The sequence below is a fragment of the Gasterosteus aculeatus genome, chromosome 15 (assembly GCF_964276395.1).
Source record: "Gasterosteus aculeatus chromosome 15, fGasAcu3.hap1.1, whole genome shotgun sequence".
Lineage (NCBI taxonomy): Eukaryota > Metazoa > Chordata > Actinopteri > Perciformes > Gasterosteidae > Gasterosteus > Gasterosteus aculeatus.
In genome coordinates this window covers 16,492,877-16,632,017 of record NC_135703.1, presented here as the reverse complement: position 1 = coordinate 16,632,017, position 139,141 = coordinate 16,492,877, and the positions used below count along the sequence as shown (strand labels likewise).

At 45.7% G+C, this 139,141-nt stretch overlaps 11 protein-coding genes and 1 long non-coding RNA gene across 24 annotated transcripts in view; 3 read left to right on the top strand and 9 right to left on the bottom strand.

Annotated features, from left to right (window-relative positions):
* The window catches only part of trappc12 (trafficking protein particle complex subunit 12), a 19,810-nt gene extending 15,056 nt beyond the window's left edge, over window positions 1-4,754 (top strand). The window contains exons 8-12 of the mRNA XM_040199162.2: window positions 1,009-1,082; window positions 2,374-2,472; window positions 2,991-3,094; window positions 3,330-3,417; window positions 3,854-4,754. Of these exons, the coding sequence (XP_040055096.2) occupies window positions 1,009-1,082; window positions 2,374-2,472; window positions 2,991-3,094; window positions 3,330-3,417; window positions 3,854-4,096 (608 nt within the window). The 3' untranslated portion in view covers window positions 4,097-4,754. The remainder of the gene's footprint in view (window positions 1-1,008; window positions 1,083-2,373; window positions 2,473-2,990; window positions 3,095-3,329; window positions 3,418-3,853) is intronic.
* Window positions 4,642-6,445, bottom strand: adi1 (acireductone dioxygenase 1). The gene is made up of 4 exons (XM_040199168.2): window positions 6,083-6,445; window positions 5,767-5,886; window positions 5,344-5,523; window positions 4,642-5,216 (listed from the first exon to the last, which is right to left on the bottom strand). The coding sequence occupies exons 1-4, from the start codon at window positions 6,308-6,310 to the stop codon at window positions 5,094-5,096; spliced, it is 651 nt and encodes a 216-aa protein (XP_040055102.2). The 5' UTR covers window positions 6,311-6,445; the 3' UTR covers window positions 4,642-5,093.
* A 1,135-nt stretch (window positions 6,446-7,580) lies between these two features.
* On the bottom strand, window positions 7,581-11,111 carry LOC120832690 (cilia- and flagella-associated protein 73). The gene is made up of 7 exons (XM_040199167.2): window positions 10,914-11,111; window positions 10,739-10,832; window positions 8,934-9,020; window positions 8,648-8,839; window positions 8,077-8,298; window positions 7,825-7,983; window positions 7,581-7,750 (listed from the first exon to the last, which is right to left on the bottom strand). Exons 1-7 carry the CDS (start codon window positions 10,976-10,978, stop codon window positions 7,652-7,654), a joined length of 918 nt encoding a protein of 305 aa, XP_040055101.2. The 5' UTR covers window positions 10,979-11,111; the 3' UTR covers window positions 7,581-7,651.
* A 427-nt stretch (window positions 11,112-11,538) lies between these two features.
* Window positions 11,539-16,876, bottom strand: rtn4ip1 (reticulon 4 interacting protein 1). Its single transcript, XM_040199164.2, has 9 exons — window positions 16,210-16,876; window positions 15,587-15,738; window positions 15,393-15,461; window positions 15,118-15,242; window positions 14,842-14,890; window positions 14,448-14,584; window positions 14,027-14,210; window positions 12,282-12,374; window positions 11,539-11,811 (listed from the first exon to the last, which is right to left on the bottom strand). The coding sequence occupies exons 1-9, from the start codon at window positions 16,529-16,531 to the stop codon at window positions 11,686-11,688; spliced, it is 1,257 nt and encodes a 418-aa protein (XP_040055098.1). The 5' UTR covers window positions 16,532-16,876; the 3' UTR covers window positions 11,539-11,685.
* qrsl1 (glutaminyl-tRNA amidotransferase subunit QRSL1) lies at window positions 16,758-21,013 on the top strand. Its single transcript, XM_040199163.2, has 11 exons — window positions 16,758-16,889; window positions 17,386-17,545; window positions 17,767-17,865; window positions 17,975-18,071; window positions 18,211-18,372; window positions 18,457-18,632; window positions 18,967-19,073; window positions 19,392-19,584; window positions 19,701-19,818; window positions 19,942-20,147; window positions 20,548-21,013. The coding sequence occupies exons 1-11, from the start codon at window positions 16,866-16,868 to the stop codon at window positions 20,748-20,750; spliced, it is 1,545 nt and encodes a 514-aa protein (XP_040055097.2). The 5' UTR covers window positions 16,758-16,865; the 3' UTR covers window positions 20,751-21,013.
* Window positions 21,014-24,810: 3,797 nt separating this feature from the next.
* On the bottom strand, window positions 24,811-25,801 carry LOC120832765 (uncharacterized). Its single transcript, XR_005714247.2, has 2 exons — window positions 25,627-25,801; window positions 24,811-25,285 (listed from the first exon to the last, which is right to left on the bottom strand). It is a non-coding gene; the product is annotated as an uncharacterized LOC120832765 (long non-coding RNA).
* Window positions 25,802-26,069: 268 nt separating this feature from the next.
* On the top strand, window positions 26,070-36,966 carry iars2 (isoleucyl-tRNA synthetase 2, mitochondrial). 2 transcript variants are annotated; one of them, XM_040199327.2, is made up of 23 exons: window positions 26,070-26,670; window positions 26,938-27,060; window positions 27,172-27,325; window positions 27,401-27,549; window positions 27,714-27,763; window positions 27,838-28,035; window positions 29,862-29,977; window positions 30,082-30,251; window positions 30,433-30,523; window positions 30,611-30,762; window positions 30,853-31,013; window positions 31,215-31,317; window positions 31,586-31,679; window positions 32,297-32,374; window positions 32,802-32,910; window positions 33,200-33,302; window positions 33,398-33,520; window positions 33,599-33,730; window positions 33,822-33,928; window positions 34,416-34,561; window positions 34,646-34,836; window positions 34,932-35,076; window positions 36,447-36,966. In XM_040199327.2, exons 1-23 carry the CDS (start codon window positions 26,089-26,091, stop codon window positions 36,608-36,610), a joined length of 3,441 nt encoding a protein of 1,146 aa, XP_040055261.2. In that variant the 5' UTR covers window positions 26,070-26,088; the 3' UTR covers window positions 36,611-36,966. The 2 variants fall into 2 exon arrangements, with proteins under 2 accessions (XP_040055261.2, XP_040055262.2); XM_040199328.2 differs by lacking the exon at window positions 32,297-32,374.
* A 155-nt stretch (window positions 36,967-37,121) lies between these two features.
* Window positions 37,122-50,727, bottom strand: rab3gap2 (RAB3 GTPase activating protein subunit 2 (non-catalytic)). Of its 9 annotated transcripts, none has more exons than XM_078089007.1 (36): window positions 50,395-50,727; window positions 50,125-50,298; window positions 49,223-49,314; window positions 48,937-49,054; window positions 48,533-48,614; window positions 48,312-48,359; window positions 48,154-48,229; window positions 47,943-48,044; window positions 47,416-47,515; window positions 46,968-47,066; window positions 46,529-46,677; window positions 46,363-46,442; window positions 46,129-46,221; window positions 45,882-46,021; window positions 45,513-45,708; window positions 45,174-45,317; window positions 44,497-44,579; window positions 44,345-44,409; window positions 44,180-44,270; window positions 43,929-44,074; window positions 43,573-43,783; window positions 43,202-43,299; window positions 42,829-42,937; window positions 42,587-42,747; window positions 42,248-42,422; window positions 40,933-41,112; window positions 40,676-40,782; window positions 40,402-40,468; window positions 40,243-40,313; window positions 40,127-40,162; window positions 39,959-40,033; window positions 39,326-39,541; window positions 38,770-38,859; window positions 38,449-38,673; window positions 38,186-38,350; window positions 37,122-37,811 (listed from the first exon to the last, which is right to left on the bottom strand). In XM_078089007.1, exons 2-36 carry the CDS (start codon window positions 50,231-50,233, stop codon window positions 37,659-37,661), a joined length of 4,152 nt encoding a protein of 1,383 aa, XP_077945133.1. In that variant the 5' UTR covers window positions 50,234-50,298; window positions 50,395-50,727; the 3' UTR covers window positions 37,122-37,658. The 9 variants fall into 9 exon arrangements, with proteins under 9 accessions (XP_077945133.1, XP_077945129.1, XP_077945128.1 ...); XM_078089003.1 differs by having other exon boundaries at window positions 39,905-40,033; window positions 50,395-50,720; XM_078089002.1 differs by having other exon boundaries at window positions 39,905-40,033; window positions 43,573-43,786; window positions 50,395-50,719.
* A 5,480-nt stretch (window positions 50,728-56,207) lies between these two features.
* Window positions 56,208-65,382, bottom strand: LOC120833294 (potassium channel subfamily K member 5). The gene is made up of 5 exons (XM_040200290.2): window positions 64,875-65,382; window positions 59,688-59,799; window positions 59,139-59,305; window positions 58,866-59,034; window positions 56,208-58,779 (listed from the first exon to the last, which is right to left on the bottom strand). The coding sequence occupies exons 1-5, from the start codon at window positions 65,058-65,060 to the stop codon at window positions 57,845-57,847; spliced, it is 1,569 nt and encodes a 522-aa protein (XP_040056224.2). The 5' UTR covers window positions 65,061-65,382; the 3' UTR covers window positions 56,208-57,844.
* An 18,246-nt stretch (window positions 65,383-83,628) lies between these two features.
* On the bottom strand, window positions 83,629-88,829 carry LOC120833209 (potassium channel subfamily K member 17). Its single transcript, XM_040200098.2, has 5 exons — window positions 88,489-88,829; window positions 86,424-86,538; window positions 85,767-85,933; window positions 85,510-85,678; window positions 83,629-85,387 (listed from the first exon to the last, which is right to left on the bottom strand). The coding sequence occupies exons 1-5, from the start codon at window positions 88,702-88,704 to the stop codon at window positions 85,137-85,139; spliced, it is 918 nt and encodes a 305-aa protein (XP_040056032.1). The 5' UTR covers window positions 88,705-88,829; the 3' UTR covers window positions 83,629-85,136.
* Window positions 88,830-89,354: 525 nt separating this feature from the next.
* On the bottom strand, window positions 89,355-93,413 carry LOC120833211 (potassium channel, subfamily K, member 16). Of its 2 annotated transcripts, none has more exons than XM_040200099.2 (5): window positions 92,435-93,413; window positions 92,109-92,223; window positions 91,862-92,028; window positions 91,327-91,495; window positions 89,355-91,183 (listed from the first exon to the last, which is right to left on the bottom strand). In XM_040200099.2, the coding sequence occupies exons 1-5, from the start codon at window positions 92,645-92,647 to the stop codon at window positions 90,966-90,968; spliced, it is 882 nt and encodes a 293-aa protein (XP_040056033.2). In that variant the 5' UTR covers window positions 92,648-93,413; the 3' UTR covers window positions 89,355-90,965. The 2 variants fall into 2 exon arrangements, with proteins under 2 accessions (XP_040056033.2, XP_077945127.1); XM_078089001.1 differs by having other exon boundaries at window positions 90,165-91,183; window positions 91,331-91,495.
* Window positions 93,414-93,447: 34 nt separating this feature from the next.
* kif6 (kinesin family member 6) lies at window positions 93,448-138,262 on the bottom strand. 3 transcript variants are annotated; one of them, XM_040200095.2, is made up of 23 exons: window positions 137,945-138,262; window positions 136,409-136,518; window positions 135,239-135,313; window positions 132,071-132,218; window positions 131,429-131,538; window positions 130,083-130,212; window positions 126,998-127,204; window positions 126,576-126,719; window positions 125,933-126,019; window positions 121,250-121,353; window positions 120,303-120,408; window positions 117,760-117,913; window positions 112,711-112,908; window positions 109,426-109,528; window positions 108,570-108,625; window positions 103,038-103,088; window positions 102,325-102,412; window positions 102,048-102,183; window positions 98,864-98,946; window positions 97,745-97,813; window positions 97,566-97,667; window positions 95,871-95,983; window positions 93,448-95,185 (listed from the first exon to the last, which is right to left on the bottom strand). In XM_040200095.2, exons 1-23 carry the CDS (start codon window positions 138,002-138,004, stop codon window positions 95,172-95,174), a joined length of 2,448 nt encoding a protein of 815 aa, XP_040056029.2. In that variant the 5' UTR covers window positions 138,005-138,262; the 3' UTR covers window positions 93,448-95,171. The 3 variants fall into 3 exon arrangements, with proteins under 3 accessions (XP_040056029.2, XP_040056030.2, XP_077945126.1); XM_040200096.2 differs by having other exon boundaries at window positions 97,566-97,664; XM_078089000.1 differs by lacking the exon at window positions 132,071-132,218 and having other exon boundaries at window positions 137,945-138,101.
* Between the last annotated feature and the right edge of the window lie 879 nt (window positions 138,263-139,141).

Below are 139,141 nucleotides of genomic sequence, written 5' to 3'. Positions count from 1 at the left end.
ACGTGCTGAATATCAAGCGACCTGCTCGCGCTAGGGGGATCGATGTGGATCGATCCGATCCAATCCACTCGCGTCTTCAAGAGTTCTGGGAAACCGGCGAGCAGGTAGACACGCCTCCACGCGGCGGGATCCAAATAGGCTTCCCCGACACAGCAGTTCAACCTCATGCAGCGGTCTGACTTTCATATCCGCTACCACCAACTATTCCAACTGCCTTTTTGTTTGTCAGGTTCTTATTCCATTGTTCTACTCAAAGCCATTTAATCAGCTACTTCAAGGGTGTAACAACAACAACAACAACAAGACGACTGGTGAAGTTGAGATAAATATGTCAAGACACTTGATTATAATTGGCAGGGTGACGCGTGTGTGTTTGTGTGCGTGTCTGTGTGAGGCCTTTCTACCAGTTATTCCCTTTTTCTAAAAGCAGTGGACTCGCCCTGTCTGTCTCTCTCTGTCCCTTTCTGTCTCTCTGTGTCTCTGTGTGTCCCTTTCTGTCTCTCTCTCTGTCTCCCTCTGACCCTCTCTGTCCCTCTCTGTCCCTCTCTGTCCCCATCCACCCCCCCACAGTCGACAGTCAAGTCAATAACGCACGGCCTTGCTTTCACACATCAGACCCTTGCTGAGTGATTAGCGCTTTTCCCCCCGACACACACAGACTCACACACACACAGACTCACACACACACACACACACACACACAGACTCACACCCGTGCAGCGATGAATACTAATGGACCTGCACTCTAACTCTTCCTCTGTGTGAGGGAAGAATAGGCCAGCAGTGTGCCGCAGTGTCTTCCCTTCCACCTCGCCTTAACATTTACCCCGGTGGGGGGGGGGGTTTAATACGAGGGATGTCAGGATGAGAGCAATCGCGTTGGGGGGGGGGGGGGGGGGGTGAAGTTACAGGGACACCAAAAACAAGCAGTTTGGAACAAAAGCGTAAAGACACCCGTTTTAAGAAATAAACCCCCCTGTCCGTCTCTTCTTCTCCCCCCGTTTCTAGTGTCACAGCAGCTGTGGAGGTCTCGCCTCAACCGGGTCATGTACTCAATGGCCAACTGTCTGCTGCTGATGAAGGTACGTTTGTCAGCTCAGGTTTGCGGTTCTCAATGTGCGTGTCGTCCGTGTGTGTGTCTGCGTTTGAGACGAGAGATGTCTGATGCCGTGCTGGGGGAGGATTCACAGTGAATCCCCCCAGACTGACCACTAATTGGATTCTTGGTCAGAGAGGGAGGGGGGAGAGAAGTGGCGTCGATTTGATGAGATTAAGAGAACCACAGTGCCATCTACTGGTGAGAACACAAACGACAGGTTTTTATTTTATTTGTATGGTTTTGGATCAATTTTGGTTTCAATACGTCTAACTGGTCACGACATTTGTAGCACATTTACAAAAAATCCACGATATTGTAGTTTACTATTGACTGGTGAAACATTCTGCAGGTTATGTAAATAACATGGCAGATTCTTCTGAGATGTAAAGTCCCATTTTCATTGTCTGTGTGAGGAAACAAGTAATTACATTGAAACTCCAAAAAAGAGAAAACGGCAGAAACAATAGGATGACACAGAATTTAATTCAGTGGACACCAGCAGTCAAAAAGAGGGAAAACACTGCATTCATTTTTCTGTCCAACGCCCCGCAGGATCAACCAGCGTGGGTGTTCTCATTTTGCCAGAATCTCTCCCGCTGGTACCGATCAGCATCAGCACAACCGCAATGACGGAGCCAATATTCCCTTTGATGTTCGGTATCATAAGGAGGCATCAGTAATTCATTGTGTTAATCATACAACAGTAACATACTTCTCTCACCTGCAAAGGCCGTCCGGCTCACCTTGGAATTCTAGTTTTTCCTCGAGTCGCACCGATCCGACCCACAACACATCAGGCCCTTCTGCCTAAAATCTCTTTAGGTCACAGCGATGCACCTACTTGGTCAAGGAAAGTGCATTGAGCTTTTCTGCAAAGGCTGACTAGATATTCCAAATGACCTGACAGGATATTAAGCTGCGACGTCGCCCCCTTTTGACTCGTCTCATATACCATATATACGATTTCAAGGTCTGGCTCAAGAGTTTTAGACGCAGAATAAAACCAAAATGCTTGCTCAGTATGTACGTACACACACACACACACAAACACACACACACCAACCCGACCTCTCTGTCACCCGCTCAGCAGTCCAGTCACCATGTGAGCGATGTGGAGGTGGGTGGAGGGTCACATCGCCCGGCCAATACACCATACGTGTGATTAATGCTCTCTCTCTCTGCACGCCCTCCACCTGTCTACCTCCTACCGTTTACCTTACCCGCCTCCAACTCTTTACTTTCTCCATTCTTCACTCTGTCTCTCTCTCTCTCAGGACTACGTTCTGGCTGTGGAGACCTATCACTCCATCATCCAGTATGAACCCCAGCAGAGGGTGCAGCTCCTCAGCGGCATAGGACGCATCTTCTTGCAGGTCTGCGCAGAGACACACACACACGGTGTATATATATATATATATATGTATGTATATATGCATGTATGTATGTGTGTGTAATAATTACACACATGTCGGATCGTCATTGGATAAAAGCAGACTCAATATGGAGAGAATCTCAGTGTTTTATGATCTCGGAGGAAAAATATCTGTACTGCTCCCATGTCCGTGGTTTGAGAGATTAAAGCTGTGTCTTAGCCTAGCTTAGCATAAATGCTGGAGCAGGGGGGCACGGCTCGCTAAATTCCACCGGCTTTTACTTCAGTGACAACCAGACTGGAAGGACACTCCCCAAAGGTCCTTCCCTCTGCCTTCAGCCTGTAAACTAAGCTAAGCTAGGCTAGCGCTGATAAAGTCTGTGCAGGAAATGAAGCAGACGTTCTGTAAACCTGGATGTGTTTAGAGTTCCACCATCATCACAGATAATATTTGTTGTGTCACCATTATTCCCTCCTGCAATGTCTCAGATGGATTAATGCTGCTTTGTCCTTGGCCAGATTGGAGACGTTAAAACGGCAGAGAGGTACTTCCTGGATGTGGAGACGGCCTGCCAGACGACCGGGAGCCAGCCGGCTCACGTCACCTGCGTGCTGATGAACAGGTACCCGTTGGTTAAGATGAGTCTGCAACCTGCAACCCCCCCCCCCTCCCATGCTTTGAAATGACACTGCCTTCACATGTGACTTATTGTAAGTCTCCTTGGATAAAAGTGTCAGCTAAATGACATGTAATGTAATAATATATGTGTATGTTTGCTTTCCATGATATGCCTCCCACAGCGCCACGTATGGCAGAATATGTTCCTCAGAAGACGATGTAATGTGTTTGTCTTCCAGGGCTTTTGTCTACCTCAGTCAGAACAACTACGGTGACGCGCACGCCTCCTTCTCTGAAGTCTTGAAAAACGACCCGAAAAACCCCGTCGTAAGTGCTCCATCCGCCACAGGAACAATGCACCACATTGAGCCGCCGTCATGTCGACTCATCAGTGGGTCGGGTTTATTCAACAGGAGACAAGATTATATTAACTTGCGTCCGAACTTTACCACTTCTCAGCAAGGAAAACACATGTCTTTGCATTTTATTTAAAATCATTGTGATAAGTCACTTTTTTATGTTAGTCCTAAATTATGAGCCATTTCGCTCAAAGTATTTTTTAACATGAGCGCTATAAATCCACCATCAATAATCATTATGAAGATGAATGATGCGTGTGATGAAAGATGAAAGTCACGGCTGCTGGAGAACCTATAGCAAACTGCAGGAGGACAAATGATTGGGATTTGTTTGATAAAACGTGTTCTCATGCCCGACATCACGCTACAGGTCCTTTGATTGTCATTGATCTGCGTGTTTCCAGGCCAACAACAACGCAGCGGTCTGCCTGCTCTACCTCGGGCGGCTGAAGGAGTCCCTGAGCCAGCTGGAGGGCCTGGTGCAGCAGGACCCGGCGCTCTACCTCCACGAGAGCGTCCTCTTCAACCTGACCACCATGTACGAGCTGGAGTCGTCGCGCAGCACCCAGAAGAAGCAGGCGCTGTTGGAGGCCGTGGCCTGCAGGGAGGGGGACAGCTTCAACGCGCAGTGCCTCAAGCTGGTCTGAGGGGGGCACTCTCACAGCCGGGGGATCAGTAAAGGGAGCCCACGCGAGCCCCACAGTGTGGGTTGACACTGTGCAAAGGAGGAAGTCCTCTCCAGAGGTCCCATGTTCATTTTACAGATTAAATAGTTTGACATTTTGGGGAAATGTGCTGACTTGCAGTGAGTTGGTTGAGAAGATTGATTCAAGTTGTGTCTGCAATGTTAATATAAAGCTCATGATACAGAAAAGAGAAAAGAATTTGATGGACTGGACCTTACATGTGTTATAAAAGACTCAATATATTTGTAGGAAGGCTTGAATATCAAGCAAACGAGCTGATCTTCTCATCTGAAGCTCCGTGAGAAGGCAAATTAAAGCATTTCCTGAGAACGTCAAAACTGTTGCTCCAAATTTTTTTATCGAAAACAATCGCAACCCCCCCCAGCGCCACGGGGCAGCCGTCAGAGCACGTTGCACCCTCGCAGTGGGCATTACCCCGAGCAGAGACCACTGCAGTCACTAAAAGGATCTTATTGGGAATCTCAGTGTACATATCACAGCTGTTCTTTCTGTGTGATGTTAAGTCTTTTATTGATTTGTCCGAGTGGATCTTTAATTATCACATATTGTGTTGATCATATTAATGTGTTTTACCCTAAATAAAACTATTATTTTAAAACTACTTTGGTTTGATTCGAGGATAAATAACAAGTCAGGCCCGGATAGAAATTACGAGCAGCTTTATGTTGCACACAACACGTCAATCTGCCGTTGTGTATTTTCACATGCTGTTGAAGGTCTGATTTCACAACACATACAGCAAGAACAAGGCACCACAGGTTGTGCTGTGGAGAAACAAGTATCCAGACGTTATCTAGAGTACTGATTAGTGTTAATGACTTGATTCACGTTATCTTTACGATGGACACAGCACATCGATTAGTAAGAACGTTTCATATTCATAAAACGTTTTTTTTGCAGAATGACATTTGAGGCCCCCGGGGGACGGGACCACAGCTCAGGCTCCGGGATCCTGGAGAGAAGCCACGTACTTCTGGCGGATGTCGAAGTCATCGGCGGGCCGGTTGTAAGCTTTCCACACCGGCTCCCCCACAAACAGCCTCATGGCTTTGGTGTAGTTCTGCACAGACAAACCGCAACGACCCCGTTAAGTGTGCACTGAGTCATTTAGAAGACTTCCTGACACGTCCGCTCCTTTAGTTAGTGAGTGAGTGTGTGTCCTCCTGCTATCAGGGGGAGCCACGTACAGTCGTGTCCAGGGTGAAGCGGTGGTAGATGCCGGCCGGCAGGGTGATCAGGTCCCCCTTGGTCATGGCGATCCGGATCCAGCGCTCTTCCTTGTCCCGGACGTCGAAGTAGGCCTGGCCGTCAAGGATGTAGCGGATCTCATCGTCCAAGTGCAGGTGCTCCTCGAAGAACATTTTCAGCTGAGAGCACAGACATAGAGGAGGTTCCAGCGTGAGACCAGCTGCTCAGCGTCCAGAAGGACAGAGGACACTCACCACTAAAGAGCATTATTCTTGTTTCCCCACAGGTCATGAAGTCCTTGCAGTCAGTGTGGACAGTGACCTTTCCTCTAGTTCTGTCTATTGCAAATATGCGGCAGTTTGTCAGAATGAAAACCGATCCATTATTGATCAATCACCGTTTGATGGACAGGGGGCAGTTACCTTCTCCTCATAGTTGGCTAGTGTGTCCTTGTGAATGGAGATGATGTCCATGTAGGAGTAGCCTTGTTCTTTGCGAATCAGCTCCAGCTCTGGGTCTGTTTCATAGTTGTCCGCATTGAGCTGTAGCAACGTTACCAAGGAAACGACACTGCGTTAGTTTGACAACAACAACAAAGATGTCGCCATGTTTGTTCTCATTCTGAGGTGTTCAGAACAGTTTCCCCCCCGAAAAAGGGGGCTTGTTTTGGTTGACTTCATCCGATAGCTAGCCGCCACGTGCGGACGCTAGGGCCGCGTGGCTGTGACGTCAGCTTACCTTCCAGTGGAACACCCCCAGCTCCCTCAGCCGGTCCGGGGAGACGGGCTGGTTCGGGACCAGCCTGTGCGGCTCTCTCTGGTCCTCCTCGGAGTCGTCCATGTACCAGGCTTCCATCGCCTGGCTCGACGCGTCCCCCGGCTCAACCCCCGGAGACAACTCGAGGGTCATGTGACGTGACTGCGCTTGTAAGCCGGACGTGGGCGCGGCCACCGTGACGTCACTCATGTTTTTTTTGTTGTTGTTTTTTCCATTAAATTATCGTTTCCCACACTGATATTTCACCTGTAACAACACGGCAATTCATGAACACGAATTGCCGTTAGGAAACCGGTAGACATGTTAGAAACACGCAGTCATGTCATTTGATCGCTTTGCTTTGAAGGGTGAGCCGGAAGTGTCGATCATCAAGGAATCATTAAGTCCCTGATGCAGTTTGGTTAATCTATACATACCTTTTCAAACCCAATGAGTTTATACATCATCTTAAAAATATTATGTAAATGTTCTAGAAATTGAAAATAATACTAATTTATATTCTGTTTATATTCTGTTCATTTAACTTCCAGCTCCTCTAGTTCTAGTTATTTTATTTACATTGGCCATTTTGTTGGAATGCTGGTTCAGCATCCCAGGTATTGGTCTTTTTATATTCAACTTTTCTATTTCATTGTTGGAATGCTGAAGAATACTGAATCAGCATTCCAACTACTACTTTAACCAACCTATTATTCTACTATTAGTTATATTACTAACACTACAACTACTAGTATTTGTATTGCTTTTCCGACGGAAAAAAAATCGTATTTACGCTTTTTTTAGCAATTCTTTCAAATTCACTTCACCTTTTCCCATTTCTGCATTTTCAGCATTCCAACATATTTTCTTAAGACAAGACATTTTTATTGGTATATTAATATGTTCTCCACTATTTATTATTAAGTAGTAGTAAACACGGGCCCTGTCAATGTATACGTTTATCTCTTCTCACATTTTTTAAATCTGGGTAAGGTAAGGTCAAAGCAAGAAGTCTAAATACGCCTCTACTTGTTTGTTACTCCGGTGCTACTCAGATAAACCCCCTGGCTGGTGGACAGACGTCTCTTTCGCACACACAAAAAGCCCGGAGCAAACAGCATTGTTCTCCATGGTGTGTATTTGTGTCACTCATGCATGGACTTGAGTACTTGAACATGAACAAAGTACTACAACTAGTATTTCCTATCTCTGTGAAGTACACATTAATAAAGGACTGTAGCACTTCCCGTGATCAACATTTAATAAATAGATACCTTCTTGATGAATCATCACCATTCATTCATCACGTAAACAACACGAGCTGAGGTTTGAACCACCAACATAAGAAGTTATCTGATGTTCCGAATAGATACACAGTATTTATCTAGTTTAATGAAGCCAACCTCACATGTGTAGTTAACACAACCAGAACTGTTTCATAACTTATGATGAAGCCATATTAATAACAAACGACGAGATGAATGAACCCAAGTTGTTGATCGCTTTAATGTCTTCAGGTTTTACATTAGAACAACTACTAAGACAAGTGATTCAACAGAGCTTTTGGGCTCTTTCTTTCTTCTTCGACTGTTGTATTTTCTGTACATATTTTTCCAGTATTTTGTCATGGTCCTTGATGAACGCAACAATCTACAAAGGCAACAGGAGAACGGTGAGTTCTTGGTTTTCTGTCTCTGATGTGCATCCCCCTCCGCTCCGGGTACCTTATCCAGCTGTGTCCTTGTGTCATTCTTGTCCAGGTCTTTGTCTCCGTCCACGTTGTCGATTGTCATTTCGTAGAGGTTAAGGGTCGCCATCTTAACCTGCCCCAGCCTGAGTATTTTACTCGTAGTCGTTTCCTGAATGTAGTTCCACTGCTTTTCCTGTGTGAAAACAGGGACCGCTGCATTTCCCAAAAGATGCTAGCCGTGTATTTAGGCGACATGTGATTTGTTGTGAGCTCTGTTGCGTGATACCCAGTCCAGCGTTTTGGCGCGCATCATCTCTGTCTCCCTGAGGAGCTGCATCAGCCGGCCGTCCTTCTCCAGGCGTGACAGGCGCCGATTGCTCTCCAGAGTCACCAGCCGAGTTCTCAGCCGGTCCACCTGCTCACTCGCCTTTTCCTCCTTCTTCTGGAATAGGTCCCGAGCGTAGAGAAGATTCTCCACATGTTCCTTGACCGCCTGCATGTTCTCAAACTGTCACACACACACAGAGACACGCGTTAAGGTGTGGCTCAAAGATCCAACTTCACCATCTCAAAAAAGTCCATGACCGTCCCCTGTAGGTACCAAAGAAATGATTGTTCTGAACTGAAATAGACGTTTAACTGCAAGGAGATCGAGTGCTCATGCCGACGGTTTAGGTCACCGTTGAGAGTTATTAGATGCATCGATATTTTATTTATTTACCATGACTTCTACTCACCAAATGAGAAGCGTTGCATCAAGCTGGGATTTACCGTCACGTTCTAAAACATGGCCTCGTAACATAGTGGTCCAATCTAAACATTTTGGGAAGTTTAAGTGGCTGTAAAGTCCTTCCTACCTTGGTCAGCCCGATGGCCTGCTCCATGAAGTGCTTACACTCAAAGCGTTTCTGTCTCAGACGCTCTTGCTCTAGTTTCTTCCCCATCTCCTCAGCATACACCAGCTTTAGCCTCTCCAGCTCCGCGTCCAACTCTAGCCTCACTTTCATCTCCCTCTGTGCTTCCTCAGAAACGCTACAAGCGTCTTCTTCCTGCAGGGACGGAGGTAGAGGGACTTTGAATTGAAATTCAACGTTACACACAGTCTTGTAAAGGAGTAGTGTGTGGAATGGTCCTCTACTTTACCGGCCGATAATGGATTACAAATGCATCCGGCAATTTCTTCATCTCTGCATGCAACTCAATGTTGCGCTGGACCAAACTATTCAATTTCTACATAAAGCAGGAAAAGGTTAGAGCAGAATATTTAGGATGGACGCTGCAGCGTTACTCCCCATGACGCAGCATTCTGTCTTCATTCTTACAGATTAGAAAAGTGACGTCTTGATAAGGAGCATTTGTGCTTGTTAACAGCTAGACATTTACTCTCCTGCCTCAATACGGACATTTCCGTTCTTTTAATTTGTCATTTTTTGGCAGTCGAACAATTATCGATCTAAGTATTAGTTTCTTCTCACTCTGTTATTTTTAAAACATGTATATTTGTAATGATTTGTGATAAGAACAGATTAGTCAACTTACATTCTCTTTTATTAACCAAATGTTAAAAACAAATATAAGTAATCTGTCGGCTATGGATCCGGACGTTATAGAGAAAGGGCCGTAAGTATTTGGACTGACACACTAAATGTTGCCACACTTTCTAAATGTTGCATGCAACTCCAAATGATTTACACTGAAGCAGTCTACCTTTGGTTGTAGACTTTCAGCTTTAATTGAACGGATAATTGTTAGCCAGACAGTGTGGCCTGTTCCCGTTTTATTCCATGACAAGTGAAGCAGATCAACCCGATTGGCCTGAATGTGCGGTGAGACCGGATTATGGTAGATTAGGTTGTAGCAGGTTGTCGACAGCACTACGGTTGTCGTTTGTGTTCTAACAACGTTTTATGTCATAATTCCAACTTTCCTAACTCCTAGTGTATTATTAGTTCAGAAGTGGTCTAGTTGTGGGAATGCATCACTCTAGACAGAGATGAAATCCAGCCAATCCAAAGAGGTTTGTCACCAATCAGATGTAGAGATACCGGCCACAGGCTCCGCCCCTTACTGCTGGCTGGTGGGCCACTAATTCAATGCGGCCCTTTGGTTTCCCCAAACACGCGAGAGGTTACACTTCTTTAACAGCGAACCGAAGCCTAGTTTATGCTTTTGCGTTTTCAGAGAGGCGCAAGGAAACGCAGAGAGCCCCTTGCGTGTCTTTTCACACCTCCTTGCGTGCTTTGACACATTTTTCTTTTGCGTCGAGCCTCCCGCAGCGCACCAGGCTGCGATTGGTCCGCTAACTACTACACATTTCCGAGAGAACGGATCAGAGTAAAGAACTTTTGTCGGAAGAAATGCGTAAATATGACATCATTACATGCCAATGGCGGGTTGGATTCACGGAGGGAGATCTCCGCAAACGCCGGTTTGCCGGTCGAGAGGTGCACAAAGTTGTGGAGGAAAATACGGGACAAATGTGTCCTTGATAAAAAGCAGCAGTGTGGATGCACGGGGCAATAAAGTCTATGATACATAAATAAACCAACCGACGACTTCCACACACAAAGACGTGACTCTCCAGGTCGTCTTCAACACACGCAAGACTTTTGGAACCATGAGTTGAAACGAGTGCGTCGACACGGCGGTGCGTAAAGACGCAGACGCAGAGCGTGCGCCAGGCTTGAGGGCGGTCAAGTGTCACGCATTGAGCGTGACAGCCACGCACTCCCGCCACACATCCAATTCCTCACGCCAAGACATCGGACTCCGGTCCGCCCCACCGACACTATGTCACAAATGGTCTTGAAAACTAGAGAACCCCGGTGAATATTTGGTAACATTGGATACATCTGAAATAAACGATTGACAGGGATGGAAAATAATATAATTGCATGTTTTAAATCGGCGGTGGTGATCGTGATGAACAAGACAACAAGAGCTCTCACGTGTCGGCGCGGCTGCGTCAGCTCATCCAGCCGTTTCCCGGCCCGGCGCAGCTGCAGGAGGACGCTGGTGACGTCCTCCGGGGGCTCCGCTGCCCTGTGGACACACACGCGCACGGACGCATCCCGTTAGTGCGCGCCGAGCTGCCGGTGGGTTCTCGGTGAACGCGCCGCGTACCGGAGGCTCCTGCGGTCCATCGCTCCCGTTGTCTCCGAAGACTTGTCTCTTAAAGGTTTTCTCATTTCTAAACGTTTATACGAACGCGCCGAGATGCCGTTTCCATGGTAACGCAAACGTCGCAGGCCTCCAAAGATCCGTTGGTTGAAACCCACCGAATTCAAACGGGATGACGGAAGATCGTCGGTGTTCTCGCCGATACAAAAACAATAAATGCTCAGAGCACCAAACAGCACAAACAGTCAGCTATCGAACTGTTGATAATAGTGGAATATTTCATACCTGCATTAAAATCAATGGTATAAATAATACAATTTGTCAGAAATATTAATTAAATGTTATATTGTAGTATGTTGAAAAAAAATGTCATAGTATAGAAAGCATTGTATACGACACAAATAATCATAAATAATAATCATAGAATAAAATAAATTTCAGATCTTTGTGTCAATTCTGTACATACTGGGTGTCCTGAGCCTCACTGAACCTCCTGCGTAATCTCAGATTTATTGCAGGGATATTTTATTAGTTTAAACTAGCTGAACCCAATGACTATCAAAGGTGTCTGTGGGAATATTCACACAGTGGTCCAACTAACGTTCTACAAAATAAACATCGACAATAGTAAAATGATGTTACTTTAATCAGATTATTTTACTTTTCCATTCAAAAGCATACAACAGCATTTTACACACACACACACACACACACACACACACACACACACATTTCCTATGTACACAAAGATGTACAGCGTCTCCAACAGGCAGTGCTACAAGTCTTCTCCCCCTTTGCTGATCTGCACCACGGTCTTTCCACGAGCGTGACCTTTCTCCATCTTCTCAAAGGCCTGAGGAACCTGGGAAAAGCTGAAAGTCTCCTCCACCACAGCCCGAATCTAATGGAGAGCACATAAGGGCAGGCAGAGGTCAAACAAGCACCGTTATATAGAACATCATGTGTTACAATGTCAGAAGCTGTTTTTTTATGCACGTCTGAGCAGGAGCATTCCTGAAAGTCGTACCATAGAGGGGTGTTATCTGCATAGAGAGTGATAATCCCCAGTTTAGCTGCAATGTATTTGAAATGAGCGGTGCTCCAGAGGTTAACGTGCCATTAACCATTTGGCGAGGCCTCGTCCAAAAAGATCACAATGCCACATGAGAAGATTTGAAGATGACCAACAAAGCAGCTTGTCTCTCAGTGTTTGAGCATCGACCCTGCTGCGTGCGCCGGCCACAGCCATTTGATGTCGTTAAAGAAAAGTCATTAAACGGTGGCAGAAACCAAAGGAGCCCAAATGCACTCGGTGATGAACAATCTGGTGTCCGTCCCCGACCAGGCTAGAGAAAACATCTGGTACTGTACCTGTCCTGCATCCACCATTTCCCTTATTTCATCCAAGGCAGGACCGCTGGGTGCGAAGAAGCCCCAGCGGTAGTGAACTCCTTTGACAAGGTGCTACAAGAAAGCAGACAAAATGCATGTTGGGTAATTAAAACGTGCGGAATAGTGTTCATGCAAGACCCTCCGCTGTTACCCTGACGAGACTGATTAAGGAGTTTCCTTCAGGACTTATTCAGAAACAAGGACACTGTGACACCCAAGCCAGCTGTCGGCGCTCTGGTTTTTCTTTTTGACTGCAGTGCACAGCGTGTCCTCACCGACGGTGCCCACTACTTCCTCTCTACAAACCCACAAGCTGCTGCCTTCTTTTTTCTTTACTAGTTTATTCTGCGGTGTTTCCATGACATCTCTGAGCCGTGCACGACAGCCCCACGCCGCCTGGGAGGGGGTGAGGGTTCAGGCATTGCAAGAGGAAGAAGGAACTCTACACACTGCAGATGAAAAGCGTGACTCCTACATTTAATGGAGCAGAGTGGTAGCGACCCCCCCCCCCCCACTGGTTCTAACATCGCCATAAGTGAAAGGGCACGTCTCTCTGGGGCTGTCCCATTGCGTTAGTCGCTACAGAGGATTTCAAGAGTAACTCAAAAGAATTCCAGGAGCTCCGTGAGGTCGTAGGCGAGTATGATGGCAAAACACCACAGGTATTAATCATCTCATAAAGCCGGGGCACATCTCAACCCACCAGCTATCGGTTACTAAATCATGGGGTTTCCGGTGTTACTATCAGGTATCCAAGCAGAGACTTCCTGCTCTTTCCGGTGCTCACTGGTTACCACCCCGAATAGCAACCTGAGGCACAACAGTGAAGCTGCATTCGAGTGCTGGTTTACATTGGTCACTGGTTCCACCCCCGAACTTTCCTTTCAAACCTCTGCTACATCTAGAATACGTACACTTATTCCCCAGGTTAACCTTGTGAAACACATCCCTGAATGACTCAATTCCAAATAAAAAGTGTTGTCTGGAGGAGAAAGAAGTGATGGTCGCGCACGGATGTGACACTGAAACGCACAAGCTGCAAGCCTTGCTCTGCACGATGCTCACGCCGTGCACGGCGCCAGGAGCACGAGAGGTAAACGGGCCTCCTGTTCGAAATGTGTCCAGACCATAACGCGCTTAATAATCTGCACACGCCGGGGTTAGAGGTCACCGGGGGGCGGGACCGGGACTGACACTGAGCAACACTGTGGCCAAGGCGACCGGAAAGATATCATAAAGCCTTTGCTATTGAACGGAAGCGGCAGATGCATTTTCACACAATTTGTCAATATCACACATCTCGACTGTGGTCGACCCGCTAATTACGACCGGCTGTTTGCCACCAACTTGTTTATTAACACGCTCCGTTCCCAGCTGTAAATCTCTGAGCTCTTTGCATTTTCTACTGGTTTGATCGATATTTCAACAACGAAATGGAAAAGGGTCCAAAGACAATATTTATTCGGAGCGTGAGGACACTGCTGTTCTGTCCAAATATCACGTGCACGAACCAACACCATCAAGAAATTTTTCAAACCTTTCTTTTTCCTGAGATAAAGCAAACTAAAAACTTTTATTTTGTACAAAACACGGCAGTTGTGCACAGACACGTCCGCGAATACACCAGCGGACTGACTAATATCAGGTTAATTCACGTCTGGATACGATATGCCCTTCACTGCATGGTGTGGGTGGGGGGGGGGGGGGGGGGGTGGCGCTATTACCTTGAGCATTTTAGTGGCCCCCGTGGCAGCAGACTGCATCATGCCGTCTGCAATGCCCAGGCTGTCGATGTTCTGGAGGAACGGCGTGATGAGGGTAACAAACTTGGCGCCGCACCAGGGCTTAAGCAGATTGAGGGCCCAGCGTTCCGTGTCCCCGCCAACGTTGTCCAGGATCAGGTCGAATCTTGAGGTGGAGTTTGTGAAAGCAATGAACAACAAGCAAAGAAACATACGGGTGGCCATTGAAGGTGTACGCGGTAATAATTGAGATTGAGTGTGATGGAGTTCATTAATTCATCACTAATGAGCCGACCAGCTCATTAGCAGCTAGAAGGACTGGGTTGCCTTGGCAACAAGAGGTTTGTCCAATCAAACGCCGACATAGATGAAAAAACAATGCACGCGCGTGGCATCCTCTCACTTCTCCAGCGAGCTGAGCGGCTCCTCGACAGGCCCGGCGGTGTAGTCCACCACGTGGTCGGCACCAAGGTCCCTCACAAACCGCTCGGCATTCTGAGAGCAGGTCACGGTCACATGGGCTCCCCAGGCCTTCAGCATCTGGAAGCGAATGATGGTATCAGCGGTTTTGTTGTTGCACCATCTGATAAGATTGGGGTTATTTGCGGCGGGTAACTGAGCAGCACACAGCACGTGTGGATAATGACATCAAGTGTGACGTTTGGAGTGTAAGTATTCACGTCTGGATCAACTTCTCATTGCACTGCTGTTTATGACAAGTACATGATTACATGTGTGTATCTGTGCTTGATGCTCATAATATATAGCTTGCCATCATCGTCCTCTTCATCCCTTACCTGTATGGCAAATGTTCCCACTCCCCCAGACCCTCCGAGGATCAGAACCCTGTGGAAGGAGGAGAAAAAGCAGACACGCACCATATGAATGTGGCACTGACTTGGTTCTCCACCATCGCTGCGCAGACGCTCCGCTCATCAGGCCTGCTTCTCAAATGCGCCGCAAGCTCTAGCGCGCCGAGTTACGCGGCACGTTGCGCACAGGCTCATAACCGGAGCGGGTCCGGACGGAGGATTAACAGCAAGTGGAGAATGTGTGTGTATCCATCCCCTCACCGCTTCTTGGCACAGTTGTCCTTGTTGAGCCCGCCGGTGTTGACCAGTGCCGACCAGGCGGTGGTTGCCACATAGGGAACGGCGGCTGCCTCTACGTGGCTCAGTGACTTTGGTTTGTGGGATACCTGAGCAGCACACGCATCTAGAATCAGCGGTTGATGATCGCTCTCTCATCCCAAATACATACGTGAAATGTGGCAGAAAATACAGAAGTGATGCTGATGAAACAATAGACTTCCACGAGGGAACAGGGACAACCTTTTAGTGAACAATACCTCGTTGGCACTCAGCACCACAAACTCAGCCAAGCTGCCCTGCTTCCACGGCGGGATGGCCGCCCACACCTGATGGAGACACTGCGTTAGCGGGACGCTCATCCGAAAGACTCACCTTTATGTTGTTGTTTAGCACATGGGGAGAAATACATCAAATCAAAAAGTAGCCCCGCCTGCTGCTCGCCGTCGTTTACCTCATCCCTCTCTCTGAAGTGCTTCACATCCAGGCCGCACTCCATGATGACCCCGGACGCATCCCTCCCCAGGACGAGGGGGAACTCGCTGCCCGACTGCTTGATGTTTAGAGGGTCTCTCTTCATAGAAAGCGCTGCGGCGCCATAGCCATCTGAAGGGGAGAGTTTCAGATCGCCGATGGTTTAGAGATCTGTACAAACTAAGCAAAGGTCTGCAGAGTGACCGACGATCAAGAACTAATCCTCTGGTCTTCTGGAAAACTGAAAACGACTGAAAAAGTCATCAGTCATCAGTCAGGTTTCCTTGGGAAAGACAGAGGTCACAGTGGCCCAACGTCACCTTGTGGTCTTCTTAATCCTCGCTGTTCAACAACAAGCACACATCAGATCAGAGTGCAACTTAAGCCACCTCATCCACACTCCCTACCCATCCACACACAGACCGCGATCTGGGGCCGTGGTGGAGGACTGGCAGGCAAACACCAGCCTGGGACGCTGGGTCCTCCCTGTTGACATCCATCCATCCATCCAAACTGGGACATGCAGCACACGTCGGACGTCGATCCATTGGTTGATTTCATTGTCTTGTCTAAATCGCAAACATCCACACAGGCTTCGCTCACCTCTCATGCTGACGTCAAGCGGGTTCAGTCCTGCTGACAGCACTTTGACGATGACCTCATTGGGGTAGTTGATGACGGGGAAACCGGCGTTTCTAGTGAACCGCAACACGTCGTTGCTTCCATATTTATCAATGACCCAGGCGGGCATTATGGTCCTGCTGCTCTTGGTAACACTGAACATCCTAGTGTGACTCACATGCCAGCAAACTGATTTGAATTGTTTGCCGTGTCTCAGGTAGCTCATCGTTTGACTCTGGACGGCTTCAACGTTGACGCGTGAAATAGAAATACGGTACAGACACTGTGCCACATAACAGTGCATTGAAGTTCTCTGCAAGCCACGGCTACCTTCTGAATGTAAACATGTCGTTCTTGCGAAACGTTACACTTCAAATCAACGTCCTCTTCCTTAATGTTCAATTTCCTGAACTTAAATCCGCTCCACCGAGCTCCAGGACCGCTCTGCTCAACTCTCCAGTTCCCTGGACTTCTCTCCGCGTCTCCTCCAATCAGAGCGCGGCTTCCTCGACAGCCGTCCAATCAGAACACACGTTGTTAGAAGTTGCCCATCGAAACAAAGATGGCGGCCCGCTCGTAACGTACACCTCGCAAAGGTTGCCGTTAGTTTGAGAGATTGTCGCGGGACTCGTGTGAACATGCTGAGCCTGACGATACGCGAGGTTAGTGCGACTGCACGCGACTCGGTGTCCGTTGGTTCGTTCTTTCGTTTGGCGCGTTCACGCGCGTGTCCTGTTTGTGATGTCATCTCGATTTCCTGATACCTTCGGTCCTACTCGCAGATGAATTATTTACACCTCATCTATGACTCATTCAGTATTGGAACAGGGCTGATGGCTTATTTGGGAGGTCGTTTGATTCAAACTATCAAATAAATGTAAAAATACTAATATCGACTTGTGTACCAACTTGAAGTATCAGAGTAAAATACATCAACTCAGAATGAAAATGATACTTATGAATTGAAGGCATTTGACGGTTAAAGTGCTGCTTTCAAGGTCCTGGTGTTGTGGATGATTCGCTGTCACTGTTGATCAGAGACATTATGTTATCACGTCCACCAACGCGTTTCCTTCTATAAGAAGTCAGACTGTTGGCTGTGAAAAGGGTCTCTCGAGTCACCCAACAACCTGCTGCCGTGGCCTCATTGTTCTCCAGGTGTCTGCGGCCCTCCGGGAGGGAAGAATCTCGCCCACGGAGCTCTGCAGGAAGTGTCTGAACCGCATCAAGAAGACGCAGCATCTCAACGCTTACATCACCGTGACGGAGGAGCTGGCTCTGCAGCAGGCCCGAGAGGCAGAAGCCCGACTGCTGCAAGGTGCGCCTGTGTCTCCCCCTGCTCGGCTAGATTCAATCCACAACATTTTTCTAGGCTTGCGTCAACAAAACACGTTACTCTGCCTGTTGTTCTGGAGGCGAATCGCTCTGCAACACACGCAAGACTTTACAACCATGAAGTCAAACGAGTGCGTCGACGCGACGGAGCGTAAAGACGCAGAAACACGCGCCGGCCTTTACTGATTACATTCTTGTCCTCAGGTGCCCCCAAAGGTCCACTGGATGGAATCCCGTTTGCAGTCAAGGACAACTTCTGCACAGAAAATATCAAGACTACCTGTGCTTCCAGGATGCTTAAAGGTCCGCTTGAACCTCAGTGAAAGTTCCTTTGTCTTTTTATATATATATATATATATATATATATATATATATATATTCGGATGACAAGTAGCCGCTCCTTGTGCTACAGACTACACTCCGCCCTACAATGCTACGGTGGTCCAGAAGCTCTTTGACCAAGGCGCTGTCCTCGTGGGGAAGACCAACATGGATGAGTTTGCGATGGGGTATGGCCGACACTGTCAGTGTCTGAATTATAACAGTAACCGCTAGTCAAAAGTTTATTAATCAATTAATTGCTGAAGCCACTGTGGCTCATTGAAGATGAATGGTTGTCTATGTCTTGTTCACGCATTCGCCCCGCAGCGCGGGCAGCACCGACGGGGCTTTCGGCCCGGTGAGGAACCCCTGGAGCTACGCTGCTCCCTACAGAGAGCGGACCGGGGCGGCGCCCGACGCCGACTGGGCCGTTACTGGCGGAAGCTCCGGAGGAAGTGCGGCCGCTGTGGCTTCGCTCACCAGCTACCTGTGAGGGGGAATCGACTGGTGCCAGAAAACACAAAAGCAAAATGTATTTATTCAAAATGGGGTTTAAATACCGTTTCCTGGCAGGGCTTTGGGTTCGGACACGGGCGGTTCAACCCGTAACCCTGGGGCACTGTGTGGAGTTGTGGCGCTGAAGCCCACTTACGGTCTGCTGTCCAGACATGGTCTCATCCCCCTGGTCAACTCCATGGACGTCCCCGGCGTCATGACTCGCAGCGTCGGCGACGCGGCCGTGGTCTTCGGTAAGAAGCACTCGATGACTTGTCACCGGCCTTCCCGGCACACGATGGAACCACAAAAACACGATGGTCAGGTACAGCAACGGTTGAGTGTTCGCTCCTCAAGAACGAGTTCTCCCAAAATATTCCCTTAACCAACAGCTATTCCATTTGTGGCTCACATCTTCTATTTTGTATTTCTTTATTGTTAACTAATACATTAAAAAAAGGAAATCCACGATATTAGTTTTAGGATAAAAACACACTGGTGATGCAACATTGAGCATCCTTTAAATCGATGATATGGGAAGAATGTGTGACTTCGTTAATCGGTGTCTTTTTGTCAACCTTGACACAGATGTCCTCCGAGGACAAGATATGAAAGACTCAACAACAACTCCTGCTCCCTCGTCGCTGACCGATCTACACCTTAATGTCAAGAACATCTGCGTCGGCATCCCTAAGGTGAGAACGGCTCCTCCACTAAAGTCCTCAGTTTGGTGAAGTACAAATCTGTTTTGTTGTATGTGCAAACTGCATCCCGTCGCTGGCAAACCTCACGCCGTCGGACCAAAAAAAAGTTGCGATATGGAACCTATTTGAGGAAGTTAACAGAAATGGGAAGAAAAAAAAAGCGTGAGAAGAAAATGAGTTGTATGAAACGTGAAGAGTTATAAATTTGACTGTGATGCTTTTTGTTCTAATTGAATATGACCTGTGATGCGTTTTGTTCTAATTGAATATGACCTCCTTTCCCTGCTGTGTGTGCGTGATGCTCCTCAGGAGTACCACGCCCCGGGTCTGTCTCAGGAGACTCTAGCACAGTGGAGTCTTGTTGCCGACATGTTTGAGAGGGCGGGGGCGCGGGTGGAGCAGGTGTCTCTCCCCCACACGCAGCACTCCATTGTGTGCTACCACGTCCTGTGCCACGCGGAGGTGGCGTCGAACATGGCGCGCTTTGACGGCCTAGAATACGGTACGACAACCGGCGCAGGGCGCCTTGAGGGTGCAGCGTGGAGCAGCTCACACCCACGTTTCCTTCTAAATCCCCAAAAGACGAAAGGCTCTTGGTTCTTTTCTCCCTTTCGTCAGGCCATCGCAGCGAGGTGGACAGCTCCACGGAAGCCATGTACGCCTCCAGCCGCCACGAGGGCTTCAACGATGTGGTGCGAGGGAGGATACTGTCTGGGAACTACTTCCTGCTCAAACGGTAAGGCGGCGATCGAACCGAGCGCCAGTCACTTGGCCAAGTTGTCTTTCAATAAATGTGTGGGGGAATAAAGCAACACACTAAAGGATGCATCGGCATCCCCGCCCGGTCTTTTCCTGACAGGAACTACGAGCACTACTTTGTGAAGGCCCAGAGAGTGCGCCGGCTGATCGCGGAGGATTTTGAGCGCGTGTTCGGCTCCGGCGTCGACGTGCTGCTGACTCCCACCACGCTGGCCGACGCAGCCCGTTTCTCCGACTTCACCCAGGAAGACAACCGGACGCGCAGCGCGCAGGAAGACGTCTTCACCCAGCCTGTCAACATGGCAGGTACAGAAAGAAGACGTAAAAGGGAGAAGTGTTTGTGCGTAGGAGGAGAACAGGAACAGGAACTTCTTTTTTTGCATGCAGGAATAAACACAAAACACCCACACGGCTAAAAGCTTTCATTCATAGCCATGTAGTCATTGGTTCTTATTTTTGCATTCTATTACAGACTCATTAGATCATCAACTCCTGCAGTGGAATCAAGAGGAAATGAATATCTTTCTTCTCCTTTTTTGCCTTTTTGCTCTTATGGCAAAGGTTATTGAAACCTCACATAGAATCCTCATAACTAACACAGGAGTGTACTTTAAAGGCGTTTTCTTTTACTCTCCAAATCAACCTATAATATGTCTGGAGATTTGAATTATTACCTTTCCCCTGAACTCTTTTTTTTTTGCCCCAGGACTGCCCGCCATTTCCGTACCAACTGCTTTGTCAAGCCGGGGCCTTCCCATTGGGTTACAGCTCATAGGCCCCGCCTTCCAGGACAAGAAGCTGCTGTGCGTCGCCCGATGGATGGAGCAGAGGGTCGGCTTCCCCTCCATCAGTGACTGGGGAGAGGAGGGTGGGAATGGCGCAGGGACAGAACAGACTCCAGCTGTGTGAAGCGAGCAGTGGACACGAGGGGACCCACATGTGGTGGACTCCCTGTGCTACCGCGGTGCACCTCCTCGCCTCGTTATTGGCCTTCGCAGGACACGTTTGTAGCCATCAGGCTCATTTCTCCCTGATGGAATGAAAATAATTACAACAATGAAGAGACTCCCTGATCAACAACGTGCATCATACGTTCAGTAGAGACATTGTTTATTAACCGGTGACCTCCTGCTGTGTGTTGGTGCTATTAAAAATTAAATGTGTATATATAAGAGGGGTGATTTATTGAGTGTGATATTCGTTATTTGCCAATGTGCATGCGTAGACATTTCTCTTATTGTGTGAACCTGTGGACCTGGAGAAAGCCTTCGACGGGGTCCCTCAGGGTTCTTATGGGGGCATGACTGCAGTGGGAGCTGTGTTCGTACACATTTGGCCACGTTCCCGGTGGGCGTCGGCCTCTGCCGGGAGCCGCCCTTCAACACCGGCCCTGTACGTGACCCTCACGGACAGAATACCTAGGCGCAGCAGGGAGTTGGAGAACGTTCGGTTTCGGGGGTTTCGAGATGACACATCCAGCTAGGACGCCTCCCACTGTAGTTTTTGGGGGCACGTCCAACGTGTGGGAGACCCCGGGGATGAGCCTGGACACTCTGGAAGGATTATACCTCCTAACGGGCCCGTTAACGTCACCCACAATGAGTTGCGGGCGGGAGGGAGGTCTGGGTAAACCTGCTGCCAGCTCGGACCTGCTGGGAAAACGGATGGATGGATGTTTTATGACGTATCCTGAACAGGGTTGTGAAGACCAATTCTGCAGAAATGCTGTGAAATTTATCAAAAATAACTGAGCAAATGCATAGTTTTCTGCATTACTGAAGAAAGCGGGATTTGAGAAGAGTAACCATGCTGCATGAACAAGGACCAGCAGACTCTTCTCCCACACATTAAACTGCTGGAGAATCGACCCAGTCAGCCAATCACAGTCTGGGAAATCGGTCTAAACTAAAGTGCTACAACGAGATCACAGATTATCCCTCGACTCCAGCTCTCATCCTCAGACATTCCTCTGCCGTGTGGAAGTTACATTCCTTATTAATCCTTTCAACAGTGCATACGATGGAAAATTGATTTTCACACAGGATGACAAGTTGTTGTAAACCATGACAGTTTTGGTTTTTGTGTGTAAAAAAATGTATTAGTTCCCTGTTTAAGGCCTGTGACCAGATAACTTCTTCCTCTTTTGTTTTCTCTGTAATTTGATTAATTTATTACTACAAAAAAATATATGTAATGGGAAAGAATAAGTAAAATATATGTATAGTTTTAAACCTTTGTTCTTTAAGTAGCGGGACAGGTCCTTGTTTCACCCTCATTCATAATATTTTATAGAGAACCACCAAATCTTGCTTTTACAATTCCAATGCATCTGGCACACTAAATGCATCACCAAACAAGTTGAGCATGTGAGGACTCAAAGCATCTGACTCCAGCCGGCCAAGAAACAGGCTTAAGAGGCCAATTACACCTGCTGCGCATTCTTCCAAATGAACAAAGAAATCATGGGCATCAACAGCTGGCGTGTCAGACGCCATTCATGAGACACACCCGCGTCTCACAATGACCCAGCGGGGAATTTTACCGAGGTATTTAACTTAATATGCAACATTAGAACAAATAACAAGAATCCCCAATAACGGAATGAAACATACAGAAAGACATCAGTGTTTGCATTGCACAGGTGTGTATGGTCTACTTCAAGCACAGCAGTTTTGCAACCTGACAGCAGCAGGCAGGAAGGAGTGGATGTACTTCTCTTTCACACTTATTTCAACACAAACAGGTTTTGTCCGGGGTGAGAGGGGTCGGCTACCATCTTTTTAGCTCGCTTCAGAATTTCAGGGTTCCTGCAGCGCTATAGCATCCATTGATGGAAGTTGCTTTATGCCTTTATATCAATATTTTCATCTCACTCTCTGCAAACTATCCCACCAATACATGTGCGATGTTTGCTCCATTTTCAGACATTGTACCTGATAAACATGCTTGCACAGCGTTTTTCTAGTCTTCGGACCATTCAAAGCGCTTTAACAATGCATATCATCAAATGCATCCTGATTGAAAGGCAGGTCACACTGTAACGTTTGTCAATTACACAGGCGATTAAACGCATTGTTCCCATCAGAAAGAAATCAGAAGAGTTTGGCACCAGGTGCACTTACATGGCTTACATATATGGATAGATATTATTCATGTGTTGGACACACAGACACGCACACAATTGACTGTTAACTTGCAAACATCAACTCCCCACATGAGACAATGTACTACATTTAAACCAGAAAGAGGAACAGGAGAAGAGGATGTATGGACTGATCTGCATGCAGCACGAGTACAACTCACAACTGTTCCAAGATCAGTCAGACATTTGAGTGCACGGGAATTTGTCAAATGTTTGGTTCCGTATTAATATGTAGGTGGTTGATTCCCTGCACAGCACCAACAAACAATGAGGGACGAGGGAGACATGTGAGGACAGAGTCATCAATGATGCATTCGCACAACAAAAACAGAGGTAGATATGAATTCAAAGACGTGCCCATCCACGCCAACAGCTCAATGTGCGCTGGTGTAAGTTGAATGCGAATGTCTAATTTTAGTTTATCATGCTATCGTTTGCTAATTAGCACAAGGTGCAGCAGGGGCTTGTGGGAGGTTAGTCTAGAAGGGGATGGCTGCTGGACTCATAGCAGACGGTACAAATCACTAGTGCATCAAGTTATTACTGTAAATGCACCAGCACACCAGTCCTTTTCCTGCTGTGATAATACAGGTCATTTTGGACTGCTATGCTAAAAAACAACAACTTAGAGTTGCTCTCAAATGTACTTTTCAAATCAGTTACCAATTGTTTCTCACTGAAAAAAAGTTACTTCCCCGAAACGGTGACTGAAACCTCCCACAGACCACATTTCATGAGAAAAGGCCAGTACAGAAAAGTTACATGAACCTTCCTTTAAGCAGTCAGGTGCACGGTTTCCCAGCACGTCGCTGACGGACTTCTTGATTAACGGCTGCGTGGCACTGGGCCGGGAATGCCGAGTCACCGCTGAGGGAGAAGATGGAAATGCTGATTCATGTTCAGAAAAGGCCGAGGGGAGTATCCAAGACCCCCCCACCCCCGGTCCCCTTTTCCCCAACATGCAACCAGTGATCCGACCCCCACTTTACACAAACAAAACTGGTTCCTCCTGACCTTCCATGGTGGGAGGAGATGGGTGGAGGGCCTCCAACCGTCACACTCCAGCGGCCAACTAAAGGAGACCTCTTCTCCTCCACCTGATCGCACTCCAGAGGCATGGTTCTGCAGCCGCCCCGCAGGAATGCTGCTGGGAATCTGATCCCTGGAGAGATTACGAGGTGGAGATAGTGAGCAGATCCCCGGCTTCAAAAGAAACAACCGGTTTAGAAGCAGAGGTCCTTGGAGGGGTTGAAGGCAACAGGTCAAAACTACCTGAAGGGATGTGACAATGAGAAATAAGTCTTTATATTTTAAAACGAGCCATTAGTTTAGGGCTGCAGCACTAGAAAGCAAAGACATCTGCAGATTCTTGGACCCTTTAGAGTTTAGAGCAGACCTGATAATCCCCATTTAAAGATTCCACAGTAACCGTACTTTATCTATACAACCAACACGTTTTAATATCCAGGCTACATTGGATAAAAAGGAGACTGACAATTTAATTGACGAGCCCGAGTGTTTCCATCAACACTGAACTGAAAGGCCAACATCAAGGAGGGATGAGGCGACTCTTTGTCCATGTTGGATAATCCGGACCGCAGTGTTCTGCTGTCAAGACAGATACAGGAAACATTCCTGCCAGCTGCCATAAGACTGAGTACAACAAATCATCAGAGCCTTGGTTAATTGAATAGCTACTAGTTAATATGTTCTGCGCTAGTGTTTTATGTGCATTTTGAATTACTGCTTCAAATTCACCCTGGGATTAATAAATCTAGTTGCCATAAAACCTATTTTGGGGCTTACACAGTAAGAGTCTGAAGTCACTTATAATTGAAAGATTTTATTGGTTACAAACAGAGATCTTAAAAAGAAAAAAAAAAATAGAAAATCAGATTACACAAGAATTGTAGCTTTCCTCAGCTTGAGATTTGGTTTATGAACAAGGGTATAGTGCCACGATCATCACACAAGCCCAAATACATCGGACTGAACACAGACCGGCGGGGTACGACCCGCGGAAGCGCCAGGGCGCGTCCCGCGGCGTAAATCGAGAACAAGTGCGCGCTCCTTGGAAAAAGGAAAAAAAAAAAAAAAGGTTCATGTTGTGAAAATTCAGGCAGCCGGAGGGTAACGAGGAGTGCTCCGTCCGTCCGTCCGTCCATCAGGACCACCGCTGGAGCAGAGGGGCCGCGGCCGCCAGCAGCAGCAGCAGCGCGGAGGCGCCGCTTGCCGCCGCAGCGCTCGCGCCGCTGGGAGTAGATACCGCGGGGCTCACTGTGGAGTTAAGTGCCTGCACCATCTGCGACAAACAAGACCACCGGCAGTTAGCAGCCGATTTAGAAGGAAATGGGACTATTTTGCCATTGGAACTAATGCGTAAACGTGTCCAAGGACGCAAACAATTCAAATGTTACAGCCGAACGTTGAATGAAAAGATTTCTATGCGCATTGTTAAAGTTTAAAAACTCAACTAAAACGTTGGACAAATCTCCGATGACACCGGTAACCCTCTGCCCCGTCAGCAGAGGCTTCCGTTGAACTTACTTATTCTCTAAAATGGCAAACTACAAAAAGTTTTAACTTTTAAATCATTGCTACAACAGCATTAAGTTGAGTGAAAAAGTAGCGAGCACCACTAACCTGCGATGAGAAGAGCTGGAGAGCCAGCAGGAGGCACGCGACAAACATCTTGCTCATATTGGCGGGGAGGACGCGCAGCTGGACGGACGGATTGGATGAGCGACTTGCGTGCAGAGACGCAGCGGTGATCTTTATACTGCCGGTGACGTCAGCTACTCAGTTCCACCTGCAGTGGATGTTGCCTTCAGGTAACGTCGGAAACACGTTCAACGCACGTGAACAGCTTTAATTTCCAGTCAGAATATTACCAATATTTGTGGGAGATCATCTGTGGCCTAAAAGTATTAGTTTTATTGAGAACTGTGGAGTTGTAATTTAATACATATTTTCAAATAGGTCTGCATGGGGAAAAAGTAAATTTTACCTTAGTCAAGAGTGATATGATTTCAGAAAATAATGTGGGGAAATCCTTCAAATAAAATAATCAAGGATTATTAGGAACACGCCCACTTCTGACAGGAAATGATCATCTTCAAAATAAAACCCCTCAAACGGACAACTGTCAGCTTCCACAATAGTACTTTTGGTCTCGGTGAGGATGCACAAGAAACGCCGCTTTCCAGCAACAGTTTGAAACGCGTTATTTTTCAATGCGACCTCGACACAGGTTTGACCCAACGGGCTTTCCGTAGTTGTCCTTTCATCAATTCCTCCCGGAAGAAACAAAGCGTTGCGCTGAGGCCGGAACATAACACCGCGATAGCTGCGCTCTGTCAAACCTCCGGAACACGCCGACGTCTTCGCTTCTTTGCGGGTTTCTTGTCCACGGAGCCGCTCCGCCTCTCCATGCTGCTGTGCCGGGTTTCGGCACTGAGCCGGACGGCGGCGAGATGGGGACGGAGGTCACGGCCGGGAGACGGCCTCCTCCGCCGGGCTCTCTCCCTCAGCTCCGGCCGCCGTCTGTGTGCAAGTTCCGGCGAGGCCGGAGCAGAGAGCGGCTCCGCTCCGGGACTGTACCGAGACACGGTGCTCCTCCCCCGGTCCGAGTTCCCCATGAAGCTCACCGGACAGAAGCTACTGGAGCGAGAAGTCCGGATCCAGCAGGTAGGACGAGCCGAGCAGGACGCCTTCTAGCGCATGTTCACCTCCTCTTGCACGGCGGCCTGCCACCTTTCTGAGGGATGCAGACTGGAAGTATTGTTATAGTATAACATGAAGTATTGACAACAATGACGTGATTCATCGGTGCATATTTCCCATCCATCCAATCTAACCTGCTCTACCATCTTACTGGTCAAACCCCTTTACAGATCCATTCAGATCAATGACGTTTGGTGTTTTTCATTACTCCAATTCTCGCTGCTGTTGCAGGAGTGTGGATTCGCAGATCTGTATTCCTGGCAAAGAGAGCGGAAGGCCAAGAAGGAGTTTTGTTTACACGACGGTCCTCCGTATGCCAACGGAGACCCTCATGTAGGACATGCGCTCAACAAGGTGATCTCCTCTGAATCCCTCGCCTCGCGCCCTTCCTCTTGTTGTTTGTGGCGCTTTTTTTTCGCTTTCTGAGCAGTGGTCTTTCAAAACAAACTTGTGTGTTTGCTCCAGATCCTGAAGGACATCCGGAACCGCTTTGAGATGCTGAGGGGCCGGCAGATCCACTTCGTCCCGGGCTGGGACTGCCACGGCCTGCCCATCGAGCTGAAGGCTCTGGGGGAGTTGGGGACCAGCGGCCTCAGCCCCCTGCAGATCAGACGGAAAGGTAAAGGAGGGGGGCGGCGGCGGGGGGGGGGCTGTCGTAGCGTTGCAGCCGCTGTAATGTTTTCATCCCATCCAGCGCGGGAGTTTGCGGAGGGGGCCGTAGCCCGTCAGAAGGCTGCCTTCCAGCGCTGGGGCCTGATGGCTGACTGGGACCAGTGCTACTACACGTACGACGGCGCCTATGAGGCCGCTGAGCTGAAAGTGTTCCAGGAGATGCACAGCAAGGTGGGGAAGATGTGCTCCATGGCAACATCATGTGGCTCAATACGGAAATAAAGACATACTAGTTACTGCAATCGGGGATTACTGGATGCACCGAAATGGGATTGAAGCAGATTTTTGCCTCTCAGTTATTCTCCAGAGAGTCTAATATAGATATTTGTTTTCAGGGGCTCGTCTACCAGGACTACAAACCGGTCTTCTGGTCCCCTTCATCGAGGTGCCTGAGTTGGTTCGCCTATGCAGAGGTCGCCCTCCGCGGTCCGCTTCATTCCCGTCTGTGTGCCTCCGTAGAACGGCCCTGGCAGAGGCGGAGCTGGAGTACAACCCGGAGCACGTCAGCAGAGCCATCTACGCCGCGTTCCCCCTCAGCACGCTGCCCGCGGCCATGGCCTCGGCCGGACTGGAGGGGGGCGTCTCCGTGTTGGTGTGGACCACTCAGCCCTGGACCATTCCTGCTAACCAGGCCGTGTGCTTCATGCCCAACGCCCAGTGAGTCGCGGCAACGTGGCGCGGCGCCATTCGCTGTTATTTCAATTAGTGGCGCATCTTGTAAATATGTTCACAATCGTATCGAGTCCACGACTGTTTAGAAAATAAGGATAAATGTTAGATTAGTCGGCCTACAGATTATAACCCAAACAGGTTTAGTTTATTATCATATAAAGCAAAGACAACTAACCCATTTTCACATTTCAGAGACGGAAACAAAAGATTTGTTGGAAAATTATATATATATATATTTTTTTTTTTTCATGAAAACTCACACTTTTATTGATCAAATCAGTTGCAAAATGAATAGAAAATATAGCGAAGACATTGACAAGATTAGAAGTAATGATTTTTATTTGAAATATGAATTTTGTTCTTCAAACTTGCTTTTGTCAAAGAACGCCCCTTTTGCATTCTAGCTGTTCATTTGTTGCCTCCAACGCTTCCTGGCTTTGATTTGTCTGTCCAACGTCTGTGGTCCTTTGCCCATATCAGTCCATTCTTTTTATTGGCCGGGCTCAGACACTGTACGCCTTTTTCTTTGCCACTCCGCACTGTGGACGCGTTGCGGGTTCCATTTAAAGAAGCTGCCTGTGAGGCGTCTACTTCTCAAACTAGAGACTGTAACATGCGTGTCTTCTTGCTGAGTTGAGCACCGAGCCTCACACTTCTCTCTCCGCTCTGGTCTCAGCCTGTTTGTTCTCTCAAGGGAGCAGTTCACACCATAGTAGGACATCTTCTTCAGTTACTTTGCCATTTCATTCGTGGAACAGCCTCCATTTCTAAGAACAAGAATAGATGTGAGTTTTTAAGAGAATTCTTAAGCGTTCTCTTTTTCTGGCTATTTTGAGACAAACGTGACGCTCCAGTTACTCAACCAGCTCAAAGGGAGGCCAGTTTTATAGCATAATGCACAAGGGGTTTCTAATCATCCATTAGTCTTCTAAGGCGACGAGCAAACCCAATGCACCGCAACGCTGGAGTTTATAGTGTATTTTAAAATAAGGCCCTTTCTTACAGCGAACAGTCTCGTTGAGCTCGTGCTGGGTCGCTCTAGAGCAGGGGTCTCAAACTCGCGGCCCGCGGGCCAATTGCGGCCCTCGGGACAATATTTTGTGGCCCCATCCTTAATATGAAAGTGTAATGTTAGTGCGGCCCGCAAGTATATATACTGTAACTCCACTGTCAGCTGCTGTGTGGGACATGTTATGATGTTCTGGTTTCCTACTGTGTCCTTGTCCAGTGAACGTGGCATGCATGTGACTGACATGGGGGGCGGGTCGTGTGTGTCGGCCGAGGTGCAGAGAGCAGGAGGGTGAAATTCAGTTTCCTGCCCTCTTTCGCGCAGGTGATCATGTGACTAACCGTTAGCATCGCTCGTTTAATAAAGTTTTCCTTTACGACTCACACTAACAACACATGAAGCATCTGACGTCACCGACGAGCGTCTCCGTCCATCACTACGCAGCTTCGATTCACGTAACTTCACGTTTGGCTATAAAGGAATTCCACGGTCACATGACCTTAGGTCTCCCCCGCTGAGTTAAAGGAGGACTAGTGTTGTAGTCTCATTCGGACCGATCCCCCAGGGTGGGGTTCAATGACTGCTTTTGAAAGTGAGTGTCAAGTTGTGTTATTGTCGACCATGCCGTTCGGACGCTAGTCTGGCCCGCGTTCGGTTGAAGTGGGCTGCATCTGGCCCACAGCTGATTTGAGTTTGAGACCCCTGCTCTAGAGAGTCTGAGCAGTGCTCGCTTCCGCCATCGAGTCCAAACTTTCCGCTTTCAAAGCGTCACGTACGGACTCGGCGTCCCTGTCGCCCGCAGGTACTCGGTGCTGAAGAGGACGGACGACTCTCAGCTGCTGTTGGTGGCCACTGAGCGCACGGCCAGCGTGGCAGCGCTGCTGGGCACAGAGCTGGAGAGTGTGGGCACCTTCACAGGTACTGCAGACGCACACACACACACACACACACGCGCACACACACTGTCTACCCGTCCGTTACCAACATGACCGCGCTAATGTCCTCTGTCCTTCTGTCCCAAGGCTCCCAGCTTGAGGGCGGGATGTGCACACATCCCACAGTCCCCGACAAGCTGGTGCCGCTGGTGCCGGCCAATCACGTGACGATGGCCAAAGGAACGGGGTTGGTCCACACGGCGCCGGCTCACGGCATGGAGGATTACAGCGTGGCTTCTCGGTTTAAACTCTCCGTGGTACACGCCGTTTCTTACATGTGGACCTTTGGCGAATGGATGAAAGCGTGCTGTTTGCACCGCGCGAGTCACGTGTGAAGTGACACGGTGGACATGGTTGGTCCTCTGTGTAACTGTGTAACTGTGTGTGTGTGTGTGTGTGTGTGTGTGTGTGTGTGTGGACGTTTTTCTTCCTCGGAAGGAGTGTATGGTTGACGAGGACGGCGTGTTCACCCACCTGGCCGGCCCTGAGCTCCACCGGCTGCCTGTGATGACGGAAGGCACCGACAAAGGTACGCAGGGACCAAGACGCGCGCATTCGGCCCCGCGCGCCCCGTGCTGACCCCCCCCCCCACACCCCGCGTGGTGCTTGTGTGCAGTGATCCGCATGCTGAAGGACGCCGGCGCTCTGGTGAAGGAGGAGCAGTGCGTCCACAGTTACCCGTACGACTGGAGGACCAAGCAGCCCGTCGTCATCCGGCCCAGTAAGCAGTGGTTCATCAACACGGCGTCCCTTAAAGACAAGGCCAAGGTAGAACTGCTGCTGATGGAGCAATGCGGTGTGCGCTCCCAGGAAGACACTTCACATACGCTGTGTGTGTGTGCGTGTGCGTGTGTTCAGGAGGCGCTGCAGAAGGTGCGTGTTGTGCCAGAGTCGGCGCGGGGCAGCCTGCTGAGCATGCTGGACAGACGGACGTACTGGTGCATCTCCAGACAGCGGAGCTGGGGCGTCCCCATCCCCGTCTTCTACCACCGAGAGACCGGAGAGGCTCTCCTCAACAAGTGAGCTGGCACACGCAGACAAACGGTCTCACTACTCAATCAGTGTCCTTTTATTTCCATTTGGCTTTGCTAGTTGTCTGATCTCATTGTGTAGCAGTGCTGAAATGTCTTTGTTCCAGGTTAAACCATGTAAAACACTTTTTATTTGTTATTATTCCTATTATATTTCTTTCTGAATAAACCCTGTTCCTGTCTCTGCAGACACACCGTGTCCCACATAGCCACGCTTTTCAAAGAAAAGGGCAGTGACTGTTGGTGGGAGCTTCCTATAGAAACGTTGCTGCCAGACGGTGTGCTGAAGAAGGTTTGCGTATCACAGCATACTGGGATATTCCCGCTGCAATATCTCACTGCTTTCATCATCATTTTAATTGCTCCTTCGTAAAGAGTAGACACTGACTTGTCATTTTTAGTTCCCTCTACTGTCCACGTCTTAGTAAAAGTTAGAAGTAGCCAGTAGGAGTTTGGAGTTCTCCTAGCAGCTGTAACATGTGACCAGTGTAGCCCTGAGTATCATTGTTGATACTTGCTGGCCAGCTAATGAGCCATTTTGTTGTGCGTGTGTTCATCAGAGTGACGCAGGTCCAGTGACTGACTACGTCCGTGGAGAAGACGTATTGGACATCTGGTTTGACAGCGGAGCGTCATGGGCTGCTGTGCTGGAAGGTACTAAAGTATCACCAGTCTGTCCTGCTCATCACCATACCAAGTAGTAATAGAGGACGTCAGTGAAATACTGTGTGGTTTATTCACAGACACACACACGTATATATGATCGATAAATGGAGGACATCTAGAGAATGATGTCCACGCATTAAGTTGCTTTGCGAATTGTATTGTAATAACCAAGCTGAGCACACAAAGGCAGCGTAGCAGGTCCACATATATATATATATCCAATTAACCCAATCTGTGGGTCAGGTGGATGTTTCCTGGTGTTTGTTGTTGTAATGCTCCTTTTGGCCACAAGAGGTCGATGACACACGTGGTGTGCAGGTTAGTTTCATTTTCTCCACGAAAAATAAGTCAGCAAGTCAAATGAAACTCTTATTCAGTATTTTATTGTTTGAAGTATTTGGAAACACTCAGTCTCTCTCTCTCTCACACACACACACACACACACAGAGGGAACTGTGCAGACCCACTTTGCTGTAGACGTCTCTGTGGAGGATAGACAGCCACCTCTTGTAACCGTAACACAATGCTATAAAATGACTCTGAGAAAGACGTGTCTTGGGGAGCTGTGCAATGTGGACTTGTGGTTTTGTGTGTTGCTTTTGCAGAGGAGATGGGGGGAGAGACGGAGCCTGAGTCCCCCCTCCGCTGGCTCCCTGCTCCGCTGCGCAAACCGCTGGTCGCAGGTTGTTTGATGCTTCCCCGCTGCCTCTGTCTTCAAACGTGTCCCCTTTTCTCTATGCTGCTGTCCTTTTGCTTTGAAATGTCCTCTAGTGCCAATAACAACATGTTGAAGCACCCTCCCCCCACCCCCCCTCCTCTTCCTCTCTGTGGCGGTTTGTTTCTTTTCCAGGAATGGGCCAAACTCCGCACGACTCTGCGGCTGTGACCACCTTGGGGTCTAATCGTTTGGTTTGGTCCTGCTTGTTGAGTCTTTGAGTGCACGCTGCGCTGTTGGATTCCCACACTAATACCAGCTGGTCTCTCTTGTCTTTCCCAGACACTTCTCTTCCCCTGGGACGGTCTTCAAACGCACTAAATGCTTTGTTTATCTACTCTGTGTGTGTGTGTGTGGCCGTAGGAGTAACTGCTGTGTGCCTCTTTTCTCTGCAGAGTCGGACACCAGGGCAGATGCGTATGTGGAAGGGAAGGACCAGATCGGAGGCTGGTTCCAGTCCTCGCTGCTCACCAGCGTGGCCGTCAGGAACAAGGCCCCCTACAAGTGAGTGCTCCGTCCACCGTGTGCCAGATGGGAGGAAATGTCTCCCACGGCAGCAGCGGTACAAATGGCCGCCGGCTAGTGGATGAAACGGAGGCGTGTGATTGGTGAGCGGTGTGACTGAGGGCGTCCCGCCTCCTAGATGTCCCCCTCGTTCAAAGCCCGCACCTGTCTGTGTCTCATGAGGTCTCTGAGCATGCTCATGATGACAATAATAAAATGCCCTTCAGATCCGCAGCATTACACCACCACCTTCAGTGTTGTGCTCATTGACTGATGTGTGTGTGTGCAGGTCTCTGATGGTCCACGGCTTCGCTGTCACTGAGAAAGGAGAGAAGATGTCCAAGTCTCTGGGCAACGTTGTGGATCCTGATGTTGTCATTAATGGAGGGAAGGTACGGCCGCGGCTTCTAAGTAGCTTTGGATCCGTTGACGTACTAATGGTCTGTGCTGATTGCCCATCGTTCTCTGGTGTCCATTCCCTCTGCAGGACCCCAGCACGCCGGCCTACGGGGCGGATGTGCTGCGTTGGTGGGTGGCGGAGTCCAACATCTTCTCTGAGGTTCAGATTGGACCCTCGGCCCTGAACTCGGCCAGAGACAGCATCGGCAAGGTACCAGTGCGGTGAAGACGCGGGGCCACCGGCTGCTTCTCCTCCAGGTTTTCACCCGGTCACCGTTTCTCTCTGCAGCTGAGGAACACTCTGAGGTTCCTGCTGGGGAACCTGCAGGGCTTCGACCCGCGTACGCAGGCTGTGGACCCCAAAGAGATGCACTACATCGACCAGTACATGCTGCACCTGCTCCGCGAGTACAGCATCAAGGTGGGCTCACGTCCTCCATCGGTGTCACGAGCCCCTTACCCGAATGAGTGTACCGTGGAAGCCAACAACGTGCGTGTGTGCGTGTGTGCAGGTGACTGATGCCTACAGTGAGTACGATGCTGGCCGGGCCATCCGTGTCCTCCAAGCCTTCATCAACCGAGAGCTCTCCAGCTTCTATTTCAGCATCATCAAGGACAGGTGAAGATCTCTTTACTTTAAGCCTCATTTGGCTTCATCTTGCCTTTTTGGAAAGTGTGAGTTATTCATTTATTGTGGAAGATCTACTTCCGCCACAAACATGTCCCCTTTGAAATCCCCAAACGGTCCCAGAATAATCACATTCAGTCAGATCAAGCATGTGATCAGAACCACAGTGGTGTTAACTATTCCACAAGGTCTCCAATGGTCGTCCCATGGCACTTATCCACTCATCAAACTCTATCCTGATTGATAAATACCACAATGAAGTAACGGCCACCTTACATTTAATCTGAGGAGAATGTGTCAGATGTCAATTCTTTTGTTTTTGTTTCTTCATTAAATCAAAAAGCATCAATGAATATTTGGTTGTTTTTTTAAGAAGTCTGTAGAAAATGTTAATAATGAATAATTTGAAGGCAGTTTTTGAGAGACATGTGTGTCTCCTTTAGCAGCAGAGTCTCTTTAATCTGCCTCTCTGGTTCAGGTTGTACTGTGACCCAGAGGACTCTCTGGCCAGGAGATCGTGTCAGACCGTTTTAGAGGAAATCCTAGACGGGGTGACCAGATCCATCAGTCCCATCCTGCCCCACCTAGCTGAGGAGGTGTACCTCCACGCGCCGGGACATGACGGTACGTGTCAGGTGGTACTTGTGGAGGTGCAGTGCACGGCCCAGCGTATCAGAGCGCGTTCCTGAACCGTCGTCCCTTCTGCAGAGGGCGAGACGTTATTTAAGAGCGGCTGGATCAAAAGCAGCTCGGTGTGGCGAAGACCTGGACTGGAGGAGGCGGTGGAGGGGGCGTGTGCCGTCAGGGACTCCTTCCTGGCTTCCATTCCGGGCAAAAACGCCGCGCAGTACGACCTCACCATCGCCATCGAGCCCGGCTTGCTGTTTGAGCTCATGGAGGTAAATCAGACGGAGGGAACCGATAAAAGGACGCGACGTCCAAATGTCTCCGCGAAGGCACATCGACCCGTGACCTCCCTCCTCTCCACCCACAGTCTCTCCAGGAGGAAGCCACCTCCACCTCCTCCCAGCTGGCTGAGCTGATGACAGTCGCGCGCGTCACCCTGACCGGCGCGCTTCCCCGCGACCTGCCGCCCGGCGCCCTGCTGAGCACCGGCAGCTTCCTCATCAACCTGGAGGGTGAGCGCCGCAGACACGACAACACGGCTCGCTACGGGTGTAACGATTCATTTTAACAATGATTCGATTGGAATCGCGATTCATGGTTGCCGATTCGATTCACGGACGATTTGTGTTAATTTAGAACGATTCGATTTGATTCAGTGACTTGAAATTGATTCAGTATCTTTACTGGACAGTGCAGGCAAACTTTCTGAGATCCCTGTTGTTCCTTGTAAGGAAATCAGGTTTAAATTAATTATGGATATTATAAACAAGCAAACAACAATTAGTGGCAAATGTATTAACCTTTTATTTGAATCAAGTGACATTTGCAATGTAAAGATTACACAATAATTACACAATGTTTGGATCAATTCACAGAACCCCGGATTTCCAACCACATTGTAGGGTCGCATGTCTTTACAGATAAACTTGGCAATTGTTACTGTGATGTTGAGTTTGGTGCTGGCGAGGCCTGAGGTGTCTGCAGAGCTGGAGTTACCTGCTGCTGCTGCAGCGGTGACGCTGCTAGAGGTCCTGACTGTCGCCGTTGTTTAATCCCACGGCACCTTAGTAGATGGCCGGAAAGATTCGTCGCGTTTCCGTGGTTTTTTATTTGTCTTCTACATATTCTACAAACAGCGACCGACTTATTTAGAACACCTCCGTTTTTGCAAAAGCCAAAATGTTTCCACGCGCTGGATCGATAAGTTGGTTTGTAAATGTCTCGCTCGCAGTCGTCTCCTCCACGCTGTGTTTTGTTGTTGTTCCGAGTTTCGTCACAGACAGGCAGACTGAATCGAGTAACGTTTAACGTGTCTAAAGTGCTAAAAAGCAAACAAACAAACACACATCCATACCGTTTTTGTACTTAAATCCAATGTGCAGTTTCCAAGTATCGATACAATCGATTATGTACCATTTCAATCGATTTGTAATCGATATATGTCGTCCGGAATGCCGATTTGCGGAGCACAGATCGATTCAGTTGGATCGCAGGAATATAAATCGATTAATCGATTCATTGAATGAATCGTTACACCCCTACGGCTCGCTGAGTACAACGTGGTGGCCCGAGGTCACAAACTCACACTTGATTTACTAATTAGGATCATTTCACATAATTGTCTTAAGGAATTGTGAAGTGAGACTGGTCGGTGGAGGTTTACAACCCCGAGCCGGTGGTTCAAGCCCACATTGTCAAACAGCTTCTGAATACATCAGAACTGTGATCAGATCTTCTGCATTTTACCTCAATGAACACCACCGTTTCATAGACGCGTCCCAATGAGATCCAAACTCACTGCTGTCATGACAACGCCTCTCCCACGTGATGTGTGATCATCTGCAGGGGGCCTCACTCAGGTGGACTTGTCTGTGTCTCTCAGGTGGCGTCATACGAGAGGACAGCGCTTACAGCGTAGCAGCCGTGCCCACGTCGGCCGCCCGCTGCCCGCGCTGCCGCCGCTACACTGCCGAGTCGGCAGAATGCCTCTGCCCGCGCTGCCAGCCCCTCGTTTCACAGGCTCGCCGCCCGTCGGACATCGCCTGACGCTCCTGTCGATGCCAGATGTTCCATTCAGCTCAGAGACTCCAGGTTCTCCGGTTTCCTTTCAGCCCTTCAAAGCATCCCGTCTAAATGGGCCTCAGGGCAGAATATTGGATCTATTTCTTCTCGTTCCTGTGGATGGCTAATATGTTTAATCAGGAATACTATATAGGGTATTCACATGACTTATTGGTGGTTTTATTTTAACGTGTAAATACAGGGGAAAGGAATGGATTACCCTGGGTGTCACTATGTGACCGCAGTAGAGAATCCATTCTGGGTAAGTTCTTGTAAACACTGACCTTTATAGAATAAATCCTGTTTATGGAAAGAAATATCTAAATAAAAAATAAATGAAATATGATATTCATTTGACTTCTTTTCAACGTACTGCAACTAAGGACGTACATATAATAGTACCTCAGTGTGTGAATGAGGACCAGAAGCGTAAAAAGGGCTTTGAGTTATCGGAATAGAAAAGAGACAAACAATTATCCAACATAAACAACCTTGCTTTGGAGAAATATTTTATTCCGCCGAGGATCAGCGCAGCGGGGAAGAACATGGGACTACAGAATGGGAGGCTGACAGGCACAGCTAGTACAGTACTATCTGCATATATAAATAAAAAATAAGGTCCATACTTCTTCATGATACATCTGTGCATGAGAGGGGAAGCAACTCGATATGGCACAAACACTGACGTCTGAAGCTGGAGAAGTGACAAAGAAAAGACATTCCTTAATATCCATCTCATCAACAATACTCCCCAATAACACAAGTATTCTATATCACTTGTTACATGCGCCAAAATATGGATTAAAAAAAGTAAAAAGCCTCTCATATCCACGATAGACTACTACAATGAGGACGAAGGTATCGCGTGGGGGGAGGCGGCCGCTCCTCATCCTTCTCTTTGTGGACTGCTGAAGTGGCGCCGACCTCGTTGTGATCAGCGAGTGGGGGGCGGGGCCTCCATCCACCATCGGCACACTTTAACGTCTCTCTGCCTCCATTGGTCCAGCACAGAAATAGGACCACACACCCCGGGTCAGCCCTCCGTGGTGAGGGCATCCACAGCCTCCAGCAGGTGCAAGGCCAGGCTGTACTGGGCGTGGTTCTCCGGCAGGATTTCAACGAGACGGCCGACCAGCCTGCTGGTCTGGGACAGGGGGACCAGGGGGCACCGCAGCTCGCCGGGGTCCTGCAACACAAATACACACACGTTACGATGCTCCTTTCTACCATTCATGTTGTGTTTGTGACCAAAGAAGCTAAAAAGCAGAGAGCTCATCCAGAACATGAGAACTGCTGGATTTCAAAGGACCCTGACTCACCGGACCCTAAACTAGTCCTATTGGTTGTTCTTTGAAGCATATGCACATATTTATGGAGTTACGGTGAAAGCGCATCATGCTGCTGCCCTGTTTGTGTCGGTTTAGTTCCACAATATTTCTAACTGGGTCAAACCATCAACTGGACTTTTGGGGTTGGGTCTGCCCCCCTACCCTCTTGTGAAAATAAATTTGAGGATTTGGAGTTCAGGTCGCCTCGGGTGAGGAGATCTTGTTGTCTCACCATAGCTTTGAGCCACGTGCAGAGGGTGGGGGGCAAGCGGGCCAGCAACTCCATGGCAGCTTGCGTCTGGCTCTGGCTGTGGAGCAGCAAGTAGCTCAGCCTCTGGCCAGTCAGCACCAGCAGCTGGGAGCCCAGCACGTCCTTATCTTCCACCTCCAGCATCACCTGGGGGATGAGTGACAAGTCGGATCAGAATGCCCGATTGGATGAATAGTAAAGCTCAGATTTGAGCTTCTGTTCACCACAAAGAGTTTTCCCCTCACCTCTTCTGCCCGGAGGTCCAGGCCCTGGTTGTAGAGCTCGCATACGATGTGCCGCCTCAGGATGTCGGGATTGACCTGCATCAGGGAGCCCAGCTCCAGACACAGCGAGGGCCACCAGTCAGCCGTGGGTCCTCCAGAAGGCACAGGGGGGGACTTGGTGGCCGGGGCCGAGCTGGAAGGATCCTGGATGGCCTGGACCCAGGCGGTCAGCAGCCGCAGCAGGAACTGAGGCAGAGCGGGAACGTGGAGAAGATGGAACGAGATGACCACAAACCCTGGGCTTTCTAGATCGTCACCTCCAGGTGGAAATACGCCGCTCACCTCTTGTCGTAATGAGACCAGGCCGGGGTCCATGTCGCCACTGGGCATCAACTGGATGGTCGTCAGATCTCTGAAGAAAGCATTCTTACCCTGGGGGGGGTCACACACACACATACACGGTTTGTCTGGGCTACTAGAAGGGACAGAGTTGGTGGGTCGGGTTTGAGTAACACATTTCGCCTTGTCGTCATAGTGGGTCTGTAGTTCCTTCTACGCAATGTAGCAATATTTCGATATTTCAATATTCATGACAACCCTCAGACATTTGTTGTGTGAATGAAAAACGTCTCGTATGGCAGAAATGAATATTACAACACTTGATCACAGCCCGAAAAAATAAATGTCGACTTAAGACACATTCAGACATTTATTGTCTTAAGTCGTAAACACTGAAAAAACAACTTCGATCAAACTTACACAAGTTACGTTCCCTTCTACATGTAACACTGCATTATGAGTCATTGCATAAGGCCAAAATCAGCACACGATGCCAGCAATAATAATAGTAACATACGTGTATGTAGTCGTGGCGAACGTGTCTGAATCGTCTCCTCACCTTGCTGTCAAACAGACTGAGCGGTTTGACCTTCAGGCCGAAGGTCATAACAGCGTGTAGCAGCGAGGCTAACAGGCAGTGGTGTTGCACCAGAGGGTAGTGGATCCCTCTCTGCTCCAGTGCCAGTTCGGCCAGGGACGCAGGGCCCTCGGCCCCGCACCATGCCTCCTCCACGGACAGCTCGGGGGGGGACACCTCCTCCACGGCGGAGTCTGCCTGTGTGCACAGAGGGAAGCTTGTGTGCATGCCGCATTATCTTAAATCACAGTTTAGTTCGATCAACGTAGTCGAGTGCAGATTACACATGCACGCCATTTAAAGCCCCCCCCCTCCTCATTATTGTTGTTGCTCCTTTAAGGTGATGTTTGAGTATGAGATAACCGGTTTTTAGTTTCCCTGCTGAGGGAACGATGTTTCACTTCAACATCAACACGTGGGCATGCAAGTGTGTAACTCTCGGTAAGCCCCCAGCGCACACACACTTGCTAGCTAGCAGCTTGCATAACGATGTGACAGTACCCCGTGTGGTTAGTAGTGGCGGGTTTCTCCATGCTTCCCCCCTGTAATCGCTTTACTTACATAGTAATCAATAAAAGACAAACGGCTCTGATTTTTAACCAACACTCCAGTCACCTCCATGAGGATCTGCAGCAGCTGGACACAGCAGCCCAGGAACGACGTCACGGCTTTGTCTCCCATCCCGACATCCTGCACACGCAAACGCACGTCCTTCAAACATGCAGCTGGATACTGTGAGTGAACCACTGCGAAAAGAATCTTATCAAATCCACACGTACTTACCCGTCGACATAAGCGATCTTTGGGTGCCTTCCCCACCTGGGAACAGGAGGTGCTTACATTTCATACATAGCCTCCCATAGTAAAGACTCAGGGTGAACTTCCTGTGCATGACCTACCTTCTCCATGAGGAAGGCTGCTGCTGAGAAACGCTTGACAATGAACGTGCTCCACATCATCGCAGAAATACCTGTGATAACATTCAAACAAGTCAGCGTTATCACGAGTGGTGCATATTTCCAGAAACTCACACAGCTTTACTGTGGGGGCCCCTTCACCTAGTTGGATGTGTGGACTGGAGACTAGCTTCAGATGTTCAACGGCCAACCAGAAGTATCGGTCCTCCTGGGAAGAGTCACAGGTCCACATGTAAGATCAGAAGGCGGTTGGTTATTGGCCATCGTGTTCCTTGGAAAAGCTGCCTTCCTGCACTTTGGTAAAACCAGCTTGTGGCAGCAAGTTAACGGAACATAATCATTTATTTTTACAACATTGAATGGCTGTCTCACATATTTTGAACTATGAACACAAGGCTTGCGTGTGCGCGTGCACCTCAGGGTCTTTGTTCCACTGTACGACATATTCCCAGCAGCAGTGGGCAAAGAGCAGGTCGGGTGAGAGGGAGTGTGGGAACCGCTGGCACACTGCCACCAGCAGCTCTGGAAAACACGGAGGCCACACACGGATTACATTAGAATGTATGGAGAGGCGTGTACTGCATCAACAGATGTAACTTGGGAGCCTCTGTAGAATTACTAGCCACACGTATGTCAACATCTGGATGTTGCGGTCCGGTTCTTAGTCCTGACCTGCTGTCCTGTCTGTGTCTTCTTTGGTCTCGTCCTTCTCCTTTCCTTCTTCTCCAGCCCTTTGTTCAGCTCTCCCATCATCTCCCTCTCGGTCTTCTTTCTTTTGGAGAAGATCCTTCAGTCGCTCCGGGGCCAGATCGTGTCTGAACACCCACTTGGAGACGCTGTCGGCGATGCCACCTTTACACACGTACAACAGGAAGACCACACAAATATTCGATCTCTTTCACGGAGCCACACTCTAAGATTGAATTATTATCCCCCCCAAAATAATGAAATAAATATCCTTTGATGAAAAAGGTTTTGTCAAGTGACATTGTTGTTGTAATATTCATGTTGGCCACAAGAGGCTGAAGCGCACCAATAAACTAGGATCTATTTAGATCATGTTTTCTTCCATGCACTTCGGATACAAGGTACAGAGGTGTTTGTTCGCAATAATTATTCTTTTATGCAATCCACTTATGAATTATAATTAGTATTTATTCTTCTGTTCTGTTAAGATCAGAGAAAAACGGATGGCCAGATCTTTTTTCTCACTTGCCTCCTGCAGCTTTAGTAGTTAATGGAAACTAAAAAACAGAAAAAGGGAGAAAAAGGCTTTAATGCTTTCGTTTTCGCCCCAGTTTACTCGCCCGACTAGTTGCAGTTACTTCGCTTGAAAGGGGGCGTGGTTTCATCTCCGTTACGTGTCTCCGTAAAGACAGTTATAATAATTTCCGCTATCCACCATGGAAATAAATAACCACTATTGCTGCTCTTTATTTGTTGTGTGAATTACACAAACGCAGTGTTCGGGTTCATGACGTCATCCGTCGGCGCACACAGCTTGAATGTCACAGACTCCTCCAGGAGGCGCGTCTGGATGACTGCGGCTTCCAGCGCTGCTTCAGGCGGACCAGCAGCCGGTCTGATGACCCGTTGTGTCTCTCGGTTAGAGACAAACTAAGTTACAAGCGTTCAGTCTCAGCTGCGTGTGTCTCAGTTTAATAACGTGTATTCACGCTGTGGCAGCAGGGCGGCGGTGATGGCGAGCGGAGCATCTCAACGCTGATTGGCTTTTGCTAGACAGCGAATAAAAGCGATTTATTTGCTTCACTCGTTTCGCTTTTTTGCGTCATTCACGCCGCCCGTTTAAAATTCTCCTCGTTCGCGACCAGACGCGTCTGTGCGTTGACTTTACATGGAATCTACTCGCGCGAATGAGTTGCTTCGCTTTTGGCGTGAACGCAGCATAACAGGGAAGTGAAATGAAAGAAATAAAACAGATGTCCGCCCCCACACCTCCCTGAGGATACTCTCCTTCACAGCTTACCTGTGCCTCCTTCCAGCAGCGTTTTGATGGAGCACTGTGCTGCTGCGCCCCCTGCTGCTCCCTGAGGAGGAGGCATCAAAAGCAGAGTCTGCAGCACCAGCACGTCCTCCAGCTGGTGAACACACACCACCCACTGCTCCAGCTCCAGGGACACCGCCTCCCACTCCGACTGAAACTGTTGCACACCAACACACCGAGTCAGCGAGTGTGGCTTTAGTGGCTTCTTATTATTCTAGTAGTTACAGGGTGGGGGAAGAAGGGGAGTAATAAGCATAGACTGATGAGTGCAGCCTTGTGTGTGTGTGTGTGTGTGTGCGTGTGCATGAGACTTCCCCCTACCTTGCTGTCCCCCCGGCTCGTGATGCTCGCCTTGGCAGCACGGTGAGCCACGAAGGCGGCCAGCAGAGCGGCAGCAGCGTTGTGGGACTGGATGCATGTGGAGCGGACTTGCTGCCACCAGGGAGAGACGGACTGGAGGTCCCACGACTCCTCCACTGCTCCTGGAAAGACGAAGCGTTAACGGTCTCCGCCCCCCCTCGTTCCTCACTTTTGTGAATGAGTCGGCACGCGCGTGCACAAACCTTTCATGTCGCTGATGGCGCTGAGCAGCGTGTGTAGATTTCTAACAGCCTCTTGTGGTTTCTGTAGCACCTCCTTCTCTCTCTGCAGCCACACGCTCAGCAAGAGAGACTGGAAGGAAGAGGAGCAGGTGTGGAATAGACATCGATAGTGCTTCCGTACTAAATTACAACGGTAATTATCAAATGATAAGCTCTGTGGGGTCGAATGGCAACATGCTTATTTAAAACAACAATATTAACAATTTCCAATAGAAAGTAACACAAACGACATGTGATAATTACATTAGTCCAGTGTCACAATTCATCAGCTGCTCACCACACTCTTACCTCCATTAGCAAAACAAAACACAACCGATCTTTTCCTCCGTCTTACCAGCAGCTGCTGTGGACTGATGCCGGCCTGCTGCAGCGCGTCACAGACTTCATGTGGGGGGCTCTTTCCACACAGACAACCCCAAAACATGAAGTTCCCTGCAAAGGACAAAGAGCAAAGTCCTCAGCCTGTTAGTGAGCTGTGCCTGTCCACAACCTCCAGTGTTCCTTGTGTAAATCAGACCAATAGAAGTCCACTGATGTGAGACAGACACTCAAACAGACAGGACGTATGCATCAATTCATTTGGGAGTGTTACACTGAGACAAACCAAATGCGACACATGTCTTTTTCTGGATGGTGTCCCCGTATCAGCTTCGCAGACTCAGCGTGAAGTTCAGGTCACACAATGTGCAGACATGTGTTGCGTACCTAGATGGTTCCATTGGGCTTCAGAGCCGCGGGTGACCCTCAGCCCCTCGTCCTCGGTGCACTCCATCTGGGAGAGAAAGACTCGTGCCGGCATGGGGGAGTCCGGTGAGTCCTGGGCGAAGGAGACACTGGGTCTTGCGGCGAGATGGGCGTAGCGTTGCAAGGTGGGTCCAACGCGGGACAGTTCATCTTCTATGCCGTCGAGGGAGTCCTGCTGGGTGGGCAGACCACCGTGAAGTAATAATAATGATAACCTAACAACAATACTGCCCTAACTAGTCGCAGTAGCATCAACCTCATGTTTTAAGCCAAACATTATATATTTGGTAGTTTTGTATAATATATTACAGCTTTACATTGGTGCATGCGCGTGTCCTCACGTCTTCAGGGCAGGCGTCTCTGTCTCCACCGGAGTGCAGCTCCTGGATGTCGGTGTAGAGCTGAAGCAATTTCAGCTGTGAGGAGCAAAGCTGGAGTAAGGCTGCATCCACTTCCTCCGGGTCTGTGATGAACAGATACAAGCCGGTATGAACCATTGTACGACATGTGCACTGCATCTTACATATACAGTGCGGTACTTGTTCTTCAGAGTAAAGCGTCACGTTACCTTGTTGCTTCAGACTGTCATTTAAGGCAGACGTGACGTTAATAAGACACGAGACCGGAGCGTTTTTGTTTGACAGCAGAGACTCCAAAGCCTGGAAGGAGATTTGACCGTTACCATGGAGACAACAGGCCTCTCTGTCAGTTTGTTTTGTGTCTCTGTTTGTACCTGCTTCTTAACGGCGGGGTGCTTGATATCCAGCAGCACACTTTTGGCTTCGCTCTCCAGAAGGTCTGCAAAGAAAAGGATGAGTAGGCACACAGACTCAAAGCTGTCAGGCATCCACATCTGCAGTCAGATCCAACGCCTGCATCTCTCACCAGGCTCCACCTCTCTGCTCCTCAGCATGGTGGTCAGTCGCTTTATCAGGTGCATGTCCTTGGCTCGCTCGCTTTTCTTGTCACTGAAACAGGAAAAACGGATAAAGTTGTGTTTTTGTGACAATATGAAGACGTTTCACGTTGTGGCAGAAAACCTTGGTTGAGAAAGTAAATGGTGAAAGTCCAGTTGCATTACTGTACATCACAATTCTTTCGTAGGATCTTCATTGAGTGACTTTGTGTGACCTTGAGTGACCTACAAATACACTTAACTGCAGATACGGGAATACGTGCATGAGGTATGCTCCGTGATTATTGGACAATGTCCGTTAATATATGAGAAGTGCAAACTCAAACGAACCAGTCGCTTCTATTAACAAAGCATTGGAAGATGAAAAATCACAAAAGCAACAGACTTCATCCTTAACTGTAAATACTAAGAACTGCTAGCTGGTGTTTGGGTAAGGAAACCCTGCATGTAAAGTACCCCCTTAACACATATGCAAGCTCTGCTACTGTACAACAAAAGCCATATCTAAAACAAACAAACAACATTTTCTGCTGCTGGTTATAGAATAAAAAAGAGCGTAACTTTTTGTACAGTTTAAACCAGAGTGATAAGAGTTTAAAGCATTATTTTGATTGAAAACGCAGTTCATGGGCGTCTGTGAACCAACCTGAGGGCCAGATGGAAGGGGATGTTTACAGTCCTCAGTGCTCCTGTGTTGGTATCCAGCAGGCACACCTGCTGGGTGTGGAGCTGCCAGCCCTTACTGGTCACACTGTTCACCCCCATCAGACGGTAGCCAGCATACAGCAACCTGAAAGTGCACACGCACAAAGCAGACACATTTTACACCCATTATATTGTGTGTCGTTACCCAGTCTTCCTGCCCTTAAGTATCAGAGTGTACAGGGTTGTCTTCTGTAGAGGTGCATAGTCAAATGCACTCATACGGCTTCCTTTGTGATGCTCTTGAGGCAGAGTAGTGGCTATTTTCTAGCGCTGTTCATACCTGCAGTGTTTGCCCACAGTGAATGCTCCAACCCGAGGCCCCTGCTGCATCCCCCACACCTCCAGGATCCCCCTGCGGGGCGCGTAGATGACCAGGAAGAGCGCATGGCGTCTGGGAAGGGAGGCAGAGGGGGAGAACTCCCGATCACCGCGCTCCTCCGGAACCTGCAGCCAACCCAGCTGAGCATCTCGGTAACCTGCAGTTGAGTTAAATCCATGAATGGCCTTGTGATGTTAAAGCCGGCGGCTATGAATGTTAGACAGATGGCCTATTCATATTTTGTGATAAGGAGGCAAGAGAAATGGAACGTAAAAGACAAATGTCTTCGTCTCTTTGCTTAAAGGGTTAGATCAGATCTTACTACCACACCTTTCCACATGCGGATGGCAATGCCCCGAGCCAAGTCCAGCAGAGTGACTCGACCAAAGTCGTCCGTTACTCCCGCCAGCGTGTTGCATGGGGACAGGCAGACGGACTCGCCATGACGACGGGAGTCTGGGAGACCAAATCTGGGTGGAGGAGGTCCGATTTTAAAGAAAGCAAGAAGCTTCTCATTGCTAATATTAAAAAGGCACAAAAGGGCGTCGCTGCATTTGTGTCAAGATGTTATGGATACCTGATCCCCAAGGGTGTGGCAGGCTCCACCTTGGGCTTCTGTTTCTGAACAGCCTCCTCTTCATTCTTGTGCCTGTTCCAACCAAGCCATCCACTGGGAGGAAGAACAGCAGCAGAGAGGCATTAGGAAGCACGACCACAGAGAAAGTTAGCACACTGTAAAAACAAAGGATTAAGGGACACAAGTGTGTGGTTTTAGGAAAAGGGATCTCATTACTGAAGGTATCACACACACCTGGCAGCACTGAAGAGGGCGGAGGTGAGTTTGCTGGCCACAGCGAGAGCCACGTGAGAGAGAAGAGGCTGTGAGCTTCCCTGAAGAAGACAGAGACACTCACAATTGGTCATTACAGTCGTACTTGTTGAGGAATAAACAGCCCGGCTTCCTCTCTCCGGCTCACCTCTACCGCATAGTAAAAGCCCGTGTACGGCCCCCCTCCTACAGTGACATACTGGCTCATGGCGGGGGGGCTGCCCTTGACTGAGGCATTAAACCCCCCGAGGACGGATGCATTCTTCATTTGGTCGAACACACACAGCGTCATGATGCCTAACAGCAGGAGAGATGAGGAGAGAACAGGAATTAGTGCTGCAGTGACTGTTTTCCTGTCAATCATTTATTCAATCTGATTTGGAGTTCAAAAGTTGAAATTGATTGTAAAGTGGTGGTAGAGAGTAGAGCCCTACAAAAACACATAGGACGCCACTTTCCTCCGGAGGGTTCTGTTGTCAGAGGTTTGCAAGAATAACTGTGTTATATGTGTTGAATATGTATTTGAAGAAGCTGCGGTACAGAGGCACGATTACCTCCGATCACTGTGATATAAAGAACTATCTTACCCACACTACTGTGGTCCACAATGGTGTCCATGTCCTGCAGAGCCCACTTCTTGTAGGCCAGAGGAGGAGGTTGGATTACATCGCTACCTGCTGCTGTGGCTGGATGGAAAAATCACTTCTTCTCAATTGGTTAAACAATGAAACGGCATTTAAACCTTTATAGCTAGCAGATATTTCTCCCATTGGGCAACAGGTAAACTGGGAAGCTGTGCTTTAAAAGAGGCAAGAATCGATTCAGAACACAAGGCACACAAGTGTGTATGTGTTTGTGTGAGGAAGTGGTGGATTTGTGTACTCCTCTGTAACTGAATGCCTTGTGTTGAACACTGCCCCACCAGCCAACAGGTGAGGAATACATAGTCAGGCCACGGCCAAATGCTTTCAATGTCTATCACCAGAACCCCATGACGCTCATCTTACAATTTGAGTTCCACACATGCAGCAGTACCTCTTGCCACCTGGTTCCTGCAGGCGCGCAGAGATTGAAAGAGGCTGAAGCCGTCGATAGTCACCAGAGCGGCCGGGTAGAGGATGCTTAACTCTTCATGCTGTGGATGGACAAAAAGCCATAGTCATACATTTGCTGAATAAGCTCAGGAAAAGAGAACCGCGAGTTCTTCACACAAAGTGTGAAAAAAAAGTCAAAATAAGAAATAAAGGAATTGTTCAACATTTTCTTGGTCTGACTTGTTGTCTGTATGTTATATATGAAGCTACAACCAGAAGACGCTAAGCCTAGCTTAGCATTATGTGTCAGAGCTGACCTCTGGGAGTCCCTGCGATGTTGCTAAGCAACTAGAGGATGCTGTGCTAACGTGGCTGGGTAATGGCTTCACTTTCCGCATTCATCGCACAGAGGTCTTCTCATCCAAATCTTGACAAAAAAAGCATACGTGTCTTTGCCAAAATGTAAAGCGGTTCCTCAGAATCTGAACAGCATTTTCATTCACTGCGCGTGTTCAATAAGAGCCTCACCTGCTCAGTTACTCCAGGATGACGAGGGATCTCGTACGTGCGACACTTGAGCCTCAGCACAGGGTCCTCGTGCAGCAGCTGAGCCAGGAGGAGAACCCCGCTCTGAGGACAAACAGCCAGCAGCACATTTGAACTCACTGGACTTCAACTTTAACTCGCTGAATATCTGAAAATGGGGTAAATCACAACCAAGAAACGACTTGTAAGGTACCTCGGTGTAGAAACGGACATGGCCGGAAGTGAAACCCACAACTACACATGTCCAATCAGGCCGCCCAGTTGAGCTCCTACACATACACACACACACACACTTTATCATGTACAATTAAACATAGCCTTCTGCATATTCTTTCTCTGAGTATTCATTACCTTTTCTGGCTGGCCAGCGGTATACAGATGGAGCTGCTCACACACTCTCTGCAAAGAGAAAAAACACACAGTAGGATGCGGTTCACTGTACAGCTCTCTCTCATAAACCTTAGAAGAGGCACTTGTGCACCAGCTCAGGTTCCATTTGTTTCCTCAGTCAAACTAATATCCCCTTTCAATTTAGATGCTTCCTCCTTAAGTTGGTCTCATCTTCCTCTTACCCTTCGTCAGTGCTAAGCGTTCCAGTCCACGACACAGCCAAGGTCATCTCCTCTCTGCCGCTGTCGTCCGTACGCCACTTAGCTGTAAGAATCACGGATCATTAGCAGCAAAGTGTATCTCCTTTCTGTAAATCTGTAAGGGTATAACCCCCCCCCTTCCCGGCCAGTGCTACGCCAACAGAGAGGGGGGAGATACGCATACGCCACAGCTTCATTTTAGGGCTTTTATGGTCTTTCCTTTCCCATACTGCTTTGGAACAGCTCTAGTTGTCATATTGCTTATTACTATGCAACACAGGCGGACTGTACAGAGGACAGCTGAAGGACGCTTTGCCAGAACGTGTCATGATGACCAATGACGGTTGAATTGCGACAACTCTAGTGTGTGGTGAGCGTTGTCTCACCTGAGAGAAAGACAGCCTTCTGTTCGCGGGCCACTACCAGCAGGTCAGAGCAGGGCGACAGGGACACTACACAGTCCTGCAGCCAGGGGGCCCTCTGCCCTGCAGTCACCTCCTCCACCTGTGGGGCAAAGAGGGGAGGGCACTGTTCCTGTCAATCTGCAAATATATGGGGGATACCCACTTAAAACACCTCCAAAGTGATTTGTGTTCCCTGTGAGTCCCTTTTTTATACTGTCTTATGTTTTGACGATGTAAAAAAGGAAAAAGGAATGAACAGAAGACAGACCGTTGTGGCAGACGTGGCCGCGTCATCTTTGTTTTCTCCACCATCCCATGTCGCCTCCCAGTCCGATGAGTCCCAAGACAACTCATTTTCCGCTAGGTAAGAAGTGAATAGGAAAAAAGTAGTGACATCATTCTAACTTTTAATATGATCCGGTAAACCTTTCTGGTAGCGAGCACACAGCAAATATGAAAGGTTCCAAGAAAAGGGACTAATTTCATTGTTACTGTTAAATGGGGATAGACTCCAAAGTCTAAGCTCTTGGTTATGCATGTTTAGAAATATTACCTGCAACACAGACATATTAATAATGCTCTACAAACTGAATAAGACTAAATGACAGCACGGGAGGAGAAGTGCTGCAGGGAACTAACATGAACACATTTAACAGTGTGTTACAGCACAGTAGCAAGGAGATGCTTAGTGCGTTGTGTTCACGTGCAGTGAGGCGTTCAGGTGCTTCACGTGGGATGACTCATAGACACACATCACTCTTTGCAAAGCATCGTCTTTAAATGATGTGATCAGGCTGTTGTTAAACGATATTCATGTTGTTGTTTGGTTATTATGTCAGATCAGCGGCAAATCGATCGTATTGAATCTGATTACTTTACAGCACTTGGAGAAAGAAAGGTTTGCATAAACTGTACGTTGCTTTATACAGTCACGACCTTTGGGTTTCGCCAACTGTCTTAACGTTAGTTGACTTATTACTTCAGTATAACGTAAAGACAATGACACCCCGTGAAACTGTCGATTACCAACTTTGAGCAGTAGACCTCAAAATGTTGGTTCGCGGTGTCTTAGTTTTAACTTTCTAACTGAACGGAACTGTTGGTTAACAGTAACTTTCTGTTGCTACATGCTACATAGTGTACCGCCTGTCTCTGGTAACCCATCGTTACCTGTTTGGTTCTTCTCCTCCACCGACTCGCTTTTCTGGCTCAGGAACAAGTAGTCTCTGACCGTGTGAAGCTCCTGGAGCCGACAGAACTCCAACAAGCTGCAGGACATCGCTCCCCCGTTGCGCCCAGTGGAGACAGCGAGTCAGCCCGTTAGCCCGCTAGCTAACCGCCCAGCTGTGGAAGATAGCAACGTAGCTTCGCGTTAGCCGCTTGACTCCCGCTACCGTGCTAACGTTGTGACAGCCTGTTCACCGAGACTATACTACTTACTTTTGTGAACTGGCCCCCGGAGAAATGTTAACAGGAGCCTCGTACTCTTATTTCTCTCAAACGTTTGCAGTTTCCACCCTAATTCTGATGAGTCGATGACACATCGTTAGCATAACAAAGCGAAGTACTTCCGGGTCATCGGCGAGACCCGAGTGGAGTTTTTCTTCTCTTTACAAAGGACTCAATTATATGACGGGATGAAGTACAGACGTATTTTTCTACAGCCAGTCTATACATACAGCTTGCATTTAAAAGCCACTCTGTGATGTGACGGCATTTGTGCGGTGTATTGGTGTGTGTTCCTCGCTAGAGGGCGGCAAGGGAACATTCTCGAAAAAGTCGAGACTCAGTGACGTGCACGCGCGCTCCAAACAAAGAAATGAAAGTGTGCAGGGGGTCGATGCTACAACTAAACACGTCTCATGGCCTAATTACCTAATTGCCTGTCTTGTTTCCGCACATACTCATACTCATGATGATAAAGGCTCAATGTAAATGTTCCACGTGGCTGTATCACGTTGGTGGAGTCTTGTGGGGTTAGGGGTTGAGGTCATGCCTTCTCTCCTCACACGGGGATGCCTGCTGTCAACATGACCGACTGATGGTGGCACTGCTCAGTGTCTTTCTTTCCCACCCTCTCCTGCACTCAGAAGAGCAAGAGGCATTTTGTCAATGTACTTCCTGCTTTCTTACAAAAAAAAAACCCACCCGGCTCTCACATCCAAAACAAACACACACACATCTGGGGGGGTGCCCAAAAGCTTCCGATCCGGAAGGCCGGACACAGAACCTCAGGAAACAATTGGGTGTCAGAGAGGTCCTGTGGCATTGCTTATTGCACTGTTGTCGCGCCGACTCTCCTACGGTCAAAAGAAAACAAATCTCCATCTGGTTCCCCCTCTTCCTTTGTTGGCAAGGAGGTGAGCTGGCATCGCCGCGTCCCAAGACGACCGTGTTGTTTGTACACAAAGAAGAGCGCATTGATTTATTCTGACGCTATAGTTAGTCACTTCAGGGATTGTTTTTGTGACGCTCATGTTTTGGAAGTTATTCGAAGAAACAATTGAGTCGCGTGCATGTCACACAATGCCATTGTAATGGATATGGTGGAAATAGAGTCAATTAAATTGAGGAGAGAATGCGTCTTTACTGTCACGTGAGAGGCAGTAACGGCCCACATTAAAGCGATGTGGCGGCTGTGTGCTCTGACTTTGAGTGTGCTCGCCAACTGGTCCCGCTGTAATCCCTTCACGAGTGCACTCGACATCTGGGAAACACAAACTCTGAAGGAAGCAGTGCGGTGTGAAAGGCTGCTTTCATGGACCCGCTGTGTAATCTGACTCTTCACACAGGGAGTACGCAGACACGCACCCCTGCGTTCTGAAGACCTACGGGTCACCAGCAGTGCAAATTTAGCCGCTTGTCGAAAACCTTTGGAGGAAATGAGATGCTGTCAGGACAATATGGCAAAGTCATGTGTTTTCTTTGGCACAAGATGGCCGGCCGTTATGCCATTTAGCATAACTGTGCAAAATTTCAGGAGCTCATCGCACCAACGGTTCATTTTCCGCCCTGCTTTGTGTTGCACTCTTCAATGTAAAAATTGTAGATTCATCTTTATGTTCGAATTACATGTTAACTACAAGGTCGTTCACAAGGCCTTTGGGAATGGATCATTATATTTCAATATCCGGGTACAGTGAATTAAATCAGGGCCTGAATGCAACTATCCCAAACTCCATATTGGTATTCTTTCAAACTGAAAAGTGTGCAGAAATGTGTTTATTTGATTAATTTGTATTGCAATCAGCATATCCAGATGTGTTAAGTGTATTATGTGCGTTAGGGCAGTAAAGACATATAACATGCGACATATAAAGTTTGTTCTTTGAACTTATCTGCGGGGGTCTAGCTCTTCAATAACAATCTGTTTCCAGTTTATGTAAAATTTTACTCTGGCCGCAGGTCTCCAGATCCTGTCAGCAAACAAAAGGAGGCATATTATCTCCTGTCCTCATCTAATCTTTGCATACGAAACAAAATCATCACTGCTGACGTGATGAAATGTCTGAAGCTTAAGTTGTGTGAAACTAAAGACACAACATTCTCTGACCCTCTACCTGAGGTTCTTGCAAATTGAGCATTATGCAGCTGCGGTCGTGAGATAAGTATTTAATATACTGTAGCTCCTTTTTTATTTCTCTAGCTAACAGGCAACATTGTCCCTGAATCCCTGAATAGAGTGCTGTTATCCTCCGGGGCTCCGGAAGTGGATCAATCCCGTCAAGAAAAAAACGTAATATAATAATGCCACATATCTCTGGAAACATCAGAGGCTACACGGATATTGAAGCTGTTTGTACACGCTCCAAACACAACTCACGCAACAAATAAATGTGTGACGTTAATACACTTTTTATCAAGGGTACGACATTTTTGTAGCAGAAGGCAAACGCGGCCTCAGGGACTAAGTCCAACAACCAAATTCCCATTCTTACATCATTACATTGGTGTAATGTGGGACATTGGTCCCACATTACACCTGTTTCCTTCGTACTGTGTGCATTTCCGTTACCTACTGGGATTTGCAGGGCGAGCGTACTATACATTTTGATCCAAAGATTACGATGTACAGATTATTATTTTTACCAACTTTCATAGCTGCACTTAGGTTAGATGTTATTTTCAATACATTTTCGGTTCATTAAAACTTTCAAAGTAATATGTTGCCCACATTCAAATTTTCTTCCCAAATATTACGAAGTATGTACCCTTAAAATGAATGGAATATTTTTTGTGTCCTCAGCTTTTATGACGCTGACACCTTGAAAACCTATTTTTGGGTTTTGAGTTATGTGGTCCTACTTAATAATTTAGCTGCCATTGTTCACATAGTTGAGTGGTTTCAATCGTAAGACTTCATTTGGTGGGGGCTCTTCTGAATGGTTAAAAGTGGGTCGGGATGGAGGGCCCTTGTGCATCTTATACATAACGATTCTGATCTGCCACCACACTCTTCATCTGTCTAATTAAGATGCAATATTGCCAAAAACAAATATCTGGTTTCAATCAACTCTGAGCACACAGTCAAGAAGAAGTTTTTGACTATAAAAGCTTAAGGCCAAACTCTTAACTTTGATTAATGGTTATATAGTATTATATAGAGAAAATGGGAAGGAAATGCCGTTTTTTTAAGAACAGAAGTCTCTCTGCCAGCTCTGTTTTAGATCTTTACACACTCCAGTGGGAGATATCTGGCTTTTTCAGGGTTGAAGTCTCCACTCTCCTCACTAACGTCATGTGTCCGCTCTGATCCAATCCCATCACTTCACAAACCTGTTTCATTACTGATTCATTAGATCTGTAGCTCAGAGGGTAAAAGTTCCAACCATGAGCTGCACAACAGCCCAGAAGCTTTTTTTCATCACCGTGGGATAATTAACTAACAATGGGCTCAGCATTCATATGAATGACCTGTGGTGCGAGGTGAAGTTATGTATGGGGGTTGACATTTGTGTTGGGTCATGAATCCCACAGTAACAGGAGACACTGTGGTTTCCACCAGGCTCAGCACATTTTCTACAGCGAGTCTTGAGCTTGGTTTTGGTTCAGTAACCATCGTCGGTTAATTGGTAAGGGCCAAGCTTCTCCCGCACCACCCACTAGTGAAACATTGATGGTGAAAATGTGGTGAGACATTGTTCCGCAACAGGTTTTCAAACGACTGGGAGGAAATACAAGTTAAGAGATAAGAATAGTATCCAAGTGCTGCTGTTTATTTTTCTAAATATCAATTTTGAAGCCATAATTACGTCAATATCATGGCCTATCCGTCTGCACCCATTCAGGCATTGGCGTTTCTAGCCAGTATTAACTACAACTTGTTATGCACAAGCTAATCTTTTGAATTGTTCGGCAGATCAGGATATTTTAACAGCTTGTCTCCAAGAAAAAAAACATTTATAAGCACAGATAAATGAGCGGGACTACATTGTGTTTGTGCAGAATGTTATTACTCACAATTGGGTTTTCAGCGTTGTTGTTATGTCAGGGTCTCCCTTTGCAGCGTGGTTCACTTGTACAGCAGCATAACCTTGATGTTCGTGTGCACAGTGAACCTTGCCAGGTGTCACTTAGATTAAAAAAAGGGAATACATGATACAAATATTGCACAACAACTTCACAAGAAAATGACATGTATTGTAGAGGTCTTTTTAATACGGAACCATTGAATTCTCAATGAAACTTTTTACACTATTTTAAATAGTATTTTAAATAATTTACACTAAGGCCGCCATTGTAAGCTGACGTCTGTAGTTTAGTCTGTGCAACAATGATACATATGAATACTAAAGGAGGAAGCAGGAAGGAAAGACAATCGTCAGAGCCTACAATGTGTGTGAAGACAAGATATCTAAAAAAAGACCAGTGCATTCTCCATTCTATGTCTCTGTTTCCAGCTTCTCTGCACGTCACTGCGTTGGTGAATGTTCAGTAACACTGTTTGGATCACGGCTTTGGCCCCTGAAACAGCTCACAGGACAGGACTCTGAGCGCATATTATGGAAGCTTACGTATATGTTTTAGAATATTTTACCATCCATCCACCTTCAAAGCCGCGTATCCTTCATAAAGGAGCAAAAATGCTTTTATCCCAACCTCCTATATCCCTAACCCTATTGAAATGGATGGACTTTTTGCTGGCCTTCTCCGAGACGTAGCGCAGCACAGTTGAAAACGCCTGAGGAAACCGACAAACAGGCATAAAGACAGAAATAGAAAAGTTAACCCTAAAAAAGCCCTATCTAACCCGAATACCGACATCAACTTGGACCAAGCTAAGAAGCTCCCATATCTGGGCCACCGCCAAAGGGTGCAAGCTCCATTCTGTGACCAGCGGACCCCCTGTGGAGGAGGTTGCCCACCGGTTCAGGAGGCCTGCTACACGGCTGTCTCGGAGACAGGAAATGAAGACTTACACACATCAGAGAGGAAGCTCTAGCAGGGGAGGCCTCCTTGGTGTCAACAGTTTAAATATGCATGTGTAAATATATTGGAGTAAATATTAAAATTGAAGCTGGAAACCGTGCAAAAGCGTGTATTTCCACATTTCCAAAGGATGTTTTTCTAAACATTTTTTCTGTCACAACATATTTTTTCACTGTCTTTATGATACTGCGCGTCTCGCTCTCCGCCTCTCCCCATTTCAGGAATCAGGAATCAGGAAACATTTATTAGCCAAAATATGTCAAACATACACAAGGAATTTGTCTTGGCGGTTAGTGCGCGACAGTAGACAGACAAGACAACAGTGCACAAGTAATAAAATAAAGTGGAATGAAATGCTAATGCAATGGGTTAGTAGAATAAGGCTAAGGCTATGGGTTAGTATAAAAGAAGGGAATAAAGTTAAAAAAATTTAAATATTAAAAAGTTAATAAAAATATTAAGCATAAAGTGCACTAACGAACAAGTAACAGACAAGAGACAAAGTGACAAGTGACAAAGTGATGAATTGCAGCAATCTCTCCCCCTTTACGTCTTTCTCTGCGCTTGTACTGAGCCGCTCTGGGGGCGCATTGTTCAAACAGACCGGTGACAGGTCACTCGAGATACAGAAGACAAATGAAACTGAAACATCCTGCGTAACCTTTAATTCAGTTCTATCAGCTACTTGGCAATTATAACAAACACAAATAGTATCACCCTGATTTGGGGTCATTGAAAACATTTGATCTTGCGTTTTGACGAAGTAGTGGCTAATACTTATTTATTTGACCACTTAAATATAATGCAAGCATCACAAAAAACAGTCAAGTTTTATTAAATGTTTATTAACATGAAAAACAGGTTTGTTTGGTATTTACATGCAAACGTGAATAACTTAATAATTAAAAAAAAATGGAGTTCTACACAATGGAGCAACTTTCTGAAACATCTTGGCGCAATGGGTTTTAATGTGTTTGGACTTAAGGCCTTTTTGAGATGTGGTCTATCATTTTGACCATATTTCATCTGTATTATCCATGAGCTGGTAAAATTTAAAGCTTAGCAATCTCGATATCCACTGTACCAGTTTGTGTGCAAGTTAACGCGTGCAAAAGGCAGCGGGTAAGGACCTTTTCTAAAGTCAGACTGGGCAAAGCAATGAAATAAATGGTCCCTGGAGTTTAAGCTTGTGTACACATGAAACAAGGGGGAAGTACAACACAATAGTTATGAGCACCGATTCTTCGGGCTCCAGGTCTCCTGACCGAGACGTACGTCAGAGCATCGACCGCTTGCTTTAACCTGGTCAGTGTGCGTGCCCCCAAAGGCAAACATGAGCAGCCGGGCCACGGCTTCCCCAGGAAGAACTGGGTTTGTGGCTCCCAACAGTCTTGTTGGTCAGTCTTTACATGACAAATGCAATGAAGAAAAACGGTCCGACAAAAGGGGACAACAAACAAAACAACGTTGCTGTAAAAGGTAGAGTTTCCGCCGCGATAGACGGCGGACACCACAGATTGACACGTCAACAGCAAATCAACAATAAAACAATGTGTTCACTGAAGCAATTTGAGGGTAATCTACAAGGCTGAGAATCATTTCCAAAGGTGATTGTTCTTTTATAGCGGTAATAAAATAAAGGGAGGCTGCTTATCAAATATAATAACAGAGAGTGTCTCTCGGCAGGACATTCACATTTGCCATTAATGCTTCCCTATTGATACAAAAAATAAAAGTTATTCAGTTAGTTCTAGCCCCCCCGACAGGTTGCCGTGCATCACCGTTAACCCCTAGTGCATGTCACAATGCTATGGTTCACAGTAACAAATAAAAAACTGAAATCTCAGACACAGCTAAGCAACAAGGACTTCAAAGTGACATACCATGGGCAAAAAAAGGTCTTTGCCCTTAACCCCCTTCAGTAAGGACAAATGTTTGGCTCAGGTTTTTAAAAAAATAAAGTCTGCACTGACAGACTTTAAACTGTCCTCATTAGGTGGAATTGTGCAATGGAAAACATAAACCCATTGGATAAAAGCTACTACAGTATGTCCTTCATTTGAATAAATATGAAAAACACCAATATGGTGTATAGGCATAGCATGAACTACGGGGAACCAAATACATTTCCACATATTCTCTTACCAGACCTCAGGGTAAATGGTTCTTGTTCGGACATTACAAAAGGTGAGGGATTTAGTTTCTCAGACTACATAAAAAGGCACAAATAGAGTAGTTTTTAAATACTCCTGGGTTAGAAGATTGTACAAGAGTTGATGGGAAAACTCAGACTTTCATCTATGAACAGAACCTTTCATAGAAATTTGATCCAGCCTTTAAAGTCATTATCAGATCCCCAAAAGTCCAATGGGACTGATATTCATTCAAACAATTCCTATTGGAATATAACAGAACCAGGAAGGCGTTTGGACTTTGAAGGACAGTTGAAGGCTTTGTGATATCAAGATTCGGTATTATCTTCCTTTGCATATTCCTCCACCAGTTTCTCATACGAGTGGCTGTGTTCCGAACCGTCACCAGTGAAGACCGACCCCTCGGATTCAGAACCACGCTCCTCCTTGGAGTTTGTTTCAACGTTTTCATCACACGTAGTAATGGATAGTTTTGCCTTAGAATCCTCATCATTTTCCTCCTCCAAGTCATCACTGAGAAAGTTCTCGTCTATGAAAGTAATGTTTGCATTTTTGAATGTTAGGGGGTGGAACTCCTTTGAGTCCCATGTCCTTCGACCGCCTACTTCACAATCCCCCCCCCCTCCGTTCTTTAGGTCTACCTCCTTGTCCAGCTGGTTCTCGTACATTCGGCCCTGGTCGAGGTCCACCTCACCTTCTACTTGGTCCTCTGTTAGTAGCGAACCACTATCTGCGCCCAGCAGGTAGTTCTTGGACTTGGAAAAAGCAACAGTGACTCGGTCGCTGAAACTGTAGCGCCTCTTTTGGCGCGGCGATCGGTCCAGACTAAGGATGGTGTGGCTGTTCAAACTGGGAGCATCGTTGCAGCTCTTTGAACGAACAGTATCTTTGGATTTATTTATGGCGATGGCTTCGGTGCCGTGGTTCTTGTCATCTTTTTTGGGGCCGATCTGTTTGATCAAGTCATTGTAGCCCTCCTTCTTCTTGGAAAGGAAGCTGAAGATGTTGACGTCATTGGGAGTCGGTGGCAGACGAAGCGCAGCCTTGTGAGACTCTTTGTAGTGCTGGAGTTCATCAAGAGATAGCTTGCGCAGCCTGCGGCGCTTCTTCAGTGCCTTGTGGGCCTCAATCACCATCCGCACTTTCCAGTTGAAAAACAAAGAAAGCCAGGCCAACCCCAGATAAATCCACACTTCCACAAAATAACGGTACAGAGTTGGGTATTCTGTATTTGGTTCCACACCTACAAGGACAAAGAAAATGGTTAACTGTCATTAGAATTCAAAGTTATGAACAGATTTTATTTAATTGGTTTCATTCTCAGCTTACCTGCCACCAAGTCTCCAAAACCAATGGTGGTCAAGGTGACAAAGGAGAAGTACAATCCTTCTACATATGTCCAACCCTCTTGGGACATAAACACAAAGGGTGGAAGGACTAAATGCACCAGTACACCCCAGAGGAGAAATATCGCTGTGCAGGTGAATTGAGCCTTTCTCTGAAAAGAAAAATGAAAAAAAGAATTACTTCAGGTTTTGTAATAACAGAGAGAAAGGAACGTACTTTTCCAAGCAGTGTAATGAAACGCCTCTACTTACTTACCAGTGAAAATCCTTTCTTGGTTAGATACTGGCCCAGGTGCTTGGCTCTGCCACCAAAGAACTTTCCCAGCTCACTGATCCAGGAAAGACACAACGGCACCCCAAACAGGCCGTAGAAGATGCAAAACACACGGCCTGCTGATGTTTTAGGGGCAATGTTCCCATATCCTTTGGAATAAACAGCAAAAAACAAGAGGGCTTAAGGGATGGGACCTGCCAATCACCTACTTAAGTTACTTTAGTGTGGCTGTACAGGAGGAGATGGAAATAACAGCATGCCACTAATATTTGAATCAGAGCCTTTCTAATCTGCATTGTGTACCTTTCATGTTTTTTCACACACACACACACACACACACACACACACACACACACACACACACACACACACACACACACACACACACACACACACACACACACACACACACACACACACACACACACCTCATTCTCTGCAACAGTCAACTAAGTTTTGACAAAACAGATAAAAACTATTTCCTCCCATCCAAACTAGAACTCTCAATCTGAACAAACAAGAAGTACTTACCGATGGTGGTGATGACAGTGGCAGCAAAGATAACAGCGTTTGGCCAGTTCCAGTTGTTGAAGGTCTTGCTGCCAGTTATGGTGACCCCTTGGTCTGCAGCATCAGACACCACCTGAGGACGTAGAAGATCGATTCAAACTTAATTTCAGGTAACACCACCGATGCTAAAAACAAGGGTCCCATCAGACTAAAGCCTCATTTTTGTGCACCTCCGAACTGTTGGAACTATGTGGCCACCAATATGTGACCCGAACAAAATAGTTCACCCATAAAAGCTCTATTTACATAACTGGGGACTTTACAGAAAACACAGGCTAATTCCCTGGAGGGGTTTTGGAAACAGAAAGTCTTAAGAATCTTCATTTGTGTAAATAATTTGCCAGCCAAATCAAATGGGTCAAAGGATATTCAACCTTTGTTTCCTTATAATGCAAGAAACACTAAAATTGCTTCTTTAAAGGGCTTGTACAAAGGCAATAAAACAGTCCGTGACTTGAAGATAGCAGTTTACTCTTCACTACAATTGGACTGAATACAAAAATAATTATTCCGAAGAAACACGATAATTTTGTCTCTTACTCCCTAAAGCAGTTTGTCCGTCAGGCCCCCCTTTAAGGATATAGGGACATTGTCAGATTTGGGAAGCACTTGAGCAGGAGCTACATCAGATCCCTCTTACATGGAAATGTTTAAATTTCCACCTCTCAAACGGCTTGACTGGGCCAAATATGTAGGGGTTGGCAAAACATACATTAGCCCTTAGGCATCTGCAAAGTCTTGGTTCTTAAGAACAGGGGTGTGACAGCTGTGTGCTGCAATTACCAGCCAGGGATGGGTGGCCGGCTTTAGAAGGACGGCAGTGATGTGATGCAAATTTTGGTTACAACCATTGCCACAAAGGTCCTGCTTTTGCACGTTCCCATTGGACATTCCTCCATAATAATACATATTTGTGTTATTGAGCAATTCTTATTTGGCTGAAACTGATCATTAGAGCAACCTGTGAGACCCGACAACTGCAGCCTAATGAACCAGTCAACACTAAAAACAACTAAACAAGATGTCTTTATGTACCGGTAATCAAAATGTCCCCAAAAGGATCTTGCACAAATGGTAAGAAACAACTGTTCACCAAACTGCCCACAGACACAAGAAAAAGGGCATTGCATTAACATCATGTTTCCAGCACGGCGTCTTGTACTAATGGAAAGTGATGAGACACGTCTCACCACATGAAAGTAAATTGAGGATTCAAATGAAAGCCTTTTGGTAAATCCCCCACACACAAGCAACCATTCTTTCCAACCTATGTGAAACTTTACCCCGCCAGTTAAGGCTGACTGTTCAGGGTTGTTTCGTGGCAGAATGGAAAACATTGAAAAGTGACAAAAATGATGCTTGGGAGTCACGTTTGTTGCCGGTGTGTTTGGCTCTCCACCATCCACAAAGTGGTCTAATGAGGGTTGCGTGCACATGTTCACCGTCTGCCTGAAGTTTGAGACCTACAAAGAGCTGATTCACAGGAAGAGAACGAGGGCAGCACGATACAAATACGGCAAAGAGGGCCAGCAACAGGACGCTTTAAAAAAAAGGCACTTTGGAGGCTAGAAGGTTAGTTTAAATGTCCTGTATTGCTACCATACAAGGAGAGGATCTGCCACTGGACCCGATAACATTACCGAACAGGTGTTGGTTTTCAACCTGTTGAGGACAAGGTCGACTAGCGGTCATCAACTGGTCAACCCGTGGTCCCTTCAAGTCACCAATAACCATGAGAACGAGTCTAAAGGGAGAAAGATGAAAGCGTTTGTGTGATGCTCAGGCGCATTGGACCCGTAATGTTCAATTCATGATAAATTAATAGTTCAAGGTGAAACATGCTGCTCTAAAACTAGTGTCTTCTGCCACATAAAACGGAAAAACTACAGTCGTTAAACCAGCAATCTGTTTTGATGAATAGTCAGATTTTCTTTCAGAAACATCAATTTTGGGATTTTGTGTATGGACAATAAAAGCAGGAGCGAGAACGTCTGTAAATGTGTTAAATAAAACCACGGACACAAAACACGCCGCAGTCTGGTTAATGATTAACGCAACACTGACTTCCACTCACGGTCAGATTGAGATAAAAGCAGCAAGATCTCCTCGCTTTAACGCTTTCCGAGTAGTGAACACTCCGTGAAACAACCTTGAACCGCATAAACAACCTAACCCTAAAAAACCCAGCTGCTCCTAAAACAGTAAATGCCAGGCGCATCTTGATAGAACGGAACACCAATTTCAGATAGGAGTACACAGAAAACAATTGAGCAGCAATCTTGAGCGTGCATCATGCAAAGAGAAAGAAATAGCAACACTGAACAAGACAAATGCACATGAAGCATGCAGAACACCCCGCACATCAATGCTCGCACTCCTGATTGGCAGCAAACCAATTGTCAAACCGTTTGTGTAGCTATATGTGGTGGCAGAGCATTCCAGTGTGCGCTGCCTTCACTGAGAATTCAGATTTGCTAAACGAGAAATGCACAACACATCACAATGCGAGGCCTTATGCTTTCACTCTGAAAAGGATTCCTCTACCCCCTCTGAGGAACGCAGTGACAAACCAACGGTTATCAGGACAGCTGGCGGCGCAGCGCGGCCCGCCCGACGGGTTGAGTCACCCGGGCTCCTCCGTGTCGATAAGAGTCTGACAACTGGCGGCAGGGGAACAACAAGGATGAGAAACAATGCACAGTCTGCTTTGCCCAAAGCTCAGAGAAAGAAAGCACAGACAAATTCCATCCTTTTTATAGCTTGTTTCTTCATTCGGTAGAGACACGAAAGCTGTATCACCGATGGCGGATTTGTGAATGTCTGCTTTAATTTCGGCATGAGGTTTTAGAACTTGCCACATTAACACAACATGTGGTGTTTTTATTCATTCTTGAATTTCTCTTATAAAGATGTAAATATCTTATAAAGTTTATAAAGATGATGTGTTGAAGTGTTGCGATGCTGACGTAAACAGTGGCATTTACACATTGTACTGAAAGCGCCCTTAAATCGAATTAGGCCTCGAAGGCAATAAAGGCATCCCTGTCTCGTCACTGCCCGAACCTAGAACCAATGCAAGTAAATGCATCCTTTACGTGACCTCAGTATAGCTCCTTTTTTAAATGCACTTCTCAAAAGATGGATGAAAGGCCGCTAGTTAAAGCCAGCGGCGCCGTGGCAGAACGCTGCACCACAGAGCGCTGCTTCATTGTGCATTTTGCAGAGGGCAAAGATTCACTTTGCACATGTGACAACGCTGCGTTGCAAACTTATTCTTCCAAGTGGCCTTTAAGTCATGCGAGAGGGACGGGACCACCGCGCTATAAGGGAACTCAAAAAGGCCGTTTGCTTACCAAAGCTGCACTGAGCAAAGCAACAACAAATTTCATACAACACCTCGCTCTACACATGCTGCACCGAGGGTTTAAAGCAATTGAGAGCTGGATTTACTTGGCAAGGATTGGTAGATCAAAACAAGATTTAAACAGACAACTATTTTGTTAAGCGATTCAATTTAACAAAAGGAGCCCCACAGTCCGCCGATACGCATGAGTGGCTCTCAGCTGCTCCCACTCTCTCCCGTTCCACTCTTCAGCTGCACGGCCAATTTAAAAAGACAACAAAGCCCCCAAACAATCTTTTAGAGAAGAAATACAGTGGTTGTTTACAGCTTTTCATCCAATTCGATATTATTTGTGTGAGATTTCTCAGCAGTCCGATGTAGCTGTGGAAACCAGATCCAATTGAATGACTGACCGACTGACCAATACACACACACACACACACACACACACACAAACACAAAAGCACACAAACACACATGGCTTCTTATTTGCAATGGAGCGGACGTGTGTGTGCAGCTTCGCTGAACTTTAACAACAGCCGGCATTGATGGACCATAAAATCTAAACTGCAAACTGTGACCACTTCAAGGGTCCTGTAGTTAATAGTAAACTCCTTGTTAGTAAAACAGCAGAAGATTTTAGTGTCGCCGTCTCTCGTTAAGCCAGTTTATAGGTTTGAAAATCATTGACGCGCAGAGCAATGTTTCCTCAATCGAAACCTTGAAGAACCTCTGCTGCTCATGCAAATAAAAGCCAAGTCAAGGGCTTTATATTGCACATTTTAATATAGCAACTTTAAAGCCCTTACAGCAGGCATCTCTGCGGGGAAACAGGTCAAGAAGCCAAACGTGTGATTTCATATCGTATTTGGAAAGCGCACAGATGACACGACGGATCCTTTGTCCTTCAGAGACTCCACAGGAGCAGTTCCCAAATCTCCCAACTGTGATATTCCGTCTACACCAAGAGGCAGAGCCTTTGTAGGGATGCATGCATGGTGGGTGGGGTGGGGGGGGATGGAGGGTCACAGGCGTATCCCTTTCACAAACCCCCCTAAACACAAGGAGGAAAAGCCGGAGGAAGCAGAAGGGGGGATGGTGGGGGATAATAAATCTCCCTAATACTGATGAGGCCCTAAAGGGGGAACGGGTTCAGGCATGTTGCTGCTCTTACTTGAAAGTGCAAAAGCCCCCCCCCCAATGGACAAAGACAGAAAGAGACCAGTGGGACTCGCGGGTTGAATATACACATGATGTGGACACCACAAACACACGGATCAAGTCTTCTCCCATCAAAGATCCCATCTTCTCCCTCCCACATGGAGCTTCTGAGGTCTCAGAAGCCCCTCGAGGTGGAGGAAGTGGACAAACACGCGATGATGCAAACACCTGTGGAATCGCAGGCGGTGTTGACTCACCATGTGGAGGTCAACGGCCCGCGGCTCTGCTACCAGCGGAGGAAAAGCAATTCTAACAAGAAATTATAGCAATGGAACACCACGAACCAAGGGTCACAGATTGACCCTCAGCACCCTGGTGCCACAGTCACCGCCCCAGACTGCCCGCCCGTCTGTCCTGTTATCAACTGGACAATAAAATAATCAGCATCATCATCACAAGCAGCCGGGCAAAGTGAACATTTACGAGGGCACGTGTAACCGTTCAATGAACTTTCAGTGACAACAGCCGTGTTGCTGTGGTGGTGTTGACACACAGGGAGGAACCCTGAACTTACAACAACTCACGTCCCAGCAGCTTACAGAGCATTTGCATCAGGAGGCTGAGAAGTTGTAGTAGAAGCATACCTCTAATATTTTGTCCAAATCGTCTTTGGTCAGACAGGGATAGTCCTTAAGTATTGTGTCCTTCTGGTCTCTATAGCGCTTCGCAGCCGCCTTCCAGTTGGGCTCCTCCAAGACTTGAAAAATCGCTGCCCCAATGGACAGGTAAAAAATAATGGCAGATGTCAACAAGGGGCCTTTATCTACCATTCTTGTGTACAACGACTCGGCCCTGAGCGCGCGGCCCGGGGGGCGAGTGGGGGAGATAACAGCGACGCGCGGAGCTACGCGGCACTCATTCTCTGCGCGGTCCGCCAAACGCTGCTCCGGTCGCGCGACGGCCCTGCGGAGTGCGTGAAAAGCGCCGCGGGTGATGACAGCGTCGGGCTCGAGACCGCGCGAGCTTCTCACGGGTCATGAACCAAGGGGCGCGAGCTTCTCACGAGTCATAAACCAAGGGGCGCGAGCGGCGGCGTCTCTCCACGTGCGCGACCGGAGAGATACTGCCTGCTAAAGTAGTGCACGGGGAGTGGAAGCGAGGGGGGGATCCGCCCATAACACAGTGCCGGGTGTGTGTGTGTGAGTGTGTGTGTGTGTGTGTGTGTGTGTATGTGGGCTTTGTAGTCCGGCCCATTCTCTTTATTTGGGGAGACTGCAGGTGCGCAGCTGCACTAAACTTTTTAAAGCTTCTCAACGCTCTTTTCCGACACGCACTTTTATTCGCGACCAACTAAAGTTCTACCAGGTTGCTCATAACGTTCGTCAGAGTAAAATACAAGCATGCGTTACAGTACATGCCGCTTTTATCCAGAGCGACTTGCAATGCATTTTTAACCAAAGGTTTAACGTTTAGGAGCAGTTAGGGGGTCGGGTGTCTTGCTCAGGGGCACTTCGACATGGGACATGGAGCAGACGGGGTCTGAACCGACAACCCTGCGCTTCCCGGCACGCCCTCTCTACTCCATGCTCGCACGTTTTTATATACATCTACATCTATATACAATTCTTAAACAGCCCCAGTAGATGATCTTATTTCATACGTGTTCCATATGCATTACACGCCATTGTTTGTGACACGAACTTCCACAGATTCACTTTCAGATTCATTTTCCACCTGCAAAAAGCCCAGTCAGCCTGACTTGGTTTCCTTGATGTTGCTTCTTGTTATCAAAAAACTGACTCATGCATTCCCGCTAGATTTGTGTCTCCCCGCAGAACATGTTGTGTCCATACTGTACGTTCGTTTGGATAGATCGTCCTGCAAGTCAATTATTGAGATACTAAAAAATGACCAGGGTTTGCAAACACGCACGTTCCTGCTCCATGCTTGGAGAAGCGGGTGGATGACGTTGATTGGTTGAAGTACAGCCAAAGATCAGCCGGAGATTGGGTTTTATTCCCATTCGTTTCAACTGCAGTGCTGACACAGCATGTCATTTGAAAAAACCAACATGGTGTCGATTCAGATCCTCATTAAGCCCTCCGTGTCCCTGTGGTCTAACACAGCAGCGCAGGCTTGCTAGTGTGGGAGAATTCACGGTATGCAAGACAACATAACATTGCATCATCACCGGTGTGTATTGCTATTTGCCCAAGGCCGTTTTTCTTTTTCAATTCATTTTATGGTACTGCAACTACAAATCACGTACAAACTTTTTTTCAGTCATTCTCATAATTCTGTCAGCTTTAAAAACGACTTATGACAACATATGTTATTTTTTTTCCCTTCATAAAACGGCACACTATGAAATGTCGATCCCTCCATTGATAAAAGTGTGTGGCTGAATACAAGCTAGAGTTATGTTGACAGGGGTACGTTAGCAGAGCGCAGGAGAAGTGCATTTGCTCTGTGCCCACTGAGTGCTCGGGCCAACCCGTTCTGTTATCCAGCCAGTAGCTGGAAGAGCTCAGACTCGCTGGACTGAGCAAACCAAATTGTGCCGTTGTGGAACATATCTTACTTGTTTCAATCACAGGTAGCCTACATATAATTCTCTAATTCAGACCATATCTATCCTCCACATGGCAACAGACGACTTACTGACCAACACCACCTTCAAACACGCATAAGCATCAGGATGAATCCTCACGTTGTCCTTTGTATTTACAGTAGTTTAAAATGTTTCAATTGAATTTGACATGTATTCTGCAAATCCTAAATGTTTACGTTTCATTCGGTATATTTCAGCCATAGGTGAGGATCCAATGACCTGCATTTATTACATTCAATGTCTTAACTGGCTGGTTACTGATAACAAAAGGCAGTAAAAACCTGCTTCAGGGCTAGTTTGACCTTTTTTTTTTAAATATGCCTGTTCATGCTCCTATTAAAACTATTTGATTAGACAATTGATAAGGCTGTCATGTTTGGATGCTAAATATATAACTGTGATATCTACATGTTAATGCAGAATCTGACAAGATTTTGGCATCTGAAGGTGAGTGTTTCGCTTTGTAATCTGTTTGTAGTTGGAGCAGCGTTGACCAATCACGTCTCTGCGTTCAGAACAAACTGACCAATATGCCATTTGGGAACCTGTTAGATATCGTCTGAAATGTAACTATTCATTTGCTAAAATACCCACCAGGCAATTTAGTGTGAACTTGCTAATGTTGAAACAACGCACTGTAAGCGCAGAGGAGGAGGCCACATACTTTTCATCCAGACGTCCTGGCTACACAAGTAGATCTGCTAAAGATGTGATGGAGCCAGACACTGGTTAGCTTAGCTTAGCTTAGAAGACAGGAACCACTGGAAAGAGTTAGCTTTCATCTGTTTTGTCTTTAACCGCTCACCACTTGGCCTGTCACTGGCATCATGTGCAGCACATGGCTGGAACCTTCGTACAGCGGGTTCTTACCAACCAGCTGCTGGCTCCGTATACTTTGTCAATCACGCCAAACTCATTACATTCTTACATCTTACCGTCATTCAGAAAGCATATGAGCCTGTTTCCCAACAACTAAGCGGCGTATTGTAGGAATTTGAAATGTTTTTTCGAAGGCAATAGGAAATGTAGCGTAACATGCAGAAGAATGCCCTCATGGAGTTGTGCAGAAGGAGGCACTTTTGAATCAGCGGACTCAGAGTGGTCTGAATCTGCCTTTGTCACGTGGGGTCTTAAACAAGGTCCCTGCCATACACAGCTTGTTGTATAACACTCATTTATTCTTTGCAGAATCAACATCCAAAGGGAAACTTTCCCGCCTTTCCCAGTCAATAGGTGTCGTTCTTTATTATTACACCCTGCGGTCATGTTTGATGCTGCTTTCCAAACATTACATTGTGGTAGTTTTAGTTGAGTTTCAGTCACGTCAATCAGATTAAAATCTTTTTCATTTTTGTGTTTTCATGGGACTAAATAGTTAAATAATGCAGCCCACTTTGACATCACATTACTAGTCCATGTATCTTTCCTAACTGTTCCAATTGGGCTGTCAATATACATAAGACAACGTGTGTGGTCTATGGTCAAACATGTGCAGATGTTAAATGGTGTGACGACTCGAAGAGACAGTGAAGATTAACTTCCTGTTTTATTTTTGTAACCACTGCACTTCCTGTATCTAGTTTCTCACCCTTCGTTTCTCTCCACAGCTGAGTTTAGTTTGCAATCACCTCCACCTGTATTTAAGCCTCAGTTCCCCCCCAGTTGTCTGTGTCAGGTTATCTTTTGTTTTTCCCAGAGGTGCTTGTTTGTAGTAAGAAATTCCCAGTGCTGTTTTGGTTATCTTGTTTTTACTTCGTTGCCAGGCTCTCTTCCTTTTTTTGTTTCTACAAGAGCGTGTGGATTCCGCCTTTGCCTGTGCACCCTTTTTATCTTGCATTAGTTTTTTCCGAGTAAAAGATTCGAAACCTTTTTGGAAGTTTTTGTTGCCTTATTGCTCTGCACCTGAGTTGAAGTCCTGACCCCTCACAAAGGGAAGGAATATAGAGCGGCAGAGCTGGTGAAGGCCATCATGGTGGTCTGGTGAAAAGGATCCATGAGGACTTCCAGGCCGGCCAGATAGGTCTAACGCAGGAGCCAAATCAGAAAACGGTGTTTCATTTGGTGACCAAAAGTTCCAGGAGGACAAGATCTTTGAAGAGATATTGGAAAGCCCAGAGCCACACCTTTCGGCGGCGCATACTCAGACTATTGTCTTACAATTCTTAGTAAAGAATAATAGACTTATAGACTTAATAGAATTATTAAAAATGTTTCCATGCTTGTGGGCTTCATGTCAACAAACCAAAGTAATACCAACAGCGAGACGAGGGACAGACATGGTTTAAACACACTGGAGTGGCGGACAATCACAACGGGGGAGAAAACACACCAGGGGGAGGAAGGAAAGTTAACCCAAGGACACAAGAGGCAGAAAACGAGGACCAACCAACACCGTAACATTTGAATTTATCGTGGAGATTTGGAGAGCTGTATATTTCACCTCCAAAACAGATCTGCCACATTTCTGTGTCAGTGGAATGTCAAGTTTGTTTAACAGACTATTACTCAATGAGGTTACTCAACATGACGAGTATCTGCCCTGCCAAAGTTTCCCTTGGATGAAGGCAGTCGGTGCCGCGTCGCCACCGTACGCAGTACACAAGCCGTACTCTACACTACGCTATATACTTACACCACACAAATATGCTATAAAGGACGCTGCACACCAGCTCACATGAGCACTGCACACCAGGCTGCGCTCAATGCCTCTACACTACTGGGGACTTCACAGCACGATGCAACTGACGATAATTTAAAGTGCTCTTCGGGAGCTTGTGTTGCCCCTCCAACCTCATATCTAGCAATCCAAATTCACAATATCACTATTATTATGGCAATGAATAATTGTACCTTAAGCACATACCACTTAAATTAAAGGCTGTATTGCGTACAGCCAGTGTTTAAGAAGCCATTGAGTTTTCTTTCAATCCGTAAAAAGTGTTTATACTTTGTGCTTCCTGTTTGGTATGTTGGATGCGATCCCTTTGTAGGGGTTTATATTTAGCGTGCGTAGGTGTGTACAGTGATTTGACCAAGTGGAATGAGTGAAGAACTGCTTCCTAGTTCTATTGTTTTATGTTTATGTTGTGATTTTCTCCTGAGCTTCTCGTGGGAAGGAAATCTGCACAATCATTCAGCTCATTTGCTTCTTGTCGGTGCGTGTTTCTTTTTAGTGTGCATCTTTAGTGTTTTTCCAAACTGCCCATATAAATGGATCAAAAGACAGAATCAGACTCATAATAAGTACTTTCCGGTGAAAATTTTCAAAAGTTGGTTCACGTGAACACCGACTGAAATGATTTGTTTGCTTCTTTTTGTCTCCTTTTTTAAAACATTTCCACTTATTTTAAAGCGTCTACATTTCAAAACACAAGCTGTTAAAAAGCTTTGTTAGCGGATGAACGGGTATATCGCTTGAGAGTAGGTTACCATACAGTCAGACCTAAATTAAAGATAGCCTCTATGATAGGTGCCATGCTGCTGAGGATTATGAAACCTGTCCTGAATTGTCTGAATCTGAATGGTTTGTAAGCTTGTGGACTTATACTTCTGTCTGTGATTTGTTGCAAGGAACTCTAATGCTGCAGGACAGCATTAGAGTTCCTTGCTGTTAGAAATAGTCATCCTGTGTCCTGCATATGACACGCAGTGGCGGCTGGTCCATAGAGGGCAATGAGGCGTGACCCCACCTTGAGCCACAAAAAAACTATATCGAAAACACATTTTACAAATAGTCAATATATGTGTCTGTGTTTTTAAAACATGGAATATGCTCAATAATATTTCCAAATTAAGATATCAACGCACAGTAAGTCTGGGCAGAAGTTAGATTAGCATGTGTCCTTATTTTTGTTTTTTGGGTTTACTGTATTGTTTATGAACTGCATGACGTGATGAAGTTAACCGCTATCGTGCCTCATTGTTCCTAATAAGATCTGCTTTGCTTTGAGTCTTCAGACACACAGAGGTTTAACTACGTGAGGAACACACGTGGTGTACAAACACAGCCTGCTAACACCTCAGCCATGTGGTTGGTAGCTTAGCGTCCAGCTAGCTCCCCTCCTTATCTTACACACACACACACGTATGCATGTTTTTATTAGTTCGTAGATATTAGGGTGCCCCGTTATTCGTTTATTTTGTGAATTATCTTAGCGATTATTAATAATTATATTGATCTCAATGATTTAATTTCACACTAGCTATTAACCAACACCTTGCCAAAATGGTGCCTCGTGTAAGGCCTTTCCCAACATATATTGTAATATATTTATACTTTAATGATATATTTATGATAGGATATTCCTGATATGTATATTGTTCATATTAATTAATAGTTATGATATGGTAGTTATATCATATACTCAATATTGTTTTTTAAATATATATATATACATACATAATAAGGACATCTTATTTATGTTTATTTATATTTTTGTTCATATATTAGTATACTGAATTGTATAAATAAGATGTCCTTATTATGTTGAACTGTGAAATATTTAACTGCAAAGTAATAATGCGTGTTTGATACCTTTTTTTGCATTGAATCGTACTGGGATGTTTACTGAAAATGTCTGGCCCCACCAAAAGAAAAATCCACCAGCCGCCACTGATAACAAGCTCTGCAACCATGCAACACAACCCCTCCTCCAGGTCTGCAGGGATTTTAATACCACAATGAGGTAATATCAGGTTTAGTTTCAGCTACACACCAACCAGAATATCCTTTTTCAGGTAAAACTAACATTGCGCCGCCTACAACTGCAATACGTAATTCATGCTCGGCTATAGGCTAATGTGGTCTATGACGAAAGCAGCACTTACCTGAAGATTCATTTGTCCCACTAAGCATGAGAGAAAAAGCTCTTTGTGGTGTTTGTGTCATTTAGCAGTTAGCAGATAGAGTCGTGTCACTACCTAAGATCGGCAATTTGTGCTGAGCACCTTTTACTTACAGGGTGTTGAAGGACAAGTGTTGCTACACAAAAGGACACGAAAGGCCAGTGTGGTTGAAGCACCAGTGGATTTACCAGAATACACTTCATTTCCCAAATGGGCTCCCAAGGAAATTGGATAAGGATAAGACGCTGCTCTCAGGTATGCTCTACAAACATAAATATTGACCCGCTTCAAAGAAAAAAAGAGGGTAATATCACACGGTGACCAGTGTTGTCAAGTTCCTTTTTCATAGTTAATCTTAGATTGGGTCATTATTGAATTCCTTGTCTCAGTCGTGAGCGTTAAAACAGAACTGCTGAGTAGACTGAGCAGAGGTGGTTGCCGATCTCCTTTCGTGTGCCGGCTTGTCTGAGCTGCAGAGAGAGTTTAAGCCAGAGAGGAAATGCTGTGGGATGAGCGCGGCCGTGCCATTGGCTACTGGTTGAATCTCCCACTTCCTGGTGCATCAGTGACTTCAGCAAAGCAGCGCTTCTCGAAAACCAAGATTGGTTTCCCAGAACACACTCCCAAAACCAAAACACACTTCATGTCATATCAGCGTTCAAAGTTCACATGTATTATTTGATAGAAAGATAAACACAAAAGTTATTTGAAGGATTATAATCTTCACAACAGATCAACAAAGTCTCTGACCGCTCTTTGTATAATGCAAAAAAAAAGAAAGATCATGCAGTTTTATAGAGTAAGTCATGCAAAACAGTCAGTCAGTCAATTTTAAGTGCTTCACAAAAAAGTATTTAAAAAATCCAAACACAAGGCGAAGGAAAAGGAGATTTAAAAACAATTTCACTCTTAATTTGAAGCAGCTGAGAGTCTCAGCAGACCTGCAGCTTTCTTTGAGGGTTTTTTTCCAGATATGTGGAGCAGAAGAACTGAAGCTGCTTCTCCATGTTTTGTTCTGACAGTGGAAACAGAAATGAGACCCGTCCCATGACCTGAGGGGTGAGGATGGTCCATAAGGAAGCAGCAGGTTGGATTGATTTGGGAATATGGCTGTTCAGATTATATCAGTGGCTTTTTCGTGGTTTTAAATATCAGAGATTGAAGCTGATCGCTGACTTTCAATCCTTGGACCCCAAAATAATTATAATATAATTTTCCATAATCTGAGCTAGTGGAACAGCTACATCAGGGGTATTCAAATAAAATGTAAGGAGGGCCAGCTAGACAAAATATCCAGAAGCAAAGGCCCGGAAGTTCCGAATATATTTAGTGTGATTAAATAGAGGGATAGAGTTTTATTAACATCTACATGCAATCTGATTGCAATCTGTCTGATGAATCAAATGAATTCAGCACGATTCAAAACTCTATGTAACAAAGACCTGAACATATATGTATGACTGCACATATAAATAATGTTCTTTCGAAAGTAAATAAAATGTGAAAATTTGACATGTTCAAATTTAGTGCTTCAATTCAGAAAAATAAAATGAAAGAAAAGAAAAGCTTGAATTTTCTGTTTCACATTTGGAGTCGACTGTCTCAGCCAATTACAAATAATACATCTAAACATTCTAACAATTGAACAGTTTTATAGAATATAAAACTCCCACTCCCCCCCCCTTTTTTGCTCAGTGGGGGAATTGAGCTCCAACGTTTGCTTGTCCTGCCAGGATTTTAAAGCTGGGCGTGAATGTCGTCAGGGTCGTGCTCTTCCTCAAGTGTAGGCGTTTCAACGGTTTCTAAGCACCTGGGATAGTTTAACTAGAATGCTATTGGTCTTTCCTTTAAGCCTTTACTGTAAAGACGGATCATTATCTAAGGATACTAAGTATTTCTCGGTCCTTTAAGTAGAATCGAAACCAGTTTAGTGCTGTGCCAGAGAGCCCCACACAGACGCCTATTAGTATGCAGCACTGAGATCCAGTAATACTAGTTCCAACATTGTCTGCAGTTTAAGTGGATGTTTTAACAAGAGCAGTTTTACTGTAAGGAAATATCTTTAACTAGGAGTTTCTTTAAATTTTTACCACCAGGCCCATTAAAATAGTTCATAAGTGTTAAAACAATAAGCCCTGACTAATAAAAAACTCTTAATTAACCGTATGGTGTTTTCAATTTTTTTGCTGGTATCCACGGTCGGGGTGGGTCCTCAAAACATTAGGTTTGAAAAACATTGTTTGACAATTATATTAGGTTTTTGTCAGCCGTGTGAAGTGGCTTCATTCCACTTCGTAGGTTGCGTTTTCCTTCTTTGATTTTTCCCAATGAAATGTTTTCCATTGAAGACCCCGGTTCTGTACCATAAGTTTTACACATGTTCTCACCTGTTAAATGGATTGTAAGGGATTTTCGTACAGCCATTCATTGTGCCCAGAAGATTCATCCTATGGATTTTTATATCCTTTGACTTGTCTTTTTGCGACATCACATGGTTGTCATTTGTGTTTTCATGGAAAACTTTGCATGTTCATTGGTGCACACGTTCATTTTCAAATGACTAAGCAGGAGTGCATGTAGGCGACGGTCAAACTGGCAAATAGGTTAAAAAACACACAGGGTTTTCATCCAGGAGCGTCCCCTTATAATAAATATAATCACGCAACAATTATATCACAATTTGGTTTTCCTTTTCTTATATACTATAACAATTTTAAGCCAAACTAGAAATAAAATGTCATCAATTTACAAGCTTGCCAACTGTGTCGACCTTCGGACTAATGAGTACTTCACTCTCACAGGCCCTCATGTACGTACATTTGTAAACGTAGCGTTATCAGTGCACGGCCAACCTGCCGATAGCACGCGCTGTGATACTTCAGTTTACGTCGTATTTACGAAACCTGCAGCTTATCAGGTAATCAGCGCCTTTCTCCGCCGACAATACCGCACATTACGTGCATTTAATCATGCAATTGAATGGACCTCCTTCTCTCTTTCGGTGATCGATCAGCCAAAGTCCATCCATCCATCAATTTTCAACCGCTTATCCGGGGTCGGGTCGCGGGGGCAACAGCTCCATCAGGGGACCCCAAACTTCCCTTTCCCGGGCCACATCTACCAGCTCTGACTGGGGGATCCCAAGGCGTTCCCAGGCCAGTGCAGAGATATAATCTCTCCACCTAGTCCTGGGTCTTCCCCGGGGCCTCTTCCCAGCTGGCCGTGCCTGGAACACCTCCCTGGGGAAGCCAGGGGGCATCCTTACCAGATGCCCAAACTACCTCAACTGGCTCCTTTCGACGCAAAGGAGCAGGGGCTCTACTCCTCCTACTCAAATTCCCTACCTGGAGTAGGCAATCGGTTTCCTGCTGAGAACCATGGTCTCAGATTTAGAGGTGCTAATCCTCATCCCGACCGCTTCACACTCGACTGCGAAACGCTCCAGTGAGAGTTGGAGGTCACAGACGGAAGATGCCATCAGGACCACATCATCTGCAGCGAAAGCAGCGATGAGATCCGCAGCCCCCCGAATTGCAGACCCTCCTCCCCCCGACTACGCCTCGATATCCTGTCCATGAAAACCAAAAACAAGATTGGTGACAAGGCGCAGCCCTGGCGAAGGCCAACCCCCACCGGAAACGCCTTTGACTTACTGCCAAGCACCCGAACGCAGCTCTCGCTTTGGGCGTATGTCAGCGGCCGAGGTTTCTTAAAAACTAAAAGTGTTGCCAACAACGCCACCTAGGTAAAAGCCCTAGGAACTCTAAATAATTAAAAACAAAGGTTCGTTTGTTTGGAGGGGAGCAGTAAAACAATGACCCAAGAGGAGACAGGGGCGGAAATACGACTAAAAAATATTTATTTTAATACAAAGGTTAAAATATATAAAAGGGAGCTAAAATAGTCCGTCCAGGGTCATCACCACAGCAGGAGCGAAGTCCTGCGCGTCCCTGGTCCACTGGTGTGGACGTCTGACTGCCAGTCGCCCTCTGCTGCTGCTGCTGCTGCTTCCGCTTCTGCTGGTGAGTCTGAGTCTGCTCCTGCCCTCCGCTGCTGCTTCTGGTGGTGCGTCTGCTGCTGCTGCTGCTTCTGGTGGTGCGTCTGCTGCTGCTGCTTCTGGTGGTGGTGGTGGTGGTACCTCTGCTTCTGCCTTTCTTTCCTTGCTCCTTCTCCCTTCTCTCGTGTCTCGTTTCTTCCCGGTTCTCCTTGTTTCTTCCCGGTTCTCCTTGTTGCTCCCCAGCTCTCCTTTCCAGTTTCACCCTGTTTCTCCCCCGTGCCAGTCTTCTGTCTTCCTGCTTAAAAAAGAGAAAGTTCTGCCCCTGGCCTTTCCCCATTGGTCCATTTGCCATATGCCACTAATTGCTAATGAGTTGGGGACGATTGTCAATTGAGGACACCACTCAAACAAAACTCAAAGCAGATTATAAATTGTCCAGCATGCAATCACAAAACAACAAGTCATAGAAACATGTAATCATAAAATAACAAACTGTAAAACATGCAACAACAAATCAATAAAACATGCAATCAATAAAATATGCAATCAATTGTCCCCAATCGTCAACCCAGTGACACGTACAAGGATTGGATGGCCCCAAGCAAGGACCCCCTCACCCCGTACTCCCGCAGCACCTCCCACATTTTCTCTCGGAGGACCCGGTCATACGCCTTCTCCAAGTCCACAAAACACATGTAGACTGGATGAGCATACTCCCAAGCCCCCTCTATGATCCTGGAAAGAGTGAAGAGCTGGTCCGTTGTTCCACGACCAGGACGAAAGCCGCATTGTTCCTCTTCAATCCTTGGTTCGACTATCGGCCGAACCCTCCTTTCCAGCACCTTGGAGTAGACTTTACCCGGGAGGCTGAGTAGTGTGATACCCCTGTTTGGCACACACTCTCTGGTCCCCCTTTTTGAAGAGGGGTACCACCACCCTGGTTTGCCACTCTTTTGGCACTGTCCCAGACTTCCACGCAATGTTGAAGAGGCGTGTCATCCAAGACAACCCCCCAACACCCATTGCTTTTAGCATCTCTGGACGGATCTCATAAATCCCCGGGGCTTTGCCACTGTGGAGTTGTTTGACTACCTCAGTGACCTCCACCAGGCCAATTGACGATGATCCCTCCTACACCTCCAGCTCCGCCTCTACCAAAGAGGGCGTAGTAGTTGGATTCAGGAGTTCCTCAAAGTGTTCCTTCCACCGCCCGATAACCTCCTCAGTCGCGGTCAACAGGGTCCCATCCTTACTGTACGCAGCTTGGATGGTTCCCCGTTTCCCCCTCCTGAGGTGCCGGATGGTCTTCCAGAAGCACTTTGGTGCCGACCGAAAGTCCTTCTCCATAGTTACCCCGAACTCCTCCCATACTCGCTGCTTTGCCTCCATCACGGCAGAGGCTGCTGCCCTTCGAGCCTGTCGGTACACTGCAACTGCCTCCGGAGTCCCACCGGATATCATAACCCGAAAGGCTTCCCTGACCACCGGTGTCCACCACGGGGTTCGAGGGTTACCGCCCCTTGATGCACCTTTTGGACCGAGGCCTCCTCCAGACGGTCCCAGTTCACCCTCACTACACGCTTGGGTTTACCGGGTCTGTCCCGAGTCTTCCCCCATCCTCTGACTCAGCTCACTACCACATGGTGATCAGTTGACAGCTCTGCCCCTCTCTTTACCCGAGTGTACAGAACATGCGGCCTCAGATCCGACGATACCATTACAAAATCGATCATTGATCTTTGGCCTAGGGTGCTCCGGTACCACGTACACTTATGAACATCCTTATCTTTGAACATGGTGTTTGTTATGGACAATCCGTGACTGACACAGAAGTCCAGTAACAAACACCCGCTCGGGTTCAGATCAGGGAGGCCATTCCTCCCAATCACGCCTCTCCAGTTATCTGCATCGTCGCCCATGTGCGCATTGAAGTCTCCCAGTAGGACTATGGAGTCCCCTACTGGAGCCCCATGCAGGACTCCATTCAGGGTCTCCAAAAAGGCAGAATACTCTGAGCTGCTGTTTGGTGCATATGCACAGACAACAGTGAGAGTTTTCCTCCCCACCACCCGAAGGCGAAGGGAGGCAACCCTTTTGTCCACTGGGGTAAACTCCAATGTAGCAGCACTCAGCCGGGGACTTATGAGTATCCCCACACCCGCCGGGCGCCTCACACCATGGGCCACTCCGGAGTAGAATAGAGTCCATCCCCTATCCAGGAGTGTGGTTCCAGAGCCGAGGCTGTGCGTAGAGGTAAGCCCCACCAGATCCAACTGATAACGCTCCACCTCCCGCACAAGCTCCGGCTCCTTCCCCCCCAGAGAGGTTACGTTCCACGTCCCCAGAGCCAGCATCTGCCGCCCAGGTCTGTTCCGTCTAGACCCCCCACTGTCACTGCCACCCTTGTAGCGGCGCACTCGACCTCATCGGTTTCCTCCACAGGTGGTGAGCCCATGGGGAGTAGAGTCTTGGGCTGCCGCGTCACTCCTTCGGGCTCCGCGGTAAACCAGGCCACCAGACGCTCGCTGTCGGGCCCTCCATCTGGGCCTGGCTCGAAATGGGGGCCGCCGGGCTTCCTCCGGGCCGGGTAACCCCTTCCCTCTTCCGTTTTTTCATAGGGTGTTTTTGAACCAGTCTGGCCCCTCGCCTGAGACCACTTTGCCAAGGGTAACCCTACCAGGAGCACAAGGCTCCCGACAACACAGCCCTCATGGTCATAGGGACACACAAACCTCTTCACCACGATAAGGTGACGGTTCCCAGAGAGGAAAGCCAAAGTTAAAACAGTGAAAATGAAAATTCAGTGACAACGAAGTTAATGTGTTATCAGTGTTGGGGAAATGTATGTATTGACTAGTGCGCTGTAGCGAAGCGATAGGTACTTGTGCTGTGATACGGCTGAGTGCAGACTGCAATGCTCCTGCTGCTGATGCTAATGATCCTGATACCAACAACTGTAATGTGTTGAGGAGTTCAACCACTGCTAGAATGGAGTGTGGACGCTGAGTCGTAGATGGGATGTTATCTTTGATTTCTTCGAGTAACTGTAGTATTGCATGGCTGCTTAATAACCCTAACCTTAACCCTAACCCTAACGCGCATGATTTCATGTTCACTCAACTGAATAAATGGGATCAAAAATCTTTTCAGCTTGTCTCCTTTGTGCAATTTGCCATTTTCAGTTACCGCGACAGGCAGTCTGCACTTTCACTGCTTCATTGCTTACATACCGACGACCTATTTAGCAGACAGACACTGTTTAGTCTGCTTATTCTCAAGCTCTAGACCACAGGTGTGAAACTCAAGGCCGGATCCGGCCCGCCAGGGGGTCTAGTTCGGCCAGATGACTTTGCTACTGTGAGAATTACAGAAATACATTATTGTAAAAGGAGCTGCTATTCTTAATCAGTCCATTGGTCCAAAAAATCAGGTCGACCACGGGTGTAGTGACTTTCCTAGTCAACTGTAGTGTCCTTATTCACTTTTATATAGCAAGTTTGCAAGACCATTCTGAGTGACGACCGACCATGGTTTGGTTGATTACAAAGTAGGTCACGAGCCCATGCGTTAAATCCCCCCACTCCGGGACTGACCGTCGTCTATGATTTTACTGGTTTGGCCCACTTGAGGTCAAAGTCGGCAGTAGACGGGCCCCTACCCGAAATGAGTTGGACACCCCTGCTCCAGACATACACTCACGTGTCATGATGCATCATAGCTGCAGGTGACTTGACACTGAATGGTGGAGAAAGAAATGTTACTTGTTCCGCTCCACAAAACCATCATGGTCTGGCAGTCCGCTTATCGGCCCTCCTGTCCTCCTCTTTCCAGATGTTTGCGGGTAAGTAAACAAGGGCGGTCAAAGAGTCAAGTTCAAAAATGCACACCAACGGTGAGGTTGGGCAGACATGTGTGAGTTCAAGGAGGATTATCAACTGTCACACACCGAGATAGAGCCTGCTTACAGAGGACCAAAACAAAATGCTCACCGGGCCGTGGAGGCAATGGAGGAGGACGTGCAGGAGGCAAACATATCATTTGGTTTATTCATTTGGCTTTTCCCCTAGATTGATTTGGACACTGTATCTTAATATGCCTATAATAATTAGATCAGTTACTTCTCTAAGCCAAGTCAATCATGTTTTTTGTATCACTCACTTTACAGCAGCAATATTTGAAATTGCCATCCCTATTTAGCTTTATTGTACACAGCTATCTCAGTGTAGCTGTTTCTCTTTTACCAGCACGATGAGAACTGATGTGTTGCTGGTCAATGATTTAACCACCCAAATGTGTTTATGAAACTTGGTGCTGCTGACAAGGCGCATGTGGATCCCACTGAATATCTGCAATCTGCAAAGGATAAGGAGTATGATGTCATTCACGTCAGTCGCTCCTGGAAGCCTCCAAGCTAGTTATAAAATATTTTATTTGAACTCCACCTTGACCATAAAGGGACATTACAAATCAAAAATTGTTATTTTTGTTCTTATCTGTAGCGGTATCAATCTAGATTGTTTCGGTGTGAGTGGGCTGGTTTTAAAGATATCGGTTGTGGACCGTCAAAAACTTTGGAAAACAGCAATTTGTCTTTGCAGGAAGCAAGAGCCGGATATTCAAGAAGACTTACAGACGTAGTTGTGAGCATTTTAACGCAGGAACTATTTTGTTTTTAGTGAAAGTATATTCCCCAAATGTATCAGCTGAGCTGTGACGTTAGCTTGGTGGAGGTGGGAAAGCTGACTATAACAAATACAGATACCTTCTGAACGGAGATACGGTCTGCGAGTGTAGATTGGTGCAAACAGAACCAGTATTCTAGTATTCACTATATGGCAGAAATATTTAAGGCAAATATATACACACTCTGCAACTCATACCAAAACCATCTACATTCATAAATAGGAAGGAAACAACAATACAAATGTATTATTTTGGAGTAGCATGCGTCGTTCAGATCAATCCATATTATATATATATAAACTATCGGCTTTGAGGTTTGAGAAGAAACTGCTGAGATAAGTGACATCATACTCATATCTTTGTGGTTACACATTTAAAGTAATCAGTTGGACCCAGATGCGCCTCGTCAGCAGCCACCAGTTTCATACACGCATGCCCGTGGTCCTTCGTTTTATAGGGACAGCGTACCGACCCATTAAAAGCACTGCACGCAATCTGGACAAGCTGTTGTTGGTCACCAAATTCTTCAAACACGAGGAGCAGAGACTTCAGAGCTACTGAATAACGTCAGCTTCGCCGCACTGCCAAACGTGTCCCGTCCCATTAGCCGCGAGACACACTAAGGTCCATCTTTTACAGTGTAGCCCAGATAAGAGAAACAAATCCTATCACTAGTTTCTTTATATAGCAAACAAACAATTCCAAATCATGTTAATCCCATACGGTTATACTTTATAGCAACATGGGTCATTAATGTTGCCAGGAGTGATTATGACTTGACATTGGCACTGTGTGGATAACAATGGAGAGCAGATGAAGTGACTTATAAGCAAATAAAGACTTGAGTCACTAATGCTTAAGCACACATTGTGATATTAGTACAACACTAAAAGGTTAAACAAGTGGCATGTCTGCACACTGCTTTAGCTGTATGGCATGTTGCCTGAATAAGCAGAGTTACGTTACGCGGAAAGACTTTCTGGAAAGACAGCAACAAATAAAAAGTGCTGCAGAATTATCCCTCAGGGCAACGCCTAAAAGAGAAACTAAAACTTTAATCAGGTACGTTTGATACTGTGTGTCTCGCTCTGAGAATCCTCGTTATGTTGTCATAAGAACTACAGCTTTTCATGGACGTACAGTGAAGTCCTTTCAAAATGTTTCGTGGAGTGTTTGAAAAACAAGAATTATCCTCAGTGGTGTTTTCTGAAGGTCAGACAGCACTACGAGTCACGCACACAATACATGCAATAGTTCCTTGTCGAAGCGGTCAGTTTAGATGCATTTCACATGACCAGTCCGATGCTCCCACGTGTGCAGATGAGATAAAGACCATAGGCAGGCCTTTGTGTATACGTGCATAAAGGGATTTGTGTTATTTCCTGTGGGTTTACAGGACAAACATTTAGTGTTTACATAAACAAAAGTAAATTGTTATTAGGGTAAATTTGTGCTGAGCGCCTTTTTGCTGAAACCCGGTATTTTGTACATCCACAAGACTTATTTAGCACACGATGAAGTGACTTTCAGGGTGAACAATATACTGCTGTAAATAAACAGTATTTATATATATTTATATTTATAAAACATACTCAGTTGCACGCACTCAGCTGCAGCTTTTGAGAGTGCAGCTGCTCAGTTACATAAAGCTCACACAAGCAGACACACCTACTGTATATATCACCATTTCCTCTGTGCCTCTCAGTGACTACAACGAGTCACCTAGGGTTATACAATGAAACTCTCAATACTTCCCGATGTGTCAAACGGCACGATAGTGCCTCTTGTATCCCGCGTCTGTCTAGAGACTTTTGGTTGGGCACCAATCTCTCGGCTATCGGTCTGGCAATGGACCCACCTTCGAAGGCGTGGGGCTTTATTTCTATATCCGGAGCCAAGACTTATTTTCCGCGCACTGCTCATCGCTTACAATTGGCAGAACGATGAGACACAAGGAAGGGCGTTATTTTAAACCAGTAAAAAAGCTAAATAACTGTAAGACGTAAGCCAGTGGATTCCCAGATTGCTTCTCGGCCTATTGGTTCTTCATCCTTTTCTCTCCACAGTGACAGTTTATATGTATTCAACCAAAGCCTGATCGAACCGGATTGCTCATTGCAACTTGGACTACGAAGGGCAGCCGGGTTCAAAATCTTGTTCCACTGTAATATGCATTTGAACGGGCCCTGCAGGGGCAGTGTGGGGATGTGACTGAGCCGGAGGGTCAGTAGGTTAGTTTTCAAGACAAACTGATAACTGCAATTATCTAAGCAGGTCTAACTGCTTACTAGAAGACACGCCTACTATATAATAAAACCCCAAACCAATCTCCACTGTTCTGATCGTCCCAATATGTCATTTCCCGCTGCAGAGGCGTTTGAGAAAGTAGCTGTTTACAGATTTTACTGCCGGTACAATTTTATAGGTTGATGTGGAAACTTAACAAAAATAAATGGAACAAAGTTGTGCATGGTGATAAATGTTAAAACAAGAGGCTATCTATTGGAATCCCCCTGTAAATTAGTTGTACATATGCCAAGTCCAGTGATGATGATGCACGGTGGGAAGCACAGATAAAAGCATTCAAATCTCCAGCCTCGGATTGAACCCCTCCTACACTCTATAGAAGTGTCATACCACTTTTTAAATTGCCAATGAAAGTTTCCATTGAATATGGGTAAATCAGCAAGGAGGTCTCTGGTTAGATCCAGATGCTGCCTCAGGCTCCCTTTGGGTACCAGTTCTGGCCCTAACAGTGTTCAAATGTACGGCAGCCCAACACACACATGGTGATTTATAACATCTGCAGTTTGATTTAGTGCTGGGAGACAAGGTGTGACGGCACCTCTTTTTCCGAGCGGGGTCCCACGTTGGACTAAACCACTGGGCGATTGGACAGAAGTCTCCTCACACATGCTGAGTCCTCATTGAACCGTGGCCAAACAGGTATGTGGCGTTTTGTTGTAAAGCAGTCACATTGCTGTTACTCTCACTCCATCCCCCCTTCATGCCTCCCACTATCCATACAGAGAAAAAAAGAAAGCAGAAATGCTTTCAACATTTTTGCGCTTTTTCACCGTCTGTTTTTCCACTCTCTCATCCCGGCCGCTCGCCGTCTGTCTTTGTCATTCACTCCTCCTCGGTGTAGCCTGACTTGCTCTACGATTTATCTTCCCCATGTCACTCCCACTCCTCTATGTCCAGCATTCTTTTATTATAGTGCCTGCTAAAAAAAGTACGCAGCAAAAAACAAAACACATAATGGGATCACACAATTATTTAATTATGAAATGAGGACAAAACATTACAGTTGATGGAAATTGCATTTTTGTTTAAGCATCCTTTAAATATGAGGTGTAAGAATATATTGACAGATCATGGCCTTATTGTGATCAATATACTCTGTTTGAGTGATTACAACATTATTACACATTATACAGATGAATTGCTGCTTGATAGTTGATTTTAGGTTCAGCGTTAGTACAGTGACACCATCTAGTGGATACACAGGTCATTTCTGCAATGCTTTCCTAAAGGATCCACATACAACATGCATAGGAAAATATCCCCAAATACAAAATACTACCATGTAAGTATCATAAATACAAATTCTCTAATATTTAATTATTATCTAAAATGGTATTATGCTAGTATTGTCTATTTTTGGATATAAGATTATGATATTGTATTTAGTGCGGTCAAAAACTGATTTATTTTTCATAAATATATAACATTAACATAATATAATTTGCCATAATGTTATTTAAACTATTTTGCGATTTAGGTTGCATTTAATGATACATTTCTGATCCAAGTATTTTTTTAATGTTAAAAAAAATGTCAGTCAACAAACTACTACGAGGAACTTTCATTTGATTTTGCCTCGGACAAAGAGATGGTGATAACAAGCACCAGACTCGCATTAGAAAACATTTTGTTTAACAGCAGCAGGATCTGACATCCAATTAATGATTAGATGATCTAATTCCTGGTTCTGGTTCTCTAGTGCCTCCGTTCTCTCCAGCGGGCTCAGCAACGCGGCCCGGGTCTCCAGCATGGTGGTGTTGCTGTTGGCTCCCAGTGGGGGCCGACGGAGCGGCAAGTAGGAGCGCTGCTCATTCAAAGGATGCAGCAAACCATAACAATAAGTTCTAGCTGATGGTGTCGTTCACATATAAAAAGGTATCAGTATTAGATTGGGACCTTTTCATAACCAGTTAAAGGTTCCTCATAGAAGTTTTCAGTATCTATTATGCAAAAACATATTTCATTATTGACATGTGTTTTTGATTGGCTGTTTTCATTGCGTATATCAACCATGTTTCAAATTCACCACAACGCACAGACTGCACTGTTGCACAAACAGTTAGATTTCAGAGTTGGAATATGACATGTGATCACTGAGGTTGGCCCCAAAGGCAAAAGAGCAGCGGACAGGCTAACCCGAGAGGTGACCGGGGGGAAAGGAAGCATTGTCCCAGTACCCTTCCCTGTGCACTGTAATCAGTTCTTTTCAATCAAGTCAATCAACAAACACTGGATGGAGGGTCACAAGTGTTACAGCGAAGTGCTAAACGAAAGAAACAATCCTAACTCAGCAAAAATGAGTCAATATTCTATTAAAAGAGAAAGGGAAGCGCATCGCTTGGCCGCACATTGAACCCTTTAAGACTTAATATTTTCCAGTCCCACAATGCACATCAAGCTCAGCCATACCTCAGAATTTACGCTCGCCTCCCGACTTACAGACAGATAATTCTAGCTTGCAGTCTACTGAGTCACTGGAGGCTTCTTGATCTCGTCTTCTGCCTCCACCTGTGTGTCTGGGTCGTTGACGTCTGCACCAGCGGACTCGCCCTCCTGCTTCTGCTCCCCCCACGTCTGCTTGAAGTGGGTGTTGAGTCGTTCCAGGATGTCGATGCAGTGGTTGATGAGGAGGGCCAGCCAGGCCAGGCCGAAGAAGATCCACGAGGCCATGAGGACACTGTACCACTGTGGGTATGTTTTGTCTGGATTGCTGTCTGGAAAGGAAAGACAGGGTCAATACAAAGCCGAGTATAGAGTGTCGCCCAATAAAACCCTTTAGAAAGCAAACAGCCGAGCCGCTCTGAATCACAATGTGGCGGCGATCCGTTGGCCGTACCTGCCACAAAGTCTCCAAAGCCGATGGTACTGAGGGTGATGAAGCAGTAGTAGATGGCCTGGGAGAAGGTCCAGCCCTCGTGCATTTGGAACACACTCATTGGCATGACAAAGAAGAGCAGCGCTCCAGACAGGTAAGACACCAGGTGGACGAAAAAGCGGGTACACCTCTGCCGAGAAAAGCATTCCTAAGAACAACTCCCAGTGTGACCTGAAACCGACTTCATCATTAGATTCGGTGATTAAAGACCTCCTCACCCTTCGCCCGGTCTTCCCCTCGAGGAAGTCAGAGATGTTCCTCTCGATGGCGAGCATGTACTTGCCCACCCTGTTGAGCACGACTAGGTTGAGAGGAATGCCAAACACCGCGTAGAACACGCAGAAGATCTGGCCAGTGGTGGTGCTGGGACTCATGTTCCCGTAACCTGCAGAGACTGACAGCTCTTAGTGATAATAACAATACATTTCATTTACATAGCGCTTTTCCAAATGCTTAAAGTCACTTTACATAAAACATAATAGTGTCTTGTGACATAGTGTCTTATCTGGCTCTGGTAGAAGGAGGAGAACTTTGTATTGGTCGGTAAGAGGCTCAAAGCCACAGCTCTTCTTTATCTTAAGGGGCATTAAGGGCTCAGGGACGAGCTTCTCCGGTGGCCAAGGAAGGATCTCACCTTCACAGACAAATTATTTGTGGTTTTGTTGATGACATTCAACACTATTATTATCTGCAATGTGCTTTTTTCTTATGGTTCAATTAGTCCTCATTCGGGGTTAGTTAGTGGTTAATAAAATCCAGAATATAGAATGAAAACTTGTTGTTAACCAGGGGAAAGACCTGATATTATCAAATTACAAGTGATTAGATTCACAGTCCTCTTGTTGTGGGGCCTGATTCACGAGGAGACGACTGACCTATAGTTGTGACCACCGTGGCAGCGAAAACAGCCGAGCTGGTGAACTTCCAGAAGCCGTCCGACGTGGAGTTTCTTTTCAAACTTAGGCCTGCTTTGGATGCTTCTTGAACAACCTAAAACAGATGATAAAAACTGGATCATAATAATCAAACTCAATTGAAAAGTGGGGCGCTTTTAGGTCAACGTAGCTGTGTGCCTGAGAGGACGGCGCTCAGTGTCGGGGAGAACACATGATGACACAGTCTGTCACATAACAGTCTTGAGTACGGGAAATAGGAGAAATACATACGTCTGATTTGGGCTTTCATACGTTTAGTTTGGCCTGTATAAATGCAGATGTAATACATTTGAGTAATTTCATTTTTCTATTTTGAATTTTTTTTAATTTAACTTCCAATAATAAGTCCATCATAAACTGGATAGCCAAAATGAAGAGTTAGACTCCGAGACACAGTCTGGATTCGAATTGTCAAAAAAATGATCTCCTAACGTTTATTCCTTGACCTCTGTGGAAAACGTCACGGGGTCAAGGAAAGATGCTTCATGCTTCATGGAGGATTCATGAGGAGTTAGGAAAAGACAACCGCGGTGTTTAGGGGATCCAACTCCGCTTTCCCTGAGCTACGTAGTTCTGATGCGACGGTCTGCAGGCGAGAAACTACAATTTGTCTGAAGATGGACTACAAAGAAGCATCATAGATGCCGTCATGTGTTGTTACATTGTTAGAGTCATGCAGAAGACATAAACAACTAGGTTCAAAGTTCAAGGCTGTGATATAAATGAGTTATGCCGATTGATACGTCACTGTTTAAATATTGCCGTTGCAAGGAATTGTGGGACAGAATGATCTCCTTTCCTTTAAAGGATGGTCCAGTGGTTGTTATGCTAAAGGAGCTAAGTAAGGAAGCATTGAAGCTCCTTTTTATTATTTAAGAGGTTGGTTTCCCTGGTGTCCACTGGGGGCAGTGCGGCCGTTTTATCTGTTTGATGCAAAGCATCAAATCAAAGTTGTTGTTGGCCTGTCCCAGACGGAATAACAAAAACGACATCATCGTGCCTTATCAATATTTCAACAATTGTTTTGTCTTTGGGCGGCATTATATAAAAAAAGTAATTTGGTACTTTACACAAAAGTAAAATCTCAAGGCAACAGTCAATAGTCAATTTAATTGACTGACTATTTTGGTATAAATTCATTAACTTTGATGGATTACTTCATAATGCCAAACAGACGTAGCTCTGGAATCGCTTTCTCTCATGACAGAATTTACAACGACATGCTGTTTGTCGTTCCCTTTACGAACTGCGGTGTAAAACAAGTCAGCGCTGGATCCAATGTTGGACGTGTGGCGGTGGCGGCCTGGAGAAGCTGCTATTTGCCTCTGCCTCATTATGGGCCTATATGTGACTGCAAATTGCCCTTCACTGCTTGGAACTGATTTCACTGGCAGATTAGTTTGTTGCTCCTGCTGAATGGTCCCAATCCTACTGGTGTAGATTACAGTACTTCATATGTACTAAAGCAGAGGTCTTCAACAGGGGGTCCGCGAAATTTTTGGTTGATTTTGTTTTTTTCCACAAATTTAAATGTCTTCAGAATCAGAATTGTATTTAATGTCTTCTTTATTGTTACACATTAACATAAATCCAACATATTGTAGCGAATGGATAAATTAATGGAGAAGACATTATCTTTCAGTCCGCAAAACACACATCCAGCTTCCCACAGCAGCTCTCAAGCTGGGCACCGGTTCATTCACAGCACCTTTCATGCTGATACGACAGCAGAGGCACCAGCCAATCAGATCACGTTCATGCTCACGTAAAAGCGAAAAGCTCAAAAATAAAAGATGGCGGACAAAACTCTGTAGCATAGGGGGTCCCTGCTCCATCTCGCCATCAGTTTGGGGGTCCTTGGCCTGAAAAACGTTGAAGACCCCTGTACTAAAGAGTAAGAAAAGCGCTCGTCCTGGCCACTAGGGGAAAACCAACAGGGATACGGTACAAAACGGACAATTATATTTCCCGTATTTCATCATAATTTTAACGCCCCGTTCCTCACCGTAGCCACCTCCTCCAGGCCTTCTTGGGTCAAACAGGTGTAACTCGCGAGCAGCCTGTTCTTACTCAGCAGCAGGTCTGCGATGTCCTTCTGACCGAGATCACCCTCCAACTTCCAGAAAACCACCCCGCCGATCAGCACATAGGCCACATACACCAACCCGAGGATGAGGATGGAGGGAACCCGTGCCAAGTTGAATATTTCCTTTATCTTCATCTCGGCCCCCGTGGTAGAACTCGTTGGATCCAAGCAAGCTCAGGGTCTGGACCTCGGCAGCGAGGAGTAAGAACCACCTACTTGGCTTCCTGTCTTTCCGTGCATTGCATGCAGGCAAATGAACCTCCACCCGCGCTACTGTCTCAACCTCTCCAATGGCCTGTCATGCAAATCTAGCGGGGTGAAATGAGAAATGAGACACCAGCACATGGGGGGGAGGGGAGGTCAAATTTAGGAGTTTCTTGACAAAATGAGTAAGGTCGTGAAGATCATCCATCCAAGACCTATCACAGTGGTTAGTTTGTCTGGGCACTGAACTAGCTTGGGTTGGGCTACATCCTTCAGGACGACAGAAAGGAACCGTTTTGAGAGAACATAATGACAAGCGCTTCCTCCAGGCTCCCAGCTGCCTTCCTGGGATCAGCCCTGTGTGCTCTCAGGTCCCCCCCGTCCCCAACATCTTGATTAATATGTTTGTGTAGCCCTCTGTTCTCGATTCACCAGAGTCTACCACCAGCACACAAACGCAGATGTGGACCCACATGATCACACACAATATATACACATACACATAGGCACTATGGCACTGCTGGGTAGCATATAATAAAAACAAGACGACAAAAATAAACACAGCTATAGTCAAGCAGGAATTCAAAATTTAACCTGTTTATGAACATTACAATATCCTTACCTGAGAGAAACTGCATGTTTTCATATTCACAATTTCATGTTATGCTTTATCCAACATGTGTTATTAATGTTATTTTAATACAACTGTAGATTTTGATATTATAATAATACAAAATCAAACTTTTTGCAGAAGTTAAAATCAGAGCATGTTGTGGTAGTCAATGCAGGCGGGTCATTTTTCAAAATTTTTGAGAGAAAAAAGGAGAGAGAATTTTTTTTCTTCCTTTTCTGCAGCCCATGACCCGTTGGTTGGGGACAAGCTTGGTAAGCAGCTACATAAACCATTCTTTCAGGCCTTTTATTGATAAAATGCCTTTAAATCTGTACAAAAATCATCCTTTAGGGCCTCCATCTTAATTAGAATTTCGAATTATTCTCCAAATATAATATATGAAAAATGATTGAAAATAAGAATAAGGACAATGAAAACAGAGAATAATAAGATCAGAATGAACAAAGGATTACCAATCGAGAAGCTTTAAATCTGGAAATTGCTGTTCTGTACGAATCCATCCCATAATAGCCTGGGCAATTCTACTTCTACAAACCAAGGACCACCAACAATGCCATGTCGTCCTCAATACTCGGAATTGAATATTAGGCCAACAGAAGAACATGTATACCGTTACATTACATTACTTTAGGGAAACTCGTAGCAGTGGTATATCAGTCGTAGTAATAGTGGCAGCAGCAGCAGCAGCATGACAATGTTAAGGTGGACATAGATGGCAATGCTTCCCCACAGAACCACAAGATTTGTGTTTGGTCAATTATTTAATTCCTGTGTCATTACATCTTTTACAGTTGGAAACTGTTTGCTTCCCTTTTTAAATGGTGCCACCTTTGTGAGTAAAATACATTTGTGAGATGGGCAGCATCGCTTATGCTTATGTGGGGTGCGCCCATGAAAAATCGGCCAAATCTTCTCTGCTGTTTAAATTGATACATTTAACAATGTGTGGATTTGACAAACAGGAGCCTCAGCAGGAGGCAAGAAGCTTGCAGAGCCACATGGGCCCGGCCCCTCCTCCTCACACACTGCTGTGGGATGGAATGCCCTCCTTGTTTCTCCATCCCACCGCCTCCACCTGAAGCTCTTAATCTATTGGTGCAGCAATCAGCAGATAACCTCCCCCACATGTTCAGGTTCCCGTGCACGTGTTGCTGACAGCAAACGGAGGGTGGAGGGCGTCATAGCAGCCTGATGGCAGAGGTCATTTGGCTTAAAAACACACTCTCAAGTCTTCTGCTAATCCCACAAATGCTCGCTTCTTAAACAGGCTTTCCAACGGGATAAGATAATACTTTTTCTGCCAGGTTTAGAATCTGTGCCGGTCCAGTCAGAAAAAGTGAGACCAAATAAAAAAATAACTCAAAAGATTCAGAGAAAACATTCTGTGCTGGTGGTTGTATTTTGCGTTGAACCAATTCTTGACAAGGTGAAAAATATATACAGTATACGGAGGAATAAATATCTTACAACGAGCTGCTACCCCACCGTACCGTAGTATGTACACAATCTTACATGAAGAACACAATCGACATGTAGATTTCCCCTCTAGAGTCCACTGTCAGGTCTTTGACACGTCTTCTAGTTTACTTGTTGACACCTCCTCCTCCTCCTGCTCTTCCTCTTGTTTCTTGAAGCCTGGATGAGTCAAGCCGATCACAAGCTCCATTATTCTGGCTCCCATGTTGAGGACAAGAGCGAGCCAAGCCAAGGCAAAGATGATCCATATGCCTGCAAGGCTCCGGTACAGGGAGATGTACTCCTTGCCCGGGTCGGTACCTACCAGGATCAACATTGTTAGAAAATGCTAGATTGCACCACAGAGAAAGGTCGGGTTAGAGTTGTTTTTCTTTTTGAAAGTAATTGTGTCAAAGGCCATCGCCTTTCCACCAAAGTAGATTGTGTTTGCTGTCTCTACTCACCCACCACATAATCTCCAAAACCAATGGTGCTGAGGGTAATGAAGGAGAAATAGAAGCCCTCGCCAAACGTCCAGCCTTCCACATAACTGAACAGCAGAGGAGGGATGACCAAGAACACAAGGCTGCCTGTGATGAAGAACAAGCCCACAGCCACAGCCTCCACCATTTTCTGGGAAAGAAGAATGAGATCCAGTGGCAGCAGTTGAGCAAATGACTAAGAGGGCGTCTTTGACCTCTGCAGTAGTGCCTAGCAAATGCAAAGCTAGAACGAGGAGGGATGGGATCGCATAGAGTGAGGAGCAGTCAACCCCTTTCCCCCTCAAAACCAGCTCTGTAGTTAACCTGTTCTCACGCTTGGTCAGTGCCCCTCAGCGTCTGATATCGAGTGCATGAGACACATTCGATTTTGGAAAGACAATACGTCCGTAACGAGTGGAGACTGACATGCTGTCCTTGGGTCCCAAACCGATGCCGGAGGGGAACCTACAGAGCGTTTTGTTGTTTTAGTGGTGGCCAATGGCTACTGCATCCGTACCTTGTGTGGAACAACTGAGAACATTCCCTTCTCCAGTCGACCGAGGTGGATGGTGAGACACTTGCCCAGCTGTTTGAGGAAGACCAGGTTCAGTGGGATTCCACACAGGGCGTAAAACACACAAAACACTTGACCGGATACAGTGCTGGGGGAGAGGTTGCCATAGCCTGCGGACAAGGCAACGGTCTGTCACTACTTTTATCAAATCGTAACGTTGAAATGCTGTTAATGTTAAAAAGATCATCACCTATAGTCGTGACCACCGTTCCTGCAAAAAAGAAGGAGCTGCTGAAGTCCCAGTTGCTGGGGTTTGTTGAGTTGCCTGAGGGATTCACTCCTTTTTCCCAAGCATCTAAAATCACCTGCGGACAACAACGTGTATTAGCACCCTAGAATAAGATCACACTTACCTCACTCATGCTGACTACATAATCACTTATGTAAACATCTTGGATCATGAAGCACTGATTGATTTCAGGTCAGGTTACTGCAACACTATTTACTATGCACCAAATCATAAAATGTATCGCATATGTAACAGGAATTCCTTAAAGAATTGCAAAGAAAGTCAACCTGAACAAACTTCTCCAAGGCCTGTCTGTCCAGGCAGGTGTAATTAGACAAGAAGTTCAACTTCTCCACTTGGAAGTGGTTCCGGTTGTTGCTCTCAGCCTCCCGCTCCAGTATCTGGAAGATAGCGGCACCAACCAGCAGGTATGTGAAGTGGGCCACAATCAAAAGTACTGCCCAGTCCGCTTTGACCCGCAGAGACTGGAACCTCGCCATCAACCTCCTGGAGCACCGGAGCCAGATCCAACGGTTGATGCTCCACTCAGAGGTCAACCCCTTCAAAAGGTCTTGATGGAATACGCAGATCTCATGGGTAGCTCCCCAAAGTTGTGTCCACCACTGCAGTGCGTGGCATTGTTCTCCAAAAAAGTAAATAGTAAAAAATGGAGATCAAAGAGTATTAAAAAGCAGTGAAAGTGTTTTTCCAGATTTAAATCACAGCAATAGCAAGAACATTTTGATGTTTGGCATATTGGGCTGACAGATCGATCTGGATAATCCCGTAACAGTAAAACATCTCGACTTCTTGCCCCTACTCTGATTGGTCCAAGTACCATAGATGTCGACGCTTTGATTTATGGGTTGCTCGGGTAACGATCACACCCCTCTTCACCATTCGCGTGACATCTGGACCCAGACAAACACACTTTCAACCGTTTCCACTAATAAAGAAGCGGTGTCCGTGGAACAAAAGTTAATATTTTACCCTACAGCTGTCGGTTTCTTGAGCACACAGAGCGCTGATACGAAAGCCCTTCCATACAATTCAACATTGCAGTGGAGTCGTTCTATCGGAAAGGTGGCATGTTAAAATAGCCTGAGAATATGTGAGAAAAATAATGGAGCTCAGAGAAGAGGGCAATAATGACAGCCATAAATATCATAAAATTGTCCAGTGCTCCTGTTGTTTCCCAAACACACTACTTACCTGCCTGAAAATATTGTTTCAAAGATTTATAATGGCTACATATCACATGAATCCCAGCAATCCCAGTATTAAACACCCACTTCATTGGTCTCGCTGAGAATGTTTTATTTATAGAAACAACTTCTGTGGAGACAAGTCACAACTCAAATTCAACCACTGCAAGTGCAGTGTCGGAAGTCTGATCCTGACCCGGCCCGACACCCTGCTGGGTGACCTTCCGTTGCCACTCTGACCCTGCGGAGACCCGGCGCTGCCTGTGGCCACCAACTCGCCGTGGAACCTGCCGCCAGCGTTTTGTTTCTGGCAGCTTTTGAGTTGCTGCGAAAGCCAACTAGAGGCCTGTCTCCATGGAAAAGCAGATACAGTAGCTTAGAAAATGGTGATACAGGTCACTGAATTACATAAATGTACCGCTCATCAGAGCACGAATTAGGAAGTGGAAGATATAGCAGACTAGTGCACTCCAGGGTTCCCTGAGTTAGAAACCTCTACCTCCCTGGTCAGGACAAACCCCAGCGCTCAGCATCACTGATATAATGAGTCTAATCAGAAAACGAGGGCTGTTTCCTTTTCCTGGCAGCATTATAGTTCACACTTATAGTTTCATGTGCGCTGGGAAACAGATACCATGCAATTTCTAAAATATGCTAAACAAAGACAAAAAAATGAATGCAAAGAAAGTTGGCAAACATCAGCCAAAAGTTCAAATCACAGTCTATTAGTCACAGAAATAACAGATGATCTAATTAAAGACGGCTCCTCGTCCCAGGCAACTGGACGCAAATTAGGCAGCTCCTTGTCATGACTCAAACAAACGAAGGCAAAGCCATGCAAACATGTTGCCTCCAATCTTCACAGGTAGTCTTCAGTCACAGGTGTGTCTGACCACACGGGATGGGCCATGTTAGGTGAATGTCAGGAGCACCGGGCCGGGCTGACGAAACCTATTGGATGGCGATTGCAGTCATGTAGTGACATGGACTAACACATATGAAACATGCGTGTTGGTTCGTTAAGGCCGGTAAAAATCTAAACTGGAAAATGGTCAGACCTAATGCTAATATTTGATTTAATGTAACTTTGACTGCTCATTGTCTGCACTGAACTATGAAATAACATGTTACCAGAATAGAATATAACAATCATTTCACCTCACAATATGACAGACATACTCAATGCAAATACATGTTGTCAACATTATTTGAATTTCAAATTCTGCTTATGGAAGCCGTGTACAGATGCTTTTTTAGGGTGTTTCCCCGCCTTCTGCCCTGTGCATGCTGGGAAAGTTTCCACATCCCCACCTCCATTAATAGCAGTAAGCAAAGATGGGTATATTTATAAGGACCAGATTACAAATGAGTTAACAGCTACACGATAATGGATCGATCAATCAGAACATCCACATGGCTGGACAGAAGAAAGGATGTTTTAAGGGAGTGATGCTGTGTGTTTGTGACTCCTAAATGACTCTCTTCAAACACGTACTGGAGCCAACTGGTTTCCAGTTGCCCGCTCCTTCCTCTGATATCTTGAGACAACATTTGTTCAGGTCAGATGGCCGGCGTGGGCTGTCATTTATACTGCTGCCCATTATGTCAATGGCATACTCTCCGGGAAGCCAACAAGTGTGTGTATGCAAATAAAGTCAGACAGGGTGTAAGCTTGAGTTGAGAGCTTTTCAGGTGAAAGCCAGCTCACAGATGAGATTGTTTCTTCACACATCTGGATTTTCTCCGTGGTGTCATTTAGACATCTTTAAGGCTCATGTGGACGTGGTACGAGGAGTCAGGTGACGATAACTTCACCTTATTACTGAAGTTGGCCTGAAATAGATGATAAAAAAAGCACAGGACAGATTAGACATCCAGTTGAAATGAGAGAGCCACCTCCTGGTGTGACAAGTGACTCAAGTAGCAAAATCACAAACTAAAATAACTCGCTAGAGTTTTGCAACTTGCAACACTACAACCTTTAAAAAGCCAACACTTACATGCAGTCTATAGTCGTAAGATAGTTGTCGCGAAATAAGCAAGAAAATAACTAACCATATTTCTTTTTGCCATTAAGAAACATGTGAGCACAATATGATCTTCCTGGTCTCACAAACTCAGGTTTTGCATTGTGTTTTTTATCTTTATTTAACAACCCTAAACCATAACGTACACTGTTCCAGCCTCCAATCTTCACCTTTTAAAGCTGTTTTGATAGGAGGGGTAGCGCCACACAGGGATCACTACACAACCAAAGAGGTCCAGCTTAGTAATGTCAGGCCAAAGAGGAGGGAAGCAAGTCTTCCCGACCTGACATGGGGAAAGAAAGGAAAGAAAGAAAGACTTGCTTCTCTGCCATCCGTCTGCTGTCAGATATCTAGCTGCAAACCAAAAGTCGCCTGAATCCAATCCAGTAAGCGACTACATGCGGGTCAGAGGAGACGAGCGAGCGTAACAGAGGAGTCAGCTTAGTGTGTGTGTTATCTGGTTTTTCTGTTTACGTGTGTGTGTGTGTTACCTGTCCTGTTCAGGAGGTTTTGCCTGGCTTGGACGAAGGCCAGGATGTCCGCATCAGTCTGCTGGTCTCCGGTCAGTGGAATGGAGGAGGAGAGCTTGCTGGTGGACAGGGCCCTGAAAATGTACAGTTCCTTGCATAAGTATCTCCCTCCACCTTGTGTTGCTTTAATACAATAAATAATGGTCAATATAATTTGGCTTTTTAAAAAAGGTAACGTAAAAGTAAAAATTGCCCCCTCTTCAGCAGATGCCCCTTTGGCTGCATTCACAGTGTGCTCAGTATGCCTCAAGCACGCTGGCACTTTTCTTTTCCTCCACTCTTCCATGAAAACAGCTCAAGCTTTGTCTGGCTGCTCAGGGGTCGGTTGTGAACACCTCACCCCGCCCCCCCTTGTCTTTTAACGGTTCCTGTGGAGCTTCTGCTGGATGCTCGGCTCGTTTGGCTGGAAAATGAATATTCTCCCAAGCCGTATATCTCTTGCACACGGAGGTATATTTCTGCATCCATTGTTCCCCTCCAGGGCCTGCTGCTGAGGAGCATCCACAGAGCACCATGCTCCATGGTGGAGATGGAGTGTTCATAAACACAGTCCAGTATATCTGGCCAGAAAGCTCCGTTTTGGTCTCATTAAACCGAATAACCTTCTTCTGATTGACCTCAGGGTCTCTCACATGCTTATGGGCAAATTCCTCGGTTTACTTGGGATAAAGTTTTATTTGTAAAAAAAAATGATATTCACCATGATTTCATGTATAAAAGCAACAAAAGTGGAAGTACAAGTACATGCTCTTTACAGTACGGGCATCACTGCTGTATTATGTATTATTAAGCATGTTAATACAATTTAAATACCCAAAAAGTAATCAAATTGGTGTGTGTGTGTGTGTCTGTGTGTGTGTGTCCACCAACATAAATATGAGTGGCAATATGCAAACAGGTGTTTAACACGTTCACTCATAGATTCAAATGTTTTATTTTATATTGATTTACAATCAGGGACATTCGTAATTGGTCCGTGTGACGGATTCACTTGAAATCATTTTGCGTAAAGAGCCAACATTTATAATAATTGTGTCACAGTCCAAATACTTATGGCCTTGACTGAACCATGCTCTGACACTTTTTTTTTTAAGTGAGGCACCATAAAATAGGCAGCACACTTAACAGGTAAAATCTCCTCATATCATGGAGCCGCAGTAAAAAATAAATCATAATAGCATCTCTGTCTGAGTGGTTGCTGGAGTGACGGACGAGAGCATGTATGTCATTCCCTGAGTGTTTTACTGTGCTTGTAAAAGGGTAGTTACAGCCTCAGCGCACAAGCCAGACCCCTGCGCTTTGATTGGTTAGTAGAGTTTGGAGACATTACTCTTGAAGAAATAAAAAGCTATGGCTACATTCCTGTGCAGAGAAAACACACCGTAGGGCAATAAAACAGTATGTATGTAAGAGCTAATGCAAACATGTTGGATATGCTACTGCATTGATTGGGCACCCACTATATAAATGTATACATGTTGCTACTGTCTGCCATGTTTTCAGATCACATGATGAGACCCCAGCAAAGGTTTTCCTTTAGCATCTTTGATGAATCCACAGAGCCACGACTTTGATTCATACTGCTGCTGGAATTAGCTGCATATCTGCCGTTTTCAAAGCCGTCTCTAATTCCCAACATGCCGGCCCTCCATGTACCTCCACTCAGAAGAAGGGGGGTCAGTCCTCCTTTGGCCCGGGGTCTCTTCAGGTCCTGCTTCGACGGCCGCAGCGAGAGGAACCCTTTTTGGGGCGAACCTTCTGAAATACAGATAATGTTACTGGATGTAATTATTTTATGAAGATGACAGTGTGACATGCTGTATTTATGTCCTGACCTGAGGTCTCCAACAGCGGTGGAAAAGACTGGCTTGGGTTCTGGGTCGGCTCGAGACTCCCTCTCAGAACTGTATAACAAGTCATTAATACATCAAGCAATATGAAATCCATCTAGGCTCTACAGTGGGAACAGTAGGAGCTTCTCGCTGGTTTCTTCCTTTCTCGCTATCATAACATACACATACGCACCCAACCACAAGAGGGAGCCACCGAACCACCAGGCATATGCACATTGGGTGTTGCGGGGGGGTCTGATGGTTCAAGCTCAACCTCGTAGACCATTTTCATACCAAATATAATAGGATGCATCATCTTTCAGTATTAAAGTATGATGGAAACCTGCAGGTACGATAGGTGATGTTTCATTATTATATTACATTTACTTTCCGACATTATATAACAGTGATTCCAGATCAAACATTGACAAGGGGCCCTTTAGCTGCTGACTGAGTACCCAACAAAAAGAATGAAGCAGCGCTCTGCATGAACATGACACTGTCACAACAATCCAGCTTTTTACTTCAGCGGTTTGTTCACAGTTCACAGGAGCAGATGCTTATCTATTAATTCAAAAATGTGAATCACAGCAACCGCAAGAGATCCTTGATGAACACAAGACCAGGCGATGGGTCCAGCAGTATATGAGATTAGCTTTCTCAAACACACACTGCTGCATTATGAGATAACCAACCAGTGGGACAAATACCGTGGTCATCGTTTCTGTGAATGGTAAACATTATCCTGACCACGATGTTGTCCTGGTAAACGTGTGGCAGACACGAGCTGCCAAATAGCACCTGTGTCCTGGTTAATGACTATCGGTCGCCCCCCCAACACAATGACAGTATCTATTAATCTAATAACTGTTCCATGGACACAACCACTGAACAGGTTGTGTGCCGTTGGAACACAGATGCTGAAGTATAAAAATAGCATAAAGGAATTGAGGAAATGACTCAGCGAGGGGAAGATGTCTCTACTGGCTTCACTTTGCATGTAACCATTCGCACTCAACACTCAAAATCAACACTTAGTGGCACCCATTTCCTCTACATTTCCTCTGTTGTAGGGGATTAGGACGATGGACAGAAAAAGTCATTATCAGCACAATGTCTCACCAAAGCGCTGGAGGGCTGGGCAAAGGCGGCTGCAAGGTTCTATGTGGGGACCCCGCGGGACCTCCGGCCGTGGCCTCCGACTCCTAGTCACAAACATTGAGAAACATTTGAACAATTTTAAAAAGACCACCAATACTAGCGACAGCGAAAACAACTAGGCCACATGTGACTCACAGCTGGAGGGAACAGGAGACCTCCAGGTATGTTGTATTTGTGTTGTCTGGCTCCATCTCTTACTCAGAGCTTGATCAATTACATGTGTGCTTCTTTCCAAAAAAAGAACAATAAATGGATGAACACAGCAGGGCCGGCTTCCTGCTTGGGAAAATCCAAAACTGCACATGTCTAAGGTCTGTCTGTCACACATCCTCTTATTTCTAGTGAAGAATTCCCAGAACCTTGCTCAGATGGAAGGGATTCATCGCTTCCCGTAGAAGTGTAAACGCCAGCAGTGTCTGCAGGTCAGATGCTGCTGCTTAACATCCTCTTTGTGCCATCGAGGACAAGCGAAGTGTGTGTGAGACCGGAGACTCCGTTGTGGATGTGTTATATCTACTCTTATGCAAATGATTGTCTTTCACAGTGATGTGCAAGTCTCCTCACAGGATGGTTTGGATTTTTTCCACAGTAGGGTTGTGTGAGGTACTTCTGTTGTGTCAGAGTATTTCCTACAGCAGACAAAGCAATGCACTACTGCAGCTACATGTACTGTAGACACCTAACACAATCGCCATCGGCTTAGTTGTGTAACGGTTTGTGTGGACCCAAATGCACTACACACGACTCCAGGGCTCTTTGAACTTTCATTAAAGCTCCGGAACAGCAGGCATAGTAACGGTAGGCCAGAGGGCCTGGTAGGTTCACCAGGGTAAACGGGGGCAGGCTGGCTCGGCAACAGGCAATCCGCCGGAAAGGTTACTGCTGAAGAGTCTGGCATGAAGCGTAGGAGCAACCTGGCAGCGAGTGAGTGACAGCGGCAACACGATCCTGTAGATACACGCGCTACAACATCAGGAGAACACGTCCTCTTCTCACTCAGAAGGAGGCGCAGGTACTGATTCAGGCTCTTGTCATCTCCCGCCTGGACTACTGCAACTCCCTCCTGCAGGTCTCCCTGCTACCGTCATTCCACCTCCAACCCCTCGACCGACCGCAGAGAGCCTTCGCATCTTCAGACTAAAGACACACCTCTTCAGACTCTACCTCCACTAAAGGACTAACCAACTGTAGCACTTAAATTGTACTCATAACGCCACTCATCTATAGCAAAATGTAAATTGGCTTATTTAAGGAAATTGCACTTTCTAGTTTCTTGTTCTTCTGAGTTTGTACCCTATGGTTGAATGCACTTATTGTAAGTCGCTTTGGATAAGAGCGTCAGCTAAATGACATGTAATGAAATGGTTAAATAGAGAAGGGAGTGAGTAGGGTAGACAGGTAAGAGAGATTGGGCTGACGAGGTGAATGTGGCCAGCAGGTGAACAGAATGAACTGATGGAGTGAGGGGGACGTGCAGCTAAACTGGGACAAGTTGTACATTATTTTGTGAATACTTTCAGACATTGATTTCCTATGAGGAGCTGACAAATTATTATATCACTCTTTTCAAAGCTACAAGACCCGTCTCACAAAAACAATAAACAGCAATTTTTTTGTGACTCTCTTTGGATAGGAGAGGGATAAAGTATGTGGTGTTGGTAAGGGGAAAGGAGACCCCGGGGTCCCCGTCCTTAAGCACACTCACTGGACCATCATTTACTAAATGCTGTATTGAAGACCTGAAACTAGATTAAGTCCAACTGTTGACAATGTTTACGGAGGTTGCCGGCTGACTTGAAATAACCAAAATCCCACAATAATACTGACTAACTGAGGCAGCTCTAGTGCAGCAACTCATGTGTCCTGCAAGGCACAATTACTGGTGGCTTTAAAGAAAGTCTAGATCAGGGGTCTCAAACTCGCGGCCCGCGGGCCAATTGCGGCCCTCGGGACGATATTTTGTGGCCCCATCCTTAATATGAAAGTGTAATGTTAGTGCGGCCCGCAAGTTTTATACTGTAACCCCACTGTCAGCTGCTGTGTGGGACATGTTATGATGTTCTGGTTTCCTACTGTGTGCTTGTCCAGTGAACGTGGCATGCATGTGACTGACATGGGGGGCGGGTCGTGTGTGTCGGCCGAGGTGCAGAGAGCAGGAGGGTGAAATTCAGTTTCCTGCCCTCTTTCGCGCAGGTGATCATGTGACTAACCGTTAGCATCGCTCGTTTAATAAAGTTTTCCTTTACGACTCACACTAACAACACATGAAGCATCTGACGGCACCGACGAGCGTCTCCGTCCATTACTACGCAGCTTCGATTCACGTAACTTCACGTTTGGCTATAAAGGAATTCCACGGTCACATGACCTTAGGTCTCCCCCGCTGAGTTAAAGGAGGACTAGTGTTGTAGTCTCATTCGGACCGATCCCCCAGGGTGGGGTTCAATGACTGCTTTTGAAAGTGAGTGTTAAGTTGTGTTATTGTCGACCATGCCGTTCGGACGCTAGTCTGGCCCGCGTTCGGTTGAAGTGGGCTGCATCTGGCCCGCAGCTGATTTGAGTTTGAGACCCCTGGTCTAGATGGTGGCTTCAGACATCTTTTTTAGTGTCCAAACTACAGTATTTTACCCGTCTGTTTCTCCATCTTCGCACTGACTATGAAGAAGTTCCTCATTTAACCCCACTTCAAAACATCTGGACCATACCAAGCATTCAAGCACAAACACAGTTGTTATTTAGGACTGAAACAATTGCTGACTCACTCCTTCTCCCCTGCCGTGGTGCTGAGAAACCTGATGAACATGTTGTGCTTGTTAGGACTCTACTGGGAGGGTCCTGATGCTGTGTTGCCTCTCTAAGCTGCTCTCCAGGCGCTCGCTTGGGGGTCACATGTAGTTCTGTTTGTCTCCCCACCAGAGCCCCATCAGAGGCTGCACGGCTCACACTGGTGCCATAAAAAAGATCATCTTACATGCACACGATGGCCAATACGCAGAACACGCACAAAGGAAAGCTCCGTGATGAAGCGACGGGGCCTTCCTGGCTCATTGCACAAAAGGCATCTTTGGCAGTCCGGCTGTCATGCTTACAGAAGCTTTATGTAGTGTTGTCACATAGATGGGTGGGGACGAGTAAGGTCAGTCACCTGCACGCTTGAAGCCTCCAGGCCCCACCACTTATGGAAGTCTCTCTGGAGCTTGACCTTCGCTCTCTCCAACAACAGCTGCAGGTGCTCAATCTCTGTCCGCAGCGCTTTTAGAACGCCGATGGAGCTCTTGTAGCTGAGGGGGGATATCAGCAGCACCAGATTCATCTCATGTCCATCGCACACAGCCTCCGTTGTGTCTAATCAATCTGAGCAGTGTGCTAGCAGAAGCTACATAACGTCTGGTATGTAATACATCACATGCACTTTCACTCACAACTTCTTTTCTTGCTCGATGTGTTTGCACAGGTTTTCTTCCACCGGGTCGACCTCCGCCTCGACCTCTGGGCAATTCTCTGTGACACCTGTGGCAGAAATGGACAGGCACAAGAAGATGTTTTGAAGCCAGACAGAAATGTGGAAATACTATATAGATATAAATATAATGGTCAGAATGTTTCCCCCTATTGTGGTAGCTAATGCGGGGCACGCGAGTGTGGCTCCTTCAAAGACAGCGCTTCAAGTACTCTGGATAATAGAGGCCAAGTGTTCTCTGATGCGGGACTGGAAATAACAAGAAAAGCCTTTGGCGCCTGAACTGGAAGGGAGAGGTTTGTGTGCTTTGCAACCAGATTTCCTCATCAAAGCATTTGTGTCACAAATGTTCAGAGAAGCGCAACATGAGGGAATCTTAGGGCTGTGACGCCCACCGTTTGGTCACTAAGCATTCAGTCAGCGAGGACCACTGCAGAGCTTTGAAGTGGGCACTGCTGCACATGCAGGGCAGGAGCACCCACAGCGGCCCTGGGTTCTCACACTATGCTGACATCTGCCAGTGCAGATGTGTTGAGATTTTGACACGTTTAATTGCTTCAAGCATCTGTGCACTGTTTAGCTGTCCGTGTGTAGATGGAGATGTTACGTTGCACTTCTTCAACCACACAGTTACATTTCCTGCTGAAGGAATATCCACGCTCAATTGGATCTTACTAAGAGCTGCTCTCTGCCTCCTCTGCAACGCTAACTGCTTCTTCAGCTCATCTGAAAAGAGACAGAGGGGAGGAAAAAGACATTTGAAACGTTAGCCTTTCCATTTTTTCTACATTTAAAATGCATATAAATTGAATACGTTTTTTTTACATAAATGCATGTTTATTTAAGACGTTCATTTTATAATACAGTCGAACACTCAGAACTAAGCAATGATCTCTTTAACTTTGTTCTGTACATTACATGAGAACCATCTTTGCCTGTTTCAGAATGACATCTAGGGTTTACATTTATAACACAACTGTTTAAAACTTTTTGAATAGACATACATCAGAAGACATGACAAAGTGTTCCAGACCAAACCAGCGCTCAGCACTCAATGGGGAGCCAAAAAAGATCTCCCAAACACCCTGAATCACGAAGCTACTGAGTAGACAAAAGCCCAGTACCACGTGTGATGACAAGAGTTTAAACGGCCAACGGAACGGTTTGAATGGAGTCAATGAACTCCAAAGCGCAGACCCTCTGAACTCCACGATGACTGCAACAATACCAGGAGTATAACAGGACTCTTCTTCACTTTGCTTTAATGTTGCAACTCCAGACTTGGCAGGGTGAGTTCCACCAGAGAAACCCTGTACCAGCGGGCCGGACTCATCAAACTCCGGCCCGCTGGGGCGTCCGATGACGGGGGGATGGGTGGAGGGATGGGCGTACCGCCAGCGCCACCCCCTCGCCGGCCGGACCGTCAGCGCCACCCCCCCGTCGACCGAAATGGTCCGGCCCACGTTCGGTCGGAGTGGGCTGCATCTGGCCCGCACCTGAAACGAGTTTGTACAGTATACGACGGAGGCAGTACAGGCCGTCGGTACAATGTGTTTCTAATTGTCAAAGGTCGGGTTGGTCATCTTCTTGGGAGGACGGCCCCAGCACTCATCTCTCTTCATCCACAGGCTTGACAGGTGTGATAACTAAGAATAAGCTAATAATGTTTTGGGGGGCGTGTTTCTGACTTTCTTGCTATGTGTATAGCGACCTATAGAGCTCGTGCTGCTGGCTACTTTTATTGGTAAAGAGTTGTTAAAAGAGGAGAGTAACCGATCAAGAGTAAGCTCTGTGGTTTCAACATATTAACTTATTTTTTACATGGATTGTCTTTTCCAGTAAAGTGCATCTAACCCTAACAATATGAGGCTGATCCCATAGATTGGTTTTCTAAAGGTTAGTGATCAAGAAACATTGATGGGAGCAGGATTCAGTAGAATACTTCCATCCAGGCAGTGAAATGAGATGTAATTAGCCTGGAACAGCTGTTATGCTGGATCTTTGGAACACAAGGAAGCAGCAGCTGAAAGGAGAGCTTTTTGATTTTACAGCGATCTACTATCTCAGAGGTGTCTTCGGACACTTTCGGTTCACACCTGTTGCAGTGATGAACTTGAGGTAGAGTAGTTTACAGAAGAGCTCGCGCTTCCTCAGTCAGTGATTGCCCTCTTGTGACTCCGCTGAGCCAGAGAGCCGCTGGAGGGAGGCGCGTCGGGTCGCTGTGGTGATACGGGGCAACACATGGGTAGGACATTAGTGTCTGCTCTCCTCTAATTGACATATGTAATTATCCCATTGGAAATATTGAATTTGTCTAGCGACGCTTTGGTGGGACGACTTTAAGGCAGAAGGACAGATGTTGTGTACTATATTGGAGGCCATGTCCATCCACACTAAATCAGCAATACATTTATTATGAGACAAAAAAGATAAAAGGCACATTGAATGGCAGTGTGGCATGTGGGGAGTTTCCATTACAGCCAGTCAGGCCTTGAGGGGGTTGTCTGTAACACAATTCTGTCGCCAATCTAAAAGCCCCAAGTCCAAGCGCCAAAAACGAGAAATCCAGATGAAGTATCGTTTGGCAAAAAAAGAAAGAAAGGGCAAAAGTGGGGGGGGGGGGGACTACCTTCTTGTGCAACACCTCCCGTGGTGCCATAAAGCCGTTGGATGACTGCGCTGGCTATGACAGAGGGAAGATGGAGACATTGAGAGTATGTAAGACTAACATCGGTCCGGCTGAAGTGCCTTTGATTGAAGCACAGTCTCTTATAACCCCCCCAGGATTAGTGAAGAATAACAATGTCGTTATTCCACAATCCAGGTTGAGCTTTACATCAACGCTCAGCATTTCGCTATTTTGCATTTTTATAAATGATTTGCAATCTGTCCAAGCAGCACACAGACCAGCTCATCTTTCAAATCTCTTGACACTCTCTTTAAGAAATAAATGTAGACCGCACTACTGGGGGGTTTCAGCAGGCCGGAGACATGAGGGGATGATGTGAAAGGTTACAAATGACGTGCATGCCCACGAGGAAATCTTTTTCCTTCTGACTGTGGAGCAGGAACCAGGGTTTGGGAACCCCTCACAAAGCCACGTGTTTTTACACAAAGTCGGCGGTGGGCGAAGCGGAGAACGTAATGAGCTGCGTCGCCCTGTGGCTTCACAGACGCCGCTCTCACAAACAGGGCCGTGACTAACAGATGCACAGGGTGCTTCTTGTACAATGTACACCGGATTTAGAATTATTAAAGGCAAACGCATGCCTGCGGACAGGGTGAAGGAGTCACATCACAGACTGGTTTACTTTTCTAAAACAAAACTAGCAGAGACAAAGTACGGCTCGCCACAGTAGTCACACTTTTTTTTTTTCATTTGTTTCAGGGGGGAAGAAATCGGTCGCCGTGCATCAGCAGTCACTCACTTCGCTGCCAGGTTTTCTGAGTTGTATAGTTACAAAAAGCCAGGACGCTCAGTACGGACGTCATGAACATACTGTAGGATAAACAGTCCTTGTATGAAGGAGGTCGGAATGAGTGAATCAAACAGACTACTCCAAACTAACATCTTTTCCTAAACCATCACTTTAATAAGTCTTACGTTGGCCTGGAGCTTTTTCAGAACGAGGCAAAGCAGTCAAACTACTGTTGGCCATAGCATTGAAATAATGTGCCGGTCACACATGGAGTCACTCAACAGTATTACTCCACTTCAATGACAAGAACAATTCCATTAAAGGTGCATTTTCATACGTGTCAAGTAATAGCGCAGTGAGGTGTTCTCGCTCCAATAAGTAATACTTGTGTGTTCATATCCAGACTGGCTTAACATCCCAACCTCTTCCAAAGCAGGCAGGGTTTCCTCCCACAGGGACAGCAGACGTGCAGTCTTTAAGGAGCAGTATTGAGCTGCAAGCCTCAATAAATATTTGGTGATTTTTGTGGCCTGGAGGTTAAATTGGATATGCCGCTCACTACCACAGCACGCTCAAGATCCAAAGATCATACAGACTGTCCAAATTCTTAATGGATGAAGAAGGAACGCACACACAAGTAATTGCTGTCATTTGCACTGTTTGTACAGTTAGCAATAATTTTGATAGCATACCCTTAAATCTATCTGCAAGTCTTTGGGTCGTGTCAGCAGCGGTGAGCAGAGCATGAAAGTGGGACACTCAAAGCAGTTAGCAGATGCTTCATCTTGGACTGTATTCTAAACATGTTCCTTCTCCATCTGCCATAAAAATTCAAAGATGTCTGTCCATCTGCCCTACACCTTTAATGAGGTAGAAGGTGAGCGTAGCTGATCCCCCTGCATAACTATAGATCCCTGCTTTTTGGACCTAAGGGCTGGGATCGTATATGCTCCTCCAGTGGGATCGGCTTCAAGAGTCATTTGCTGTGGCCAAGACCAATACGACAAAGCAGGGTAATATTTAGACTCTGATGTATCCACGGGCTACCGCCTCTCTCTTTCTCCCCTGCCACTGACCCTCATGCTCGGTACATCCATCAAAAAAACACACCACAGAAAGCTTTTGTCTACATTCTACTGAATGTTTCCATGTTCTCCATTAACCGTGAGACGCAGGTAGTGTAACATTTCCAAGGAGGGCTTCCAAGATGGCACGGAAACACACTGAGCTAAACATTATGGTACTACTTTCCATCCAGAAGAGGCAACCACCTTCCACTATAAACACTGTCCCTCATCTAGGAAGAATGCAGCCCTGTGCACCTAACAATGTAATAATATCTGACAGCGTCAAGATGTTTTTTGGGTATCTTTCCAAATGTGAATAAGTTGAAGGATTCAAATGTTAAATTCTATCCTAAAAACACACATTCATTCAGTAAATCCAATTTCTAAATACTGCACCCACACAGCGATGGTGTCTGCAGAACACATTGGAAGAGTTAATATGCAACGCGGTGTCTTAGCGTGATGTATGACAGGTCCGGTACACGGCTGTGTCAGCACCTCACGGACTGAATGCTCCTTCCAAGGATGATAAGTGTATGCTGGCATGAATGAGGGTAACAGGCAAATGCTACCAAACCACCAAGCGTGATCTGAGGCAGCGAGGATGCCAGGCACCGGTGTGAGGCAAACCTATCCATTTCAATGGCATGTGAAATGAGCCACAAAGGGAAATTCATAAATGTGGCTTACAATAGTAAATGCAAACCAGATTGAGGACATTTATAACCTTGGCTTTAGTGGAAAATTCAACAAGACTGCAAAGATATAATGTAAACCTATGGAAATCAGTGGCGACAGGCTCTAAGTAGCCCTGTGTACCTCATTGTGATACATTGCAGAATAATTTGATTTGTACTGGGACTTCATGCCCCACAATGAGTAAGACTTTATCTTTAAAAACCTACCAAAGAAACAGGAAAACAATAAACAGACACATTCATTAGGGGCGGAAGAAGCTAAATGCATTCACGGTTGTTACTTTTCATACGTTTGTGTGTGCTAGTACTTACTACTCTATCACATTTTTTACTATCGCAAGTAGCAATCTGCCCGTTGCAAACAGGCAAGTATTAAGACACATGTGACGTGACCAACAGTTTGCATGCCGGGTGTCAACTTAGACAGGTGTGTACAACCACACAGGAATTTACTTCAGTAAAATACTCTGTTACTCTTTCCATTCATGCTGATGGACCATTGGTGGCGTTTAAGTGTGGACAAACAGTACATACATACAGATATACATATTCATGTTAAACAACAGAGATCTAAACTTCAGAATGGGGTTTCTCGAGCTAGGCCTCGTTGTGGCGTTGTAAAGCTGTCTGTCACAGACGTTGCTGAGAAGAACTCAGGGGTTTGCTTATAGAGTCGTCATAAAACAGCCTGGGCCAGGCCAGTAAAGAGGCCAGGTAGTAAGGCCACAGTAGGTGTGTGGAAATCAGAACGACTTGCGGTTTCGGAGAAGTTCAGGAATGTGCTGAGAGACATTTCTGCACTGCGGGGAAACAGGAGCCCAACAGAGATCTGTTCATTAAGGGGTTTCCGGGCAGGTGGGCTTCTGTGTTTTGGGTTCCACAGCACGTTAACAGAAATGATTAGCGTTCTTTAGGGCCTCGTAACCTCGTGGCTTGTCTTTTACAACGTTAATGATGGAATGTAGAGTTTAATTTTTCTACAACTCCTGAATGTAATTCTATTCCTGCAGGGCAACAACTCACTTATTCGGTTTTTGGCCTCGCTCAGTTTTTCCCCAATTCTTCTGGCCTCAGCCGACCTGCACAGAAGAATGCAGGTGTTAATGGCCAAAGGTGGCAACGAAAAAGTCATTAGATGAATTGAATGTGGTAAAGTAAATCTAAGCATGCCCAATGAAAGCTGATAATTTCTTCAATTTTGAGGCAGTGACGCATTCAGGCGCATAAGTAAGATATAACATGTGTTACATCTTTTGGCATGTTACTCAAAACACATAAAAAAGCCCCTCGCTGGATGGACGTGGTCAAAGGTTTGTGTCTAAATCCACCCATTGCTAAAATGCAATCCTGCTGGTGCCAATCATCCCAACTGAGATGGCACATTACAACATAAGTGCTTCTCACAGTAAAGTACAGCAAGCAGGGACATATTATGAAGCATTAATGAATTACAAGGTCAAATATCATAATTTTTTGCCAATCACCATTTCTTGTAAGGTTCATTGTGTGCTACAATTAGTGCAATTACCTGACATTATATTTTTAAACATAATATAATTACACCGTGTCTTTGTGTGAGTAAACAGCAATTATAACAAAAAAAAAAACAAAAAAAGAATGAATATAGATATTACTCCTTTTGAAATGCGATCATAATGTGTTATGATTTCCGTTTTAAACCATTAAGAATATTTACGAGCACTTATAACTTTTATTATATAGCTGTCTAAGAACAGAATTAGAATTTTGTTAAAATACATTACAGGGTTTGGATAGAAGATGCTACCAATATTGTGTTGCTGCATGTACAGTACACAAAAATAGCATTAAATGAGCTAAAAATAATGGAATGTAACAAGCTGTGTCATTGGTCACTAACCTCTGCTTGAGAAGCTCCCTGTTGTGCTCAACGGTCACACGGTCCTCATGGTCCCTCATGAAGGTCTCAAAGGCCTCTTGCTTTCCCATAGACAGCTGTGGATCTAGAGGGAAAAGATCTGGCATGATCTGCATTGTGCTTATCAGCAGCTCCTGTTCATATCACCACTTCCATCCTAAAGACCCAACCCTACCCTACTTAGCACCGTCCTCAAAAGGCTGCATGGCTGCCGTGCTACTGAAATAAATAGACTAATTGGGGGAAGTTGTGTCTGGCTGTGTAGATTATGTCAGACCTGAGCTGTGTGCGTTCCCACATGCACAGGTACTCTACTGCAGTGTGGCAGCCAGATGCCAGCTAGAGCCCCACAGATACAGCGCGGTAGATGCAGACGCCTATTAGCCAGTCATGCACTGTTTAAAGAGAATATTAACACAAATATAAACAGCATACTCTGAGCATGTCCGCATTACACAGCAGATTGCAGCCATCGAACGAGCCACTTACCACATGTAAGGGAACTACATCATTTTGATGTAACATGGGTGTTTATTTTGTGTACGCTTTAATTAAATGAAATATTAAAAATGGCCTATTTCATCCAGTGTCATTACAGTGGGCCAGCAGGCACAGGACGTGGGTCTGCTGTGAGAAACACCTATTTGCTCTCAAAGCAGACCTAAATCATATGTGGGCACTGATTGCTAAGAGCTGCTACATGTAGCAAAGTGTAATCATGAGGCAATTACTACGTTCTTAAAAACATGAAGTTGTTGTTGTGATACCCAAAGGAAAATTATAATAGAAAACAGTTACAAATGATACAAACTAGCATTGATAAATGCTTCCCAACAATATCCACACCCCTCCCTTTTTAAACTATGGTGATCTTTGTGACAAAAATGTTCTAACCAAAGAGTGTACACAGGACAATAACTCTCAACACGAGATTAATTGCAGTTCAGTGTGGAATTTTTGTTTCTTTATTTTTGGAAAGTTGTGATTGAAACCAGCAGGCAACTCACGGTCACTGAAAGAGCCAAGCTCAACAAATCGCTTTAAGGGTTTCTAGAGGGGAATGCACCTACATTCCAAGGGTATTTAAGAGCGAAATGACATCGTATTGTGTATTACTAACATCATTTGTGGGGTAATGAGATTGCACAGACTAGGGGCCAACTTTCCGAATTCCTCTTTTCCGTGCTTCTCGTGCTGACAAAGCGCAGATGTTTCTCAGGCAGCAGGAATGTGTTATTGGGACTGTAGTTGCTGCTTCGTCAACTTTTAATGAAATACCACATGAATGACTGCACTGTTAATAATAGATATTGCTTTTGTTGTACATCCGTGGGCAGTGGTACATTTTAGTGGAGGGCCTGGTTACCTCATTAAATGCTGGCTGGATTTACAGATCAAAGTGCCACACCAGCCCGAATTACAACAGTGACACCTCGTCCATCCATTAGAGAAGTTTGAACTTTACAAAAACTATCTAAAGAGCACAAGAAGAAGACACTGTGCATCTGTGCCTCTGGAGGAAGTCAATACCTGAACCTTGAGGAACCTCACGGAGGCATCTCAGAGTAGTCCACTTTGCAATTCACGGTGCATGTAGAAATCAGGTTCTATGAGGAACTCAACTCTAGAATCGCTCCATTGTGCTTGTATGCCTCCGGCACATTTAAAGGTGGAGTGGTCCCATTAATATGAACCCTTGGACTATGGCCAAACACTGAACCAGGGGTCTCAAAGTCATTTCAGGTTCGGGCCAGATGCAGCCCACTTCGACCGAACGCAGGCCAGACCATTACCGGAGAACGGTACGGTCGACAGAGGGGGGAGAGGGGGGAGGTCTCTGACAGTTTGGAGTTTGAGACCCTTGCATTAAACTTTCTTTGTGAGTAACAGTTCAATTTTGAACCCTAAATGCTAATCACATTCTCTAATCCAAGTGGGTCTTTGGGCCAAATTCACAGTTCACAATTCTCTGGAGGCGTTCCTGACATATCGCAAGAATGAGACAGCCGGCAAGTCACTGTGAGCTTTGACCAATAAAAACTAAAACAATTCATCATTGATTCAAAGCGGATGTATGTAGGGACAGATGGACTGACCCAAACTGACTGCCACGTTGGCATAAAAGGCTCCCTCGTGTTTATCTTTCATCCCCTACTGGCAAAGATGGGAGTCCAGTAAAGGATTATGGAAACGAGTACAGTGGATAATACGCCATTCAATCAGCATGAATGGTTTCCATGGAAAGGTCATCATCATTACATTCACAGTTAATCTTCATGGGACAGGAATTACCCTCAAGGTAACCATAGAGGCTACGGCGCCAGACTCCTCCGATTAATCCTTAATTTAAACATCCAGTGAGCCATCGAGCATGCAGAGAGGAGACGTGCAGGGCATTCGTTTTGAATTAGGACGGCATAAAGAACAATGATCTAATGTGCACATACACTTTGGTTATGAGTCTCCAAGTGGGTCATGGAACATTGGCTCCCCAGATGTGCAGCACATGATACAAAACAATGTGCACTCGTTGAATCAAGTGTGTGTTTCTACAACTGTTGTGTTTACAAACTGCATCCGAACTGCATCCTGCCCATTGTGCCCAGTGTGAGCACCCGACTTCTCCCCCAAAGAATCGGATATTCTATGAGATTAAACCCTCAAATGTCTGCGTGCGGACTGCTGGATGTGTTGTAGCGGACTCTTCATCCTTCCAGCTCCCAGCAGACTAAGGACACAATTAGCCGCCGTCTGTGATTCATCAGCGTCACAATGAGACAGACAGACACAGTTGGGAAAGTGTCACTGTTCATAGAGCAAAGACCAGATTTTCAAAGTTATGTTGTATAAATGCCTGAGACCGGATAATACCGGTCTGTGAACCAGGATTAAGCAGATACCCAACGATCATCTCAGGGCATATTCTCCTCTAGGTTTATTCATAGGCTATGACATAAAACAATCTAACTCAATGTTAGAGGAACCAGCCATGAAAATATTTGCTTTAGGAGGGGATTGCTACATGTTTGGGGAAACACACAAAAAATTGAGGACTTTCGGGGGAGGGTGACAATCCTGTAGCGAGGTGACCCAGATGATGATGCTTGATCACGCGGTTTCTAAGAAGCTAATACACACATAGCACCTAATTCCTAACTCACTAGCTCTGACTGTTGTGTTCCAATAGGGCGTATGTTAACATCTTTACAAACTGTCTTCGCCTTGTAAAGAGCAGCCAAAAAAAGAGACTTAAAGCTTATAAAGTACCTCTTTTCTTCAACTGTATAGCTTGTCCTCCATGGTTGGCTGGGATACTGTCCAGGCTTCCTTCCCTAGACGGCGGCCCTGCTGCCGGCCTCAAGGCACTCTGGGAAGCTGGGCTCTGGCCATTGGGAGTGTTAGCGAGCTGATCACCAGTGTCCTGGAACCTTTTTTTCTCCCTCTTGAGCATCTTCACTAGGATACCTTTGGGAACAAGTTGAGGATTCTACTTCTATTTCGTTTGGACAAAGTACTGTATGGAAAAAAAAAAAGGATATTTCACTAAACGTGGAGGCAGATGTCGGGATTTGAGGATGACAGTTGGCTGCATTGACATACACAGTAAAACCGGGAGCAAAAATGTGATTTCTTCAGGGGCGCTGACATGGGACCAGCGTCTAACACACACACTGTATTTAACCGCTTTCCCTCCCTAAAGCACAGATCACACAGAACATGTATTGACACAAACAATGTCACAGTGAGGAGCCGGAGAGAGCCGGCAGATGCTCCTGTTAGATCCTGTTCAAATCTTTCACTGCCATGACACGTTTCAAGGTGTCCAAGCATTAGAGCATTTAGTGTAATCGATTCTCTGTTCCATGTCATGTACTTTGCTCCCAACCTCAACAGCATTTGATCAACTGCCTCCTGCTCAGGCTCACGTTCTTCTTGTTTTCGTTTTTTACGTGTAACGCACACAGCAGAGCAATCAGCACTTTTAAATCTGATTAGCAAATTGAATCCTGACTAACAACATGCAGAGCTGCTTTTACTGCATAAAAGACGTCCTTTGACAACGGTACCAGCACAGGAAATGTTGTTTTATTGCATTAGAAGTGCTGTTGGATGGAACGCTTTAATTGTATGAACGAAAAAGGCATTGAAAAAAAATATGTGATTAAGCCAACGGTTGCCTTTAAAATGTCAAGAGAAAGCAAGAAATCAAAGCCTGTCAGCGACCGGTAAAAAGCTGGGAGAAGCATTCCTATACATTACCTACATGAATAAAACATTACCGTCTCGTAAGATACCAATTGAGCTTCTTGTGTGCCTGTTTTTTCCAGTGTGCTTGACGGCCTAATCACAACCTGTAATTTAGAGACAACACATTAGTCTGTTCTTCAAGCACGGGCCCATCATGAGACTAGCAGACATCTCCTTGTGGTCGGGCCAAAACTGTGGTGGTCAGCAGATACTCTGGCGAGTTCAAAGAAAAATCCCGAAAGAGTCAGAATGTCATTACTTTGGATGATAAATGCTGGTAGTTTTGAAGCGGCTGGAGACGGTAATTCATACTCCTGTCAGCCAATACAAAGGGGATGTCAGGGGGAACAATAACATGAAGGACTCAAGTCTCCTATTGCAGTTTCCAATGAAACCAACCATGCAGTCTTCTCAAACCGGCCACGGTCTAAACCCAGACACTGTTCTAAATGATCTACCGAAGCCAAGTTTTACAGAGAAATATGACTGTTTCTGTGTCATTCTTTCTTAAAAGTTCAGGCTGTTGTTCACCAGGTTTTCCCATTATCGAGATCTCTGGCGTCTGATATCTTCATCTATGCTGAACAGCACGTTGGACTTGTGGTAAGGGATGAACATCTCCTTTAGGGGTTGCACGGTGGATCAGTGAGCAGCTCCGCATGCCACGCACTCTAAATGCGGTCGAACTCGGCTCACGATGTGCGTTCCATCGCTCCTTCTCATCACTCCACATTATGCTGCCCAATAACGCAGACATCATAGGAAATGACCACAGCTAGAAGAAAGGTGCAGACGCCAATCTCGCGTGGAGCCACAAATTGCTGCGATTTCCAAACAAGTACGAAAAATCTTTTAAGATAGATTACGATCACAGTGTTTGAGGACGGTTTATGCAGTATCAAAAACAAATACTGTGAAGCGCAGCTCCACGCCGCAAATATCATCTTTCTCTGTTTCCAAAGTCAAGAGTATAATTAACCATTAATCATCTTTGCTCTTTTAAAGATCCATAACACACTTTAAAGCCTTGAATATTACATTACCTCATAGCGTAACTTCATTTTTAGAAACAAAACTACTTGATTGGGTTCAAGAGAAGGTTGTGTTTCTGGGTAAAATAAGTATGTTTGCAGCGCTGCAAGGGGAAATAAGTCAATGTTGACGTGTTGATCTTACACGGGACACAAACACTTCGTTACGCTGACACTAGGGATCTCTGGTGAATACAGAACACTTGAAATGTTACTAGAATAGGTGGCCGGACCCATTGACATGTGAACTGAATGGAGACTGGAGCCTGATTGGTCAATGACGCTCAAATAAACTGCTTTTGTAAATCCTTCAAATGCTTCTGTAAGACAAATCACTAGCTAGAGTTTGAAACAGATCAGAGCTTCTGTGTTAGTTACTCATACAATGTGCAGCACACAGAGATCTGTCCAAACGACAACACAGACTTTCTAACCTCAACAGAGTACAGAGTTTACACCTGAACCAATGTCCTGTTCTTTTTAGTCCTTCCCTTCTTCAAATCATGCAAAAACAAAGATGCTGCAGTTTAATCCAAGAACAAAATAACAACTCCAATCTGCAAAAGGACTTGAGTCATTTCATTCAATCAGATCTCATTTGCATTTGAACTAAAACATCTTGCAGCTGTTTCACAACTTTGATTTTTGTTATTTTGGGGGACAGAGCTGTGGATGAGCTACACAGCTGGCAGGATAATTACATACATACAGCACGCACTAAAGAGCAATGTAATAGAGGGTCGTTATCCCAGCTATCTCTGCTGTCTATTGTCTCCTCAGCCTTTTCTCCACCATAACGTCCCTGCCTGACCACAGACCCTGTGTAGCCAAACCTGACCAGGACATAAACTACAGCAGCTATGAGACCCAGTTTGTTTTTCTCATGCTTAGTCTGTGAGCGGTACTATTTTTGAATGACCAGAACTTGGAGCACTAGTGTTTCTATGAAATAAATCTCAGTGAACAATGGCCGGAGCTGTTATAACAATCCAGGAAACCCGGTCCAATGCAGTTAACACGCTGTGAGATAACTTCTGTGCTTTATTACTATTGCGCTTTGGATATAGCACCAGCCAAATCTCTATTGAAAACATGTGAGCCAAGAGAAAATAAAAGGGAATAATCTGATGGTTGTGAGTATTATCATTCCTCTTTTATATTGTCAGTGGCAGAAGACAACGTGTTCAGGGTTTCCTTCTGTCAACCCTTCTAATGAATGTTACTATCAAAACAACAAGTGTGTAACTCAGTTTCCCTCCAGGATATATTAAATACATGTATCTAGTAAATGGGAGGCCAGAGGGTGAGACTCTTAAAGGGAGCTGTCGGTGAAAATCAAACCACTCCGTCCAACCGTCCCTTTCCAAATGTGCTTGAGAACGTTGGTGACCTTCAGGTAACATAAACCCTCTCTAGAGGCAGCGTTTGGGTTGTCCATCCGTAGAAACATACTGGGCTTTTTCAAGGGATAATACTAACTGGTCATTTAAAGTACATCTTTGCTCCTTTCTATGGTTTTCAAATGTAAAAGATGCATAGAAAAGTGGTCAGTAGTTTTGTCATATAAGCCTCATGTCTCATTTCCAGCTCCACTTCTGTAGAATGCAAGCACAGGTGTACAAGTAAAGTTCCAAGACACAGTTTACTTGACTGTACAGCAGCATTTTACCACAGCGACAAACATTTGGGAGGTCTGTTGTTTTCCCTTGTTGCCCTGTCATCATGTTGGTGGTGGACGTGTCGTAGCTCTAGCAGAGTCGACTAAGCGCTAGCAGGTGCCCACTCCCATGCAGACTCTACCGTGCCTGCGAACACGCAGGGCGAGTAGAGATACAACCTTTTTGCTTTACAGGGAAATTGGCGTAATTAACGGTGTGCTGGGACTCCGCCTGGGAACAGTAGGCCTTCAGCAACGGGAACCTTTTGGCTCCCAGGATCCCTTTTCACACCGTAGCAGACAGCACAGTTCCATCGTCATGGAAAGCATGTTGATTAGCCAGCGGATGCAGGCTCCAGTTACAGAAATGGTAAGAATTTAGTTAATTATTAGGATTGTGGCTGGAAATGATGTCACTCCACCCAGACTATAGTGTGGTACTTGGTGCAGGCCGACTGCCCTGATTGGCTGTTTAGGCTCCTGCAGCTTTATAAACCCTTCTCAAAGAAAGAATGGGGGAATATGGTCGATAGCGCATGTGCATTACTTGCTGAAATATGTGCTTTTAAATGTGCAATGACAATTACTTTTGCATCATGTCAAACCCAGCGTATAACATTTTGAGAGAGAAAAATCCCCAAAGAGGAGAGGATTTCACATTACATACACTCGGTCCAAGAAATACTGCGGTGAAATATCTGCATGATAATATTCTATTTATTTGGAGGGCTGAGGTTTTGTGGCGAAACAATCAAGCAGACGTCTCTATTTTCCAACTAATGCGCTGTGATCTAATGACAAGCCACAGCGAGAGGGGCTGAGGAGGGAATAATCACATAAAGCTATTAAACATATCGTAACCAAAGTGCAAAAATAACTGATTAACAGCCATTAGGACAAACTGCAGTTGTTGGATGAGGATCTATTGGAACGTACACATTAAAGCATCATTTAGTGTGTATTTTGTGTCGCTGTTGCTAAATGATAGACTTGCGTTACTTAATGCGTTTGTAGAAGCGTTGCAATAACACATGCAGATTTCCTTCAGGACGAAGACCATTATTTCAGCCATGATTTGACCACCAACAAGTTAAAGCTGACTCTACTCCATGTATTTTATCCTTTTTGCAGGGTGCAGACTGCTACCCTTCTGATGGAGGGTGTTGCCGGCTGTTTCTATTAAGCTTTACCTTTTCACGTCCATGCAATCTGCTGCAGTTCCGCCTTACAACGTGCCACAGTGACAAGGGAGGTTAAAACGGTGAGAACTGGCATCAACCAGAACGAGCAGGATGTGTTGCCACAAGGGATCGAAACCCTGGTTGGTCCGGAACACCTGCAACTCTACAAACCGTCAGCTGTGTCACACTGAAAGGATACTGATCTCATTATCACGTTGCGTCACCATCTCCTTTAGTTTGGTCATTTCTGCTGCAGGGCGGGGGCTGTTTTGAATCACTGCCACTGTGTTGCCTGGCGATGCTTCCCCATCACTGTGTCTATTTCCGGCACTTTGCTTGCCCATGATCATTATCTGTACAAAGAACAGAAAGGAAAGATTCTTCACCGTTAATGGAAGGGTCAGACAAGTGCTTCTTTTTCGGGGACATGGACATAATCTGGACATAATCTGGTTAATGCATTCCATCATATGGTACAGGTCACAGCTATGCAATGGTATGCCTTTAAACCGGTGTAAAAATGCCATACCTTGACTACAATGCAAGGCAGCGGGCTTCCATGACTTCATTATATTCTGTAGAAAAAGCAGCCTGCTAATGCCATGGATGTGAACAAGCTTGAAAAAAACCTTTTGGTATCTTCCTGGAAAGTGAGTCCTCAACCGAAAATAAATGTAGCCTCTTTTCCCGATCTGTAATATACGGTACTAGTCAAAAGTTTGGACACACTTTATCAAGGAAGGGTCCAAACTTTTGATGGAGTAGGGCTTTCCCCAATTGGAAAGTGAGGGTTCAGAGGGCGAATGTAAGCTTCTTCAGTGCGCCTGTATGCAGTGGGTCGAACAAACAGAGCTTAGTAAATCACAAGGACAAACTGCACACTTTAGCTTTCAGCACGGCACGAGCAGAGCATAAAAGACAAAAAGAAAGGACTCAAATCCAAACCAGATCCAAACTGTGGAGAGCGAGTGGGGTGATGCTCGGAGGAATGTAAACTGAACACGAGATAGAGTTTGTGGATCATAACAAACTTAAGGAATGATATACAGAACCCGGAGTGGGATCTGGAAGTGCTTCTGGTGGCCTGATGTGCTCCAACGCAGGAACGGTCTAATCCCCGCGCTCATTCATTATCAGCGGGCCAGTGGCCGCTGTTTGACTAATGCTGAATGCACTCTTTCTCCAAAACAAAAAGGCTTCAACAGTTTATGTTTCCTACCAACATTTGGCATTGCAACGTGCAATTCCAAACTTCTTCCAATGCAGTCTGACTAACAAACTGTCAGTTGATTGGGAAAAGAGCCAAAACCAGGAAAAAAGAAGAAAAAAAAGGCGGATTCTTTAGAAAGAATGAATCAAGCAGGATTTAAAACATTAGCTATTATAACACATTGTATTACACTATGTGTGTGTGATAGATGGGAATAATTGTACTGACCCACTCATTAACGTGTCCCGCACGAGCTTACTTTCTGCTACTATGAGTGCTCTCATTATTAAATAGGTCAACGACTTGGTCCTCGGAGTCAGCAGGAGCGTCCTTATGAGAGCAGCCTGGGCTCGGCCTGATGACTAATGCTTCCTTGTTCCTATGAACAGGATGGGCTACCTGCCTAATATGGTTTTATCCGCTCTCTAGTTCCGGTGCAAATTTCCTTATCAGCTGAGTTAAGGAAAAAGGTTTTATACATATTTATAAATAATAATAATGCAAATTATAAGTTGTAATGTACAAGCAAACTAGGACGTTTGTTGAGACTGAAACAATCAAAATATAATTTTAAAAATCTTGCAGACTTGTTTTTACACATGCACGTGTATCATAAATATATATCATAAATGCAACTTGTGTGCAGTAGATTGCAAAAGATTTCACCTGTGGATGTGAACTGTGAAGTGTCCGACACATTAGAGCAGTCGAGATCTCACTTCGATCTACATTCTTACATTAAAGGGGTTTGTTATAAAACCTTTTGTAATTACATTCAGTTACAAGGGACGGATATAATCAGCTCGATGCCAAACATGAACCTGGATAGCAACAACTACCTCTGGGAGAGTAAATGGGCAACAACACTCATTCATAATACTACCTTTGAACAGAAATACTGCATATTTTGTTCTTTGGTATGTCTCGGCTTAGTTTTCATAGCTGGCCTGCCAATTCTTAAGCCCTGGCATTGGCAATTGCATGTCACATTACACCTTGCTTCTAATTAGATGGCAAAGACCATTTGAAAAACAAAGTGTCTAGACTTAAGGCGAGTCATGGGAAATTCAACGGCACAAAGAACCTTTGAATATTTTCACTTTCTAGCCTCCTGAAAAAAAGCATTTGATTTATAGTTACAGTGTATAGTTAGGCATGAAAATAAGATCATTTGAGTCATGATCTTATTCTATGAAGATAAAGTGAACCTATTCTGCCTGTGCTAATTGATACGGTAAGCATAAGCAGGGAGAAAGGACATTTAAATAAATTGAAAAGTGACAGTCGGGGGAGCTGTATGGAGAAGCTGATTGGTCAGCTTGTCACTGCTGAGCTGATGGATGTGCAGAGATCCGTTATGATACCTCACTGATCACACACTGCTACAGTAAAGATAGACACCCAGCACAATACTAACCAACAGGAGCCAAACATTCATTTCAATGAACTTGCATGGCAAACCTGACAGAAGATATATTCATGAACTGGAGGAGGAAGACAAACACCAAGACATGCAGGTTGTGCGAATGTACCTTCAGCAGGGAGAAACAGTGCTGGATTTTTCTCATGTCCGGTCCCATAGAAAGGGTGACGTCGGGATCAGGGTCCTCGAGGAAGGCCTTGACGAGCACTTCCAACCTAAACACATGGACACACACACACGCAGATGCTCCTGAATAACCAACTCACGCTCGGTGCAACATTCCATATTATATCCCTCTTCATCACACTTAACTTGGGCTCAGCAGCTACTCGATGTTTAAAATGTGGCTCTGGTCAAAAGAGAACTATTTACTTAAACATGTTTCAGTTCCACTAGGCCGGAGTATTGATAAAGTGCCGCTGGATGACAATCCAAACATCGGTTATCTGAAACAGGCTAACAGTTCCTCCAAGTCCTCCATGCAACCTGTGGCCTGAACTGGGTCCCTCGGCCATTAAAGCAAAGGAGCAAACGCCATGCAAGGCCTCAGTGAATGAGGCTTCATCTTGAGCAGCATAAGTTATGTAGGGACTTGAGGTAAACCCAAAGCACTTATAAATCATGAAACATTGGCTCAAGAATCTCCTGGCCTTTGAGCACTACAAATACAAATGATATGCTCTCAGGCGCATTGTGAACATTCTAGAAGGCTGACGAGACCATCGAAGTGCTTTCAGACATACCTGAGGAGAAGGAGGATAGATCGCTTAGAGGGAGAAAGAGACAAACTGATCATGCTAGCTTTACAGATAAAAACATGTATCCTTGGATTTTTAAATAGTAGCCTTGCACAGCCTGCTGTTGCTGTTACTTTGCATTAGTTTGGCTGTAAGGTTACTCAATAGTCATACATCGGCCATATAGGCCAGGTCTGTTGCATATATGCCCCCATCCCTCTGCATGCCTGGATCGTCACAGCCGTATTATCTAGGTGATGCACAGACACTGGCTGGATTGTAGAGATGAAGAATCAGAGAGCAGGAGGAGGTGACATACCTCTGGATCTCCTCCCCAGTGAGCTGCTCATCTCTCTGTTCTCCTGTCAACATGGCCAGCTCTTCCTTCAGAGACTGGATCTCCCTCTTCAAACGGGCTATCAGCTGAAATACATTCACAAAAAAGCAGGGATATTTGTGCTGATGCACACACACACACACACTAACAATGTGAAGCACATTTGGGCCCTACACTACATGCAAAGACAGAGGCTGTTTTGCCTGCTGCCAACTGGTGAGACAATCCTTCTGAAAGTGGTCCTGCGGCTTATCTTCCGATGCCTTTTAAGGACAAGCTTAAGTGATTCCAGACAACTGGAAGCTCCAACGCAGGAAGCATAACATACATTATCATTAGTTAGTAACAACTGTCTGGGTCTGGTTATTATATATGTATATATATATATATATATGTATATATATATATGTATGTATATGTATATAAATATATATATATATGTATATGTATATATATGTATATATATATATATATATATATATATATACATACATACACATATATATTTATTTAACAAATAAATAAATATAACTGAGTACAGACATTGTGTCGATCAATGTAAAAAAGAAAGAAAAGTAAAACAGGATTAGAGGAGAGACGATGTGACAGGACCAGGACATTGTTTTAAATAACAGCATTATTCTTCTGATTAATGCTGACAGCCACATGTTTTCTAATCTTTGTACCCAGGCATTCTCCACCTGCTGAGCACATCTAGGCCACAGACTGCCATGCAAGTTTAACACACTATAAGTAAAGAATATCGATTTGAAAAAAGAGAAACAGAGAATCCCTCAAATCCAGATGTGTCCTTGCTGCAGCCTTGTTGACACAGTAACCTTTGGTCTTTGGAAATAAGCCGTTGGCGCTCTGGTTATCCTTGCTGAAAGGGTTCATGCCTACAGAGGTCAGTCTAAATAGCCTTGTGTAAGTCTAGGCTGGGAATAGCAGGCATCTAGCTCAGTTCAGTGAGTTCAGCTGAGAGCTTAAGTTACATGTATGTAAGAATGGATTCTGATAAGTTGTTCTTGTGTAGTGGCTGTCTTAGCCTTCAGTTAAGGTACCCGCGGCTCAAAATAAGCAGTGAGGGACTAAAGTGTACCTTGATTGGTCACATGGCAAGCTCTCAGTTCACAGCACAATACGTCTCACATATTGAATTCCTTGTTGTTTGTCCAAATCCTAAATCTCCTGGTCCACAGCAGGAGCAACAGGTCAGAGGTGAGCCCGCTTGACATGTGCCCTTATTTTGAAGCTGAGCAGTGTGCCGTTACTTGAACTTGAGGCGTTATGATTAAATGTGAAAGGGGACTAATTAGCCCGATACAACCTATGGCTTGATTCTTCTGCAGCTAGTATGAGATGCCAATTTGTTTATTTGTCATGTCTCCAGGAAAAGGGGAATAAGTGTAATAAGAGGATGACATTTCTATATTATATTCAAACGCATATGCAAAATAACATGATAAGGGAAAGAAAAGGGAAGAAAAAGAGAACAGCAAAATCAATGCATGGTTCAATTATTGAAACAAGGTCCGACCAGGTGCATTCTAATTGTGCAAAAATCTCACGATAAAAGAGTGAAATCACTAGAAAAAAAGCTGCCCTTTGTGCTTTTTCTCACATGAGCCACTTCAGTATGAATCCCACTTAACTATCCCTGCTGAATTTGACCACACTGCAAGATACTAAAGAGAGCAAATACAACACAAAGTGGTGACTCCTGACACAGAGTTGTCAGGGAGCCAGGATGTTCAGTGCACACTTAAATCAAGGTCAAAAGGTCAGACTGAGTCGTCCATTTCAGCAGAGAGTTGCCCCTCCCAGCAAACACATCTTTCGACTGGGAAGTCTCAAGCAGTCAGACATTGTCAACTGAAGATGCTCTTGACAAGACACCGTTTTGGGTAGGTGCTACTTAGCTTCACCAATATTTCACTCCAAATCCACTCCATATAATATTTCTTAAAACATCCCTCATCAGAGCCGCTCCCTGCATTTCCTGTTTGGGGGAGTGGGTCTGATGTAATTCTCCGAGATGCCTTCTGAAATGCTGACCGCCAGTTGTTGGTTAGCTGAAGTCTATTTCAGACTGCTGTGCCCACAGCGGCACCACAGACAGCTATGTGCCATGCGACTGATGATACCAGCATGTCCTACGGAAACCCAAGTTGGTGCAACGTGAAACAAGCAGCACTGCATGCTTCTCTGCATCACCGTCTAAGTGCTGAAACAAACGTGCCATATACTGTACTTGACCATGGTTAGTCCCTGCTTCTAGTCCGTCAGATCTAACATTCAGCCCACGCAAAAATATGATGACATTTTGTGAAAAGAGAATAAAATGATTCCATGGAAAGGCAGGCATAAAGGTCTAGAAGATGTGTTTGGAGGATAAATCCAGGATTCAGACAAAAAAAGATAGATATAGAAGCTCAAGTCTAAATCACAGTGTAAAAGTGAATCATATCCCCCGTCAAAGGTCTTTTAAGGCACAAGATTTTCCTGCACCAATGTGAGGGTCCTGAGACAGGATGTCGCAAGCCCTGTGAGGCAAATAATGGGGATTGAAAAAATATATATAACTGAACCTCAGGATTGACACCAAAGACAGTAAAATCAAGAAACAAAGCCGTGTCTTTATTCACCGGTGCGATCAACGCAAAAAAGCACCTGTAGACATTCAGTATACCTGTTTTTCTAAGTTACTGCCCCCTACACCTGGGGTCTTATATCCACAACACAACATGATGACACATGGGCTGGGTCCTAAGCAGGGCACAATTCTTTTTAGGCACTTTGGACTAAGGCAGGGGGCATTTCACTGAACCACACACCACTACAATTACAAATTCTCCTGTCCTAACAAAGGGACCATGGGAAAACAGCCACTACTCAGGAATTTTCACACAGGCTTCCTCAAACATGTCTCTCTGGTGGGTTGTGAGCAGGGTTCTGTTTGACTAACAAGTATGCGATAATAGAAGAGAAAGTCCAGGTTTAGGGGGGGACCCAGCCTTCTATCACTCTGTGCTTAGCTGCAGAACACCCTTTTTTCACCCTTTAAGAATGACATAGACATCCACAATGCTGAAGCATGGAATAGATGATTACTTGACAATTTCCTCTTCCGCTATACCGGGATCAGCCTGGCCTAAATGATGATTGAGACTGACCTTGTGCTCTTAGAGAACAACATACCCAACCTTATATGGTGAGCTCCCTCTGGCTGACTTCATTATGATCACAGGTCACTTTCAACACCTCATTCTTACCCTGTCTATTAGACGCTTGCAATGTTGTGTCTGGTCTGGCTGGTTTCCTGCTTTTCAGGCCTTGAATAAGTGCATTCTGGAGCCTGTAGGCTACAGTACCATTACAGCACAGCTACCATTGAGGCCTGAGTGATGTACCAAACATGGACTGCGACAAACCTCCAGGTGTCAAATCAATTACTGCAGCCAGCGTGTCCATTAAACGGTGTCACTTTGGATGAGGACAGGCAAGAAATGTGAGTGTCACCCCCAAACCACAACAAATTACATCATTCTAAACTGAAAACTGCACTGCTGGCTTGATTTTTTTTCTCAGTAAACCATGCAGAGAGAAAGAGGGAGAGACACAGAGACTGGCGCAGCGGACAAAATAAGAGACATACTAAAAAGACATGACTGGAGACAAGAAATTTGCCCGCGGAGGTTTGGGTTTGCCTGGAGCTGAAACAGTTCCTGACCCGAGTGGGAGCAGCCAGACACTGTCACAATTACTGTGCCCGGGCCGCAGACTCTCTTTAAAATACCTCTGTAGAGTTCGCAAGTGGCCAGCCAAGTCTCCCTAGCAGTAATACAGTAGCAGTTGGTCCTCAGGCAGATCTTGCTGGGAGGGGAGGAAGCAAATGTAGCTGTGTACACTTACTACTGTATATCCCAGAGGGGCCTTTATAACAGCTACCGGGTCTGCTTCCTGGCATACTACAGTACAGGAGGGTGTGAGTGTTGTAAAGGGGGAACGCGAAGAGGGGAAAGCATCGTCAACGGCTTGACGTCTTATCCCTCGTTATATAACACAAACCAAAAAAGACATGTGTGCTTAAAAAAATGCAGAGAACTCCGTTACAAACATACTGTATGTGTGAGCAATTCATGACATCTTCTCACAAAAACTTTCTCTGCTTTCAATCTCCTTCTGCAGCTCACCACAATGAAGCACGTATTCACAGTATAACTGCTAAACAAAATGACAAGAAGCTAAACAAGCGGCCTGCTCTCAACATTGTGCAATTTGTGCCTGATTGTATGCAAAGATCCTTACACATACCAGTCTCCAGCTGGGGGCCTTCCCAACTGGATGTCATTTAGTGGGTTAAAGATATGGCGTGACAGGATTAGAGGCATGTAGACGAAGCCGAGAGAGAATGAAAACAGCCTGTGAGCACTCTAAACAACACAGACAGATGGGCCTCCATGTAGTGACAGAGGAAAACTGCCGCTTTCACCATGACATGTGTCACTAGAAGAACTAATTTGGCCGTAAACCTAAGGAGGGCACTCGGTGGGTTACGTCTTGAAGCTAGATTCTGGAAGGTACGGGCCGGGTTTGGTCATGGTGAAGCAGCGCTCTGTGGTGCCATTGTGTGGCCAAGCAGTGGGATTTGTAGTCACTCACCAGGGCAGGATCCAGTTCTTCATTCAGCATCGCCTCATTCTTGATGAGAGCCACACGCTGAGCAAAGCGGCATGTGGAGATGGACTCCTGTGGAACCATTTCAAACAGAGGTTTCCATGTTTACTGTTGTGCCTGAGGAACAATATCACTGCTGACGAATTCATCTGGTACATTTTATTCAAGTGAACGCATGCAAGGACTCAATAAAGATAACAATACGTAGTACTGTTATTGAGTCAACACCCAGAGAATTGTACATATTTGTGTAGATGAAAATAAATAAGATAACCTCTGAGATTTAAGCAGTAAATGTATGTTTAGCTCTTCCCACCAGACATATCTGAATGCAAGGGCTGAATGCATTTACCAGAAATGACATTTCAGAATATGGGTGAGGAGTTTGAAACAAGAGAGGCTGTTTGGTGCGATGACAAAAAGATCAACATCTCTGAATAGTACCTGCTTTGCCTACTGCGTATTTTGAAATGTTTCATTTGTTTATAACTCACTGGCCCCAATACACCTTTGTAGAATGCAGGTGCTCTTTCGGGGTAGAATTTAAAATGATTTCACTCATAAACCATGTTTCTCTAAACTATTATTTAGCAATCTTCGAGAATAGTCCGTCTGAACAAGGCCTTACATCAAGGTTCCTCTTGTCCACTGCTATGGTGGCAATCATGGTGGTCATGCAGTTGCCCCCGAGGCTGTCCCTCAGCACAGAAGTCAACATGGAGTTCCTGTAGGGGATATGGGAGCGGCTCTTCTCGGACAAAGCAATGATCACCTGAAGAAAACAGCAGTGGAAAGGGCTGATTGGTACAGACGGAGATGGAGGGTTACTCCATTCATTGCCGAAGTGATTATACCAGACCATGCAAGTCTCACAAAAAATAGAACGTATGGCAATCCAAACTAAGTAACCACAGATAGTTAAATTGATTTCTTCTCCTGCGGAAATAATTAAACTTCCCATTAATTAAATTGAGCAAATAAGATACATTTCTCATTTGGATTACAGAAATCTTTGCCTAATATAACATTTCATATGAAAAAAACGCCTACCTGCTCCAAGTAGTGGAGGGAGAGGTTGATGTACTTTGCTTCAGTGAGCAACTGCCCGGTCAAGCCAGTCTTGCTAACTCTATCCGATCCGGCCAGGTCCACCAGGTGGAGCTTGGAGCGCCGCAGGGTGGCCGAGCCCGGCTCACGTCTGCACACGTGCACAGTGAAAATACAATGGGAGCGCGTGGAGGCCTGGTTCATCGGAGTCTGGAGGAATGAGAAGAGAGACCATTTTTAATAAACTGCGAAATTCCACGGTCTGCATGGGAGTATACTCAAACCTCTAAAAATGCTCCATCTGCCCTACTTTCCATGTGGAAACAACAAGAAACATGTTTCTGATGATTCTTATTTTTTTCTTGGTGCCACTGGTTTGAAGATCAAAGCCACAGCATGTTTAACCCAAGAGGAGTAAACACATGGTGGCAGCTTTACAAGAAATGCGGTTGTTTTTCAGATGGTCACTGGAACAGCAGCAGTCAGGTTGAGACAGAAATAGAGTGGGAGTCACTCGGCACAAACAAGCTTTATTAACTTGAGGAGGATGGTTACTCACGGGGTCCTTGATAACAGAGGAAATGGATACTCTCTGAAATAGTGCTGATCATCGGTCTTCTGCTAGGCAGCTATGACACATGGTGGTGGATTGGAACAACAGATGTAATTAAAACAAAAAAGTGTTGTCCGGCTTATACAGCACATCTCTTTTCCTTCTTTTGATTGGCCATTGGCCAAAGATATGGTTATGACTTTTTTTTTTCTCTCTGCTCGAATTAACATCATCATTTACGTACCAGGTCGTTCTAAAAAGGTGCTCTGACCCCGACTGGTTGTTGCCGTAAATGTGCCAACACCTGCCTGTCAGGGTCGTGGCAGCTCACAACAGATCTTTCACCATCTTAACCCACCTCTGTCTGCTCTTTCCTCAAAAATCACTCTGCACAAGTCCAAGTGTACTGCTCAGGGAATCCCTTAATGTCAAACAGGCCTTGAGATGTTGAAGGGATAACATACCTAATATGGAAAAGGTCATGGATAACGATAGAACACCCCTTCTGAAAAATCTGCACTACCGGCTAACCAAACCAATACTGGCAATCCTTCATGAGTTAACCTAACCAGCCAGAGGCTTTTCTTTAGTCATTGGTTTAAACTCTTCTGGGTCTGGGCTCTTTAAAAAAATGTGGGTCATGTGATTGTATGATCTGTCAATCAATCTGTTTTTGCCCAAGGCCAGTAGTGAAGAGTAAACACAAGGTCACCGTTCCGCAACTTCAGACATCATAAAGAGTCCGCTGAGCCTTCTGCCGCCATTGAACGGAAGTGGCCATATTTGAACTGTAGACGAATGGCGCCATATATGGGTTTTGTAGCGTTAAACTGTCAATCATTGGGTAGCCCCGCCCTGCTTTACAATTTATTTGACCCCCTGCTGGCCCCTGCAGGTTGAAGACACTTCCACATTAGCTGGAGGTTGCCACCTGAATAAGACATATTAGTTCAGTATTTCTCAAATAGGGGTACAATGCCACAATTATACTATAAAACTTCATCCAAGATGACCATGTGATTGAGCCAAAACCTCTCTAAAACCATTTCAACAAAAGCTGAACCTTATAACACTCACGATGGTAGGATTTATTCCAGTTTCTGCTGAGTGTGTCATATGCAGTTAGCGAATGTCCTACAGTGGAAAATGAAAGCAGCACCAATGGATGACAGTTAAAAGTACTCTAAAATTAGCTCTTATCTCGGTGTCCATGGATGACTGGTAAGCTTTGACGTCTGTGAATTGTGCGCGTTAATTTTGATATCACCAGATATTATACAAACGGGTCTTTAGTAGTCCTAAAAAGAAGAATAAAATAGTGTGAGTGAGCACATCGACCACAGTGCGTCTGTCCAAATGGTCTGCAGAGTATCGTGTCCGGGACATTTAGGTATGTCTTATAAAATTTAAAAATTTAAAAAGACGGCGGGACATTTCAACCTTGTTGAAGTCATTCCTGTATTCCCTTCTCTTCTCATTTTGATTGTTGATTCAAAAGATTAAATGTGAGGTTTTATTTAGACCTTTCCCTGCACTGTACAAGTTCAGCAGGGATTTAGGATGTAGGAAAAGGAAATGATCCAGGCCCACATGTTAAACAGGGACAGAGAGCAGAGGAGTAGATGAGAGGAAATGTTTCCTGGTGAGGGTCAGGGTGAGGAGTTTAGAAAGTGTAGTTTATTTCCTGTCCAAAAAAAGGACAGCAGAAGGGATTGCCTAGTCTCAAAGTGAGTGAGTTCATGGTCTGCTTAGCGCAGCTTCAGTGGATGTGTCATCCTTTATCCACATGGTTGGGCGAGAGAAGAAAGAAAGCACAAGTGTTAACTTCATTCCAAGTCTCTGTGGAGCATGGACTTTAGGGATGACTCTGGCGGTAATAAATTGACTTGGTTGAAGAAGTCCCAGAGAGTAGGGATGAATTCACAAGAGCGTTGGTGTGGGTGGACTGTGCTGAACTTTGAGATCCCTCAATTGCCTGATCAACAGAAGAACGTAACATCCAAGAATGTATTTTCCCCCAGGTTTTACAACACTGATGCACAAAAAGAAAGGAGTTATTGTTCCGCCTGGCTTGTGCTACCCCCTAAAACTATCTAACTAAGTTCCAGAGAAATTCCATCGTGGATCCCATAACTATGTCCTTTGGATTGGTTTTGCTCTACGGTTGAACCCTGGCCGCATCCAAAACTGATTTTGGAATACTCGTCAAAATTGAAACTCGATCATGGAGTTCACTTTTACTGTCTGTTATTTACTTACAGCCCAGCAAGGAGAGTAAACAAGGTGAGATCAGCCCTTTTCTCCAAACCTGCGGTTCAAGCAAAGGCTGACCCACCACATGTCATCAGCCCGGGGAGTCCGGTGTCTGAGTGAAGAAAAGAACTACCGCAAAATAAACAGAAATTACAGAGAGAAACCTCAGAAAACCCCAGAAAAACGGGGTAAAAAGGTGCCACGGGGACCACAGTAATACATTTTAGAAGGCTCCTCAGGTACCATTTAGAATGCATATTGAATTTGTGGACTCTTTCTCACCTCTGCAATCATGCGATTGGTGTCACCCAGGAAGAGCAGGTTCAGAGCCTCCTCCTCATTGGCTGACTGCTGCAGGGACAGATTTCTCAGATGGATGTTCTGGTCGGGATCTTCCATGATCAATACCTTTCTGGGGAAGAAAAAAAAAGGTTGTTACAGGAAATTCCAGGTGTAATAAATTCACTTGAAAACAGGACAAATCCGGGCAAAACCTAAATATTACCAACACTGAAGCAATTATGAAAAAAGCAATTATGTCATCAATCCCCGTCCATCGCCTTGGCCTGGCTCGGCTCTGTTCTAAATCTAAACAAACCACATCTGCGCGGGTGAGTGTGGCCCGGGTCCCAGTTTCACACGTGTGCATTATCTTTCCAGGGGTTCAGAACTTGATAACAGACAGACCCTGCAGCTAAAAACAAACAGGTGATTGTTTCTTTCCCACATCAAGCCCCCAGAAGCCCAGTGTGGTTGGACTGAAATGACTCCTATGATCTCACCATATCATTTCCATCACGCCACCGGGGTTGTGACAGTTTGGCTACTGGATGTCAAAGAGGGTGCAATGACTGGAGAACATATGGTGACAATTATGTTAAACATGTATAAGGAATTGCTGTAGCTTGATTAAACAGTATTAATCTTAATGTGATTAAAGGCCTGTGCTTTGGCAGCCCGCTCCCTCAGAAAAGTTTGGATTATTGTATTTTACACAAATGTTATGACTGTTTAGCCTTTGAACAGCGGCAAACGCTAAATGTGTGATGAAAATAATAAACAGATGGAGACAAGAAGAAGTAAAACAAGAACAAAGACAAGTCCAAGAATGTGGGACAGATGAGAAGGAGCAGGCAGGGAACGACAAGGAGAGAGAGATTTGTCCCTGCCACGGCTTCTTCTCGAATCAGCAAGTGTGGCCACAGCATGGTTAACATGGGGCTCTGTCTATTTCCAGAACACTGTTATTTGTGGGTATGTCAACCTTAATCTGGATACACTGCAAAAGGAGGGAAGACAGTTAAATGGAACTGGTACAAGAAACTACAGAGATCACCAGACAATGTACTGAGACGATGTTGTGCCTGAAGGACTAAAGTCTTGAGTATTGAGTTTGACAAAAAAGAAAAAGAAAGGAAAAACACTGACAAACCTCGAGAGAGCTGGCATTTATAATTACAAATAAATGTTTTTTTTCGGCTGTTAGAGAATGAGCCTAGATTTTCTCTTTTCAGTCTTGAAGTATTTCAAATACTCCACAAGATTTTGACTGTTTTGCCTTTTTCAAATTTGAACCAAATGTCTGTACAGTAACATCAGCGTAGCTACGGAATGAAAAGAACACTGACGGTAGGTCCTCCAGTCGAGATGCTTCATGTCGGGAATCCAGAAGGTCATATCCCATCTCATTGTAGATCTCCAAGTAGGAAATATGTGTGGTGTAAATCATACTGCTGTCCTGTTGAGAATAAAAAATCTTGTGTTTTTGACGTTTGGCAGCAGAGAGAAAAGAGGAATGGCTGAGACAGACAGTAGAGTACACACTGTGTATACATAGAGTATACATTTTTTTCAAACTTGTAAAATGTCAAAGAAATGAAATTCTAACGGGTTGGGAGCCAATTCAACAGGCTACAGCATAGTCTGTCCAGAGGTTGGCCCTATAGGCTACGCATGGCTGTGAGCCGCCAGTAAAAGACGAAATCAGCGTCATGATCATCTGCTGCAGAATAATGGATGTCTGCAGAAACATGTTTCAATTGGGCAAAAGGTGTCAGCTGTTGTTTCATGTCAGCTGGTTGCCAACATTTGAGACATCAGAAACATCTGAGGAGTTGTGAGAGTTAAATGTTTGCTACTTGCTGCTTCTAATGCAATGGTTCAACGATATGCATATACATGTGTGAATGGAAACAGGGTGAATGTGTGTGGCCTCACTGTGCCACTGAAGCTGTTATTCTAAATAAATAAAATGGAAACAAGCCAACCACCTGGGAGAAGCGTTGGAACAGGTAGGAGAGGGTGCGGGGAATAATGCCGCGATCACTGTAGCGCTCGGCCCCTCCTGTGATGGTAAAGGTCTTCCCACTGCCTGTCTGGCCATAGGCAAATATGGTGCCATTGTAACCAGCCAACACACTGCATGCATGCATACACACACAGACACACAGATGTAATACACATTTTTGTTAGTATTGCTTTCTTTTTTGGTTTCATAAATTTGAAAGCATTAGACCTTTAGTTGATATAGATGAGGTGGACTGGAGAGAGAGGTAAAGAGGGAAGGGTGTGACATGCTGGCTGGAATTGAACCCAGAAATATATCTACATACGTTATGATGTTAATTTGCAAGAGTGCAAGGGACAGTCAAGTATATCCCATAGCAGAGAGCAAAAGTCTGAGGGAATTGGATTGGACACTTTAAATCCACAGGAAAGGATGGCAGTGGCAGGAGAACTGTGATGGCGACAGACTGCTCTGCTGGTGAGGGAGGAATGTCTCGGAGTATGAGTAAAGGAAAAAGACCCAAAACCCCACTCAACTAGGCAGGGCCTGTACAGTTTGGGTTTGGCACTGAACTTCCCCTTCTGCACGTGCACATGGAAACAAATGTTGTTGAGCTCTGTTTCAATGAAAGAACGCCCAAAATGGTGGTGGTCAAATGAGGTAGGATACACTTACAACAAAAAATACCACTTGTGTCCTATAGTCCTAGCATATACACCACGAAGAAATTACCAAATGACGTTGAGGTCTCTGACACACAAGCTTGGCTCAAAGGTGAAGATAAGCGGCCTGCTCCCTGACTTGCAACTGCAAGGAAAAGGATAACTTGACCCTATATTTTACATGATAAATTAGAAACTAATCTAAGCCTCTCGCTTATTGTAATGGACTTGCCAACCCAGCATTGACAGTTTGGGTGTTTTCCATCCTGTGTACTGTACGATCCACGCCCTACATGACACTAGTGAGGGGAGAACAAACTGTTTATATATAACACTGCGTCCATTTATGAGAATGGTGGTTAGATAGATGGCCATTGGGCGACCATTTAATGTTAGTGTGAGTAGTGGCCAGTGATTGGCAGCGAGGAGTAAAGGCACAGGCTCCCTTATTTAGTTTAATGTCAGCGCCTACGGCCCGGCCACTGAAGCTTGGGCGTTTCTCAGTGGTCGTCCCGCTTTACACCTAAGCTTCCCTGGGGATTGGTAACTCGTCTCCCAGAAGATCCATTTTCTTCTTCTCGATTTATTTTGGGAAGTCCCATCTTGCCTTGTGAAATGGTATTACAACCCAGATGGAAGGTTCTCTTTGCCAGCCCAATAGCATTACTGTGGCAATTCTTCTACTGGAGCTATTAATCCTGGTTTGTTTTTAAACTGCTTTGAAAAAACTCGATTAGGCTGAAATTGGTTTTGGTTACACCACAGCAGAGACAGAGACAAGTGTGCAAGTACACAGGCTTAAGCTTTCGGCTGAACTTGATATGGGAATGACAGAGTTCTGAGCAAAACAATGACATGACAGTTAATGCTAGTTGAAAGAACCGGCCCCTGCCTGCACAAAAATTAGTTTTAGTCCTTTAACGGCCAAAAGTAGCATGATTCACACTCCACTTTGTTTTGCGATTAGGGGGGGCTTTCTTTTGATTCTGTTTGTGATAATTGTAACCAGATGTGCTTCTGTAACTGGTACCATGTCAATATCAACATGGGTTTCAGAAGCACACCAACTGGGCTTCACGTAGCTTGGTCTACGTCAATCCCAGATCTTTTCCGGAAACCTACTTTGGGCGCTTGTACCCGTAACCTAATTCTTTTGGCCATCCTTCATGACCATAGGTGGGGTGGAAACAAAGCTTTGCCATCCGCCTCAGCTCTCTTTTCGTCACAACTATGCAGTAAAGCCAGTGCAATACGGCCCCCACTGCTCCGATTCTCCGGCCAAACTCACACTTCATCTCCCCCTCACTAGTCAACAAGACCCAAAGGTATTTGAACTCCTTATGGACACATTCCCTACCCGGCGTAGGCAATACAGTGCTTTCTATATCATCTGCAAGAAGCAACGATGAGGTCCGCAGCACCCTGACCTGTAAACCCTCGTCCCCGACTACGCCTCAATACAGTATCCTGTCCATGAATACCAAAATCAGGTTTGGTGACAAGGCGCAGCCCTGGCAAAGGCCAACCCTCACCAGAAAAGACAGGGTGTACAGAGATTGGATGGCCCAAAAATGGCCCCCGGACAAGGCCCCTTGAAGGATCCTTGTGAAAGTAAAGAGCTACCTCTGAGTAGTATGATATCCCTGTAATTGGCGCACCCTCTGGTCCCCTTTTTTGAAGAGAGGTACCACTAGCCAGGGCTGCAACTCCTTAGGCACTATACCAGACTTCCACGCAATGATGAAGAGGTTGTATCATCCAAGACAGCTGCCTTCAGCATCTCTGGAGGGATCTCCTCAATCCCCATTCTTACTGTACATGGCCTGTTTCCCCCTCCCGAGGTGCCGGATCGTTTTCCAGAAGCATCTTGGTGGCGACAAAAAGTCCTTCTCCATAGCTACTCCGACCTCTTCCCACACTCGCTGCACGGCAGAAGCTGCCACTCTTTGGGCCTGTTGGCACACTGCAACATACTCCGGAGTCCCATGGGAGGAACACCTAATTTCCCTTATATCGATAGTACTAACAAAAGACTTATAGTGTTGATGTTTTCTGTAGGTTACTCTAATGAATGTGATCCTCATGCATGATGAATTAAACAACCGCTCAACATAACTGTGTTGTGGCTTGGAAATGTTCTCACACTCACGATGGCAAAGTGTGCCATCTCGCCCGCCAGCTCGGCCCACTTAGTGGTTTAAGTATGCAAAGCACGCCAAAAATCACAGAAACCCTCCATTTCCATCTTAAAAGAAAGCTGAGCTTTTACCGACTTCCTGTCAACAAAGACACTTAAAGCCTGTGTGTCATGGACAGCTTAGTGTTGCTGAGCATAGGTGGCCAAATATTTTTGAATGGGGTAATCAAAAAGGTGGTAGATTCAAAGGTTCAAAAAGAGTTTCTGAAGAGATTAACTTTCCAGATTTGCAAAGCCTTATTATGAAGTCATATATATATTTGTCATTTTGAGAAGTACAATAAGCTTAAACCTGTCTGCCACTGGTTTGGCAATGTGTGTAAATATCTCTTCTTGTTTCACGGCTTGATCGAAAACCTTTAGGAACCTGTAAAAAAAGTGAAAGGAAAATAAGTTAGAACAGAATATATCTATTGACTAGCATACCACACAGAACGCATATGTTGTTAATCTTGCACATTGAAAACTGCAATAAATAAAGACTGAGCGAGAATTTGGTCACTTTGTTCTCTAAAGCCACCTCAGTCTGTTACTTTTTATCCCACAGAATGATCAGAGCGATGTGAGAGGAGTCCGCCCAGTACGATTTTTAAATGTGGAAACTTTATTTCTATGAGGGCACAAGGGAACCTCTGCAGACTATTACAAGCCTCTGTGGTTTCCGAAAGGCTGTCGGTGTCCGCTGCTGTCCGACTCGCCAACTGTGAATTTAGGGCCTGGAAGCGTGGCACGGGCTCTGCCCCGATGGTGCAGTACATGAGCTTTAAACACATGTTCTGGCTGTGCACGGCTCTTATGCAACTGAGAGTTTGCATTCTGCTGGGCAGCTCACCTCCCATGTTGTATGGTACCTTTTTTTGCCCCGTTTGCAACTTGTGCGCATCCACAGATAGATGCGCGGGGCGCCCCTCTTATATAATGCTAGGGTAGACATTGCATCTATCTACAAGACATGACACTGTACTCGGGTTGATGTGGCGCAGGGGTAGAGAGGGTGCGCCGGGAACCGCAAGCCCCGGCTGCTCCATGTCCCATGTCGAAGTGTCCCTGAGCAAGACACCTAATTGCTCCCCAGGCAAAAATGTTTTAAAAAGCCATGGGTTAAAAATGTAATGTAAGTCCCTTTGGATAAAAGTGTAAGCTAAATGACCTGTAATGTGATGTAATGTACTGTACTCAGCCACCAGTTATATTTCTTAGTGATTTCATTTCTATAAACTGCTTATTTGGTTATAGAAAAACACATACGTTTATGTTTGCGTTGTTTACGTAAAGCCTACGTTAACTTCAAAGACGCCACAAGCTGAATTCACTTCGATCAAATCAGTTTGCCGGTATGGGAAATGAAGCATGAATACAATTAATCTTCAGGGTTGGAATTACTTTTCAGCTCATTAAACACAAAATCTCCATAAAACACCTCTATGAAATCTAGTCCTAACAGATGCAAACACATCACTACCTGAACTTGTAGCACTCCCTCTTGTTGTTAACGAAGCCCTCAGCTTGGTCCCTGGGCACCAGAAACTCCAAAAAAGCCCCCGTCGGCTCATCGTTGTCCACAGAGTAAACCTGAGGGAGCCAGAGACAGTAGCGGAGTTACGCCTCCAGGTGGACACGGCTTACGGACTGCTTCACCATCGCAAGGCAAGGCAGAAAGAAGGATTATGACCACAATATTTTGGCAGCAATTTAGAGTAGCCATTGGGATTCATTTGACCCTTTTGAAAATGTTTTCTACTATGGTCTATGACTGTAATGATACCTGGGATGCAGTACATGCATCCCGACGTAAACACCTAAAGGTTATAGGTCAATAATAGCAGTTTGGCCACTTTGTGTGATGCAAGCCCTAAAATGAAATTGTTGGAGTTGATGTATCCTGTGGAAAGCAATAGAACATCATTGTGCAGTGTGTGGGGAAAGCTCTGCAATATCACCTCCGTGGGGCCCCAGGGGACTGGAGGAAAGCTGTGGAACATTAAACCAATATAGATTGGGCTCCAGCAGAACAGGACATTCAAAGCGATGGCCGGCTGGGTCAACCCAGACAACCCCAGCCCTCAGCATGTGTTCTGGCATATGTTTCGGATGGACACAGATGCAATTACTGGTCCCCAGGGGTTTTGGGGATAAAAGATAAAACCTAAATGATTGGATTGTGTTTCACCTCCTCCCTGCTCAGAACCCTAAAAAAACAGAAAGGTCCCCAAGGAGGTAGCTGTGCTCATTTTCGTTTTTGCTGGATATTGTCAAGCTCAAGCTGCAGGTCCACAGACACCCTGAAGTAATTTGATCATTTCTTTCATCAGCTGTTGCTCTCAGACAACAAACAAAGTGATGCACGGGATGTTTGTCATTGATATTAGGTTTTTTCTGACGCCTATCCAATATAGAGGCCACTTATCTAATAGTAGGTGAACACCTTTATGGATGTGTGTGGAAAAATACATTTAAATGAAAAAGATCAGTAGTTTGGTTGATAAGTAAATTAAGGAATCGGATTCTGGCGTGACACGGTTTAAATAATACAGATTTATAGGTGGATAAAACCTGCATTGGGAAAATGGGCTTCTTTAGCTGCTGAATACTTCCAGGGCCATGGTGCTGGGTAGTGAATCACCTAGAGTCTGAATGATTTATGGGGAGGCTGAATTATCCCTCTATATATCAAATAAATATAAGGTAATGATATCATTACCTGTCATTAGTTACACCTGTGCGTTCCCTGCTAGGTAACGTTGCGTTGTGAAAAAAGTTGTACAACCTGAGTGGTGTCCGGACAGGTGTGTTTATACCGGGTCAAAGCTTCCTTTTTGTGGTTAAAAAGACGTTCTGACCCGGGATTAGAGTTAAACCAGCGCGCTTCGCGGTTGGAGAAGCGCTCGGTGACACAGCGCCAACATTAGCTCACGTTAGCTTTAATAAACCTAACCAGCACTCGCGTTGTAACGTTACATTGCTTTTTATTTTAATGTTGTTTCAGTTGTCCACTTACCGCTGTAGTTTTCTTAGAGGGTTTAATGCGGCTAAATATCTGTATCGTTTGTTTCACCATTTCCCCCCCTTGAAAAAAAGGAAAGTGTTCAACTTTTGGTTACAAGTTGCTGGTTAGCTCGCAGGCTAACGACGGCGCTGCGCCTCCTCTCGTTGCTAGGCGACGGCGGTCCACTGCGGCTGACAAAGATCGTCTACGTTTCTGAAGATGATCCATTGGTGTGAAACAATCGTTTCATCTAGCCCGCTCAGGCTGGTTGTTATCCCTGATGGCTGATGGCCTGAGCAAGTTCAGATAAATCCTGCCAGGAATGTGTGTAGGGGGGCGCACGGGAATCACATTGAAGAAGCTGTTGGGTTAAAAAAAATCAAACAGGGATGCATAAATGCTGTGTTTTCTTTTGATGTTGATTATTCTCTGAGCATGTGTTTTGTGTATTCAAGTCAGAAGGTCACTGCAGGTTCAGTGACCCACACAGTGACAAAGGTGTTTTCGGCCCATGATGGACGAGACAGTCATGGATATACCATCAAATAGGACATTCAGCAATGGTTACCACCTGCTGTGTCTTAAGATCCCATAGATGCTGCATTAAAAACCCGTTAAGATTCTGGAGTTGAAAGAGTAGAAAAACCGGAGTGTTCAAGTTAGAGTTAGAGGACGATTAGACTGCAGTAATCTGCCTGTGTATTGATCACAATGTGAAGCCAGTAATGTTTGTCTGGTTTGCATTCAAGCGCGACCAAAGACACGTCCACGCATCACATTAGCGGGTCAGGCTGCAGGGTCAGCTCTAAAGAAAAAAATGCCAGAGATTATAAATAGAAAAAAAACACTGAGTTCCTGTAAATTAGGTTAAAATGACACACAGAACTTCTTCTTTGTTCACACACACAGGGATGAGCAACCAGAAGATGATTTTGAGACGATAACCTTCAAGGTTTCAAATAGTGTGACAACCCCCAAGTTTGCTAAATGAGGAGAATAGAGCAGCCGCCGCGCTGTTTGTTCAGGTTGCCTGGCAGTTTCAAGCCACAAGTGGAAGCACCTCATGGCCGAGGGAAAAGGTGGTGAAGTCTTCTAAGCCACCTCATTGAAAGTGGAATTTTATCAAGTTCTATTTAGTAGGTTATTTAATGCATCTTTGTTTCATATCTGTCTTTTTCATTTTTTACGCATACGAATGACTTTTTTTTT

Excerpts from the sequence above, each read along its gene's own strand:
- adi1 (XM_040199168.2), bottom strand. The coding sequence starts at position 6,310 with ATGAGTGACGTCACGGTGGCCGCGCCCACGTCCGGCTTACAAGCGCAG. Across the intron at positions 5,524-5,766 it reads TAGCCAACTATGAGGAGAAG|CTGAAAATGTTCTTCGAGGA; the intron begins GTAACTGCCCCC and ends CTGTGCTCTCAG. Across the intron at positions 5,217-5,343 it reads GCTTCACCCTGGACACGACT|AACTACACCAAAGCCATGAG; the intron begins GTACGTGGCTCC and ends TTGTCTGTGCAG.
- LOC120832690 (XM_040199167.2), bottom strand. The coding sequence starts at position 10,978 with ATGAGAAAACCTTTAAGAGACAAGTCTTCGGAGACAACGGGAGCGATG. Across the intron at positions 7,984-8,076 it reads GCGCCAAAACGCTGGACTGG|GAAAAGCAGTGGAACTACAT; the intron begins GTATCACGCAAC and ends GTTTTCACACAG. Across the intron at positions 7,751-7,824 it reads CAAGGACACAGCTGGATAAG|ATTGTTGCGTTCATCAAGGA; the intron begins GTACCCGGAGCG and ends TTGCCTTTGTAG.
- rtn4ip1 (XM_040199164.2), bottom strand. The coding sequence starts at position 16,531 with ATGCACTGTTATGTGGCACAGTGTCTGTACCGTATTTCTATTTCACGC. Across the intron at positions 12,375-14,026 it reads GGGCCACTAAAATGCTCAAG|CACCTTGTCAAAGGAGTTCA; the intron begins GTAATAGCGCCA and ends GCTTTCTTGTAG. Across the intron at positions 11,812-12,281 it reads AAATGGTGGATGCAGGACAG|ATTCGGGCTGTGGTGGAGGA; the intron begins GTACAGTACCAG and ends GCTCTCCATTAG.
- qrsl1 (XM_040199163.2), top strand. The coding sequence starts at position 16,866 with ATGCTGAGCCTGACGATACGCGAG. Across the intron at positions 19,585-19,700 it reads CTTTGACGGCCTAGAATACG|GCCATCGCAGCGAGGTGGAC; the intron begins GTACGACAACCG and ends CCCTTTCGTCAG. Across the intron at positions 20,148-20,547 it reads CCAGCCTGTCAACATGGCAG|GACTGCCCGCCATTTCCGTA; the intron begins GTACAGAAAGAA and ends TTTTTGCCCCAG.
- iars2 (XM_040199327.2), top strand. The coding sequence starts at position 26,089 with ATGATCATCTTCAAAATAAAACCCCTCAAACGGACAACTGTCAGCTTC. Across the intron at positions 28,036-29,861 it reads TGCTTCATGCCCAACGCCCA|GTACTCGGTGCTGAAGAGGA; the intron begins GTGAGTCGCGGC and ends TGTCGCCCGCAG. Across the intron at positions 30,252-30,432 it reads CTCGGTTTAAACTCTCCGTG|GAGTGTATGGTTGACGAGGA; the intron begins GTACACGCCGTT and ends CTTCCTCGGAAG.
- rab3gap2 (XM_078089002.1), bottom strand. The coding sequence starts at position 50,233 with ATGTCCTGCAGCTTGTTGGAGTTCTGTCGGCTCCAGGAGCTTCACACG. Across the intron at positions 47,067-47,415 it reads CAGGAACCAGGTGGCAAGAG|CCACAGCAGCAGGTAGCGAT; the intron begins GTACTGCTGCAT and ends TTTTCCATCCAG. Across the intron at positions 40,163-40,242 it reads CAGCCTTCCTCATGGAGAAG|GTGGGGAAGGCACCCAAAGA; the intron begins GTAGGTCATGCA and ends TCCTGTTCCCAG.
- LOC120833294 (XM_040200290.2), bottom strand. The coding sequence starts at position 65,060 with ATGGTAGATAAAGGCCCCTTGTTGACATCTGCCATTATTTTTTACCTG. Across the intron at positions 59,306-59,687 it reads CACTGTCATCACCACCATCG|GATATGGGAACATTGCCCCT; the intron begins GTAAGTACTTCT and ends TTTATTCCAAAG. Across the intron at positions 58,780-58,865 it reads TTTTGGAGACTTGGTGGCAG|GTGTGGAACCAAATACAGAA; the intron begins GTAAGCTGAGAA and ends TTGTCCTTGTAG.
- LOC120833209 (XM_040200098.2), bottom strand. The coding sequence starts at position 88,704 with ATGAAGATAAAGGAAATATTCAACTTGGCACGGGTTCCCTCCATCCTC. Across the intron at positions 85,934-86,423 it reads CACGGTGGTCACAACTATAG|GTTACGGGAACATGAGTCCC; the intron begins GTCAGTCGTCTC and ends CAGTCTCTGCAG. Across the intron at positions 85,388-85,509 it reads CTTTGGAGACTTTGTGGCAG|ACAGCAATCCAGACAAAACA; the intron begins GTACGGCCAACG and ends TTTCCTTTCCAG.
- LOC120833211 (XM_040200099.2), bottom strand. The coding sequence starts at position 92,647 with ATGGCGAGGTTCCAGTCTCTGCGGGTCAAAGCGGACTGGGCAGTACTT. Across the intron at positions 92,224-92,434 it reads CCTTGGAGAAGTTTGTTCAG|GTGATTTTAGATGCTTGGGA; the intron begins GTTGACTTTCTT and ends TGTTGTCCGCAG. Across the intron at positions 91,184-91,326 it reads TTTTGGAGATTATGTGGTGG|GTACCGACCCGGGCAAGGAG; the intron begins GTGAGTAGAGAC and ends TGATCCTGGTAG.
- kif6 (XM_040200095.2), bottom strand. The coding sequence starts at position 138,004 with ATGGTGAAACAAACGATACAGATATTTAGCCGCATTAAACCCTCTAAG. Across the intron at positions 127,205-130,082 it reads CCAATCGCATGATTGCAGAG|ACTCCGATGAACCAGGCCTC; the intron begins GTGAGAAAGAGT and ends TCATTCCTCCAG. Across the intron at positions 102,413-103,037 it reads GAGGCAGAGAGCAGCTCTTA|GTGTCACAGAGAATTGCCCA; the intron begins GTAAGATCCAAT and ends TTTCTGCCACAG.